Source organism: Myodes glareolus, chromosome 8 (genome assembly GCF_982192425.1).
Source record: "Myodes glareolus chromosome 8, mMyoGla1.1, whole genome shotgun sequence".
Classification (NCBI taxonomy): Eukaryota; Metazoa; Chordata; class Mammalia; order Rodentia; family Cricetidae; genus Myodes; species Myodes glareolus.
Window position 1 is genome coordinate 42,175,518 of NC_142033.1, and position 143,628 is coordinate 42,319,145.

General features: G+C 43.2%; 2 protein-coding genes and 2 long non-coding RNA genes across 10 annotated transcripts; 3 read left to right on the plus strand and 1 right to left on the minus strand.

Moving 5' to 3' along the window:
* Positions 1 to 651: 651 nt before the first annotated feature.
* Positions 652 to 69,657, minus strand: Klhl5 (kelch like family member 5). 2 transcript variants are annotated; one of them, XM_087909001.1, is made up of 11 exons: positions 69,377 to 69,657; positions 32,930 to 33,112; positions 31,099 to 31,235; positions 29,613 to 29,809; positions 25,116 to 25,328; positions 17,460 to 17,646; positions 12,108 to 12,332; positions 7,821 to 7,983; positions 6,150 to 6,362; positions 4,002 to 4,173; positions 652 to 1,737 (listed from the first exon to the last, which is right to left on the minus strand). In XM_087909001.1, the coding sequence occupies exons 2-11, from the start codon at positions 33,070 to 33,072 to the stop codon at positions 1,681 to 1,683; spliced, it is 1,707 nt and encodes a 568-aa protein (XP_087765127.1). In that variant the 5' UTR covers positions 33,073 to 33,112; positions 69,377 to 69,657; the 3' UTR covers positions 652 to 1,680. The 2 variants fall into 2 exon arrangements, with proteins under 2 accessions (XP_087765127.1, XP_048270793.3); XM_048414836.3 differs by lacking the exon at positions 69,377 to 69,657 and adding an exon at positions 41,675 to 42,304.
* LOC125387347 (uncharacterized) lies at positions 13,030 to 40,927 on the plus strand. The gene is made up of 3 exons (XR_007227833.3): positions 13,030 to 13,191; positions 35,801 to 36,057; positions 40,563 to 40,927. It is a non-coding gene; the product is annotated as an uncharacterized LOC125387347 (long non-coding RNA).
* LOC125387348 (uncharacterized) lies at positions 68,748 to 81,289 on the plus strand. The gene is made up of 3 exons (XR_015738568.1): positions 68,748 to 69,035; positions 77,393 to 77,561; positions 79,134 to 81,289. It is a non-coding gene; the product is annotated as an uncharacterized LOC125387348 (long non-coding RNA).
* A 7,330-nt stretch (positions 81,290 to 88,619) lies between these two features.
* Positions 88,620 to 124,590, plus strand: Tmem156 (transmembrane protein 156). Of its 6 annotated transcripts, XM_087909002.1 has the most exons (9): positions 88,623 to 88,829; positions 90,278 to 90,406; positions 103,447 to 103,710; positions 108,594 to 108,851; positions 110,444 to 110,563; positions 113,614 to 113,697; positions 122,070 to 122,172; positions 123,879 to 123,946; positions 124,079 to 124,590. In XM_087909002.1, the coding sequence occupies exons 1-8, from the start codon at positions 88,742 to 88,744 to the stop codon at positions 123,934 to 123,936; spliced, it is 1,104 nt and encodes a 367-aa protein (XP_087765128.1). In that variant the 5' UTR covers positions 88,623 to 88,741; the 3' UTR covers positions 123,937 to 123,946; positions 124,079 to 124,590. The 6 variants fall into 6 exon arrangements, with proteins under 6 accessions (XP_087765132.1, XP_087765133.1, XP_087765128.1 ...); XM_087909006.1 differs by lacking the exon at positions 113,614 to 113,697 and having other exon boundaries at positions 88,620 to 88,829; XM_087909005.1 differs by lacking the exon at positions 123,879 to 123,946 and having other exon boundaries at positions 88,625 to 88,829.
* The last annotated feature ends 19,038 nt before the right edge of the window (positions 124,591 to 143,628 follow it).

Genomic DNA, 143,628 nt, shown 5'->3' on the forward strand with positions numbered 1-143,628 from the left:
CTAGGAATTTATCCATCTTGTCTAGATTATATATTTTTTGGAATTAATGTTTATTTTTAATCTATTTGTTATTTTAATATATATTTAATATATGTAACATATATGTTCACTCAAGGTATGATGCAATTCAGTATTAAAACATCTGAAGTGTTAGGCTTTAAGCATTTACTTTCCTAAAGCAATATGTATATACAATTCTAAGAGTGACTTAAACAAACTTCTCCTTAAATATTAAGGAACCAGCTGGACATGGAGGTACACAGCTTTAATCCCAGCACTCAGGAGGCAGAAACAGGGGATCTCTATGAGTTCAAGGCCAACCTAGTTCATATAGTAAGTTCTAGGCTAGCCAGTGCTACACAGTGAGAACCTGTCTCAAAGAACAAAAACAAAAACAAAAAACCAAAACCAAAAACAAAGTCAGCTCAATAAAAAGGGACTGTGTTTCACTTTTTAAAGAAAGTAACTAAAATAAAGGCTATCCTAATATGAAATAAGAATATATTAACCATAATAACATTGTACTTTAAAAGACTGGACCTCCGTTTACATCCATTTTATATTAATGAAAGGACTTCTACCCTAAAGAACATTTCATACAGTGTTACTGCCCGGGGCATTTTACAAACAATAAACAATTCACCGAGACGATTAACATTCACGTATGTAATTAGAGCTTACAAATGTACAAAATTTTGAGTAACAAACACTTTAAACTTATTTTTCAAATATTCAGTTAGCACCCCTTCCCAATTTTTGATTACAAAGAAGCACAATGGGTTCTTAACACAATTGGTCAATTTGTGAGAAACCAGGCGGCAGCAGACAATATAAGACGGGCCAACAAACTGCATCAGTATCAAAGGGACAAACCCAAATCCTCTTCTATAGTATAAAATAAACCCACATAGTTAAATACTAGTTAGGGAGAAGAACATCATAGAGTAGATAGCATTTATTTTCTCTACATAGACTTGCATATCTTAGTGTAAAGCATCCGCTTTAATGTCAGTAGCAGCCTACCACACACGGTCCTTGCTGGATCTAGAGGGAATGGAATGGCTATTTAAGTAGGACCTAGAGATCCTATCAAGTGTTTGTTTGGTCAGTCTTATTTTTAATGTTGTAAGTGTTTTTCTTTATTATTGGGTTAAACCAACTTTAGTAATAAAATTCACAACTAGAGCAGATTTAATATTATTGTACCTGAAAAAAACTAGACAGCATAGTCTTTAGTATGTCATTAAAATAGTGGTTTGATTAAACAATAAAAAGTATGGAAGCGCGTGTATGACAAACTTATAAAGTAATATTTTAGAAGTTCATATGTCTGTACTATCATAACTCTGGACAGCGTGAGTAAAATGTGCCCGACTAAAGAGAGATGAAATTCCCAGCTAGTGCTGGATTGTTCTGGGGCAGCGCACTTGTCTTCATATTGTTTATCCCGAAGGTGGGACTCCAGTCCGCCAGCAGTAGCTTTAGTTTATTAAGCGATGAAGCATCTCCTCCGGGTCCATCCATTCCTTCCTCCATTGTTTCAGCATTTCCATTTTGAAGAGAGGCACTTCGTGCCTAGGAATGTGGCATTGCACGGTCACTGAAAATGAGTCCACTGGTAGGACCGTCCTTATGTTAATGAAGGAGAGGGCATCATCATTTAGAGGACAAAGCATGAAGTCATATCTTGACAGTCACAACGCATGCTCCAGCTCTTCCTAGGCACAGCGGGGCAACCTGGAAAAGAAACGAGAGACACGGGTGTCGGGAGTGGAGGAAGATGGACCATCTGCGTGTCCAGTGTGGAAGGTGAGCGGCCGGACAACCGGACAGACAGTCCAGCTTAGACAACTTGTTAAAGATAACACAATTACTTCCTGCTTCGGGACAAGGCTGGCAGTGGGGTGAACAGGGGCTGTGGGCTTTGTGATCTCATTTCAGCTCCTCTTTAAATGTCTTTTTACCCATTTGTTACTGTACTTAAATGAAAGCAGTTACTTTTCAGGTACTACAAGTCTAAGCTCACATGTTTAAGTGCTTAAAACAGCAGCAGAAGTAGTAGTATCTAAACAAGACAGCTAGGTGGCTACAGATTACTGACTTATAATAAAGACCAACTAGGTTCATTCCTGCTTATGACTAAATCTCTGTTTCTCAAGGACTAGACTATGCCCTACCTGTAACAGTAACTATAAATGGCTCTGGGAAATGGTGACCGTGACTTTGTTTCAGGAGGCTGTTAGGATCACCTTGTTATGACCCCTTTCAGGAGGCTGTTGTGACTAACTTGTCATGCTTTTGTTCTGGGTCTGCAGCTCTGTCTAGTTGCCGGTCAAAGCTCCACTTGAAAACCCCCTACTCTTGAAGTATAAAAACCCTTATCTTACCTATGTCCAAAGCTGATCTCTTGAATCTGCCTTAGGGAGAGACCACCCATGTACACAAACAAAAAAGCTTGCTTTAATTAATCTGGCCATGATTTGGGTCACTGATCTTTCTCCTGGATTCTGTGAGATTAACACCTTTTACACCTTCCACTGAGTCATTTCATTTTCTGAAGTTCATATCACAGAAGTCCTTTTATTCTGTTATCTTTGTTAAACTTGAGCTCCCTTTCCCTTTACCCTTTCCCCAAGCTGCTTTGTGGTTAACCTTCATCATTAATTTTACTGTATTTTAGAATTATATAGGAAACACCTCTGTATGTATCTGTGAGGGCATTTCCAGAGACTTAATTAGAAGTGGGTGGGTTCATTCCATAGGTTTGGGTCCTGGACTGAATTACAAGGGAGAAAGGGTGGAGCACTGTGGCACTCTGAATAAGAACGGCCCCTCATGTATTTGCATGCATGATTCCCAGTAGAGAAACTGTTCTCTAGGGAAGGATCAGGAGGTGTGGCTTTATTGAAATAGCTGTCCTCTTGGAGGAAGTGTGTCACGGGGACTGGGCTTTGAGGTTCCAAAAGCCCACACCAGGTCCAGTCTCTGTCTTTTGTTTGCTGCCTATGGGTCAGGATGTAAAGTGCTTGGTTCTGAGGCCACGTCTGCCTGCTTGCTGCCATGCTCCCCACCATGGTGATAATGGAATAGCCCTCTGAAACTGGAAATGATTCCCCCAATTAAATGCTTTATTTTCTAAGTACTGCCTTGGACACGGTGTCTTTTTCACAGCAATAGAAGACTGACTAAACAGGCACTGATATTTACTGTGCCATTCTTCCCGAGTGCAGACACAATGTGACCAGCTGCTTAATGCCGGACACCATGCATTTCCCAAAGGATAGGGCTTTTCCCCAATGAAACGTGGGTAGCTATAAGCCTTTTGTTAATAAGCTCAGCACATTGAGTTTTTAACTTGTTAACATAATTTAGGTTTGCCATTTATTAGATTATAACTGGAAATTCAATATGCTCCAAGATATTGAGTATTTAACACTTATTACTCACGTATGGGTAAACTGATACTTCTGATCCCAATCCTCACCTATTTTCTGCAGCACCCTTGTCCCTTTGGTGCAGGCCCCCCCCCCCCCCAGTCCTGTCAGCACTGCTACTGCTAGAACATTTCTTCAAACGAGTGCTGGTTAATAACTTATCTGAATATTCATTTCTACTTCAAAGGAATTGGCATTTTGTTATAAAATCAGACACTGTCTATTGTTTTTTATATTTAGTCAAGAGGCAACTTTATTTCATTAAAAAAGATTGCTTTATTTTTGTTTTATGTGTATGAGTGTTTGCCTGCATGTATGTATATGTACCATGTGTGTGGTTCCCATAGAAACCAGAAGATGACATCAGGTCCCCTGGACCTATAGTTAAAGGATGTTGTGAACCTCCAGGGCTGGGAACCAAACTTGGGTCCTCTGCAATAGCAGCAAATGCTCTCCTCTCTCCAAGCCCACACACGTGTGAGACTGTCAATGTTGGACAAAGTCGGGAGGGTCTTATCGCAAGAGTTGTTTTCACAGTACGAGATAATGGAAAGGGAAGCGGCATACCTGGGTCCATTCGTTTGTCTGGGGATCGTAAGCCTCCACTATGTTCAGGTAGGTCTGCCCATCATAACCCCCAACAGCATACAGCTTGTCACCAAGTAAACAGACCCCCACCGCATCTCTGCTGATGCTCATGGATGCCACTGCAGTCCACATGTCTGTTTTGGGATCATATCTGAAAGAAAATTTTACAATGGGAGCTGATACTGCTCTTGAAATATTTCGTGTAAAAACGTCTGTCCATCAAGCCTACCTTCCGCCTTATCTGTGATATAAATATGCTGAACACATTTTGGAGGAAAAGATCAGTGTTTTCCTAAAACCTTCAAACTTATGGTGCTATAGATTCATTTAGTAGATAGCACCCTTAAGAACCCAACATGAATATAAGAGTAAAACTGCTTCAAGGCTTCAGAGTCCCTGTGGAAAATGTGGGCAAGGCAATTATCTTAGCCTTTTCGTTCTTTTTAAACTAGAACTGCTCAACGACGTCATTTAAAGGGTTGACACTTCATGTTAACAGCCATGTTGCTTCTGATGTTTCTGGCATCAATACCCACCTTTTCATCGGTGGGACAAATCACATAAAAGACTCCTATATCTCCTTCCTGGATCATTGTATGTAACGAGCAGAGTTGGAATTACCTTCTCTCCACTACAGATGAGATGCGGTCGTAAATTAACCGCCTTCCACAAACACCAGTTCTGGTTGTTATCTGAGACTCTTTGCTATCACCAGCAAGCCTGGACTTTATCTGACCAGTCCTCTTGTCATTTACAGCTTACTAAGTAAGTAACTCCAACCTCAAAAAAAGAGGATCTGTTCACCTTTTCTGGTACTCACTGATTTCACATTCTCCTTTAAAGATTTATTTACATATTTATGTACATGGTGTTTGTCTGCATGTACAGCTACACACCAGAAGGGGACATTGGATTGCAAGGGATCACAGTTATAGATAGTTATGAGCTGCCATATGGGTGCTGGGAATTGAACTCAGGACCTCTGGAAGAGAGGCCAGTGCTCTTAACCACTGAGCCACCTCTCCAGCCCTCATATGCCTGTTTAAAATCTAAAGTTGGTACTAATGCTCCAGCACTCTGTGTGACCCCCACAGTCTGTCCTCTCCCCGGCATTCTCCCACTACTCTGCTCTCTGGCCACACAGTAGCCCTTCATTTCCCATGTGAACCACATTCTTTTCTGTTCTGGAGTGTTCACACATGATTCTTCCTATAAAATGTATCCAAATCTCTCTTGTCATTAAACTAAATAAAAAATATTATATGTGTAGTAGGGAGTGCGGGCCCCTTGTTCTGGCCGCCTGCTAACTTAACCCCCGAAATAACCACAAAGAAATTGTATTAATTTAATTACTGCCTGGTCCATTATATCTAGCCTCTTTTTGGCCAACTCTCACATCCTGATCTAACCCATTTTTCTTAATCTGTGTATCACCACGAGGTTGTGGCTTACCGGGAAAGATTTAGTGTCTCTGACCTGGCGACTTTATGGCGGCTCTCCCTGTCTGCCTTCCTCCTCCCAGAATCCAGTTCTGTCTTCCCGCCTATCTAAGTATGACCCTATCAAAAGCCCACGGAAGTTTCTTTATTTAACTAACGAAAGCAACACAAATACAGAAGGACCTCCTACACCAATATGAAGACGCAGCCTGCCACCCAAATCTTCACTGCTAATAGGCCTCTACTTGACCTAAAAGCTGAGTTTCTTACAACTACTATGGATGACTTGGTGAAGCCTTAAAGACTTACAAGAACTTTTCATATTATTTTATTGTTTTCTATTATTTCACTGTACATCAAAATGGGTCAGCTATGTCCTTTTCCTTTCCACTTCTAATGTGGCTTCCAGCCCCAATTCATCCTTTCGGAGAGTTCATCAAACTCCTTTACTTTAATGGTAAGGTTCAGAGTCCAGTACAAAATGGCTACACGATAGACAATTGTCTCAGTGTGTCATTATGTGCGCAATCCCAATCCAAGTAGGCGGCGGGAAGGCAGGTGGAGAGACAGCCAGAGCAGAGAGTCCACTGTTCACACTGGATGCTCAGAACAGACTTATTACTTTGTCTAGAAGTGTGAGAAACTTAATTTCTTTTGTTAGTTCTTAGTTTTCCTTCACAGGGATTACCTCTCCACACAGTCGGAAAGTCTGGAAGTCAAGTTGGATGTGGGAGCATCGTGTCCTCCAATCGCATACAGCAGTCCATTCCAGGTTGTCACGCCTACGCCGCCTCTCCTTTTCGACATCTGGGCACACGGTGTCCACTTATTGGTGTGAGGATCAAAGCACTCTACGGACTTGAGACAAGAGCTCCCATCGCGGCCACCAACTGCATAAAGTCTGTAAAGAAGAGCAAACGGGATGACAGATGGGAAACAGAGCTGTGGTTAGGCTGACCGCAAAAAGGTGTCTCCTAAGACAGCTCACTGAATTTAAGGTGCCATGGATGACGCAGCAGGCTGAAGTTAGCTGACATTAAGGAAGAAGATATGACACCATTAGATGGTTCCATCTGGAAAGACGATTTCCATTTCCCTGCCCATGAGGCACTTACAACAACACCACAAAGGACTTAACAATGGGTCCTGAGGAAATGAGCTTAGGCATAAATAGGACAATATTTATTAATATTTTAAAATTTCTTTTGCTGTGGTCTTTTGAGCCAGGGTCTCACTTTGTAGTCTTGGCTGTCCTAGAACCCATTATGTAGGGCAAGCTTGCTTCAGTAACTCAAGAGTTCTGTGCCTGCCTCCTGCATGCTGGAGCTAAGGAGGTGTGCCTCCCGACTCATCTTACTTTCCTTATACCACAGCTCTACAAGGACCTTCACAGTCTGCTTTAACTTCCTTCCTCCCCCTTTCCGTGAGTGATAGTGCAAAAGCAATGAAACAAAGGAATTAATTAGAAACCACCAAGGGATTTATTTTATGGTAGAAGAAAGGACTGAAAAGGTTTGTATTTGGTCCTTATATAACCGAGAGCCATGAGACCTCTATAAATCTGTTTATTTACAGTAGACAAAGGGGAGGCAAACACCTTTTCCTAAATCCATCCCGAGGTCACTAGTCTACCATGATAGGAAAGACGGGGCACAAAAGTGTAGAAAAGTCTTTAGGGAAACACCAAGAGATCACAGTATTTTAATTTTTAACTGTATGTATCAATTTTTCCATTTTTATCCATGTGGGTATGCATATTCTTGTATGTGTGTATGTGGGCACACAGGTTTGTGGGTGCACATATAGGTGCATGTGTGTGCACGTGGAGCCTGAAGCTGATGTCAGGTATCCTCCTCCTCCACTGCTCTTTAATCATATACACCGAGGCAGGCCTCTCAATCAAACCCAGAGCTCCTGGATATGGCCAGCCTTGCTAGGCAGCTTGTCTGGTGATGCTGTCTCTGCTTTTCCAGGCTGGAGCGACAGGTGGGCTGCAATGCCCAGCGGGTACTTGTATGCCTTTCAGCTCTGGTCCTCATGCTAATTCCACAAGCACTTTAACTGTAAACACCTCCCCAACCCACCGTGTTACTTTAAAAAGAGCAAATCATTTTAAGGGACTTTAAACCACCAGATTATTACTGTACAATTTAATATTGGATATTTTTATAAAACTTACTCATTCCAAATTAGAAATGTGTGGTCCCTGAATGTTAGAAAGAAAGCTCATCAATGAGCAATTAGGGCTCTTATGGACAGAAGTTATTGGAAAGGCTTCGTTAGCTTGCTCGAAGTAGTCCTCTATGCAATAATAAATGTATTTATTGTGACCAAAATAGAACTTCAAATATCTCCTTACTTTCCACTTAGTACAGCCACACCTACTGTGCTCCTGGGGGTGGACATAGTGGCAACAAAATTCCACTGGCGAGCCTGAGGGTCCCATCGCTCCACGGTGTTCAGATAGCTCCAGCCGTCATGCCCTCCTACCGCGTACATGGGGCCTTCCAACACAGCAACACCTACAAGCGAACAGCAAAGAGGGAAGGACTTGAGATGTTTTCAAACTCATATTTTAATTAAAATGTAAGTACAATGAATCTGAAACATGCAAACGTAACCAATCACAAACTTAGGCTATAGCTACTGGTCTTCCTCAGGGCTCTTCTGAGGCAGATGGGGCTGAAACAGCACTCTAATTCGCTTCCTGACATTTAGAGACAGTATTTTGGGGTACAAGAGTGGAAAGTTATTTAAAACCCTGCCAGTCTGGCACACACTGCCATTACTAAAACATCCTTTAATACGCAGTGCTTCATTCTTTCTCCTCTAGTACTTCAGATTCGTAAGTTTGACTGGAGCGGTTTTATACCATAGCCTATTGGTGTCACTATCAGGGAACAGGGTCGGAAGAGCCATTTGTTAATTTGGCCAGCAAATACCTCTTCAGTTTCTACTAAGTTATAGGCACAGAGAACATAGAGGTAAAAGCTGTGTCCTTGTGATCAGTACTGTGTCTTAATCAGGAGACAGACAAGAAATACACATTGGCTATGTGCCGATTTAAACAATGGAGCAATGAAAGCAAGGGTAGAGAGAGCCAAGGAAGACCTGCACGATGAGATGACACATGAACAAAAGCATGGATGTAATCAGAAGACCGTGTACAGGGGAGGAGGTGAGGCACGCAAGAGCATGTAGAAGGTCTGAGGGTGCTTAATGTGGCTGGGGTATTGGCTGAGCAGGTAACTGAAGGGGAGAGGACAGAAGATGAGGAAGTCAGAAAAAAAATGCTTCTGGCCTTATCCCTTATCAGGCTTTTAGATTTTATTTTGAATGTGTGGAGAGTCAGTCAAGGATTTCTCCTTTGTCCTTGTTTTAGAGATAGGATGCCATTATGTAAACGAGCTGCTCTTGAGCTGATGCTCCTCCTTCCTCTGCCTCCCAAGTGTTGGAATTACCGCTGTGCACCACCAATCTGGTAAAGTAGATCTTGAGAAGAGTTCTGACATGATCATGGCCAAAACACCTCTGTAATTCAACCCAGCACCCATGGCCAAGTCAGGTAAAATAGCCGTCGTGCACGTGTGACCCAAAACAACTATGATTTCTCTTGTTACATATTGTGTTATATATACTTGTTAATATAGTACTGGCTATTGAAGACTTACCCAGACACACGTATGCAAAATATATATTCATATACACACATTTCAGCTTGTACATATTACTAATTTTACAGAATATATCCAGTTTTACATATACAAAATGTCATCCATCAAAGGCCTAGACGGGCTTGTTTTGTCTAACCTCTTGAATGTTGGCTCTGAAAAATCATAGCAGTGAAAGCCCTTTTCCAAATTAAATCTTCATATATGAAGAGATTTAAAATTTTCCTAATTAGGTTTATCTTGTAAATTCAGATAAGATAAAATTTATCTATTAAGCAAATGCATTTTGAGGAAATCATTGGTGGAACAATTAACTTCTATGTGCCATAAGGATTTACCCTAAATTAGAATTGTTTCTTTCCCCATGGTGGTAGTGGGATATACGAATGAATTACAATGACCCTGGATTTTACGGTAAACCTAATTTTTACAGGTTTTGTTCATTATTAAAATATATTTTCCAGGATGGAGGTATACCCCAGTTTCAGGATGCTTGCCCTAGCATACACACATCTCTGTGTTTGATCCCCAGAATGGTAGTTTGTTTATTTTTTGAAACAGGATGTCTCTGTGTAGTCTTGACTATCCTGGAACTTGCTCTGTAGACCAGGCTGCCCTCATAGAGATCTGCCTGCCATTGTCTCCCAAGTGCTAGTATTAAATGTGAGCACCACCACCTGTAAATGGAAGTTTCTCTGTCCAGCCCCATCCCGTAGCCGCTTCTAAATAATCACTCAGGGGTTTAATATTAATTACAAACTGTTTGGTTGAATAGCTTAGGCTTATTACTAACTAGCTCTTACCTTTGCATTCACCCATTTCTATTAACCTATGTTTTGTCACTTGTCTTGTGGCTTTACCTGTGCTTGAATACATCTTGCTCCTCTGGTGGCTGGCTGGCATCTCCCCTGACTCTGCCCTCTTTTCTTTCTGTATTCAGTTTAGTTTTGCTGCCTAGCCCTATTCTGCCTCGCTATGGGCCAAAGCAGCTTTTGTCATCAACCAATGAGAGTAACACATATTCACAGCATACAGAAGGGTTATCCCATAGCAACCACTGACAGGTTGAAATATTGGTTTAATAAAAAGGCCTTGGGGCGGAGTAAGAGCTCATCTTGCACAAGCCTTGGCCCTCTGGTAGTTTCCTGAACCTCCCAGCATGCCAATCTCTATTCCCAGACAGTTTTCACTCCTGGGTGTTAGCTTTGGGGGTGGCCTTTACATCTGTCTTTTATTACGACCTATCAGATTCTTTATGGAAGCCATTTCAAACCTTTTCCAAGCTGTGATAAGGTGAAAATATGGCCACAGACTCTTTGACTTTATGCATGTTGCAGCATTGCCCTGCAGCTCCACTGAGAGAGTGGGGATGCATTGCTTCACTGGGGAGTCTGGGCTTGGCCGTGGCTTCTTTGGACTGGCGAGGTGTTAGGAAACATGATGAATGCACAGGCATGAGAATCTGCACTGGGGCTCTCCTTCCCGCTCTGTTTTTGATACCTTGTGATGCTGCCATGCTAGACAGGGAGATGAGACCGTCCTACAACATCCAGCCCGCACAGACTGATGAACACCAGCAGTGCCAGGCTCATCCACAGCAGCCAAAGCCAAACTGACCAACCACAAACCCACGAGCTCTATTAGGAAGTCTCTGCATTGTGCTTCTGTGTTTTAGACAAGTGACAGCACAGGCCCGCAGACTCAGCACCGGGGAGGTGGAGACACAAGGATTAGTAATGCAAGGCTAGCCTCAGCTACATAGTGACTCTGAGGTCAGCCTGGACTCTAAGAGACCCTATTTCAAAACAAAACAAAACTGCAACAAAAAGCATCTGAGTTTTGGAGTGGTTTGCTATGCAGCAGAAGCTGGTGATACATATGCACTTCAAACCGCAATTTTATTTCCACAGTCCTCCACTCTTCTCTAACAATTCCTTCTCTTGTTTCACCTGAGGAAACAGAGTTGCCTAAATTCACTTGTCCCTGCTCATGCACCATCAATTCCTTCAGGATGAAGAAAGTGCCTTTCTTTCTTTTTATTTCTGGGTGCTGGTTTGGTGGCAGCCTCTACGCTGGTGCTCAGTATTCTACACTGAGTACAATATAACCTCCATGAGCTAAAGTCAACTTGCCTTCACTGCCCTTCTCCTGTCTTCTGTAATGGCCTATCCAATTCCTTACTGCAGCTGTTCCAAACCTTTTCCAGACTGTGATGGCGTGACAACATGGCCAGAGCCCCCTCCTTTTTTTTCACAGTGTGGCCCTGCAGACCCTGGGCATCTATAGAACAACGGATACACACTACAGGCAACATCGTCTGCTCAGTGAGTTATCTGACAGGAGAGAAAGAGGGGCTGGAGAGATGGGTCAGCAGTTAGGAGCACTGACTGCTCTCTGAGGGACTGGGGTTTAATTTCCAGGACCCATATGGCAGCTCACAACCATTTGTAACTTTGGGTCCTGGGGATCTGCACCTTGCTCTGCATACAAGTGGTGTACAAATATATATATATATTCCCTGGGTGCAGGGAAACACCCAGTCAAAAAAGACAGAATGAAAAGAAATCTCTGTACTATGTTCAATTTTGGTGTGTGTGTGTATGCGAATCCACTCACTTCTGCTTAAAAACCACAATACATAAACACCTGTCATTATTGTTTTCCATATACATATGGAAATAAAAATGCTAGTTTTGATGAGTATTTTAGCTAGGCCACACAACATCCTCCTAACACAAAGCACGAATGTGAGAGCATGGCTGTCAGCCCGTCATGCTTCCTCAACCCCTTGGGCCCCGTGCTTACTACTGTACCACATTTATCTAAGTGCTCGTGTTGAGGCTTCTGCCTCACAGGTATGAGGGAAGCCTGGCAACAGATGCTGACTGAGCCCACACACTGGTCTTCTGCCTGGTACAGATGGGAAAAATGCAGCGGCAACCTGGCTTTCTAAGTGGGTCTGCAGATGTACTTACCAAGCCCATGCCGATGTGTGGACATAGGCGGCATCACACTCCAGGACTTTGTTTTGGGGTTGTAGCACTCTACAGTGTTCAAAGTCTTCAGTCCGTCGCGCCCTCCAACCACGTACAGTTTGTCATCTAACACCGCGACTCCGAACTGCAGTCTCCTCCCGTTCATGTTTGCTACGGGCGTCCACATATTTGTACGGAGGTCATACTTCTCAATGCTTGTTGCTCCTTAACAGTAACAAAGAGAGTTATGGGACTATGAGCTTCATTGTGACTATGCTACATACAGAGAAGCAGAATTTTGTTGTGTGGTATCAATGTGTATTCCTGTGTGTGCACACACATGCTTGTGCACATGTGTGAGTGTGCATATGGAGTCAGAGGGTGATGTGTGGTGTCTTCCTCTATCACTCTCTACCTTGTATCTCCAGAGGTGTCTCACTGAACCTGGAGCTCACTGTTTTGGTGAGGTTGGTTGCCTGAACATGGAACTCAACTGTTTTAGTGAGGTTGGCTGGCTGAATCTGGAGCTCACTGTTTTGGTGAGGTTGACTGGCTGAACCTGGAACTTATTATTTTGGTTAGGCTGGCTGGCTGAACCTGGAGCTCACTGTTTTGGTTAGGTTGGCTGGCTGACGTGGAGCTCACTGTTTTGGTTAGATTAGGTTGACCTACCCGTCTTTGTCTCTCCAGCACTGGGGTTACACATGTGTGCCAGCTATGTATGTGGTTTCTGGGGATCTACACTCATGTCCTCATGCTTGTAAGGAGAATCACTACCAACAGAGCCATCTTCCGAGCCCCCAAGCATATAGGTTTTTATTAGCATCGACAGCAATACTTTTATTCTGTCCTAGGAAGCCCCAGCAGTATGGCCGCTGCCTACCCCCCATGACCTTCTCTCCTGTTGTTCTCCTCCAGTAGTAAAAGGTCCGACACGAGGTTCGCTGTTCACAGAGGCTGAGAAGACACACAGAAGTGGGAGGACATGCAGGGGAGTTTAGCACCAGGGAAGCCAGAGAAACAAGAGTTTACTGCAGCCAGTTCCGCTGACAACGTCAAACGCACCGAGAGGAACAAATAAAAAGTAAGCACAGGGTTGAGCTGCATGGAGGTCACCAAGGAGTTAGAGAGAGTTCCTTATTTGGGTGGCTGATGTGGTGAGGAAAAGCAGGCAGCGAGCCCACAGAGGATGACTCTGAGAAGCCTGGCCATGTGCACACAGGGATTCCTAGGTAGAGGGAAGGAGGCTTTGTCTCCTGTTAACCGAGACTGTGGAGTTGGTTTACTGATGTAAAATGGAAAGGGTCTAGTTGAGAGGAAGGAAGCTGATGGCACAAGAGATTAAGGAGACATTTATTACGTGACATTCCGGAGGAAGGGGAAAGAGCGTAACAACAAAACACAGTGCATGGGGCTGGCTCCCATAGGCGGGAGGGGCACCCAGAGAGGAGAAAGGACAAAGGTCATTCGGGAACTGGACTGTCATTCGGGTAGTGATGGGGGTTACTGCCCAAAGGGTTTACTTCTGGAAAATTCTAGAACTCTTTGTTCTCTTCAGATGTGGGACCAGTGGTGATTTAGGAAAACAAATGAAAGAAAGTGGAACAAACAAACAAGGAAAAAAAAAACCCACCAAAAATTAATTTCCAATTACGTAGAGTTTGAGTCCCTTTCTCTCTTTAAATTGCTAATTGACAGCCAGCTGTAGCCTTTTAGAGGAGGCCAGCGCAGGGAACACTTACTCCGCAGGCTGTAAGTGACCATCAGAGCCACTGTTACTGTTACAGTTTTGTTCTACACATGGACACGATATGTTCTTAGAGTTACTGCTTATCCTCTACAATTCTGAGTTATTTGAGATTAATACCAAATCTCTTTCCATCTTTATATTCTTCTTTTTCTTCTTCTGTTTTTTTTTTGTTTGTTTGTTTGTTTTTTATGACAGGGTTTCTTTGTGTAGCCCTGCCTGTCTTGGAACTTGCTCTGTAGATCAGGATGACCTCAAACTCATAGATATTCACCTGCCTCTGCCTCCCAACTGCTGGAATTACAGGCGTGCGCCACCACTGCCCAGACCACCCTTGTATTCTATTTTTAAAATTAATTTATTTTTATTTTATACACATTGGTATTTTGTCATGAGTGTTAGATCCCCTGGAATTGGAATTAAAGACAGCTGTGAGCAGCCATGTGGGTGCTGGGAATTGAACTCAGGTCCTCTAGAAGAACAACCAGTGCTCTTAACCACCGAGCCATCTCTCCAGGCCCCCTGCTTTGTATTCTTATACCACCAAACAGAATTGTTTCTAAATACCAATTGGTTTAAAAAAAATTTATTTGCATAATCTTTCTTTGTAACTGTTGGCAATAATGATATTTTATTCATATACTTAGATTATGCATATATGTAAATTATATTATAGCACTTGATTCTTTACTCCAGCCATGACCTTAAAATCTTCTATCAGGTAAATCAAAATAAAATAAAAATTGCCTTCCATCAAATAAAACTCTTCATTGATAAATTTTCAAACTATTTTTTCCTCTTAAATCTTATATTTTTGGTTGTGAGCCCAGCCTTTAACAGCTGAGCCATTTCTTCAGCCCTCCTCTTAAATCTTATGTCCTCTTTTAGACCTAGTTTATGAAGTAGTAAGATTTTATTATAAACTGGAAACTCAAATTTTAAACATCTAGAATAATAAAACATATGTATATCTTTAAGCTTGGATGCGTGTTGGGGTGGCTGTAGAGATTTTGCAGTGGTTATGAACACTGACTGATCTTCCAGAGGACCTGGGTTTAATTCCCAGCATCCTCATGGTAGCTCACAGCTGTCAATAACTTTAGTTCAGGGTGGCTGGGGTTGGGGATGGGGGAGGATCTACTGCCCTCTTCTGGCTTCCACAGGTACTGCATGCACATGGTGCACAGCCAGACATGCAGGCAAAACACCCATACACAGAAAATACATTTTTTAAAAAACTCTATATGTGTGTGTGTGTGTGTGTGTGTGTTTCTGTGTACTGAACCCAGGACCTTGCATTTTTTGATCAAACACTCTACCACTGACCTACCCTCTGGCTCAGTATAGACTTACAGTCTCCATCCATGAGCCTTTAGTTAAGAAACAATCGGGCATATAGCGCATGATTTCATATTCCCTAAAGTTACCACACAAAGGAGAAATACTAAAATGTGACAAATGCACCGAGAGCTTTAGTCATATAAGTAATTCAAGAGACAACAAAGGCATTAGACAAATACTTAGGGGGTACCATCTACCTGCAAATTATTACTCCAAGTCCTATGTATTATTAACAATATTAATATGAATGCTTCAATGAGCAAAATCCCTGTGCTTTTTTACTTACTAGGGGTAGGAAGAGATAAAGAGACCATAAATAAATGTATCAGATACTGTGAAGAAATGTAACTCAGAGAAATGAGATTTTAAAAAAAGGTGGGGAAGGGTTTGAAAGTGGTAGACAAGAAAGAGGCTGCTACCCAAAAGCCATGGAAGCCTCTGTGGCAAGTTGACATTTGAGAGGAAGTCTGAGTGAGGGGTAACGTCACTGTCAGAGGGAAGTGATGGGAACACCTAACATGGCATCCTTGGTATGTAGAAATATGTTTTGGCATGTTAGATGAGCAAGTTGGCCAATGGGGTTGGAACAGGGGCGAGAGAAGGACCAGAGGAGTCTATGGAAGTCAGAGGGCTTTTTACCTGGGCCTGCAGACACTAGCTAGCTCTAGGAACATGGGCAGATATGTATGAGCTTTCAAATATACAGTAAGCTCCCATAACAACTGACAGCCAATGGCTCTATGTGTGGTCTTCAATCACTAGTGACAACTGTTGACAGAATGGTCCAATGAATTGCCAGTCACCTTAACCAAGGTTTCCAAACATTCATGTTTAGCTTTCTTTTCTATGCATGTATGTATGCATGCATGCATTTTTCTCAATTGTTTAAGAGTAAATCACAGAAACGATGACCCTGTAGTCCTAAATATTTTAACATATCTTTTTTGGAACAAGAAATTCTCTTTAAAATCTATAATACAACCATCAACATCTGAAAATTAACATTTACAGAGTTACTATTTAACATCTTGTCATCACTCTTGATCATGACTTCTGTGGCAAAACAAAACAACCACAAAAAAACCAAGACAAATATATTAGAGTAGTGATATTTTTCCTTTATGCTCACATAATATGCAATCAAGTCAGATCTTTCCTCAGATTTCTTAAAAATTATGTGTATGTGTGCATGTGCCTCTCTCTATGTATGCACATGCACACTTGTGTGGGTGTCTTCTGAGGCTGGACGGTGTCAGATGCCCTGAAACTGAGTCACAGGTTGTTGTGAGCCATCTGATGTGGGTGCTGGGGACAAACTAGGATCCTCTGCAGTGGCCCCAAGGGCTGCTTCTTAACTGCTGAGTCGTCTCTCCAGCCCCTAAAGTCTGAATTTTGAGGTATATTTAAGGCATCAGCATATTTTTTAATTCTACAGACAGACAAGTTATTCTGTGGGTCCCAGTCTGAACCTGTGTTTTCCCCATGATTTAGGTGATGCTTTGGGCTGCTGACTTCTGAAGAGAGGGTCCTATCGGGGCATTCGCTGCTTAGATTCATCACTGGCATCATTAGTTTCGGTCACTTGGTTAAGTGTTGTGTGCCAGTTCTCAGTACTTGGAAAGACACCATTTTATCTTTTATAACAACCAGGCCAGGAGATAAATGCTCCAAAATCTGAAGCTTTTTGAGTATCATGTCTTCTTCAAGAATTTCTGAATTTCAGATTAGAGATGTCTTATTTTGGTGGCTGCCAAATGGATAACCTTTCTTTCCTTCTCTGCTTACTTGTGCGTGTGTGCAAGCATGCATGCGCGTGTGCGTGAGTACTGGGGACTGAACCCAATGCATCACGCATGTGAAGTGAGTGTTCTCACTGAGCTAGATTTCTAGCCCAAACTAACTACTTTTTCCTAATCTCATTTTCCTTTCTCTATCAGTTGGCACTATGCTGAGAAAACAGGTTTCCTTTCTTTCTGTGTGGCTCTATGAACTTGTGGAGTATTGGAGTTTATGTTATCTTTGTTTATTATAATTGCTGACGTAGATGCTCAAATGACTTTAAACTCAATGAACTCTCCCAACAAGATGGCTTCTCTGTCTTTTGACTTGCCCCCTACCATTCCTTGAACACCTTCTGGCACTAGAATTGTCTTCCAGGCTCATTTTTCCCCGTCCTTGTCCCTGAACCAGCCATTTCTCCGCAGGACCTCTTGGTAGCAGGATGTATCACCCTCTGTTCCTCTAGATCAAAGATTATCCAATACCTTTTGTTGAATCCATCCCGCCAACTGCAAACAGTGTTCCAACAGTTGACTTGCGAGGTTTCGTCCGAGGACTCTGCAACATGGGTCGTCTCTCAGGTAATAAGTGGTACTTCATTGCTTCCATAATGAGCTTCTGACATTCTATGTCATCCCGAAAAAGTGCATTGTTCTCCATGTCTGCCAGGAACTAGGAAAGAACAGGATATCTGTACAATAAAGGCGTAAGATATGCTTCTTAATCCACTGTTTTGTTCTACTGATTGGCTTATTTCAGGGATTTTATTTTAGTTTTGTGACAGGGTCTTACTATGTGGCCCTGGGTGGTCTGGGATTCATGATACAGACCAGGCTAGTAATGAACTCCAGATTCTCCTGTCTCAGCCTCTCAGCATTGAAATTATAGGGGCACCAGCTTATCCCTGCCTCTGCCTCCTGAGGGCAGGGACTAAAGGTGTACATCACGCTCCCCTGCCCTGTGTGTGTTGTTTCTGGGGCAGAAACTCACATAGACTGGCCTTGAACTCAATCTATGGCCCAGGCTGACCCTGAACTTCTGGTCCTCCTGCTTCAGCTTTCTAGGTCCTGAGACTATAGGCAGGAGCTGCCACAACTAGATCATTAATGCCTTCTTAGCATGTTCTGAAATCTGGTATGTTTAGTCTCCCCTCATCAAGTTTCATGGCTTTCTTGGATATCTCAGGTTTAGTTTTCCATGTCAATTTAAGAATCATCTAGCTATCTTTTATTATCTTGGCTTTTTGGTGTGAACTGTACTGTACTGTATTAGTTAGAGCGAACATACACTTTATGATATTAGGTCTTTCTATTTAAGGGGCCTTTTCACTTGTATGATTTTTCTTTACTGTCTTTGCCTTCGTGTTATTAACTTTATTCTTACACATGTAATTATTTTTATTGCCCATTTCGACTGATTATTGTGACTTGTACTTCAGCCTGGCACTTTACCAGACTCACTGTGCTCCAGCTGTGTCCCCTCACTCTTCTCCGACTAGGAATAGTCCGGCATCTTTTTCTGGGTGGACGCCAGTTAGTTCAGCTAATGGGTTTATCATACTGCCCGAACTTTCAATGTAGCAGTGAATCACTGGGTAAAATGGAACCTCTCTGCTTCTGGCGGGCGTTCAGCAGGTATTAGTGTTTTCCTGTTTCAGACTGTAGCCGCTGCAGCCTTGTGTGGTCTGGTTTGATTTAGGCTGCCTCCATTTCCCCTGCTTTAGTGTTCCAATTAAGAATCGGCACCGATTTTTCCTCAAACGTCTTTCACAGATCTATTTATAAGATCATATTATTTTTTCTTTTAAGCTAGTGATGTAATGATTTCCTGATAGATTCCTTGTTAATTGTTCTTTTGTTGTTGTTCTTGGAAAAGTTTCCCTGGCCAGAGTATATTACCCTTTAAAACAGTGTAACCATAGCCTATTAATTAGCCTGTTGGGCAGAGGGTACATATCATATGTAATCCAATGAGTTGACGTTCAGTAAATGTACCAAGTGGACAGGGTTGATGCATTTCTTTCACTCAGGTAGATCCCAGAGTTTCTCTTAATTGTCATATCCATCTGCCACCTCCTGCCCCAAACATTAATCTATCCATACAGATTGCCTTGTCTGCGTATTTCATACAAACAAAATCATACATGCCCTCTATGTCTTGCTTATATTATTCAGCATATTCTTTCGGCTTGTCCGTGGTGTAGCATGTATCAGTTTTGCTGCTTTGCTGTTGAATACTATTCTACTGGCTCTGTTCCACTCCATCCATTCAGCAACTAATGGACACTCAGGTTGCTTCCTGTGTGGAAATACTATAAACAGTGCTCATCGTTGTGTGGGGATATGCTGATTTCTCGTGGGTGGATAACTAGCTAAAATCATCCTTCACTTTAAAGGAACCTCAAAACTGCTTTTCAAAGTGTCTGCACTACACTCCCGTCCCCACTAGCACCTTGCGAGGCTTCCTTTTCCACACACCCTCCCCACCGTGCCCAGGTCAGCCAGCTGGAGAAGCAGAAAAGTGGGTTTTCCTTTGCATTTCCTTAATGGCTAACAATGCTGAGAATATGTGTAGGCTTTGATAACTGAAGAGAGATCTGGTGGATCTCTATGGGTTTGAGGCCAGGCTGGTCTATGGAGTGAGTTCCAAGACAGCCAAGGCTACGCAGAGAAATGCTGTCTCAAAAAACAAAACAAATAAACAACAACAAAAAGCCTGTGGCATTTGGTAAGCATGTGTTGTAAGCCAAAAGAAAAATAATCTCAGCAAGACACAAGTCTCATGACCTGGACCAGCTTTTCCCATGAACACAAAACATAAACTTAGCACAGAAGCCATTAGTGGATATGCATGGAGTTGGCTCATTTAGATTACTGTTAGTGCTAGTATTAATTCTGATATAATGACCTTAGTGCTTTCTAAATAAAAATAAATGTGAAATAAAACACAGGCAGGCAGTAAAGTCTCAGGAGATTTTATAGGAACTGCAATTTGAAGTAAAACATATTTTTTAACATGCTTATAAGTTCTGTAGTTTATTAAAACTAGATTAGTGAATTTAAGTAAAGAAATGGATAATATAAAAATTATAAAGCAATTAATTCATGAACAACAATAATCAAGTATAGTGCAGCAGGTAATCTATTGTTTGGGAGAGTACTATGATTGGCTAAACTATAAAATATGATTCTAATACACTTTTGCTTTTTTTATGAATTCCAAATGCCTGTTTGCCATAATCAGTGGCGAATCATTAAAATAAAAGTCTCTGGAAAATGAGACATTTTGATTGTGTAGATTCTTCACTCTTGTGTCCTTTGTTTTGTTTCGGAGACAGGATTTCTCTGTAGCCAGGCAGCCAGGCTGGCCTCGAATGCAGATTCACCTGCCCCTGCCTTCCACATGCTGGGACTGAAGATGTGCACCACCACCACTCAGCTTATCTGCACCCTTGTAGTTGTTTCTCAAGACTATTTTTAGAAATCTGTCCCCTCAAAACACATATAGAAAGAGAACGACTTATCCATATTGCATAAAACTTGATCAACTCTAAAGTTTGTCTTGTCATAGCACCAATAATTGTAGTCCTTTTTCCTTCTTGAATTGAGTTCATTTTTAGAAGAATTCCAGGCAAGGGTAAAACATAATGACTGCGAACACTTTCTTGTTTTGATTATTCAGTGTCTTCCGAAACGGTCACTTGGGAGACTGGGAGACAGCTCAGTTGGTAAAATGTCAGCCACACAACCATGCTCTTGAATTCAGATCTCCAGTTCCCACACAAAAGCTGGGTACCAGGTCATGGATCTATAAGTTCAGCACTGGGTGGGCTGGAGACAGGTGGATCCCTCGAGCTCACTGGTCAATCAGTCTGGCCACAGGGATGAGCTCCGGATTCAGTGAGAGATCCTGTCTTAAAAAATATGGTGAGGAGTGACCAAGAAGACATGTGCTGTTGGCTCCTGGCCTCTACAAGCGCTCACATTCATGCGTGTGCATCTACAGAGATGTGTGGATACATACAAGCAAGTATACACAGCACTTAAGTGTGTGCACACACATATAAGCAGAATTTATTTTCAAAAGATCACTTGGGGATCTTATGAGATGGCTCAGTGAGTAAAACCCTTGCTATGCAAGTCTGATGAGCTGAGTTTCAACCATGGAATCTACCTAAGGCAGGTGAGAACACGCCCCGTGAAGTTTTCCTCTGACCTCCACATGCACACTATGGAATGTGTGCCCCTCCCTCATCACACATGCATGTACATACACACAAGTCCATATACAAAAAAAAAGGATCACTTGGGTAGCATACCATAATTATATATATCATTTCTCCCGTCATTTACAATATCTAGTTGATAACACTACAATAAAATTAATATTTGGAAACTGATGACAAAATCTCATTTACTTGATATTGAGAAAATACCACTTCACAAATGTAAATTCTTTAGGTTACTATACCTAATTACAGTTTTAAAAATAGTCATTAATTACTCAGTAGTACTTGGCAATTTTAACAATTGTTATATTTCCCTACCTTTTAAAGTAAAACATACGAATCTAACTTCAGAATTCTACTTGCTAACTAATTCTATAATTTTGTTTTTCACTTTCATCACTGAAACTCAAATCCAAACCTAAAAACCTCACAAGTACTCATCCCTAATTGGGACCTGTATAACACACACACACACAGACACACAGACACAGACACACACACAGAGACACACACAGACCACACACACACACACACACAGACACACACTGGGAAATTTATTACTTCTCCTCCCCCCCACAACTCAAGGAACACTGTGGAAGGGGGCCAGAAAGACTATAAAAGCTAGAGGACAGGGAAGACTGCCACAAAATAGTTCTGGACATGGCAGTGCTAACGTGTCTATGCTTGCCTGCATAAGATCTCTGCAAGAATAAGCCCATCAAGGTTCCAGTGAGGATGGAGGAGGGGCTCACAAGGATCTTACTTTAGCTGAGGGGCTTTTGGCAAATGACAGTCACTGAGGAAGGCACTGTCAGTTCCCTATAGCCATGTAGTGCCTAGTAGATTGCCTATGGGCCAGTGGATGGTCCTATATCCGTGCACAGATGGCAGCATCAACTGTCCTCAGTGGTTATAGTCTGTGTGTGTGGTCCTTGAGGAGTTGGAGGAGGCTAATAGTGGATATAATCTAATTACAATGTATTCTACTTATACAGGAAGCTACCAATGGTGTGTGTGTTTGGGGTGTGTGTGTTTGTGTTAGTTACTCTGTCAACAGAGTAACTAAGTGTTGCAATACAGTATTCTCCTTGTAGGAAAGAAAACCATAGCTCAGAGAGGTGAAATGACTGTTGACACTGTGCAGCGCACTGCGGCCAACTCAATCATATGTGCTCTTCCATTACTACCACCCACCATGGACAGGGGTTCTCAAACCTGAGGGTGCACCCGAATCAGTGCAGGGCTTATCAAATCACCTTTCTAGGGTCCATCTCAAAAGTTCACAGGCACTATGGGTCCTATACTTCAAGAACCAACTGGCTAATCCACTGAGTCCCCCCTCCTTACTTGTCTTCTCTGTAGCATCAGATGACATAGTACTTCTTCCTCCTCAGTCATGGAATCAAGTTCTAGTAACTCCAGTCACTTGGTTAGGTTGGTGATGGCCACTAAACCTTAGTGTTTCCTAGGGTCCAGTCCTAGCACCTTTGCATTCTCCCTGGCCAGTATCATTCTTTTGCTTTGGGCTAAAACATGCTGGTAAATCTTCCCATTTTTTTTTTTCTCTTAAAATTCTGAGGATTCAAGATGTAAGGTGCCAAGCAATTTTGGGAAAATGGTTCTCCCATTCCCTCCCCCACGCTACATGACACCGCTCACTCTATCCCTTGTCTCGATGACATCACCTTCACTAACCTCATTCTACAAATAGGATCACATTGGGCCCTTCTTCTTACCCAGTCATTAAGTTTTGTCAGTTTCTGGTAATTTCTCTCTGGCACTGCCTGAGTGTCTTCTTTGCCTGGCTGAACTCCGACTGCCTTTCTCATAGGTCTCTAGTGTAGACCTGATTCATTCTCTAGTGCCTTTACAGTTGTTGCCCCCAAACAGAATTACGCAATGCCATTTCTATTATAAAAACCTTCCATCATTCCTCATTGCTTTTAAGATAAAGCCCAACTCCTTGGCATGACTAGAGGTTCTTCATAATCTGGTTTAAGTCCCTCTCTAATTTCACCTTTTGATATCACCCCTCTTTATTTTAGGGCTCCAGTCAAGTAAGCATTCTTCAAATCCCATAATGTATGCTTCACACCAGTGCACAATCTGGTCTCTTTCCTGAACATGTCCCCCCAGCCCCCGCCGCCATGCTTTTGGTGGCTAACACAAGATGCAGATCACATGACATTTAAGGAAGTTCACTCTGGTTCTCTGCCATCTTTTTGGGGGGGAGGGGTACTCATTTTTTCCATGTTGCGTTTATTCACCTATCTCTTCAGAGACTCTTCTTACTACTTTATAACCATACCTAGCTTGCATTCTGTTTCCTTCTTTGTTTTTATTTTTGTTTTTTTCAAGACAGGGTTTCTCTGTAACTTTGGAGCCTTCCTGGAACTAGCTCTTGTAGACCAGGTTGGCCTTGAAATCACAGAGATCCGCCTGCTCCCGAGTGCTAGAATTAAAGGTGTGCACCACCACTGTCCGGCTCTGGTTTCCTTCTTAACCCAAACCCTGCAATTTTATACACAGCGTGTTTAACACAGAGAATGGGCACAGAGCAATACGTGGGTTCAAATCCTAGCTCTGACTCTCAGGAACTCCACGTTAATCGAGTAGTAAGGGCGAGCAGAGTCACAGTCGAGAAGACAACGCACAGTTACTCTGTTGTAGTATGGAGCTGTGGTTCTGAAATCTGGTTTTACTTGCTTAATGCTTTGCCTGTGTCCCAGGTGTTGGACTTAATGATCTCCCATCTTTCTAAGGACTCAGGGAAATGTTCTGTCCCTAAGTTCCTGGGAACAGGAGTTTTAAAGGTTGGTGAGAGGCCTGCCATGTTGGAAGTACCCTTTAAATTGCAGAACTGAACTACATTTCCAGGATATGATTATACAGGATCTTCCTACTAAGATCTTCCATATTTTACTTTCTTTCATTCAGAAAAGAATAAGAAAGAATATCTGCCAGGAAAAAAGAAAACTTTAAGAACCCTCTTTAAACCTGATTTCAAGAGAAATCCTTTACTACGCTGCTTTTCCTGAATTGCCATCCACTTAGGCAGTTCCGCTTGTGAACAGGGAGGGCTGAGCACGAGGCCTTGGCAGTGACTTTTGGTTTTGCTAGGTAGAGTGCAAACTTCCACTCACAGTAGCCAGAAATGATGCATTAGCTGCAAAATTAATACAAAGAAGGCAGTATCTGTGGCAGTTTAAATAATAAGAAAAAGAAAAGAAGGCCAAGCCTGAATCAGTGAGAACTCTCACCTCCTCTGCGCTCAAGGCCTCTTTCTCTATTCAATGCCCGAGACAGGAAGGAGAAAATGCTGGGGAAATTCCTACATATTCCAGTGAAAACTGCACAGAGGGGAAATCGTGCAAGTCTGTAATGACTGACGACTCTGAACACACTGGCGAGAGGCCTCAGTTTGAAGCTATGGCATTATTTATAGCACATTATGTTTCACAGATTGCATTTCTCTTATATAATCCCGAGACAGCCAGATAAGAGGAACCTCTGCTTGATAAGAATCCCTGCCATCCCTGCTTCCCAGATGGGAGGCCGTGGTAGAGAATACGCCAAGTCAAGCCAAAGCTTCCGGTGTCAGAGCCCAGCGGCCTGTCGGTACCTAACCAGCATGCGGCAATGGGCTGATCTAGAACTTCTGGCTCTTATTACTAAGTTACCTCCGGTTATCAGGACAGGTTGATAGTATAGTCCAATAAAATTGCTAACTCGAAATCAACAGTGCTCCTCAATCAATGTAAGTTAGATAACTTGACCCTCTGAACTGCAAACAGAAGCAGCATTTTGTTGGTTTAATGTCTTTTAACTGATACATTCCGCAGGAATACGTGTATAAATTACTTTGACAGACTAGCCAAAGAAAAACACCTGTAGACGAGTGCCAATTAATTACCTGTGGTGCAAGGAGAGGTAGCCTAATATAAGCCAAAAGTTTACTGAGATCTTTCCGCCTCTGCTCCAAATCGTGCCGGACCCAAGTAAGAAGTGCGTTCAGTATTGTCTCCTCATTAGGGATGTTCATGTCGTCGCTGGCCAAGAGCTTTGCGATTTCATTGGCTGGGAGTAAGACAAACTCCTGGTTCCTGATTACTTCCATGAAATGTTCCTAGCGGGGGAAAAAGGCAAATAAATGAGATTATTCCATTTAGCCTTCACTATTTACGTGAAAGAAGCTAAATTTTTTATATTAGGTGTCCAGAATACTTTGTGCTTTAGACACAATTTTATAGCCACCCGTTAGGAAAGAAAGCCGGGAGAAACACTAACCTGTACCTCTCGTTAAATGTGTGAGTAGAAACATTGTCGGCTCGCTACACTATGAAGTGGACCTATGACATTTATTTACTGCATTGCTCAAGTTAGGGAATAGTTTGGATGAAGTTTCTGAAGGGAGATTGAAAAATGAAGTAAACACCAAGGAGAAGGAGCAATATCAGGTTTGTAAGGAATTTAGGCAGCAGCGAAGGTGCTTCTGACCCAGGAATTGGCTCTAAGCTGACCAGGCTTCCTAAGAGTCTAGATCAAAGGCCTATATCCTGTCATGGCAGAAGACTTTAAGCTTATTCTACAACCAAAGCAGACATTAATGTGTTGTTCTGAGCTGTTTTGTTTTAAAGACAGGGTCTGCCTACACAGCCCAGGCTGGCCTTGAACTTGAGGTTCTTCTGGGATCATGGAGATGTGCGACCACACAGAGCTCAAAAACATTCCTATGATTTTTAGAAGACCACCCAGGATTTCAGGTCTACTTAGAAAACTCAAATCTCTTCTAATCTGATTTATGCAGAGTTAGTTTGCTATTAGCAAAAAGAACCAAAGCAAACTGTTAAGCTAGCATGTCCTAGGAGCAGGACCTGGGACTGCGCATGACTGAGTCCTGATTGCATGGTAGAATCAAAACCTCTGCGACTGGAAATGGGACACTAGACATGCCCAAGGAGTGAAACAACTTGTTTATCATTATCATGTTAATTGATCTGGAGAGAAAGAAATCTTCTCTAAAAATCTCTTCCTTTAAGCATATGCACGCGTTTGTGTCTGTGTGTGGGTGCAGCATCTGCGGAGGCCAGAAGCTAGTGTCATGGTAGTTGTGAGCCATCTTGTACACAGCCGCAGCTCCATCTCTCCAGCCTGAAGGAAAGAAATCTCACCCTCTCTGCTTTGAAGTCTCTAAGTCTTAACGAATAACGGATATAAATACAAACTCCAGACGTGATCTTGTAATGTTTCTCTTACACTTCCTAATGCACTGTCTGCCTCGGCACGCAGGGTTTTAGTGAAATAGCTAACACTGCTTAAATGAGAGCCAGAGATAAGGCCTATCAATAACTATCTTCCAGATTAAAATGAGAATCATATTTTCCATTTAGCCTGTGGTAACCCAAGCGAGATACTGATCTGAAATCTATCTTGGGCTGACGTTCCTTTCAGCAGAGTCTTAGGAGGAAAACCATTCATGAATAATTAACTAAATTCAATTGCTCCAATTCATCATGATTTGTTAAAAGATACCAAAGTGAATCTACTTTATATGATTGATTATCATTTTCAGGAACATATTTTAATAAAATCTCAGTGCTGGAATGGCTTCAAGCAAACTGTTCTACTCAATTGCTGACTGACATTTTAAGATGATTTGGGAACACACAGCAAGAGCCAAAAATGATCAAAACTAGGCTGGGGCTGTAGCTCGGTAGAGAAGGGTTTGCCTGGCATGGGTGAGACCTGGGGTTCAACCCCCAGCGCTGTAAAACCCCCCAGCCTGGTCATCCCACCTGACATGTGAATACTTAAGAAATACTTTGCACAATGGGAAACAAAGCCAAATCTTTACAATACAAATGCTTCTCTTAGTATCAGTTTATAGTATAATAGACCAAATGTCCAGCTCTAGAAAGTCATAGCTCAATGATTATTAAGCAGGCAATAAGAATTTGGAAGAAGATCACATAGTTGTATGTAAAGATATTTAATATATAATGTTGGGTGAAAGTCTTGAGATGTAAATAGTATTTCTGGTCATTTAACGATATGGTGTGGCTAGGCATGGTGGCACAAACCTGCGATTCCAGCTTTGAGGAGCAGGAGGCAGGAGGACTGTGGATTTGAGGCCAGCCTGGGTCCAAGTATGGCTAGGCAACACCTTTGCACAACACTAATGTGATTGCTGCTCTACTTCCCTATGGTATTAGCTGCATTTCATCAGGATGAGGAGGCTGCATGACAAACTGTTCCTGTGTCTGTTTCGGAGGGATGCCCTTTTCACCCCAGCCTAATTTATACTGCATGGGAGCTGAGCTTTTCAACGGTTACACAATACTACTGGGGCAAGCTTAAACACAAAATTCCTTTCAAAAGCATGGCTTTGCTTTAAAGTAGCTATTTTAGAAGAATTCAATGATTTTTTTTTTAAAAAAAAACATTTTCTAGACTGAAAAATCACATTTAGAATTGTAAAAGTCAAGGCTGCTTGCTTCATAAGAAACTCTAGTGATATGAAGTAGTTGTAATGATAAGCTAATCTAGAGGGTTCTAAATGAAATGCTCCAGGTCATGTTCAGAGGCAATGGAGTAGTGGAACAGAAGTTTCCAGACTCTGGCCTCCCCAGGAGCTCACACCCGTTCCTGCCCGTGCTATGCAGGATGTATGCGTGTGCCCTGTGTGCCGACCTGCACTGACTGAACCCACTGCCCAGCAGCGTGCTTGTCCTCCTACTTCCAACCTGTTTTACGGAAGAAGCAGCCACCAACCTACCAGGCGCTTGCCAGAGGCGCCCTTTCCCCCTTCAGAATCGTTTCTTAAGCAAATGAAATTACTGAGGGATTTATTTAAACTGGAGATTGAATTTTGCTTTACATTCTTATTCGGTTCCCATAGCAACATTCAAATCAGACAATCTGCCTCTAAATTACTTATTGTTATTAGAGTTCCATCGAGTTTCTCTATTGAAACTAAGTAATGTCAAGTAATGACCTTGACATAAAAAAATCTACTGCGACTAATTGGCTATGAAAATAGCTCTAAAAACATCCAGCTAATTCCAATTGAATTTGCATCTAAACCTTGGAGCAGCAATCATGCCTGTACTGTAAACAACAGGAGTGACCTAAATGCATACAAATGTTTTCACATGTGTACAAAGTCCTTCCTAGGAAAGAGAGCTTGGCCGGGGTGTGTGTGTGTGTGTGTGTGTGTGTGTGTGTGTGTGTGAGATGTGGCTCAGGGAAGAGAGAACTGACTTTGTTTGTTTTGTTCTTTTTGTTTGTTTTTTTTGAGACAGGGTTTCTCTGTAGCCTTTGGGGTCTGTCCTGGAACTAGCGCTTGTAGACCAGGCTGGCCATGACGTCATAGAGACCCACCTGCCTCTGCCTTCTGAGTGCTGGGATTAAAGGCGTGTGCCAGCACTGCCCGGCAAGAACTGACTCTTGCAAGTTGTCCTCTGACCTCCATGTGTGCACTTGCTCACACTTAAATATATGTAATAAAAATATAATATTAACAAAAAGGAAGATATTAAGTTATAAACTTAGTAGGAAGAAAACAAACCAAGAGGTGTTTTATTTACTTACATTTATCTTATTCCAGAAGGTGTTTAAAACTGCAGATATGAAGTCAAAAAATGAGGGGCTGGAGAGGTGGCTCAGCAGTTAAGACCACTGGCTACTCTTCTAGAGGAACCAGGTTCGATTCCCAGCACCCATAGAGCAGCTAACTCCAGTTCCAGGGAATCCAACACCCACTTCTGACCTTCACAGGCACCAGGCATGCAAGTGGTGCACTAACGTCCATAGGCAATACACTCATACACATTAGAGAAAGAAATGGGAATCTACAAAGAAGTAAGGTGAAGTGGGTAGATTCAAAGGACTTAATTTAAAAATACTGAGCTCGCACTGCATAGTGCCGTGCTGCTGTGCAGAGTTTTCACCAGATCATCCATGTTCCATGATCTCTCAGGCTGCTGAATCAGAACCTCCTCTGATTTCTTTTGAACACACAATTCTCGCACTTAATAAGGGTATTGTTCTACGTGGTGGCAAGCCCTGCGTGTAATCAGAGGCCTCTGAAGTAGGAGGCCTCCCATTCATCCTTTCTTCTTACACTGTATCACAATACTACAACCACCGTGAGCAGTTTCCACCAGTGACTCCGTGACGGGTCTGAAGTCTACCCACGGCTGCAGTGGAATGTTGAGGAAACCCCACTTCTACAGCGGCACACCTGCCATGAGATTCTCCATCAGGAGACATTCCGCTAGTTTCCTTTCCCCAGCTCAGGGCCGCATCACGAACTTGAACCTCAAAACCACATGAAGCCAGTAACAGGGAGATAAGCTTTTGAAGGTAAGAAATGGGGTGACGAAGATTCTGATTTTCAGAAAATACATACCATAGTGTAGTTGTGGGCCACTTTATGCAAATCTGTGCAGCCTTGGGCATCGGCAAAAGAACGGATTCCAAGGCAATTGGACGGGTGCAGCTGCTTCATTAGAAATTTACAGCACGCTTCCACAACCTGGGAGAGCTGGAGAAGGCACGCGGTAGACAGTAGACTCTCGATGTTATCCTCTTTTAGTTCAAGGCGACCTAACAGGAGGAAATTCCATCAATGAGGGAGAGGGAGCTTTGTGAGTCTTGTTTTCATACAATGACTGTTGTTAACAACGGATTTCTAAATAAAAGCTCATTCACACATTACAGACCCTAAAGGTTTAATATTAAATGTGAATAATTTATCCCTTTGTGACCTCTACTTAAAAAAAAATGGCAGCTGGGATGGTGGCGCACACCTTTAATCCTAGCACGCCGGAGGCAGAGGCAGGTGGATCTCTGTGAGTCTGAGAACAGCCTGGTCTACAAAGAGAGTTCCAGGACAGCCTGGGCTGTTACACAGAGAAACCCTTAAAAAACAAAACAAAACAAAACAAAATCAACCAACTAACCAAACAAACAAAAAACTCAAAGCAGGAAAAAAAAGAAGAATGCTTATTTTCAGAATTTTTAAATGTTATATTAACTAGTAACTAATATCTAGGATTATATAACTCTTAAATTTTAAATGTAAAATTTTGTCTATATTACATAGCTCACAGAGAGAGGGGGAGAGAGACTGTATGTAATTGTGTGTGTGTGTGTGTGTGCATGTGGAGTGCAGAGAGGGCATCAAGCACCTTGTTTTATCTTCCTTTGCTTGATTTCCAAGACAGGGTCTCCCACGGAACATGGCGCTCATAGTTTTTTTACTTTGGCAGGCCAGCCAGCAAAATCCTGCCTCTACCCTCCAGTACTGGGGTTACAGATACATACATCCACATCCAAATTTTATGTGGGTGCTGGTGATTTTGAACTTAGGTCCTCATTTTGCAAAACAACTGCTCTTATTTACTGAGTAATTTTCCCAAACCCAACTCAATGTGATTACTTGTGGTATTTTTATGCCTCTGGTCTCCATAGTCATCTGCTACACTCACAAGTACAGGTACACACACACACACACACACACACACACACACACAAATTAAAAAAATCTTCAAAAACATTCACAAGCTTCATCCTGATAATCATTTAAAAGGTTTTAACATAGAGATTTTTAACCAATACAGAACAGCATCCGAGACAGTGATGCCCATAACAGAACTAAACTGAACTACAGATTGCTTTATTCAGAGAGAGAAATTTGAACTCTCGGAGAAGTAAGAAGGCTTTTTTTGAGGAACTATTTGAGGCCAGCCTTGGCTACACATTGAGTTCAATGTCAGCTTGAATATATGACACCTTGTTCGAGAAACACAAACAGAAGAGAAAGGCAAACAAATCAAAGCTAAAATCAAAATACATAAGTCTAAAGGGTTTTCGTTTATTTTCTGACTTGTTACCTGTGTATGCGTACTGAATTAAGGACCACAAGGAGTTCGGTTCCACGCCTTCCATCTTTATTTCTTCTTGCCTTGCCTCCCTGACATCATTAGTAAACATAGCAGCGAAATAATCTGAGACGGAGGAGAGCACCAGTCTGAGGATACATCAGAAAAGCAATCAATGAGTACATTAAAGCTGAGTGTTCATTAATAAATGCATCCTCTTCCTGGTTCCTCTGGCACTCACAGCAGTGCACAGTACCAGCAAATGTACCGCACCTTTGACAAAGCCCTTTGTGCTCAACTTCCTGCTTTTGAATAATAAATTACTATTGCCGAAAATTTCCTGCTGAGATAAATGGTTTTCCTATGCAAACACCACTTTATGACATCTTTTAAAAAAAGTTATAAGTACTTGGTATTAAGTTGACTGTATATATGGAAAGAAAAATATAAAGGTTATTTTTCTGTTTGTCAGTTTTGAAAGTAACCGAAACCATTTGGGGCAGAAGTGAACATGTAGAACATACTTGAAAATGGTGTTAGCAAATATTATAATATTTCAAGCTTTTAATACTTTTGTTGTTGTTGTTGTTACAGTCTGGTATAGTTAATAAAAAAAGGTGGTAAATACTATAGAACAAAAAAAATAGGCCAAAGATAGATGGTGTCACTCGGGCAGAGACTGGTTGCTTAAAATTATTATTATTGAGGGAGGTGAAGACTTTAGTTCTGGAGGTGCCGGGATAGCACTGGGGAGAAGGAGCCCACGGTAGTGTCCAGGCAGCCCGAGGGCTCTGTGAGGCTACTGCCAGTGAGCAGGGAGAGCAGAGGACAGAGCACCAGAGGGGCAACGGTAAGCTGGGTTGCGCAGGTCGCCAAATGTACTTTGGTTTTCAACTCAGTGACCTGGGAGTCGCTGAAAGCTGTTCAGTGCAGGGGAGGAGGGGGCAGAGAGCCCGTGGGGTCATCTGAGTGAGTGGTGGGGTCAGCAGACGCCTGGCTGAGATGATGAGCTCAGCTCAGAGCCTCTGGGAATTCCATGCTGAAATCTCTTCTCTAAGAGACCATGTTCATAACCCAGGCTTTTTATCACACGAATTTGTCAATAAATGCATGCTAACTGACAGCTATAAACTCAAGGGTTTTACAAAAACTTTTGGACAATGCTAATTGCTATTGAAAAACATAAAATAATCTTTGTGATCGTAGTGGTAATTAACAATGAATAACTTAGCGAATATAAAATTATCAGAAGAAAATGAATCTTTCTTTCCTAAACATTTTTCTTTCTTTTTACCTTAAGAAATATGCCATTTGTGTTAAAGGATCCCCACCTCCACTCTTATTTTTCATACTTCATAGAGATCAGCAAAAACAAAATTAGGGAATACACAGGGATTTTAAAACCTGCTAATGGGCAGGAGTGTGCCTAAGTGGTCAGGGTACACGTTCAGCATGCAGGCCTGGGTTCATTGCACAGCGTTAAAAAAGGAAAAGAAAAACTGTTACGATTCCATGAATTCTATTCTGTGAGATGTTTTGCTTCTGGCTATACAAACTCTAATTTCCATAAAGCTTATTTAAAGTATTTAACAAGTATTTAATATGCAGGAAAACTGTTTATTATAGCCGATATCTACAACAAACAATCTTGACTGATGTGAGGCTAATGCCTGTGTTTTCGCAAAAGACGACAGGGATATTTATGTTGAGTAATTTCATGTGTGGTGTTCTTTCAGACACTCTGAGTTGGATCCCTCCCTGAAGTCTAAGGGGTGCGTCATCTCACCACATATAAGTTATCTAGGGAATATTTCACATGGACAGAAGTTCTCAAAGTCATTACCTGTGAGCTGGAATCCTGCGATCGCCAGCGACTAAAATGACATCGCACAATTGCTTATGTCTCAAGTAGTTCTCCATTTTTTTAAATGTTTGCTCTGCATGGTTAAGGGCTTGGAAGAATTCATCTGATGAGCATGGCTCCATAGTATGGCAGGATGACAGTGTCTGACTGCTGTTGGAAGTCCTGAAACAAGAAAACACACATTGTACACAATCACCATGTCATGAAAGTTTCCCCCACTGTCCCTTTAAAGTCTTCACATGCAATATAAGAAACAATGTCACCAGTCAGTATCAGAGGATAACTGCTCATTGTCTTAAAGGTGTTTTTCTGTACAGGGCCTCACAGCATAACCCAGGCTCACCTCAAATTCTAGCCATCTTTGCCTCAGTGTATCACATCTGGGACTACAAGCATGTATGACTTACTACTTTGTGTTTTTAAATCAACGATGCTTGGGTATGTGTATCTTGTTAACACATGAACGAGGGTGCCACCTGCAGCTAGAGCTACACGTATTCTTTGTGTTGCCAGTTTTGAGTTCTCTCTGGTGAACTCTGGGACTATGCTGAAAAATAGCCGAGCTACAGTCATGCTGATGGATGCTATCTCTTAATATATTTAATGGTGTCATTATTATTTTATTTGAGATGCAAATTATCCTTTACTTAAAAATGGGTTATTTTCAGCTGGGCAGTGGTGGTTCACGCCTTTAATCCCAGCACTTGGGAGGCAGAGACAGACAGATCTCTATGAGTTCGAGGCCAGCCTGGTCTACAAGAGCTAGTTCCAGAACAGGCTCCAAAAACTACAGAGAAACCCTGTCTTGAAAAACAAAACACAAACCAACAAAAAGGGTTATTTTCATAGGTTATCAATAAAATACACTACCTTATAGTTGTGTGGCTGAGGCAGTCTGTGGGGCCACTGGCAGTGGGACCAGGATTTATCCCTAGTGTTTGAACTGGCTTTTTGGAGTTCATTCTTTTTGGAGGGATACCTTGCTCAGTCTAGATATAGAGGGGAGGCTTTGCTCCTAGATGCACTAGACTAGGTTGACTCCCATGGGAAGCCTTATCCTCTCTGAGGAGTGGATGGGGGGTGAGGTGGAGGAAAGGCTGGGGGAGTGGGAGGAGGAGAGGAACTGGGAGCTGGGATTGGTATGTAAAATGAGAAAAGATTGGTTTTTAAAAAATTACTAATTAATTAAAACAGCACGGTAAATAATTCTCTCAAAAACTCAGATAACCAGTAATATATATTTAAAAGGCTAAATTAGTTTAAAGTAACTCGAAGGGCTGGAATCCAGAGCATGTGTGCCAGAAAGGACCACTGTATCTAATGGCCTAGGACCATTGGAGTCAGTCAATACCCAGGCAGCATTCAGCTTAGCTCTTATTCCTCAGCGGCTCTGTGGAATGCTTTATTGAATTAAGCTTCAGCATATTGGAAGGTAATTTTCTTAATATAACTAATAGCCCTATCAAAAAAGAAAAAAAATCAGATTCTTACTTCTTAAAGTAAGAGCATTTGAAACAGACAAAATTAGTAAGTTCCTTGCCAAGAGTTTGTTCATGCTTGTAGAGACTGCTGTTTGGCAAATGCCTTTTCCTCCTGGCAGGCAGCTAGACTGTATTCCCAGCCTGTCCTACGCAGGTGTGTTCTGAGGGAGGGGGCAATGCATGTATTAGGATCTTAAGGGTGGGAGAAAAAGCACAGTATCTAATATTTATAAACCACAAATTCTTCCAAAATTGAAGTAAAGGAAGTATTCCTTTCCTAGGGCTCTGATCTTTGTGCCCATTTCTTATGCTTCATCCTAAATTAACAGTAATGACTAACCAATGAGTTGGCTGAAAGATCTGAGTCATAATCCAATCATAAACACCACGCAATGTTCACCTTTAAAAGCTCAGTCACTGTTAATACTATCATCATAAGTGATTGTCGTCTAACTGATATTGAGAGACTCACGGAGAGAGCACCCTGTCCACGGCTTTTACAGAACTGACAATGTGAACATTTCTCCACTCCGTCTTTTCCTCGTGCTCTAGTTTTGAGAGTTGATTCGGAGAGGACTGGAGAACAATTTAGGAAGGTTCTAGAGTTGTTACCCAATACAATAGCAACTGGCTGTTGTGAATCCATTTCAATTAAGAAAAACAAACACAAAGTTTTAATTTAATAAAATAAAAAATTCCTTTTTTCTGTAGTTGGAGTAGTCATACTTCAACTAAACATCCAATGTATAATCCCATGGGACTGGTGGCTATCATTACTTTATTTCTCTAAGTCTTATCTTCTTCACCATCAAAATAGGAGTAACACACAGTATTTTATTTTAGAGGATTACTTGTAGAGGATTGTTAGCTGAAACAATGCATGCATAGTCCACTTGGTAAATTCACAATCAAGGTACGTCACTGGCAGGAGAGGCCTGCTGTCTCAACCTTTTCCTGACATAATGCTGTCTCTTCGGTTGTCTTTTAAAAGATGATCCCCACTATTACTGATTTTTATAACTTAGTTTCATACTTCCTCTTTAAAACGGCCTTTAGTAAACCAAGCAGGCATCCTAACTGCCAACAGAAACATCTGGGGATAGGTCATTGTGGAGCACATCTGGGGATAGGTCATTGTGGAGCACATCTGGGGATAGGTCATTGTGGAGCACATAAAACACATTTCTCTCATTCTGCTTGATCGCGACAACAGAGGAACTTCGCCTAGCACCTCTGCCTAGTTTTGCTTACAGGATATTACTAAGATGGCAAATCATATTTCAAAGAACGGGACCAATCGAATCATTTGTGGGAGACCTTCACTGTAACGAATTACATATTGATGAATATTTCTTGGCTTCATTTTTAGGCTATGTCACTGAACTAGAAAATGGCTTTAAGTCAGGAAATGGCTGAACACAAAAGAAGGGGAAGGAACCAAAAGACTCGGATCACCAACTGTTCACCTCTTAACTCTCAAGGTGTGCGCTGTGACATCAAGACACTGCAGGGAACTTAGAAAGGACCCTTGGGGAAAGGGTCTGGAATTCGAACTCAAGCATTATAAGGCGGGAAATTCCTAACTGGCAACATGGCCCTGCACCTGTAATTCTCCAGATGTCAGAGGTACCTGCATGTGTATATACATACAATATGCGCATTACACCCCTCTCCACGCCCCTCTCTCTCTGGATAGGAGCTCACTATGTAGCCATGGCTGGCCTGGAACTCACTATAGACACCAGGCTGGCCTCAAACACGGAGACGGTCGACCTCTGCACCCCTAGTAACAGGAAGAAAGGCATGTGCCACCATGTCTAGTACAGTAGAATTTCTAAATAAAGTAATAGTTTTATTGAAGTTTTAAGAATTAACTTACAAGAATTACACTTGACTTTGAGTAGGTAAAAAGCTGCTTTGAAACTGTGGTTAGTCTGCCTGGCTCGCTCTCTGCATAAGTGGCTGATGCCTGGCACCTGCATTATAGCATGCGACACCTAGAGTCTGTCCCTCTGTAAAGGTGCAATTAATGAGCAGCGAATCTGTCAGCATCTCCCACAAATACTCACAATCACAAGCATAAAATAAAATGCAAATTTACTAATGTCAGCTATCAGTCTTTATTTTTTATGCACACTGCTCAGCATACTTAATGAATGCCCTAAATCTATTTAATAATTCATGAGGAATGTACAGACAGATCATACAATTTTTATTTATAAACTACAGACAAAAGCGGGAGTGGTGGCGCAGGCTTATAATCTCATCATTTAATAAGTAGAGGTAGGAGGACTGGAAGGTCAGTGCCAGCCTGAGCTACACGAAACCCTACCTCAAAAATCTTTTTTTTTTAAAGTGAAATGGACAAAAAATAGAGGTATAAAATAGAAATAGAAATTTAGATAGAGAATTGTGATTCCAGATGAGCATCATACGCTTCCCCAGGCAGAACACGACCAATGCTGGAACACAGAGGTGAAAGGATCCACTGGGTGCTCGTGAAGGCAACAAATGGGAAGTTTGCAAGGAAATGAGGAAGAAGGAGGCAGCTCTGTCCACTTCAGAGAGTGCTCCCTTCTCCCATCCAACTACTGACCAGCCCTGACCCTGTTTAGCTTCTGAGATAGGAGCATTCAGGGTAGCACGGCCATCAACAGGAGCTCTCCCTCCTAAGGACAAGACAGTTGTATGAAGAGTTCTATCGAGAGTTTCAGAATTATCTTTAAGTCAGGAATTGCAGCTCACTGGTAAAGCCCATGCTTAGCAAGGGTGAGACTCGTGGTTCACTACCCAAGACCCCTCAAAACAGAAAACACCTTGTCCCTTACCTTCTCAAGAAAAACACATTTTTATTTGGGGACTTTTTCCCACCTTCTATGGACACTAAGGCAAGTATATCTGTGGCAAAAGGTTAAAATGATTCTAAGAGTCGTAAGGAGCCAGTACGAAGGGGAAGGCTCAACAGGCACAACAACACTAGAGATGGCAATAGTCTTTGTGAAATGACTTTGACAATACAAATCAAGAACCTTAAAAACGCAAGGCAGCCCCAAGTCTCTGTCCTGAAGAAATAATGATCTGTGTATATAGATATTGATCTGCAGGGAAGATTTATTAAAGATTATTTAGGGGAAAATACTGCAAATAATCTAAATATTTGCTAAACAAAAGATGTACCTATACACAGAAACATGTTAAGCCTCCCATTTCTTTGAGACAGGGTTTCTCTGTGTAACAGCTCTGGTTGTCCTGAAACTCCCTCTGTAGACCAGGCTGGCCTCAAGCTCACAGAGATCTGCCTGCTGGGTGCTGGGATTAAAGGCGTGCGCTACCACTGCCTGGCATGTTAACCCACTTTTAAAAGGCTGAAGATGGGGTTAAGTAGAGGGCTGAGGTCAGGGAAGGGCTGCCCACTCAAGCACGAGACCTGAGTGTGGATCTCTAGCACTAGCACCCCACTAAAGATGCCTCTGTAACTGTGATCTTTACTTACTGCCCCAGCACCCCAGCACTCAACTCTGTGTTGCAACTCCTGCCTCCCCAGCCCTTTGTAAATATATCTTTTAAAAAATATATTTATTTATTTACTCCTTTTTCGAGTTTATAATATAATTGTAACATTTCTCCTTTTCTTTTCCTCCCTCCAAACCCTCCCACATACCTCTCCTAGCTCTCCCTCAATTTCATGGCCTCCTTTTTATTAACTGTTATTGCATGCATATATATATATGTATATATATATTCTTAAATATAACCTGCTCATTATTTTATGTGTGTGTATGTCTGAGTGTGCATATGTGCACCACATGTCTACAAGAGCCTGCAGAAGTCAGAAGAGGGCATTGGATCACCTGGAACTGGCTGGCGTTGCAGACAGTTGTGAGCTAGCATGGGTTTTGGAAATGAACCTGGCTGCTGAGCTATTTCTCCAGCCCCACGTTAAGATGGCATCTTAATATATAGTTCAGAGAGGCCCTCCTGCCTTTGCTTTCCAAGTGTGGCGATCACAGGCATATGCCACTATTCCCAACTACAACAGGCCTTTCGGCTCCAGGCTTTTAAAGGAAAAGAACCAGTGTGTGATACTTACTGATCACATTTTATTTTACTTGTATTTAATTTGAATCTGGGCAGGGAGGTTTTAAGGTTTTAGAACCATCCATGAAAACGATGATACACATGTGCCTGTACACACACAACACACATTGACCCATAACCGTGGAACTTTAGGAATGAGTATACTAATAGAACATAGACTAAAATGATTTGTCAAAGAATATCAGACGCACAGGTGACAGTGGACCAGTGGCCAAGGGCAGATAAACCTGTGCCTCGTAGGTTCATTCAGAGGCCCACACTCCTTTGCCTATCTTTTTCCACAGTGTAAGGATATCCTTTCTGTGTGCTCAGAGCTTACTCAGCTTCGAGTAAAGAAAAGCCTGGATGTGAGGCAAATGGGACAATTTGTGTATCTCTTATTCTGTCAGTGAAGACTCGGTCACGTGGCCACAACTACTTAGAAGAGACTCTAAATGGAGTCTCTACTTGAGTGTAGCCATGTGTCCAGCTGAAAGTCATTATTGTAGAACTAGAGAATAGACTTGAAGTTATAACAAAAAGTACAATAGGTTGATGGTGGGGCACACCTTTAATCCCAGCACACAGGAGGCAGAGGCAGGTGGATCTCGGAGTTTGAGGCCAACCTGGTCTACAGTGTGTTCCAGGACAACCATAGCCACACAGGGAAACCCTCTTTAAATGGTTTAGAGCAATGGCAGAGAGAGTGGTCAGAGGCCCAAACTCGGGCAGACCTTTCAGCCAGAATACAACTAACAGAACGTACTCCTTGCATGGGAGACTTGCAGCTGCTGCCTTCAGCTTCCACATCCATGATGGACGCTGGGATTCAAATTATGCAAAGCCACTCAGATGTTCTTCCCTATCCTAAAAATCCAAAAGTTCTGTTTAAGTTCTGATCTCTCTATTGATGACTGTTCAAAGAAGAAATTGTGTATCCTCACTGCATCTTTAATATTTTCAGATATCAACTTATTATGTTCAGAAGGTTATGTATAAGAGTCTGAAGACCGTCACTGCAACTTCTTTGACAACAGCAGCAATGGGCTTTGATTTGCTTATAGTAGAAGGACAACCACTTAGAGAACTTTGGCCATTTAAAAAGCTGAGGGTAACAAATGTATCCCCGTGACAAAGTTAAAAACTCCACCAGAAGACTGACAAGCATACAAATTGGATACATTTAATCTAGAAGAAAGTGGAGTCATAAAAGACAAAGCACATTCTAAACGCTTACATGTCCCCTCAGATCTAAAAACCAGACGTTTCCTTTTATTTTATACATTTTACTGAATAAATAGTACTTGTTTTTAAAGTTAAGTCTCTGAAGATGTGAGTTTTCCATCTTTCACCATGGTCTTGATCAACATGTTAGTTTTATATTCCTATAAATAGAAATATCAGTTCAAGATTCTTGAAGAATATACAATGGCTGCCTATTGTATATTGAATGTACAATATATTCTTTTATAAAAGAATATAAAAATCGTTTATCTCATAATTAACATTTTACCAATATAATTCAATGTGCACATAAAAAAGGGGATTCAATTTTAGTATTCATTGGTTACATAAACCACCTGTGATGTAAGGAAGTGTGTGTAAATTTTCCCAATATTACACATGTGCATAAATTTGATGCTAACATAATTTCCCTGGGTAGTAGATAGATGGCAATAGTTTCATAACCTAAGGTGGCAAAGAAATAAATGTTTTGTGTTTAAAAATTGTTTAAATATTCTTAACATATTGATTTTTTTTCAAAGGAAATAGTTATTTACTTTCACAGAAGAATTAGTAAAAATCATAAAATTAAAAATTCGGTATTTTATTTGTGGCAACAAGTACCCCCCCCAATATAACAGAATCATGTTTGTTCAGTTAATGTCAATATTAAAATTATTGATGGCTACTCTCCCCTTAGGATAAAGCCAAGTCATAAAGTAATCAAAAAAATTTAATTAAGTACACTATTTATTTAAGTAAAGAGACTGTCTTCTCTCCATTCTGCAGATGGTTACAGATGACTGACCTATGGTTTTACCCTCTCACAGATCAGAATTCCACGTCTGAGGGTGAGAGAAGAGGAGAAGGTGGTGACTATTCCCAAGCATGAGATGCTAGAATACATGAGTGCATGTGATCTCAATTCTTCAGAATGCCTACGCTGACAATAACCAACTTAGAGATTATAATAATCAAAGCCTGCAGAAACTTTAAAGGGGAAAAAGTAACCAAATGCCACGTGAGAAGTCATCTGTGCCTTTACTATCTAGAAACGCTTTAGAGTGAGGATGAGTCAGACGCTTTAACTTGTTACCTGGCATGCCAGACTGACCGAGAAAAATCCATCTTAAAGATAAGAACGATTCCAGGAGAGGAGGAATAAAATCATGAATTTATCAATGCTTTTCCTTTATTACAGTTCTTCTAACGCGTTTTCCTTATCTCCTTTTTTGCCAGTTGACCACATCCAGCTCCCACCCCCTACATTCCCTTAAACTTTCCTAAAGGATTGTCTTTCCTTTCCTTAAGCAGCACGGATTTCAGTGAAAAATGAGGGTAACGGGAATTAGTAGGTGTTAGCCTTGAAAGAGACATGTTACTTAGTATTCTCTGCCTTAGTCTCGGAGCCGCAACACAGACAGGACAAAGAGAAATAACCACAGAAAAACAGTATTGACAGCTAAAATGGTGTCAAAAACTGGGAACTACAATGTGTGTCTCATTGAAAACCTTTCATGTTCATCCAATTTAAAAATGACTCCATAACCTATTTCAACCCCAAAATACCACAAAGATCTCTACCGTAGGAATGTCATGTAGTTTTACTGTAATATAGGAGGCAGACGAATAAAGCCAGGCAACGATGTCTAAAACTGTGGCTATATATTATTTTCAAGGCAGAGCCAGACCGCTACATGGAATGCAAGGTGTTTCAAAATGAAAGCTATGTGTTGCCTTTAAATTCCACAAAATTAATGTTGAGACATTTTCTGAATCCTAGCAAACGTACATGCCCATACCAGGCTGCTATTCACGTAGACAGAACACAGGAAGCAGGTGCATGTACGATCACAGAGCTTAACCGGTAAATATTCAATTATCCTCAAAGAACAGAGACTACACCCCACACCCCACCTCTGACGGGAAGAAAATAATCAACCTGCTCGAGCTGGAATCGGATTCATTTTCCTCTTCGCTAGCGCCGTCGTCCACTTCTGGTCTATCCAGCCAGTGTGCACCAGCACAGTCTTCTGCGGTAAACTCAAACGCAGGGACTTCTGAGGTCGATGCCATTGGCCAAGAAGGTGAATTCTGGAAATCCAGTTGGCTGGACCTTCGGTAACCAATTGAAGCCAAAGGCAATTGTAGGTTACATGGATCTAAAAACTTTCTCCCACCGTTTGCTCCAGTCTGTCCTCGGTTCCAAAATTCTCCCTGCTGGCTGTCAACTGAAGAATTAGATGATGCTTGATGGCCAAACCACCTCCATCTGATTTTCAAAATCTGCTTCACATCAAACTCTTTACGAGAACCAGACATCCTCAGAGAAACCAAGTGATCGTCTAGGCAACGGGCAAAAAGCACGGCACACAGATTTGTGCATCCAACCAAGACAAGAGAAGTATATTTCCTGCTGTATACAACAAGCAGCTCCAAAGGAAAAGAAATCGTTCATGTATATATCTACATTTACTTTCATCCCAATATATCAGACTATAAAGAACAAAGGATAATGAATAAAGCCAAGCCGCGGTGGAACATTCCGCTCAATCAGAGCAAACTCTGACCCACCTATCCTGAAGCAGCACTTTCCCAGCTCCCCTTTCCCGGACAGACCCTTTGCTCTCACAAACACTGACAGCATTCATTAAAGTCCTTTCAAATGCAGAACACCACCCCCTTTTCTAAACCACAAATGACAGAGACTGCGAGCACCATCCCGCTGCAGAATCGCAGCCTCTACGGCTCCCTGCATTAACTCTTTTATTGCTGAAACAATGTTTCCCTTTGTAATTAAAAACCACGTTGCCGCTAGTAGTTCCTCCTTTTAAACCATGTTCCTAGGTGAGCTATCACCAAATAAGTTCTTTAAAAAGCGTTTCCAGAGAGCTGAGTTTAAGGATTCTTGAGCTGGGTTGGGTGGGGAAAGAGTTCAAGGTGGGGCTCTGGACCGCCACTTTCCTCCTGTCTCTTCCCTTCACGACATCCTGGGTAGGAGTTCATCTGAACAGAGAATAGTGAGGAAAACTAGAGGGAAAAGTTTGAAAACTACAAAGGACCAAAATATGTCAGGCGTTACTCTTTTTAAAAGAAATACCCTGATACCAATCCCGCTCTCTAATTGAAACGAGGCTGTTCCCATTAACACTGGGTTTTCCTTCCTATTTAGAAAAGGCAAAGAGAGGCTCAAGAAGGCGACCAAGGAGAAGACGGACGTCCTTGGCTGTGGGAGTGCCCTGGACAGTGCTCTCTGTGGCTAGCAAGACAAAGCAGCCCTGTGGACACGAGCACCAGAAATTGATAAGAAAAAAAAAATTTAAAATACTAAATAGCTACTTTGAGTATTCTACTAGGCATGGTGATAGACAAAAATACGTACATACTGATATCTAACCTCCAAAATGAGTAAATATAGTTCCCAAAGCAAATAAAAATATTTTATCAGTTAAAATATAAAACTATTATAAAATATAATTATAAAATTATAACAATGCAATATTAAATTTTTGCAAGCCATAAATGCAGAAAGGGATTTAAGTTTTCAGGGGTCCAGTACTGACTCCATATCAAACAATTTAACACAAAGCTGTATTGACACTGGCTGACCAAAAGACAAAAGTCTGCTCTGGAGGGAAAAAATACTGTGAGGCCTGTACCTTAACCTCACATAGCCCCTCAGAATAAAGTGCTCAGAAAACCAGAATAAGAACCATGGAAAGCCGAGTACAGACTGCACTGGGCACTGTGGGGGAACCTCCAATTGAGCTCCATTAGCTTCTGAGCGGGAAGCTTAGGCTGACTGCCGCCGTGTTTACATAACCTGGGAGCCACACAAGCATGAGTGAGCACACTGACCCGGAAGGGCCCAGTCAGCCAGCCATACCCAGTTTATTCTAAGAACTGGAAAGAAAGATGAACCGGTGAGACCAAGTGCCCTGAGCACGAAGTCAAGACGACATGAAGTGGATTGCTGAGGGCAGTGCTTTCGAAGTCGTTTGGTGGCGGTAGGCAGCAGGAATCAGGCCCTCACCTATGTCAGACGACCTCCTGCCAGTGCTCCACTGACTCCACTCTACCTAATTCATTACTAGCACAGTGCTGGCACCCTGCTCCGTCAGCCAGTCTCTCTTGGATACCATTCCCTCCTGTACATTCCCTCCTGCTGCCTGGGTTCCTATTTCCCTGGCTTTAGAATCCTACTCCTCTCTCTCAAGGTTATACATCTTGGGCATTGCCGCCCCTTACAAACAATTCCTCCATCAGTCTGAGCTTGGGGCTCCTCATGGTGGTAGCAAGTCTCCTCCCCAACAGAAGTTCTGCACACTGAAGAGGTAGCTTTCAGTGACTGGGACCAGAGAGAGCTATCGCCTTGGGAGGGCAGGTGCCAAAGATGATAACATCTCACAAAGCACACCATTCACCAACGCAATGGAAAATAATGACGCAGTGGCACATATGACCTTACCATCACCCTCTTCATTCAAAAAGAACCTGCCAACCTTCTGGGTGCATGCCAAAAAAAAAAAAAAATCCATGATATGTTAGTGCTTTTAAAAATGTTTTTACACCTATATGCTGACAAAGGGGAGGATCATGAAATACCAGAAAAGAATAATTTACATGTGATGTATGATGTGTGTGCGTGCATGTGTGCAGGCCAGAGCTGGGCATCACGTGTCTACCTCTGTCATGTTCTGCATTATTGACTAGATATAGGGTCTCTCACTGACCCAGAAGCAGGCTGCTTTGGCTAGCTGGCTGGCAGTGAGCTCTCGGGATCTGTGCCCCTCCTCCTGCCCAGTGCCAAGGTTGCAGGTATGAACAGCCATGCTCAGTTTTCCCGTGGGTGCTGGGAGTCCAACTAAGTCCCCATGCTTACAGAGCAAGTGTTCTTATCACTGAGCCATCTCTCCAGTCGCACAAAACAAAACGTAATAGATATGATTTTATGTAAATGAAATTTTAAATTTTATTGAATCAAGGTGAGAACATTTGCCGGTACTCTGAGTTTCAGGAACTGCTATTCTAATAGTTAGAAGAGGTTCGATTGTTATCTTGTTTGGTGAGTCATTGAAACCTGAACCCAACAGTGCCTTTTATCAAGGACCACTGAGATGTGAGATATTTTTCAACAATTATTCTCCATCAGAAGAGACTCAGATGTAAGGAGTGGTGGATGCTAAATGGTGGGGCCACACTCCTACTACTAAAAGGATCCAATGGACCCTTTATCAAAAAATTGGACTATACATTGAATATATACCTACTTAAGCAGTAGCTGATCAGCCAGTGACAGGCTCCACAGTTCTATTATGTATACAATATTCTGTCTGTGTGTATGCCTGAAGGTCAGAAGAGGGCAGCAGACATCATTACAGATGGTTGTGAGCCACCATGTGGTTGTTAGACACCATGTGGTTGTTGGGAACTGAACTCAGGACCTTTGGAAGAGCAGCCAATTCTCTTAACCTCTGAGCCATCTCTCCAGCCCACTCCACAGTTCTAAAGGGACACCAGGACGTGGATTGCAGAAGGACAAACAGCATTTAACTGACTTAACTGCTGCCATCATGACCAGGAATTAATCCTCCCTTTGCTGTCTTACCCACAATAACACACACACACACACACACACACACACACACACACACACACAGTGTTTTGATTATTGCTAGAAGAGAGATCATATTGTTATATACACAGTGCTCTGCCTTCATGCCAGAAGAGGGCACAAGATCTCATGATAGATGGCTGTGAGCCACCACATGGTTGCTGGGAATTGAACTCAGGACCTCTGGAAGAGCAGTCAGTACACCTAACCTCTGAGCCGTCTTTCCAGGCTGAGAGATCATACTGAATGTACGAACATTTTTCTTTTATTTTTGAAAGTTTTTAGAATTACGTGTAGGTACACATGTTTGGATGTGGGCATGCACACGTTGAGCACAGATGCCCTCAAAGGCCAGAAATGTAGGATCCCCTGGAGCAGGAGCTACCACCGCACCTGGGTCTGGGAACTGAACTCCGTCCTCGGGAAGAGAGCAAGAGAGCAGCAAGGGCTCTTAATCATCTCTCCAGCCCTGCATGATGCTTTTCTTATATAATTTCAGAGCCATATGGGGATACTAACTAATAATCTTTTTAACAGTTTCACGACATTTCATACTTATAACACAGTTCATTACTATCTCTTTGAAGTAGGCATGGTGGCTCAGCCTGCAAATTTCAGAACTAAGGAGGCCGAAGCAGGAGCACTGCCATGAATTTGAGGCCAACTTGGGCTCCCTCTCAAGTTTCAAGCCAGCTTTCTCTATATCATCGGACCCCGTCTCAAATAAAACCAAAACAAACCAAAATAAAAAAAAAATCTTGAAAATAACAGGTCTTAAGTTGATTTCGAGTTTTTGTTTGCTGTTAAGGCAAACAAACTGACTAAATTCCTGTGAGGCTTTTATATCTACACAACCTATTCCCAGGAGAGCTGATGTATTAAAGGAATACTCATTTCAAATTTAAGTAGCTTACCTTCCCTCAGATTCACATCGGGTGGAAACAACTGCGCCCCTCTCACCTCTCCCAGGCCTGACACCTGCAGTGAGCGTGGCAATTCTTCTGACTCGAGATGACGCCTGGCCTTGAGAACATTTCTATAGGCCCACTGGACACTTCTGAACTAGCTAAATCTACTTTCCCCCAGGTTATTTATCTTTATTTTACCACCAAGTAGAGACTTGTCATATACATTTTCAGATGGTATTGCCCTTGTTTTAGAATTTTTCTAGTCTATTTTCAGGAGGACAGCAACTAGCTTTTGGACCTTCAAAAGCATGTCAGAACAACAATCACAAAGGGAAATAGTGTAAATCACAAGTGGATAGCACCATGTATTTTCATGATATGAACCAACCATGTGATTTTCACTAAGCTTCAGGGACAATGACCAACACTCAAGCCATCTTCACGCTCCTTCCCAAAGGTAACCCCAACCCTTAGTATAGACTCCTCTTCTCAAATGTAGTCTTCTATTCATTATTGTCCGAGAATTTAATTCATAGACTGGGACTAGAAGTATAGCACATATGAAGTTTAATTTTTTTCGCCACCACCAAAACCAATTTGTTGTTTGTACCACTTGCTAAATAGTTTTTATGACTATACAATATTATAAACACACACTATATATATATATATATATACATATATATATATATGACCACTAAAATCCCTTCTATTGCTGACAAGACTCTTGAGTTGTTTCTAGCTTTAAACTTTTGCCAATACTGCTGCTATGAATAGTCTTGTATATGTGGTCTGACACACACACACACACACACACACACACACACACACACACGACAATTATGTAGGTGTGCAGGGCAGGGCTACTACATTATGGGGTAAACATGCGTTCTACTGTGACTGTTGTCACCAATTTACATTCTTAAAAGCAGTGCATGAAAACTCCCACTACTCCATTGTCATAGTGAGGGTTTCTATGGCTGTGAAGAGACACTGTGACCATGGTAACTCTTATAAAGAAAACATTTAGCTGGGTGGTTGGCTTACAGTTTCAGAGGTTCAGTCCATTATCACTATGGCGGGGAGCATGGCAGCATGCAGGCAGATGTGGCGCTGGCTACATCTTGGCTTGCGGGCAACAGGAAGTTGACTAAGACACTGGATGGTATAGGAAACCTCAAAGCCCGCCCTCATAGTTGCCCACTTCCTCCAACAAGGTCATACACACTCCAACAAAGCCACACTTCCTAATAGTACCACTCCCTGTGAGATTATGGGGGCCAATTACATTAAAAAATGCCACATCTATCCAGCCAACATTGGAAATATCAGTCTTCTTTTAAAGATTATTTTATTTTTAATTATGTGAGTATGGATGTGTGTGCAGTGCCCACAAAGGCCAGAATAGGCTGTTGAAGCCCTGGAGTGGAGTTGGGTACTGGGAATTGAACTCACGTCCTCTGAAAGAGCAGTGTGCACACTTAACTTTTGAGCCACCCTCCAGCTCCCCGGTCTTTTAACTGTTGGTCAGCTTGTTGGGTATGTAGAGTTTGGATTTTATGACATTTGATTATGAGTGACAGTGAGTAGTTTTTCATTTTAATCCATTTTCCAGGTATCAAAATGGATGCTTCAGGTCTCTTGCAAGACCATCTTATATTTTAGCTCTTCTCTTTGTGGATTCCCAGATTCCCTTTGTGATAGGCTGGGCACTAATGTGGCTATGCTGTGGGAATTTATCACTTCATCAATCCCCTCTCTCTCTCTGAGGTGTGCTCTCACTACACAGCCCTCACTGGCCTGGAACTCAGTATGTAGACCAGGCTGGCTTCTAACTCACAGAGACCCACCTCCCTCTGAGTGCTGGGATGAAAGGTGTGTATGAGCACACCCCACTGGCTAGCATTTCTTTGAATAAACTTTTATTTCCTTCCCATCAGCCTCCACTCCACAACATAAATCTGTTCCAACCAAGCATCCAGCTCTGATGAGAAGTACTCACCAGGCTGGGGGAAGTGCTCAGCAGTAGTGCACTTGCTTTGCATGTGGAAGGCAATGGATTCAATAGAAAGCACTTCCCCAATACACCGTATTGTTAAGTGATCAGAATAGGCTTCACTAATTAACCTATGTATGTAATTTCTATCCCTTGTAATCCTCTATCCCTTGGCCTTCCTATTTTTTTTCTCACCACTAACTGGCACTGTATTTATTTCCCTATTCTCTATAGCCTTACTACAAGGCAACTCCTAGTAGAACTTTTTGTCTGGATTCATCACTGTGGCCCTAGCATGTGGCAGAGAGTCATGCCAATAAATAGATCTAGAGTGCATGAACTCAACAATCATAGCAACAACAAAGGCATGCGTGTTTCAACTATAAAATAAATTGAGAACCTACTATTTTAAAAATATGAACGAACCCTTTGCCCCTGGTGACAAGATCTTTTAAATACAGTTTCAACTTGAGAGGAAAATCACAGCAAGGCATCCTAAAGATGTCTTTTCCTATTGCATTCCTGAGGTATTACACTGTCATCAAACTGATTACACCTCACACCTCTTTACTTTTACCTCAATAGCTTTGCTTTAGTTCAAGTTAAACTTCAGATATAGACTTTGATGCACTGTTTAAAACAGATAACGTGTCTATTACAAATACATTTTTCAGGAAGTGATTAAGAACCTGCCTGAAACAGCTGCTCCGAAGTTGCTCAAATGCTGGACTGTGAATTTGCAAGACGCCACTGTTTGGTGTTACAACAAAAGCTACGTGTTACTGAGATAGAGTGCAGGGAACACACTTCCGAGGCATGGCTTTTAAAGTGCTGCCTTTGGAGTCCAACATGCCCAGGCCTCAGAGGCGTAATGCATTTTGTATGTTCTTCCCCATTCTTTGTTGTCTTGTTTTTAGCTCCGACTTCACCCAGCCATTTAAATCACTGATTCTTGATCGTCTGCTTACACAGTAAATCATTATTATAAAAATCTCACTTTGTTTAAGCGACTTTAATAGAATAGTATCTATGAACGATCAGTTTTAATGGGTCTATCTTAGCGATTTAAATGTGTAACACAAGATTAAAAACCTTTAGGAAATGGAGAGGTAGCTTAGTGGTTGAAAGTCTTTTTTGCTCTTTCAGAAAACCAAATTCCATCCTAGCACCCATGTCAGGCAGCTCACAACCACCTGCAACTCCAACTCCAGGGGCTCCAATGCCCTTTTCTGACCACCATAGGTACCTGCACACATGCCATTCACGTAGCACAGACACACACGTATATACATAGTAAAAAACAAATCTTTGAAAACTAGAAACTAGCTTTGTGTATGCATTTTGTTTTGTTCTGTTTGACACAAGGTTTCTCTATGTAGAATTCTTTCTGTAGGCCAGGCTGGCCTTGAACTCAGAGATTCACCTGCCTCTGTCTCCCGAGTGCTGGGATTAAAGATGTGCGCCACCATGCCTGGCTAAGGAGGAGGATCTCAAAACAATGATTTAGAGACAGACTTCAAGATGAATTAGAGATTGGTGGAAAATGGTCTCCTAAGGGAAGATGCAGTGAGCAGAGAAAACAGACAATGACAGGGCGAGATGCACAGTTTAAACTTGGTTGCAAGCAATAAGGTTTGAAAGGGATAAGCAGGTTAAAAAATGTAGTACTATAGAGTCTGACTTAGGATGCTTGAGGCTAAACAAGAGGGATTCAAAGGTCACAGTATGTTCAGGCCCGTGTGATTGGGAAAAAGGACGGCAAAGACAAGGAAATCGGAAGATAGGTTTGGAAGGATGCAGTGTCACTCCAAATGTGTTTAGTTCTAATAATAAATGTAGCAACTGCATTAGTCAGGCTTTTCTAAAGGCACAGAACTGATAGGATGACTATATATACATTAAAAGGGAATTTGTTGCAAATCAAAACAACTCTGAGATTTCATCTTACATCTGTAAGAATGGCCAAGATCAAAACACTGATGGCAACTTATGCTGGAGAGGTTGTGGGGTAAAGGGAACACTACTCCATTGCTGGTGGGGGTGCAGACTGGTACAGCCGCTTTGAATTTTAGCATGGCAATTTCTCAGAAAATTAGAAAACAACCTACCTCAAGATCCAGCAATACCACTTTTGGGTATATACTCAAAGGATTCTCAATTGTGCCACAAGGACATGTGCTCAACTACGTTCATAGCAGCATTGTTTGTCATAGCCAGAACCTGGAATGCCCCTCAACCAAAGAATAGATAAGGAAGATGTGGTACATTTATACAATGGAGTACTACACAGCAGTAGTAATGACATCTTGAAATTTGTGGGCAAATGGATGGATCCAGAAAATATCATATTGAGGTAACCCAGACCCAGAAAGACAAATATCATATGTACTTACTTATAAGTGGCTTTTAGACATAAAGCAAAAACAAAAAACCAAAACAAAACAAAAAACCCAGCCTACAATTCACAATCCCTGAGAACCTAAACAAAAAAAAAAAAGAGGACCCTAAGAGAGACATACATGGATCTAATGTAAATGAGAAGTAGAAAAAGACAAGATCTCCTGAGTAAATTGGGAGCATGGGGACCATGGGAGAGGATAGTGGAGGAGGGGAGCAGAGAAAAATATATAGCTCAATAAAAACAATAAAAAAGTAAGGAAATTGGGAGGATGGATTTTGGTACTAAATTATATTGTTATTAAATAAACATTTTAATATTTTAAAAAGAGGGAATTTATTAAAGCAGCTTGCAGGATGTGATCTGGAAGTTGTTCAGTACAAGGTTGGCTGCCACAGCAGTTTCAACCCAGCGATGAAGTCCTGGGGAATTGTTGGTCTTCAGTCTACGTTGGAATCCAGAAGTGGGTTCTAATACCAGTGAAGGAATGCCAGAGCAAAGGGAAAGTGAGGCGAGCGCTCGCAAAGCAAACTTCCTTTCTATGTCCTTTTAGCTAGGCTGCCTCCCGAAAGGTGCTGCCCAGATTTAAGACTGGTCTTCCTGCTTCAGATAATCTGATCAAGAAAATCCTTCACAGGTGTTGTTCAGCAGCCTGGGTTTTAGTTGATTCCAGATACAGGCAAGTAGACAACCAAGATTAGCCATCACAAGTCCACCATTTGCCAACCTGACACACAATTGTATCTTATGCCACGATTGATTTCCAGGTGGAAACAATAACCAGGTCATGATTCTGCTTACCATGAATGACTACTCCGTGTACTGCAGCAAGTACACTATGCACTTTAGAATAGGTAGCAAAGTCCCTGGGGAATGTTTAGTATTCCAGTGTCCCAGAACTTAAATATGGCAGCAAGGCATAGTGGTACACACCTGCACTCAGGAGGCAGAGACAGATGGCTCTCTGTGAGTTTGTGGCTAGCCTGGTCCAGGACAGCCAGGGCTAAACAGAAAGATCCCGTCTTGAACCAAACCAAACAAAACACCTCACTATTGACATCTAGATTGATGTTACACAATGTCATAAACAGAGAAAAGCAGACACAAATACTGGGTACTCACACACAACCCCATTTTTAACAAAAATAGGATATATATGCTCATGCCAATTACAGTCCTCATGTCTGCAACTGTTCACATGGCATTAGCTAGTATTTATAGCTACTTTCCTCTGTTGTAAGGAGAGAGAGCCTGCTTTTGGTCCTGGCCTCTGGCTAGTTTGTACCCAAAATAATCACACAGAAAGTGTATTAATTAAACACTGCCTGGCCCATTAGCTCTAGCCTCTTCTTGGATAACTCTCACATCTTGATCTAACCCATTTCTAATAATCTGTATAGCACCACGAGGTCATGGCTTACTGGGAAAGATTCTAACCAGTGTCAGTCTTGGGCAGGAGCTCCATGGTGTCTGCCACTCTGCCCTTCCTCCTAGCATTCAGTCCTGTCTACTCCACCTACCTAAGTGCTGCCCTATCAAAAGGCCAAGACAGTTTCTTTATTCAACCAGTGAAAGCAATACATAGACAGAGAAACCTCCAATACCATTCCTCTACTGTCCATTCTGTACCTTTACCCTCAGTAAGTACCTCAGCAGGTCTTGGCTCTTCCTCTGGAGGAATGACCCATACCTTCATCGTTGAAGGGTCTGACCCTTTGTTATCCTGCATGGATTAGGCTTTGTAGCTTCCCATTGGCTTTAATCACAGGACACGGTAGCACCAAAAGACACCCTGAAGAATCTCCTGCACTCCAGATATAATCTTCCTTACCTCCATTGTAGAGAAGCAACCCAATTTCACCCTGGTAATCTGGATCTAACAACCCTCCTAACACTGTTATTCCTTTCTTAGCCTCTAGGTTTAAGGCCATCAGAAGCCCAAAGTGACAAGTCTGAGCTTCCAGTTGAATGGGATATTTGTTTTACTCCCAGGCAGGAGTGCACCCCTGTCTGGAACCCAAAACAGCAGAACATAGGGTCACAGCATCAGGAAACAAAATTTCCCCAGTGGTCACTAGGAATGACAGTGAGTGGAACCATCCTCATTTGCACGCCTTGGTTCCCGGACCATGGGAGAAACTGTACCATATACTGGATACCAATTCCAAAACACACTACCTTCTGGAGAACCCTGCTCCAGCCTTCCAGGCTGCTGTCACCTAATTGCCCTTCTAAATGTGTCTTTAAAAAGCCATTCTATCAAGGCAGCTGTTTGACAGTGGTGGGGAACATGGCATGACCAGTGGATTCCATGAGGATGGAGCTACTGTCACACTTCCCTCCTGTGGGTTTCCTTGGTCAGAAGTGATACTACGTGGAGTACCACGACAGGGAATAAAGCATCCCCTAAGTCTACAGAAGGTAGCTTTGGCGGAAGCATTACATGCAGGGAAGGCAAATCCATAACCAGAATAAGTATCTACTCCAGTGAGGAATAAACAGAAGAAGTTGTTCAATGTAGTAACCTGCCACTAAGTTGCTGACTGGTCACCCTGGGGAATGGTGACATATTAGGGGCTCTGTGTTGGTCCTTGCTGCTGGCATATCTGGCATTCAACACAGTGACAGCCAAGTCAGCCTTGGTGAGCAGAAGTCCATTCTGTTGAGCCTGTGTATAAGCTCCGTTTCTGCAATCATAGCCACGTTGTTCATGGCACACCAGACAATGAGAGGGATGCAGGAGAAGGCTGACCATAGAATGGGTCATCCTTGCTGCTTCATTACTGAACTTCCCTCTGCTGAAGTCACTTTTTGATGAACATTTACAAGAGATACAAATATCTTCACATCATTTGAAAAGGACTATCTACATACTTATTCCTCCAAAAGTCTTTTTTACCAATCCGATGTCCCAATCATGCTCTTTCCAAGTCACTGACCACTCAACCAAACCATGGCTATAGCCCCACAAATCAGTAAACAATCACACATCTGCCTGCTTCTGCTTCTGCTTTCTGCCCAAGACATGGTTTTTCTGTGTAACAGCTCTGGTGATCATGGAACTCACTTTGTAGATCAAGCTGGCCTTAATCTCAGAGAGATCTGTTTGCTTCTGCCTCCGAAGTATTGAGATTAAAGGCACGTGCCACAACTGCTTGGCTCCATTTCTCCTTCTTAGCAAAATGTATGACCATGTACAGCTAGCTACCTGAAGTTTTGCCTGGTGTGGGACAATTCTGTATTCTGTCAATTATGTTTTAAATAAACACTGATTGGCCAGTAGCCAGGCAGGAAGTATAGGCGGGACAACCAGATAGGAAGTAGAGATGGGGCAATGAGAACAAGAGAATTCTGGGAAAGAGGAAGTCCATTCCTTGGCAATCCTGTCCAGACAACGAAGAAGCAGGATGTGACCTGCCCCACTGAAAAAGGTACTGAGCCATGTGGCTAACATAGATCAGAATAATGGGTTAATATAAGTTATAAGAGTTAATAAGAAGCCTGAGCTAATGGGCCAATCAGTTTATCATTAGTATAGAACTCTGTGTGATTTTCTTTGGAACTTGATTGCAGGAACCTGGTGGGACAGAAACCCCAACAAGCAGGCCCTCATGTTACATTTGCCCACCGAGAAGATTCCCTTCACAGTGTCTTTAAGGGTTGTTCCAGAAAGGGGTCATAATGCTGTAGCTGTCTCTTCTGTGTGGTGCCTGCGTATCATGCAGAACCATCCAGGTTCTAGTCTCCTCTTCCTCTGTTTTTTCTGTGTTCTTTTGTTGTTGTTGTTGTTTGAGACAGGGTTTCTCTGTGTAGCTTTGTAGCCTGTCCTGGAACTTGCTATGTAGACCAGACTGGCCTCAAACTCACAGAGATCCACCTGCCTCTGCCTCCTGAGTGCTGGCATTGAAGGTGTGTACCACCAACACCCGGCTCCTCTTTCTCAGTTAATCAGTCACAGGGCATACTTCATGAGGCCATAGGTACATGCTTGGGAGCAGAAGGCGCTGTAACAGGAGTATAACAGGCACTTGGGCAACTTCTTCACGTAGCTTGCTGGTGCCCCCAGGAGTTGCCTTGGTCCGATCACGTCTATCACTTCCGTTTGCTAACGGAGTGCTGCGGTGCACACCCGACTTTATGGCTTAGCATTCTTCTGCTCCAGCCCCCCCCCCCCACAGAAAAAGCTTTCCAAGTCACTTGGTTTGTGGGCGGAAGTAGCACAGCCAAGTGAGGGAAGTGCTGTCTCCAGAATCCAAAGAGGCCACTAAACGTTGTTCTTCTTTCTGGGAGGTGGGAGGGGCCAGGTGCAGTAACTTCTCCTTCACCTTAGAAGGAATGTCTCTGCAGGCCCCACACCACGGGACTTCTAGAAATTTGACCGAGGTAGAAGCCCCTTGAATTTGGCTGGATTTCTTTCCCATTCTCTAATGCATGCATGCTTTACTAACAAGTCAAAGTGGTTGCTACCTCCTGCTTATTTGAGTCAATCAGCATAATATCATCAATATAGTGGGCCAGTGTGAGATTTCTGCGGAAGAGACAGACAATCAAGATCTCTCTGAACTAAGTCAGGACATGGAGCTGGAGAGTTAACATACCCTTGAGGTACAATGGTAAAGGTGTACTACCGGCCTCGCCAGCTGAAAGCAAAATTGCTTCTGGTGGTCCTTACAGACAAGAACTGAGAGAAAAAAATCATTTGCTTGATCAATAATAGCTGCATAGCAGGGAGCGGGACGTGGTGGTTTGAATGAGAAATGTCCCCCACAATCTCGGGCCTTTGAACACTTGTTATGGGATAGCAGCACTGTGTGGGAATGCTTGTGGGGTGCAGTCCTGCTGGGGAAGCGCATCAGCAGACGGGCTCTTAGGTGGAAAAGCCTGCTTCTTGCCCTGTGGTCCAAGATGGGAGCTCTCAGCCTTTCGTTCCTGCTGCCATGCTGCGTTTGGCTCTATGCCTCCATGTGTGATGAATTTCTATCCCTCTGGAACCATAAGCCAAAACCTTTTTTTTAAAACGTAAATTGTTTGCGCCTTGGTACTCTATCGCAGCAAAGAGAAGAAACGAACGCGGACAGCATCCAAATGGTCAGGTAGCACAGGGATTTAGAGCAGACCCTAGCTTATCTTTAAACGATGGATTGATTTAAGGAATGAAAGTTACATATGCACTTTTTGTTTTGTTGCAGTATTGGGATTGAACCCTGGGAACATATTTGGTGAGTCTTCTGCTAATGGTCTGCCTCCCAATTTTTTGAGAAAAGGCCTCACGATGAACTTCAGACTGCCCTTCAACTTTCTGTGTAGCCCAAGGAGACCTTAAACTTATAACTGTCCTGCATCTTCTTCCCAGGTGCTGGGATTAGTCACATGTCCAGATACCTGGCTCAAAGATACACTTTAGTGAAATAAGGTTTAACCTTGAAACTAAATTATATACTCTTGCAATATGCTATCATATTCCATAGTAATTGCTTAATTATCAAAATGACTTATTTAATACTTTTTCTATGATGATGACAGAAAGGATGATAGCTTTCAAGTCATCTACAATTCAGGAACTGATATTAATTTAAAAGTTGCAATACAAGGGCTGGAGAAACGGCTCAGGGGTTCAGCTCGCTCAGTGTTCTTCTAGAGGATCTGGGTTTGATTCACAGTGGCTCCAACCCATCTGTCTGTAACTCCATTTCCAGGAATCCAATGCCCTTTTCTGGCCTCTGTGGGCAGCAGGCATGCACACAGTGCACAGACTACATGCAGACAAAATGTCCCTACCCATAAAAATAAAAATAAATACTTCTCAAAAAATTGCAACATAGTATGATAAAGATATACAAAGCACCCACAGGATAAGCTAAGACAGGCAAGCTAAGATAGCTGCAGAGGTCAATGGTGCACTTCTAGTCAACCTGGAGCTATTAGTAGAGTGCAAGCCCTCTTAGCAGATGAAGCTAATGCATAAGTGAAAAAGTAGTAATCCTAAGACTACACTTATGTGCCATTAATGACATCATTTTAATTTGAATATGTAAATGCTCTCATTTACCACTCTTTTGTATAGAGCTCTAATGCCCTGTATTCAATATTCATCTCCTACTGAGTGTGGGTCTTCTTATTGCATAAGCCATATACGATTCATTATGTATGATTTTTACTTATGGTTTCTATAATGGAGAGAGAACTCAAAAAGCATTTCTGAAAGAGTATGAATGCAGAATAACCTAATCACTATGAAAAAAAATCTCATGTTAGACTATAAAATTAAATTCATTGCTTCCTTAAAGGAGACAGTCTCAGGAAAAGCCAGCTGACCCAAAGCGTGCACTTAGTGACGTGGTTCATCTGCATTCTTCCTGAGATTCTTAATGGTCCACGGCCTTTGACAGGACAGCACAGGGCTTTGATGGCTTTTCCCGTCATCACTGATAATTATCCAGCCATCATTAAACTTGACAGCATATTTTAAATGACTCATTTATATTGAAACACCTCAAAACACTCAACTTAATTTTTATGGAATTCTCTTTCCAGTCATTAATTTAGATATTTACTGATTTTGCCATTACTCTAGCTTTTGTAGCTGCTAAAAAGCCGGCTTGTGAATGAGCACAATCAAGTTTCAGTACCCAAGTGAACAGTTAAGGAGAGAAATAGGTATGTACCAGCTAGGAAGTGACCACTGAGCCGTGGGTGATTCCTGGGGTCGATGTGTACACTTCCCAGGGGGCATTGGGCTGACGCGGAGAGTCAGTTCAGAAGGAGCTTGTCGAGAGTTCTGCCGTTATTGTCTGTTGTTATCACGTAGTGGTGGGTTAAGCTATACGGTAGACAGAGCCTGGGTCAATAGCTACACCATTCCATCTGGGCATCTTACCCCCTTGCTCCTTGGTGTTCTCTTTGACAAAACAGGACTCTGGATTTGGGACTGCAGCTCTTTCCGAAGTACCTCGATGTGTACAATATATGTGGAATACTTCAGAGTGAAGAGTGGATGTGTGTGGTGGGCAAGACCTTTGCTTGTCACAAACCTAGCAAACAGACCTTAGAACAGTCCCCACCTTTGAGATGAAGACACTGCATGGGGTCGACCGGGTGCTGTAATGAACATAGCTGCTGAGGACGGGGTTCCATAGAGTTTCAAGTGCACTATTCCGCCATATTTGCTTTCCAAATAATGTCATCTGCTGCTCATGACTACGTCATGAACCCTGCTATGCCCACGAGGAAGCAGATTCAGAGTATAGCTGATTGTACAAGCTTCGTGTGCAGCGGAGAACGGTAAACCGAAACCGTTTGCCAGTGTGATAAAACTACTGGCACACAGGGCACTAAATGCATGTTTAAGAATGTGAACACTTTTTAGACAAAAGCACCCTATGAGATTCATCACAGTTGCAATATAAACAAAAATGGCACCAATGGCCGAAAACAAGTGCCTCAGTTTCTGCCTACTGCCTTCCTCCTCATTTTTACCACTGGCCTATAAAACAAAGCATTGACCCATACACGAAACTAATTTCCGTTCCCCATCTCTACTGATGTCTAGTAAGAAAGCAAGGATCATTTTACAAAACTGGCTAATATTATGTACTGCCCCTTAAAGCACATCTAGAAAAGACCGCAGTTGGTATTATAATGACTAACAGTTGATTATAACAAAATGTTTGCTTTTGAAAATATTTCAAATCCATTTAAGCCTAGTGTGGTGACTCATGTCTGTAATCCTAGCAGTTGAGGGGCTGAGGCAGAAGGATTGAAATGAGTGCCAGGTCAGTCTGTGTTATGTCTCCTAGTGAATTTCAGGTCAGCCAGGCCTACAGACTGTGAGCCTATTTCAAAAACAAGCCTGTCAGCCATGTGTAGTGGCCCACATCCTTAATCCTGCACTCTGGAGGCAGAGGCATGCTGTGGGACAATGGTCTTTTGTCCTGCCACTTGCATTATTTTTAATAAAATGCTGATTGGCCAGTAGCCAGGCAGGAAGTATTGGCAGGGTGATGGTAACCAGGCAGCAAGTCAAGACGTGGAAACGAGAATTATAGGAAGAGGAAAGTTTCAGTCTACAGTTGTCACCCAGATACAGAAGAAGCAAGACATGACTGCCTTATCACAAAAGGTACCAAGTCATGTGGCTAACACAGACAAGAATTATGGGCTAATGTAAGTTACAAGAGTTAATAAGAAGCCTGAGCTAATAGGCCAATCTGTTTATGATTAATGTAGACCTCTGTGTATTTCTTTGGGACTGAAAGACTGTGGGACTGGGCGGGACAGAAACCTTGGTCAACAGAATGGTCTGAGATACTAGGCCAATAGATACTGACTGGCCTGAGATACCTGGCCAATCAGTTTATAATTAATGTAGACCTCTGTGTGATTTCTTTGGGACATAACAACTGTGGGAACCGGGCAGGATAGAAGCCTCAGTCAACAGAGGCAGGCAGATCTCTGTTGAGGCTGAGGTCAGACTGGTTGACATAGAGTTCCAGGTCTGCCACACAGTGAGTCTAATGATCAAACAAATAAAAAAATAGCTTTTTATGGCTGGAGGTATAGCTAAGAGTATATGCTTACCACATGTGAGGCCCTGGCTCCAACTTCAGCATTTAGAAAAGATGAGGAAACAGTTGTTTGTCTGGATGGCTGGTGAGAGAAGGGATTCCTGCGCACACCTTTGGTAGTGCGTGAGTATACGTATTTACTGGGCCCAAGGATGGAAACTGAGGGACCACACAGATAGAGAGACCATGGCTAACTTCTTGCCTGCTCCATGATTCAGAGAATGTGCTGAGGCACCCAAATGTCTTATGTGCCGTAAAAAGCAACAGTGTGAGTAACTGTGATTTTGATTTTACTGACCCGAACCAAATCTACAAGTGTTTCTGACAGTGCCCTGGTAGCTTTACAGTAATAGAGGAGAAAAAAAAAGGTAATCAATCAGTTCTCTTTAGGCACAGACACCACCAGCCAAAGCTGTCTGTAGTCTCTGAACACATAGTGGGGAAATCACGGACCAACTTGATTTACTGCAAGATCAATCAGATTTTCCAAGTAATTATGTTAGAACAATGTACAGTTGATACAGAAATGGTAATAGAGGACAATTTAAGCAACAGAGGGGAGAAAAATGTGATTATTGAAAGGAGAGAGACAGAGACAGGGAGAGACAGAGAGGATGTATATGAATTGGAGCCTAAATGTGAGAATGTAAATGAGTTGACAGAACCCTCACCTAGAAGGCAAGAAGCCCCGAGTTTGCGCCTCAGTCCAACTATTAACGAAGAGAGAGAATAGTTCTCAGTGGCTCATAATTAGAAATGGGTTCAGTACTACAAGTGTTAGTCAAGCCAGGGCCATTCAAAAACTCTCTGGCTTACCCTAAAATGAAACTTAAAAGAATAGTACTTTTTAAAAACCACCAAAAAGCTGTTTTATAGCTCCAACAAAAAGCAGAACGGGACAGCGCTGGGAGTGGAATGGCAGGTCAATGGACGTCAGCAGCGGCTAGAGAGTCTTAGTAGTAAATACATCTTAGGCTAGAACGGGACAGCGTTGGGAGTGGACTGGCAGATCAATGGACGTCAGCAGCGGCTAGAGAGTCTTAGTATTAAATACATCTTAGGCTACTTCCAGAGTTCTTAAGAGGTCTTTCAGGGTGGTCTACTCAACCTCCAATGGGGCCTGGCAGTGGCAACAGGTAACTTAGACAAGCTAATGAATGTAATCACAATACACCGTCTCCCATCCAAGTACTAACCAGGCCCGACCCTGATTAGCTTCCGAGATCAGATGAGATCGGGCATGTTCAGGGTGGTATGGCTGTAGACAATCAAAATACACTATATTTGTGCATGGAACTGTCAAAAAAAAGGGCCTAAAATTATCGAAAATAAAAACATTAGAAAAATAACTTAAAAAAGAAAGAAAGACAAGCTGGTTCTAGCCTCTCTGAAAGACTGCTTAGACTGGCCATCAATTTTAATGTCCTTGTAAGACATAGGATTGCTGGAGAGATGGCTCAGCAGTTAAGAATACTGTCTGCTCATCCAAAGGTCCTGAGTTCAATTCCCAGCAACCACAGTGACTCACAACCATCTGTAATGAGAGATATGGTGCCCTCTTGAGGAAGAGTCCTGGTCAGTCGTCCTCATCAACTTAGACCATGAAACCCATTATGGACAAGTCCAACAGAACCGCCATATACGGGTTGCCCATGCGTGCTTCAGCATTGCCAGGGCATAAATGTCATTTTTTTTTCATTCAAGACACAGAATTGATTAACCCTTTTTTCCCACAAATAACAGGTAGAAATGACGTAATCACATAGTTTCAATCTCCATCTCCTCCTATAGAGTCTTCACAGGACAGTCATGTAAACCTTCTAAAGGACAATTCTTGACTACAACATAATATCTAAAACAATTCTTCATATTCAATCTCCTACTAGGTCATAAAAGCCGAATCCTTTGATATGTAATTCAGAGTTTTCAATATTCTAAGTGGTTCCCACCCACCCTGCCAGCCTCATCTTTCTACCCATCTATTTCATACTTCATCCATGATTAAAAATAATTGGCACAATAGATCAAAATAAGGAAAATAAATACCACTGAATATTTTCAAACGAAAAAGCACTGTGGACGGATGAGTTATTGTGTTAGTTAGGTTTCTACTACTGTGATGAAATACCAGGACCAAAAAGCAAGTTGGGGAGGAAAGGGTTTGTCTTACATTTCCTCGTTGGTGTTCACCACTGAAGAAAGTCAGGACAGGAACTTTCAAACAGGGCAGGACCCTGGAGGCAGGAGCTGAAGCAGAAGCCATCTAGGGGTGCTGCTTACCAGTTTGCTTCCCCTGGCTTGCTTGGCCTGCATTTTTATAGAACCCAGAACCACTAACCCAGGGATGGCACCATCCATCATGAGCTGAGCCCGCCCCCAGTGATCACTAATTGAGAAAATGACTTCTAGCTGGATCTCGTGGAGGCGTCTTCCTCTCCGATGACTCTAGCTGGTGTCAGGTTGACACACAAAACCAGACAGTACAGCTAGCAAACCTTTCCCCTTCTTCGTTTAGCCTACAGTGAACTCTCTTAGCTCTTATCAATGGCTATCTGCAGAACTGGGTGAGTCCTCTCCATTGCTAGGCAACATTGCTCTGGTAAAAATGACTTCCTAGGCTACGCAGTTTGCATTAGGCCTCACATAAAGAAACCCTATCTCTGAGCTCCCTAAGAGGGCTCCTCCAATTCATATCCTTCCCAAGATCCTGGAAACCAAGTTTATGGGGCCGTACAAGGGACCTCAAGTGTGTAGGACATGGGTTTTTAAAGTTAGAGGCCTCTAACTTTAGTGTGAGCATCCACTTAGTGTGAGCATCTTTTGAGATGTTGCTCAGATGGTACAAGCTGCTTGTATGGATTTCTGGGAAGACCACTTCCATCAACTGGGAACACCGGCACAGCCCTGTTGCTAAGCTGTGGTCACTGGAAGGCCGTCTTCTGAACAAACAAGCCTCTGGTAGTTTCCTGAATCTCGCTGTTTAGATGAACCCATGCCCATTCTTCATTTACCCAGCAACAACAACCAGGGACTAGATTTTCTGAGATCTGAACCAAAACCCCACCCACCTTTAACCTTTATCCCTGATGAGTCTCACCTGTCATGCCCAGCTATCTATCTATTTATATAGATAAGGTCTCACTGTGATGCTCTGGCTGATCTGGAACTTGCTACTTAGCCCAGGCTGGCTCACTCTTGCTTTGAACCTCTCGTGCCTTCTAAATGCTAGGACTGCAAGTATACACTACCACTCTCAGTTCCCATAACACAGATTTTAGGCTCCTTCCTCTTGGTTTTTTCTGGGAATCCCTCTAGATATCATCTATGGGCACCCCTTAGCTACCTGCTGAGGTGAAGCTCTAGATATTTTTTCCTGGGAAGAGACGCTGCTAGAGAAGAGTGCACATAGCTACCAGGAAAAGAGTGTTTGCTTGCTGAGCACAAAAGTCAAGTTGGTGAGGAGATATGACAACAGGATGTTAAAAATATAAAATGGCCAGATTAAAGATGTCTTGGAGAATAATTTGCATGAGGAAACTGCTGAACCAGTTGCATGGGAAAGGCTTCTTTCTGCATTAATAGCTTTGAGGTGAAGCCAGGGAGCCTTGCACCAGGATTGAGCCACTTGACGGGTAAAAATTGGACAATTTAGACACTGTCTTAGTTTGGACATCTATTGCTGTGAAGAGACACCATGACCTTGACAACTCTTATAAAGGAAAGCATTTAGCTGAGGTGGTGGTGTACAGTTTCAGAGGTTCATTTCTGTTATCACCATGGTGCGGAGCATGGCGGTGCGCAAGCAGACATGGCGGTGGAGGAATAGCTGGGAGTCCTATATCTTGCAAGCAACAGGAAGTCAACTGAGACCTTGGGCAGTATCTTCAGCAAAATAACCTCAGTCTGCCCTACGAGGCCATATGTACTCCAGCAAAGCCACACCTCCTAATAGCGCCATTCCCTATGAGATTATGGGGGTCAGTTATGTCCACACTACCACATTTCACTTCCTGGCTCCCAGTAGCTTGTAACAAAATCATAATGCAAAATGCATTTATCCCAACTTCAAAAGTTTCCATAGTCTATCACGATCTCAACAAAGTTTAAAATTTCAAAGTTCAAAGTCTCTTCTAAGATTCATGCAATCTCTTAACTATAATCCCCTATAAAATCAAAAAACAGATCACACACTTTCGACATACAATGGCACAGGATGTACATTACCATTTCAAAACATAGGGAAGGGAGCATAGCGAGGAAATCCTGGACCAAAGCAAGACCAAAAACCATCTGGGCAAACTCCAAACTCTGCATCTCCATGTCTGATGTTGAAATGCTCTTCAGATCTCCAACTCCTTTCAGTTTTGTTGACTGCAACACACTTCTTTCTCTAGGCCTGGTTCCACTCCCTGTTAGCAGCTCTCCTTGGCAGGTATCCCATGGTCCTCGCATCTCGAACATTTTGGGTTCTCCAAGGCAGTCTAGGCTTTAACTTCACAGTTTCGCACAATGACCTCTCTACTAGGCCTCCATCCACTGAGGGACACCCCAACCCATGCTTGGCCTCAGTGACTTTATTCCATAAATCCTTTTTTTTTTAAAAAAAAAAAATCATTAACTTTAATATAGAACCATATGGCCAAAGCTGCCAAGTTTTGCTGCTTGTTGGGGCTGGAACATGGCCCCCTCATCATTCAATTACATCTATACCAGCTTTCTGTTTTCCACTGTCTAAGCTTGGCTGGGTCTCTAGACCAGGCTGGCCTCAAACTCAGAGATCTACCAGCCTCTGCATTTTCAGTGGTGAGCCCCACCACACCCGGCTTTAAGCTTTTCTTTCTTTCCACAAATTGGAAACTTAGCTGGGTGATATTTTACCCTGAGGTCACCACTCCCTTTATTTTTACTAGTAAATCTGTTTATCTCCTTGGACACAGGATTTAGCTCCATTCCTGTGCTCCTTTTTCTCCTCAAAATTTATATTTTGTAATTTACACTGCTCATCTTGCTCTTTTTCATTATAAATCTTCATTAGAATCACCACTAATATCCATACAACAGAGTCTATACTAGGCTGTTTTTAATTCTGCTCACAGAATTAATCTAAAATCCTTCACTTTAGCCTCAGGTAGACTCTTTGGATAAGAACAAAAGGCAGTCACTTTCTTCACCAAAATATCAAAAGACCAGACTCTAGGTTACATACTAACATTCTCCTCTGAAAGCTCCTGATCCCCACAGCTCATCAAAACACCACTCTCACTCAGCACCACTGTCTTCCAGGTTCCTACTAGGATGGCTTATTAAGTAGTGTTTAAAAGCATTTCACTGTTTCCTAACCCCAAAGTTCATACTACTCCAAACAAAAATATGGTCAGGCCTAGTACCAACTTGTGCCTTAGTTAGGGGATTTCTATTGCTGCGAAGAAAAGACACCATGATTTGAGTAACTCTTATAAAGGAAAATGTTTAATTGAGGTGGTGACTTCCAGTTTCAGAGGTTCAGACTATTATCATCATGAAGGGGAGCCTGGCGGATGCAGGAAGACATGGTGCTGGAAAAATAACTGAGAGTCCTATATCTTTCAGGCAGTAGGAAGTCAACTGAGACACCAGGAAGTATCCTCAGCATAGGAAACCTCAAAGTCTGCCCCCACAGTGACATACAGTGACATACTTCCTCCAACAAGGCCATACCCACTCCAACAAAGCCACATCTCCTAATAGTGCCACTCCCTATGAGCTTATGGGAGTCAGTTACATTCAAACTACCATAGTCACCTATACCTTGGAAGAGGAAGAAGAGATGAATGAAAGGGATAGAATAAAGATGGCTTGTGTGCATGTTTGAAGAGTAACACAAGTAGCTACAAGTTTCCCTCCTATCCTGCTGACTATGATAATGAATCTGTTTCAATAAAACTTGCAAGAAGATGCTAATTGTGCTTTTTTTAAAAAAATGGCCTGTCAGGTTTCTTTAACCTCGGGCTTCTTAACAAGCTGCTAGAACGGCTTCCTTTTCTACAAAGTTTCCAGTTACTTTGCTACATTTTTTTAGGGCCAACTCCTTTATTTCCAGACTGCCCATGGCACCACTTAAGCCTTAAGTGGATCTCAACCTTCCTACTGCTGCTTAATCTAATACTTCCTGACCCTTGAACACAGCTCCTCATGTTGGAGTGAACCCCTACTTTAAAGTCATTTTGTTGCTACTTCACAGTTGTAACTTTGCTACCGTTAGGAACTGGAAGGCAAATATCTATGTTCTCTGATGGCCGTAGGTGACTTCTCTGAAAAGGTTGTTCAACCCCCAAAGGGGTTGTGACCTACAGGTTGAGGGGCACTGATGGGGCTGCACCTCCATGCTGCCCTTAGAGAAGGCTGTGTTTGCAGAAACTGAAAACAGTATAGTTTCAAGCATGTGAACTCTTAGGTCAAAGTACCCTTCTAAGGCAGGTTCGTCAACAGAGACACAGGACAATGGAATATATGTGCAGAGAGACTGGCAAGAAATCACACACAGAGAAAAGAGCCTCGCTTCCTCATTTACTGTCAGCGATGCCAACTGCCTCAAGGCCCAACTGCATTCCTGGTCTCAGACTCTCACACAAAGCTACAGTATTGCTAACAAAACACTCTGGTTGCTTAAACTAGTTTAAGTAATTTTGTATAATTGTTAGGAAATAAACCCTAAGAGCAAAACAAATGAAGGGAGAGGAATACAAAGTATAGTGTATGTGTGTGTGTTGTGTTATACTGCAAAGTTTTGTTAATGTTGCCTTAAAAAGAAAGAGAGAACTCAAATTAGAGCTATTTTCTCTTGGCATTCTAAACTCCCGTTCACTGTTCTATTCTCAGACCTAACAGTGCCTTATACACATCTAACAAATGTTTATTGATGGACATACAATTCAAAATGGAACTCACTTGATCAAAATAGTACATCTAATTGTGAGGCTTTTCAATAGCGTTTCATTTCAAATTAAGATGTTCTTTATAATTCTCATTACCATAATTCTGTCTAAACACAAATACACAAAGAAATGCTGTTTGTTAAACAGGAGACTAGGAACCATAATGGTACGTTTTATTTCAGATCTTGTGTTCACTCTTAGAGCTATGAAGCCTGCTCAGTGTAGTGGTCATTAAGACGGTCCACAGACTGTGTCACAGCTCGTCCTTCTGACCACATGGTAAAGTTGTACTTCCCTACTCTTTGAAGTTAGGTATCACTATAGGAGTCATATGGCAGTTTTCAAGTGGAAGCCTTGAAGAGCCAATGTATTGCTATTATCCAGCACATTCTTTCCCCTCTCCTGCTAACAGCCTGGGGGTCCAAGTGACTATCGGAAATGGAGCTCCTGTGCTGACCCTCATCAGACATAGAGTATGACAGAAATAAACCTTTGCTGACTTAAGTCACGAGGAAGTGAAGAGAATAAATGGCATCGGCTCTCAATTTTTCAGGACGTTAACACCTTGTATATCTGTTCAAAAAATTCTTTTACTTTTGTATAGAAGTGTTACACTTCCATGCATGGGCTTCAGATACATTTTCAAATCAATTTCTCATCCTCCCAACTTGATTTCTGAAACCCAGGATCCAAATACATCTGGATAAGATGCTATTCTTGCACTCCAGACTCTTGCCACCTGTTCTCATTTGCATCCTTCAGCCGGTTCTACTACCAGTACCCAATAGGTTCTCAGCATTTATTCTATGAGCGAATAAATAGTGTGCTATAAACACACTAGTCTTATAAACAAGAATGCAGACACCAAGGGCTTATAAACTCGCTGGAAACAGTCCCACACATTAATAAGTGCAATCACAGGTTTTTGGTTCCAGATCTCTCCCCCTTTTGTTGTTGTTTTGAGACAGGGTCTCACTATGTAACCCTGGCTGACCTGGAACTTGCTATGTAGGCCAGGCTGGCCTCTAACCCATGGAGATCTCGATACTTCTGTTTCCAGAGCGCTGTGGCACCACAGCCAGCCTTTTTGCTCTTTCTACTTGAGGCAAGTTTTCCAAGATCTTTTATAGCTACAAAATGTAGGACTTCACAGTAAACTAATAATAATACAAATGATGTTTATGATACAATGGCATGCAAATCATTTATAGTCAATAATAATAATTGAAAGTAATCCCTCAAGGATACTTACTTGCCTAAACCTATTCTAATGCTCAAACAGTAAACATTCTGAAGCATAAAAGAGAAGCCCCACAGGGTAGCTGGTCTAACAGGCAACTTGCACAAGATGTCTGGAGTATGAGACTAGTGGCCTTTTCCTTTGATGTGTACTAGATTAAAACCCTGACTTCTGGATTAGCTTCATTTTGGTCCTCCCCAAATCCACTAACATCAAACATTTTGTTATCCCATGTCAAGCTGTAAGAAACATTCACGAAGGACTGCTTTACTAGATGTGAAATAGGTCACAGCACCCGTCCTTCCGTCAACTGATTCATAGCAGCATTGTAACGATGCTCAAGAGACTCTGGGTAAAAAACTTTGCAACTTGTCTAATCCAGATGCCTCAAGTTCATCTGAGCTCAGAATCTTCTTTTCCTCTTCCCTCGTTCTGGAGTTCGAACACAGGATCTTGCCCGGAGCATACAAGTCAAAGTCCCCTGCCACTGAATCACACACGGCCCGAGTGCCCCAGTTTAGTTAAAAAACCTAGATTACTAACATGCTATTCTTGAAAGCATGGCTTGGGAAATACTAGCCCAGATCATCACAACCAAGAATTCAGAGAACATAGCCTTCTAATTTATTATTGCCCTATATTGATATACTTTTTTTGATGCAGAATTTACAATTTTCTGCTGAGATATTTTAAAGATGTCAACTGCTACCATCCCCCCCTTCCTTTCTTAGGGCCCATAAGAAACTGTTTCTCTCAGGCCTCATTACTAGAAAAAGGCTTGCTTAGGCAGAAGAACTGGTTTTGTTTTTTTAAACCCTGGAATTTGAAACATGCTTACTTTGTTCCTTTCCGGGCTTCAAGGAAGTTCAAAACCCAAACTAAGACTCACGTGTTGTACAGGACCTGACAGCATGTACTTTCTTCCCCGCCCACTTCCTGCCCAACCTCAATATTCTCATTTAGTTTGTTTTACTATATTGTACACATAGACACAAAATTACTTCAGATATCTCGATACGCATGTTATGTGTGTATATCTAATGTTTTTCTTAAATTTTGTATCCATTTATCTCTTTTCGCAAAAATATTCGCCTTTATCTAAAGGTCTTTACATAAACCCCTGTACAGAACATAAACATTCACTACAGTAGTCAAACCTGTAAACGCTTAAAATAAGGAAAAAAGTTGGAGTGCCCCTAACAGCGATCTAATAATAAAAAGCCTTATTAAACTGTTTAACAGGAAGATTTATTAAACTCTTTCCTAACAGGAAGGAGAATTAACATTTATTGTGCATCAGTAAAACGGCTAGGCAATTACTAACAGCAGTTCCATTTTCAAAACAAAGTTGGAGGGCATCTGCCAGAGCATAATCCCTGAACCAAGCAAAAGAAATTGTCCTTTCACGGCGGTGGAAGTGGGGCTGGGACACACTCTGTATACCCGTTTTAGTAAAAGTCTCAAATCAGATGAGATAATCATAATGGCAACAATATACACTCGCTAACAACCAAGTTTTCCCAGCAGCTTCTGATTCCGGAACACGCTCTTGTGAAGCAGCTGTCTAAACGCCAACGTTGCGACCAGTCAACACCAAACACAGGAAACTACACTACAATCTTATTCTTCACCTTTGAGGATAAGGCCATTACGTGAAAACTTTAACAAGGTGTGTATGTTGTGGAGGAACAGAAATACTTTCCAGCTTGTTTTATTCTTGGGAACATTTCTGGAGAGCAGCACTCCCTCCTCACCCGCCCGGCTATCCGCGCCGCGTGCAGAACTTTGAGCAACTCCAGGGCGGCGGGACCGAGTTCCGGAGTTAGGGAGCTGAAGAGAGAACCAGGTTCGATTCCCGGTAGCAGCTCGAGAGTCCCTAGCCTGGGCTGGCTCATCTGGAGGGCAGGTCACCCTGGCGAGCAAGTCCTCGGCACGCGTAGACCCCGAGGACCAGGGAGGGTCGCATGTGTGCGGAGAACGGGCCTTCGCGGAGCAGGAAGTCTCACTTACCGAGCGGGGGCGGGAGGGAGGCCCGGGGTCACGGTGGCGCGGGGCGGCGGGCGGGGAGGCGGCGCGGGGCGCGGGCGGGCGAGCTCGGCAAAGCGATGCTCGGCCCGGCGCGCGCCCCCAGCCCCTTCCCCACAGCGGCACCCCGCGCAGCAGCCCTCCCGGGCCGAGCCACTCCTCTCCGTCAGGCGACGCCAGGCCAGGAGTCAAACTTGTCCCGCAGCCCCTCGAGGGGGCGGGCGGGCACGCGCGCGGCAGCGAGAGGGGGTCGAGCACCCGCTCGCCGGTCAGTCCCCGTGCGGCCGCCCCGCCCCGCGACAGCAGGCCCCGCCCACCACCGAGTCCCGCCCGCGCCGCTCAGTGTGCTAAGCCCCGCCCTCTCCCGCTGGGGCCCAAAGATTGGCAGTTTTTTTCTCCTCCGCGACCGCGGGAGCTAGTAGAGGCGCAGAGGGAGGACAAATTGGGGCACGAAGGATGCATGCAGGTCCGGGTACGGAGAACTGGGGCGCTGGGTACATCATAGTGGGGCGGGGCTCTGGCGAGGAGGGGGCGGGCAGAGCGTACTCTATGGAACTCAGATGCACCAGCCCCCAGAAACTGGGAGCAGGGGAATTCCTGGGAATGGAAATTGAGGGAGAGTTCCCTCTACAGGACCGGAAGGCGACCAGAGAGAGATGGCCTGAGTGCGTCTCAGCGAACGGGAAATCAGCAAAAGTCTGTCTTGGCCAGCGCCTGCAACCTTTCTTCTTGCAGGAGTCTGATTGATACGTGTGCTCTAAGTAGTGGGTTTGTGCTATCTCAGTTATGATGTGCAGTTCTTGACCGTGTCTTTTTCTGTGGGATACAATTTACTCCTGTATAGAACATGTAATTCTATAGTCGATGCTGAGAAAACACTGTAATCTATCCGACACCTATATGTCAATACTAATTTGAGACACTTAGTTACACTATCGAGAAATGTAAGAAGCAGTTATGATCCCTGGGTAGAAGAAAGGAAGAAGGGGGCTACAGTTCTTTCTTCTGTGAGTCAGTGGTATGTGGGAGAAGTGCCCAGTTGTACTTGGCTCTTAAAATAATTCATATTTCTCTCTGTGTCTCTCTGTCTCTCCTCTGTCTCTCTGTCTCTGTCTCTGTCTCTCTCTCTCTGTGTGTGTATGGACTTGGTACTTGCTATTCTGACCTGACTGTCCCTTTTCCATGGTGGTTAACTGTGGCTATTGGTCAAAAAACGATATTTACCCACGAGTCTTCAATATGTCTCCCTAACAGAAACTCACTGCAAAGCAGTGGTCCTGACGACTACTACTGGAATAACGGAACTTAATTGTGTAGGAGCTTGGGGTGGTTGGGAGATCTGTTGAAGGATGTTTCCTGAACTGGGAAAAAGGTTAGAAAAAGCAACAATGTAAAACAATTAAGCATTGACAAGGACTGCTAATTCAATGTGGAAAGGATAGAATCTTTTTAATGTGGTTACAATTAGAAAATGGATACACCAAGAAACCTGCGCTGCTAGCTCCAACCGCAAAGCACAAGATAGTTTTCCTCAGAGGCAGTGAAAAAGGCACTCCCTACGCAGTGACACCTACACACAACACTCCAGCAGCGTTGTCTTTAATTACAGAATGCAGTGTATAAACCCACAGTCTGCATTTGCGGAATCTGGAACTTTGAGGCTTAGTTTGCTTTTTCAGGGTCAACATTGATACACTTTCGCAGCAAGTGACATTCTGTTCGTTGCTCCTTCCTGCTCATAATGACTTTGCATTCAGTTTTGCAGTGTTAACTTCTTATTTTTTCCTTTGGAGTTATAGTGAGAAAAACTAGAAAAGCTTGACAACCAAATCAGATACAGTGACGATAAGTGGATACTAATCTAAAGTAGACAATCTCACATGCCATTTCTTCTCCCTTCTGCTAATACATTACTTGTTCTATGCCTGAGTCTTTTCTAATTAATTCTGATTTAAAATGATTTGTTCCATCACTTCAGCAGAAGCAGTCAAAATACCCTTTGCCACCTGGCCCACGAAGGCTACCCTGTATCACTTGCTCTCTTTCAGCTCTCCCCTACACTGGACTTCTCTCTCTGTGTCCACATACCAAGGGTCCTGTATGTGGCATGCAGCTAGCTTTTCACACAGCTGACTTCTTCATCACCTTCCCTAACTATCCTATGGAAACCTCCAGTCCTCTCCCAGTTCCTCACTTTCAGCACTAAGCAGCCATCTCCAGCGTCTCAGAGTCCCTACTGTCATTTAAATGTAAGCCCTGTGAGATAGAATGCTGCTTACTGAGATCACTGCTGAGTCTCAGTGTCTGATACTTACTGTATCCATCACAGAGTAGTGACTCCACGTAGGAGATAATTTATTTTTCCTTTTGTAACTGCCAAAGACTTTAATATATTTAACCTCTTTGAACTGTATGATTTAGACATATTAATAAAGTCTGAAACACAGCCCAATTTTATTCTGTTTAATTCTAGAATTGAAAAGCTGGTTTTGACCTACTGTAGCAATAGTAAGCAATTGTGTTTGAAGAAACAATTACAGTTAAGGTTCTATGTCTAGATCTTATAACCTGCCGAGCAAAGACATCCACAGAATCAAAAAGTAGTGACCAATAAAAGTCTCAATATTGCCGGGTGGTGGTGATGCATGCCTTTAATCCCAGCACTCGGGAGGCAAGGGCAGGTGGATCTCTGTGAGTTCGAGGCCAGCCTGGTCTACAAGAGCTAATTCCAGGACAGCCTCCAAAAGCTACAGAGAAACCCTGTCTCGAAAAACCACAAAAAAATCTCAATATTTGTCCATGAAATGAAACAATATAACAATGATTACAAGTGGAATAATTGAAATAGAATCTTATTGCTGATAACTGACAGATGGAGTTAATACAGTGTCCTTTGTGAGAGCTCAAATAATTTTAGTTAATAATAAAAAATTGAGATGAATTGTTAGTGTTCAAAATATACTCCAAAATGAGAGAACCCCAAAATTAATCTCAGCGACAAAGAGCTGTTTTCTAGCACTCTCTCTGCTATCTGTGCTTCAACATGGGCGGGTCTAGTCCAAACTGTCCCATGGAGACACAGAGATGTTAAGACCCACATTCTACTGATGTCCCAAACTGGGAGGAAGACATGTTTCAACTGGGCCAGCAAGATGGCTGAGGGGAAATGTGCTTTCCATGCAGGCCTTATAGCCTAAGTATCTCCGGAGCCCACGGTGAAGGGAGAGGCTTGCCTTCTTCAGACAGTGCACTGACTTCCACAGGTACACTTTGGCAGATAAATAAAAATATAAAAATCAATAATAGTAATAATGACGATGATGATAAAGCTGGGTATGATGGCACACACCTTTGATCCCGAAGCAGAGCTAAGAGGATCTCTGTGAGTTTGAGGCCAGCATGGTCTGCGTATGGAGTTCCAGGTCAGCCTTGCCGGCGGAAGTGTGTTCCTTGGGGCAGGCTTTGAGAGCTCACTCCCCTTCAACTTTGCTCTCTGCCAGCGGTTGATGGTGTTTCCTTAGATTCCTGTTCCAGTTGCTTCCCCGGCCATTATGGACTCCCCTCTGTCATGTAAGACAAAATAAACACTCTCTTCTATAACTTTCCTTGCTTATGGTAGTTACCATAGCAACAGAAAAGTGAGGCAACCTGGTAAGATCATTTTCCTGCCTTTCCTGTGAAAGCCATGGATCTTACCCCTGGCCTGGGAGAGGCTAAAGCCCCTTAGTTCTCTAGGTTAGACAGATAGGGTCTAGTCCCTGTCAAATCCCAGAGCATCAGCTCAGTTTCCTGGGAAGCCTCATTCTTTACATGTGGAAGAAGGGTAATTTTCTCTCCTTGTAGCCTGCAGAACATTTACCTCACAGCTTCTCCACACAGTGCTGAGGACATGGGGAGGAATATACATTCTCTTACAAGCCATGGTCCATTCACCCACCCATAAGTAGGTCTCTCTACAAGACCACACTTTGCGCCTTGGAGGTGGGGCTACAGGACCCTGGTTAACTTGCTTCTGTGACTATTTTCTGACAATATGGCCTTCATGCTGCTCACCATAGCCGGGCTTGAGGCTCCTCGTGGTCTAACTAAGCCCTGTTTGTCACTCCAGCCCTGCGCCCATCCTGAATGGTTTGCCTCGTCTATACCACATTCTTTCTCCCACACTAAGGCCTTTCAATCTGCTGTCTCCCTTCCCCTTTCCCCAATATCTGATGGCCCTAAAGATGGCTCCTGTCTCGGTGATCTTTATCTGAATCACTCCAAACTTGCTGTGTTCTTCCTATGTGCTCCAACAGTACCCAGGGTGCCTCTCTCTGTTGTGGCATTTATTGGCTGTGAATGTGGGTTTACTTGAGTAGTGAAGAATGTCTACTATAAGAACTCGTAAATATTTTATAAATTGATGAATGAGAAATACCCTTGGCCTATAAACCATTGAAAATCAGAAACTTGATAGAATAGGACCATTTTCCCCCTGAGCATTATAACACAGACAGACAGACTCTTTCTTCTAATTCATAGTAGTATACCACAAGGTCCATGAAATTTTAGGAGGTTTTAAATTTATTGTTCCATCATCTTACAAGGATGAGGGGATGAGCACGAAGTGCTTGTGTTTGTTTTCATGGATTAAAATAATCATCCTAACTTCTCAATGTGCTTGTTATACACTGTAAAAAAACAAAACAAAACAAAACAAAACAACAACAACAACAAAAAAAACGGTTGAAAGGCTACTGGTTAATGTTGCTGTCTCATGCGTTAAAGACTGTTCCAGAGTGTTGCTTTGTGTTTGGTATATCATTTCCTGATGATTATCTAACAGACGGGAACAAGCAGCTTTGGTTTCTGTTTTCATGTTCTCTGAGAGCAAATCCATAGCTACTATGTACACGTTTATAGATTTAGAGTTGTCGCTGTGTATGCCAGTGGTCTGCCTGCAATGTTCCCGTCAACCGACACCTCCCAAGCACATGAAGAGGTCCACGGCCCAAGAGACACAGTGCTGCTCATTCTGGAAAAGCGAATGAACAGCGATGACTCAGAACCACATAAACCAAGAACTGCTCGTTGGTCTTCACGCTTCCTCTTTCACCTCCATCTTGCTCATCCCTTCAGCACGCACACCCTCTGCCTTCACACTTACGCCCTGTAGCCAGTGTCTATACTTAGCACAGAGCTCTTGGAGAAAGATTCTGGCTGTGTAATAAGCAGCTGACCTGAGATACAAAAACATTGGGTGCCTGGAAGGTGGCACACTGCACACATCTGAAGGTAATCAGGCAAAAGTCTACGCGATACCAAGGAGAGGCAAAACAATGCCTTTCAGACTCTGGCCCAACCCCAAGAAAGTCAAGAAACGCTGTCATTAAGATTCGGAAAGCCTCTCTTGTTGCAGCCAAGTTTTTGTTTCTGTTGCTTTTAAATCTGAGCCTGCAACTATTGAACCTGATATTTTCAGACTGAGCCATTGTTTTTTTTTTTTTTTTTTACTTTATCAAACAATTGACGGTGGTTACATTGTTCTAGCATTGTGAAGGATGTTTTGATTATGTATTTCCACTCCTGTTATGCACACACCTAAGATAAGGCACTTCGGTATCAAAGGAGTTAGTTATTCAAAGCTTTGTGGCCAGAGGCTGGAATACCTCAGGGACACGGAACTCATTACAGACAGACAGTCCCTTCAGACAGTCCCTTCGCAGGGTGCTAGCTGAGCAGGCAAGAAGGCGGCTCCAACAGGTTCTTTGGAACCTGCAGAGGCTGTTAGGACAGCAGGGTTTGTTAATAAAAACAAGCCTGTCTTTCCAGTCACAGGTGACTTGTGTGGGGATGGTGTCCACACAGCTGCCGGTGTGTGTGGTCTGGATATAAATAAGTCTATCCCCGAAGAAGCTTAAATGAGAGAGCCTGGGGTAGCTGCCTAGTTCTGAGCATTATTGGCACAGTGATGGTGGGTCAAGCCAGATTTCCCCCTCTGAGGAAGAAACAATGATTCCCAGCCTGAGGTCTGTGCCCAGCACCTCAGGGCACCTGGGAGACAGGCCCAGCACCTTTCCTGGTTCTCTGAGGAGCTGGCTGTGCTTCCAAGGCTGGTCTGCTGACTCTCTCCGCCACTGAAGGGTGAGATCCCTTGTGCTCTGGTGTGCTTTACCATGACCTCACTGCAGTCACGGGAGATGATGCAGGAGGAAGTTTTCTGTCATCTCTTGTTCACCTGTTTGGAGGCTCTGAATTTCTAGTCAGTGCTGTTTAAACTCCTGCCCAGCGAATATGTGCCAGCCTTGGGAGCAACATTTTAAGTCCTTTCTCAATAATCTCCATTTCTAAAACAGCAAAAAGGATAGTAGGGAAGAGAAAGAAGGAATGGGGAGAATGTTGTTACAGGTTTCATATAGTAAAATCTACTCTTTCTAGAGCACGGTTCCAGAATTTTAACTAATATACAGTTGCCACAAACACCAACATAGTCATGGAACATTTTTATGATACAACAAGTCCCTTGTGTCTCTCTGTTGCCTATCTCCTATGGCAACCACTGATCTGTTTTCTGTCCCTGTGGTTTAAATCTTGTCCCAAGTGGCACGTGAATGGAATCATATAAGGCCCGTAAGCATTGCAGCTCGTTTGGAAAGGTATTCTGGCAGTCGGGAGCCAAGGGATGCCACAAAGTCATTGTAAGCTAGGAGCTAAGGGCTGTGCTCCAGGGAAGGATTTCCCCAGTGCAAGTGTACCAACTCTGCTCAGGCAGGGGAGGGTTTCCCCAGCGAAGTTGTTACAGCTCTGTTCTGCTAGGAGAATGTTTCCCCAGCCAAACTGCTCCACTATAGCTCCAGAAACAGTTGTTACAGCTGGGCGCCCCTCTGCCCTGCCGAAGGTGTCACACAGCACAAGAAACCTCACTCAAGGGCTTTATTGGGAAGGAAGCACCTAGGAGGGTGGCTGGCTCTAGGGTGAGAACGGAGTACAGAGCTTATACAGGGTTTCTTGGAGGGGGCAGAACTTTTCAGGGTGGCTAGGGATTGGTGAAATTTTGTGGGCTGATTCTGGGAAAAGCTCAGGGATTGGTGCAATTTCAAGACCTGATCCTGGGTCAGGGTCAGGGTGACTTTTTTCCTTGGCCCCTTTCTTTCCTTTTTTTAAAAAAAATATTTATTTATTTATTTATTTATTTATTTATTTATTTATTTATTTATTATGTATACAATAGTCTGTCTGTGTATATGTCTGCAGGCCTGAAGAGGGCATCAGACCTCATTACAGATGGTTGTGAGCCACCATGTGGTTGCTGGGAATTGAACTCAGGACCTTTGGAAGAACAGGCAATGCTCTTAACCACTGAGCCATCTCTCCAGCCCCCTCCTTGGCCCTTTTCATCCTACAGGGTGTCCTAAGCATCTTCATATGGCCTACCTGTGCCTACTCCATCCTCTACTAGTCCATTTTCCCTCATATTTTGCCTGTTTCTTTTTTTTTTTTTTAAATTTTCAGAGCATGGAGCATTGCCTGAAAATCATTTATTTTCATTATCTACTCGATGTCTGTCTTTCTTTTGGGTATTCATTGGCACTAGGAAGTGAAACAAGGATTTCGCCTGTCTACCACTGAGTCTCCAAGTGAAGCAAACGAAGTGTGGAGTAAATATTTGTTGAATGAAGCACAGTGTGAGTGAAGCAAATGGAGATTCCTGGGACCCTCTCCGTATTCAGACAGGCCTCGTTAGGAAGAGATTATTTTTCCTTACAAAACGTGTTAATTGAAGCATTTGTCTGTTGCCAAAGTAGTTTGGTTATCTGAGAATAATACAATTAGAAGACATAAGGATGATGAATTGTGTCTTCAAATTCACCTGGATGGTGAGATTAGCCAGGACTGAACCGGCCTGAAGTGAGGACAACGGCAATAACTCTTCCCTGGGGTTGTTATGGGCATTAGATGACTGAATGGACATGAAGTGTTTACTGCAGCGGTTTTCAACCAGGAACTGTTTTGTTCCCCCAGGGGCGACGGCACTGTCTGGAGAGAATCTTATTGTCAAAACTGGGAAAGAGAGGACAGTTCCTGGAATCTGCTGAAGATCACAGAACGTGCAGCGTGGTGATCCACAGCAGAGAACTATCATTGGGGCCAGTGACCAGAAAACCTTGGTGAATGTGCGGTCAGGCTTGACGTAAGGGCTGCATTTGTGTGTGTGTGTGTGCGCGCGCGCGTGCGCGTGTACAATTGCTGACGTTACAACAGAGGTGTTGGATTGCCCCCAAAGCTGGGGTTACAGGTGTTCTATTGGCATCTCTGTGATGGTTTAGATAAAACACTGCAGTTCCCCGAGGGGCGGCAGTTGGCAGCAGGCCACGAGGGGTGGCCGGTCCCATCACCCAAGGCCTTTGTGGGTCCCAGGAGGTTGGGAGGTGGTGGGTGAGACCTTGCGGGTTGACTGGGCAGCCAATCCCACAAGGAGTCACAGAGGGTGAGAGACAGAGATGGATAGGTATGCCATGCAGAGTGAGTTTGGATATAGTTTATTCAGTGAAAAGAAAGGGGGGAGGGGGAGAGGGAAAGAGGAGGCAGGAGCCACAGTAGCAGCCACATCTTCCAGAGAGCAGGCTGGAAGTGGAAGGAAGATCTGCTTGCCTCAGCGGAAGGGGAGAGTGGGTGGGGCTTGTTTCTTAAAGGGACAGGGCAGACTATTACAATCTCCAATTCATTCCTGCTTGACCTGGAAAACCCCATTCCTGTCTCTCTCTTCAAACCCCACTTACTCAGAGAGTTTCTGAACAAAGGGAAGGCGCCAAAAAGTCCAGTTCCGCATTATTGGTGGCTTCAGCAGCTTCCTCCCTTGAAGTCACTAACAGCCCAAGTCCCTGCCTAAAATGTTCAGCTTTTGACCATATTCGGACATAAACCTAGCTTGTGGTGAACATGTCATCACCCCTTACCTACAAGCTATAAATCTCCCTTCTTTAGTTCCAGTGGTGGCTTCTCTGGCCTTAATATCTGGGACTGGAGAACCCACTCGGGAGTTGCTTTGCTCCAATAAGCCTGCTGTTATATTTTTCAGTTTGACTTGATCTCAGTTTATTGCATTGGCAGAGAAACCTATGATGGGGGCGGGGGACAGAAAACCTATTAACAGACAGTCGTGAGCTAGGTGGTGGGAACTGAACTCTCATCCTCTGGAGGAGGGGTGCAGGCTCTCAAGGCTGAGTCATCTTTTCAGCTCTGAGCTATTGAGCTATTATTTTAGATGTGATCCTTCCTGGCAAAAGCTCTCTCCCCAGGCTGAGAGTGCACTGTGCATTGAGTCTGAATTCAGATTCTCTGTGTCTGAAGCTCAGCACAACCCTTAGCAGGATGTCCTTGAGTGTGCAATTTGACTTCTTTACACCCCTCTATCAGAGTAGATTAATTACAATAACTGCTTCAGGGGGTCGGATGCAATCGTCTGTACAAAGCACACAACACTGCGACAGTCCATAGGGAATGTTCAACAAATGTCATTTGCTATTGTTTCTGATGCTAAAAAGATCTTCCCACAGAATGTAATGAAGAAATTGGGAATAGTTTCCACTAGGGGAGACAAATGGGAAATGTTGCTCACATAAAGTATATACTGGCATTAATTTCACATAATCATAGATAACTACATAGAATTCAAATTCAAATAAAGCACCATAAGACTGTTCGGTCTTTGGATGTGTAGAAAAATCAAAACCAGAATATTCAACTATCTCTTCCCACCCAGCCTTAGGATGAACACTCCTGTGTCACTGCCTCCGGAAAGGGAACCTCCCTCCTTCCAGCGGCTTCCTCCACAAAGTACCTGCTGCTGAGCAGAGTCACGGGAGAAGACCAGAGTGGCCCTTCAAGTCTGGCCAATGAAGGAAAAACATTAATTTGAGGATGACAGAATGAGCGTTTCAGGATCAGTCTGAATCCACATCCTGAAGTTACTGTGAGGAAAGAACAAAGTGTCTCTTTTGGGGCTAAAGGCACCACACCCAAGTGCCATTGTTCCCCAGTACGACGGCCACCCATTGTGCTCCTGGACTCCTGGGCTCGGCACAGTGATGCCAGACTTCTTTCACAATATTTAGCACACCTGTCCGTTAAGAATCCCACGATGGCTCTGGTCTGGGGTTCCTTCTTCCTTTTGTATCTGGGTTAGAATGCTCTTTCTCTATTTAAATTTTCTGAGTTCTAGTTTTGAAAACCCACAAATATTATAAAATATGAAATGGTAGGAATGAAAAATAGCATGGGCTCCAAGAACCGGAGTATGAGCTCGTCAGCGGGATGGCTTACACATCACTTTACCCTCAGCCACAAGCAACCACTGCAAGGCCCACCGCAAGGTTACCCAGTCATTACAGCTAACTGTCAGGTTTGAAACAGCAGCCCACACCAACACCAAGCTTGGCTTTCTCCCTGAAAGAAGTCCAACTATTTCAACAGTAGAACTGCATGCAAAGCAGATTCGGAAGGATCATAATTTCTCTAGACAGCGGAGTGATGTCTGCCAAGTAACACTGAAAGATGAACTACACCTGGATACCTCCAAGAATCCACAGAAGCACTTTCTTTTCAAACTTGCCCAGAATCAGAACCCTAAGATCCTTTGTAGTCCCTGGTCACAGGCTGGCAACACAGGACAACTTGAACTTAAGTAGCTTTTACTACTGAAGCCAGCCATGGAGACTTCTCATGACTCTTAGTTTTAGAAATGACTAAAGAAGCTGTGGCAGTTTGGATGTAATTGGCCCCCACAATCTCACAGGGAGTGGCACTATTAGGAGGTGTGACTTTGTTGGAGTGGGTGTGGTCTTGTTGGACGAAGTGTGTCACTGGGGAGGCAGGCTTTGAGGTTTCCTATGCTCAGGATCCTGCTCCGTGTCTCAGTCGACTTCCTGTAAGATGGAGACTCTCAGCTCCTTCAGCATCATGTCTGCCTGCACTGCACTGTGCCATGCTCCGACCATGATAATGGACTGAACTTCTGAACTGTAAGCAAGCTACCCCAATTAAATGTTTAGTTAAAGGTTTACAAGCATTTCCATGGTCACGGTAAACCTTACCTAAGACACAAGCTGTGTTTTCACAAGAACCTTCCCGAGTTCTGGTTCATCCCCTGCACTCACCCTTGTAAGCAAGGCGCAGGGAAACCACTGAAATTGACCACTCTTAGGTGGGGGGAGAAAATTTATTGGAGAACAAATTGCTGAGTTGCCTCAGAGAGTAGAGACAGCACCCAATGGGGAAAGCTTTGCCAGTTTTCATTGAGAAAGCAGCAAGCAGGAGGCAGCATGCTGGCCATTACAGCCTGGAAGTTAGCATAGGGATTCCAGGCTTTTCTGGCTAATCAGGAACTAGATACCCTTTGCCCAAGGTACTTGGCCATTGAGTAGATTAAGGGAAGTCATAGTTTTCCTGAAAAATAGAAGCCCGCCTGGAGTGCTGAGTTTAGGCTTTTGTTTACCCAACAACAACCCTTCTGTTTACTCAGTAAGAATCCTGCCTGGTTTGTGCCCAGGCTGAACTCTCAGGGCAATGTCAGCAGCTCTGCCATTTTGGAGGCCTGCTCTGGACCCAACAGTTCTGTTGCTCTGACTGCTTCGGCTGCACATGAGCTGCTGAATTTAGAAATGCCTGAGTTGTTTGCAAACTCTCTAGGAGAGATGAGCCATGAAGCAAGTCCTTCTAAATTGCTTCTCAGTGGATCCCTGCTACTAACGTGCTGGCTAGCTTTATGTAAACTTGACACAAGTTAGAGTCATCTGCAAAGAGGAAACCTCAGTTGAGAAAATGCCTCCACAAGATTTGGGTGTAGAGCATTTTCTTAATTAGTGATTGATGGGGGAGGGCCCAAACCACTGTGAGTTGGTGCCATCCCTGGATTGCTAGTCCTCGATTATATATATATATATATATATATATATATATATATATATATATATAATATATAAAAGCAGGTCACCAAGCCGTGATGAGCAGGCCAGTAAGCACCCCTCCATGGCCTGGGCATCAGACCCAATCTCCAGGTTCCGGCCCTGTTTGAGTTTCAGCCCTGACTTTCTTCAACGATGGACTAGAATGTGGAAGAGTACGCCAAATAAACCATTTCCTCCCAAACTTGCTTTTGCTCATGGTGTTTTCATCACAGCCATCGTAACCTTAACTAAGACAAAAATTGGTCCGAGGATAATGGGGTGTTGCTGTGACAGACATGTCTATATTGTCTTGGGGAGGATTGTGGAAGGACTTTGTGTCTTTGGGCTGGAAACGCCATGGAGTCTTTAAAGCTTGGTGAGCTGTTCTGCAGGAATGCGGAAGCTATGGGTTTTAAGAGAAAAACAGAAGATGGAGGGCTGGCTTATGAAGTTCCAGAGAGTCACTCAAAGACTTTAAGGGAACCAACATATATTTTGAGGTGAGAATCTGTGGTTCTGGTTAGCTAGGGCTGAATAGTTGGCTGTGATTAAGAAGACGCCAGAACAACTGATGTGAAACCTTAGCTTTGCTGGGATAATTGATGCTGGTCAACTGGAGCCGAGAAACTGCGGTGATTAAGAAGAGACCAGCATCACTGAGGTGAAATCTTCTGGGAAGTGTTTCCTGAGAGTCAGCACACAGAAGTTGTGTTCCAGAGGTGGTCATGATTGTCCCTTGTGCTGACAGCCAAACTTGGTAGTGTCAGAATCACCCGGGAGGTGTGGAAGGCATGAAGGGATGGTGGAGAGCAGCTGATGCTTGGGCCCTGTGAGAGTCCAGGAGAGGCCACTGACCACGGTGCAGGCAGTGTGGCGATTGAAAGCCCAGGACTGAAGGGGTCATGCCGAGAATTTGAAGCTCGGCACCATGATGAGAGCCCAGGAGAGGCTACTGATGAAAGTGCAGCGGGAGATTCCAGAATTTTGGAGATGCCAGAACAAAGGGATGACCGCCAAGGCCAGCAGCAGGGTTGGGATGGAGCAGTCAGCTTAGACACAGCCCTTTGGAGGACTGTGCCCTGGTTCTTCCCTCTCCAGCAGAGAAAGAGGCCTTTAAGTCAACAAAGATACAAATGCTTAAACAGGCAAATCAAAAGAAATTAAAATTGCTAGCAAGTGTAAGAAATATTCAGGTTGTGAATATGCCAGGTTGTGCTGGCACACATCTTTAATCTCAGTGCTCAGGAAGCAGAGACTGGTGGGTTTCTGTGAGTTCCCAGAACAGCCAAGGCTATACAGAGAAACCCTGTCTCAAAAAAAAAGTAAAAGAGAAAAAAAGAAATATTCAAAATTATTAGCAAATAGATGCAAATTAAAATATTTCTTTTTCAAATAGGCAAAACTAGAAGAATAAATTGGCCATTGTTGCAGCTTGGTGCTGTGTAACACTTTCATACACAGTTAGTAGAGTATATGTTACTGAAAATTCTGGACAATCATTGGCTGTGTGAATTAAGAACTTCAAAAATCTTTATTTTTTTTGTCTTAGATATTCTACTCTATAATTAGAATTCTAAGATTTATATTTGTGAATTTTTACATTATGGTGCTATTTATAAAAATTGTAATAATATAATTAGACGACAGTGAAATGAATTATGACCCATCAATGGGCCATTATAAATGAATGCCGGCTTTAAAAATAACTTCTGAATAAGGGCTAGAAATAGAGAGACACACCTTTAATTTCAGCAGTCAGGAGGTGGGGGTGGGTGGATCTCTGTAAATTCAAGGCCAGCCTGGTCTACATACTGAGTTCTAGGACAGCCAGGGATCTAGAAATGGACACTATCTCATAAAAACAAGAGCAACAAAATTCGCTTCTGTGGTGTTTTCACTTTTAGGCGCCTAAGAAGAAAGCACAGACAAGAGTGTGTTTCACACAGGTGTATCCCTAGGGAGAACCAGGCAGAACCTCACGGTTCCAGGAGCCAAAGCCACTGAGTTAGAATAATGATGCACAGTCAAACATTTGAAGTTTAAATGCTTGTTGCAACTCGAAGTTTTCTCCAACAAGTCACCAGCCAGCATAAGTACACGAGATTCTTCTTCAACACCTTTATTATTATTGTATGGATGAAGGTGTGTGTGTGCTGTAAGGAATGTGTGGAGGCTGGAAGACAATTCTGTGCGGTTGACTCCCTCTTTTCACCCATACGTGAGGTCCAGGGGTGAAACTCAGGTGACCTTGGACTATTGCCTCCACCCCCCAACTGTTTCGATTGCAAGCGTGCAACCAACACCCTTGGCTTATTGCTTCAGTTTTTGTTTTGTTTTGTTTTTTTGTTTTTTTGGGGAGGGTTGTTTATTTGTTTGTTTTTTCCAAGACAGGGTTTCTCTGTAGCTTTGAAGCCTGTCCTGGAACTGGCTCTTGCAGACCAGGCTGGTCTCAAATTCACAGAGTGAGTTCTCTGCCTAAAGGTGTGTGCCACCACCACCCGGCCTGTTGCTTCAGCTTTATCTTCAAAAGATAAAATGTCAAATAGATTTAAAGTTCAGTACGCCTGCTTGCTTCTGAGGCACTCTCACTTAAAACTGGATTTATTATAAGAAATTATAGCTTAATTCTTAAGTGTTAGGGATTTCTGGTATTTAAAATGCAAATGGATAATGATGCACTTTATGTATTTAGGAATTTCAGCTGTGAAAAATTTTAATGGATGAATTATGGCAGTCAGAAGAAGCAAGACATTTGGCCCATTTTTTTTAACCTTTGTCATTGAACCTCTGAAAGATAATTGTGAGGGAAAATTTTTTTTTTCTGTTAAAAGTAGTTGGTCTGCCAAGGGCCAATATTCCATAAATTTCTCCAACCTTGTAAAATGTTTATGCAGATCTTTGCTCTCCGCCACCTGGTAAAACATCATTTACACAAAGACTGGATGAACCACATTCCCAGGACTTGATGGACTGAAGTGGGCAGCTTCTTCCCCTTTCTCCTTTATTCCATTGTGCCATTTTTTCTTATTTTTTTAAAAACTATTCTTTTATTATTTTATGCGTGGGGGTGTTTTGCTTGCGTGTGTGTCTGCATGCCATATGTGTGCCTGGTGCCTGAGGAGGCCAGGAGAGGGCATTGTATCACCTGGAACTTAAGTTACAGATGCTTGCGGGTCGCCATGTGGATGCTGGGATCTGAACCCAGGTCCTCTACAAGAGTCAGCCGTCTTAACTGCTGAGCCATCTCTCCAGCTCCCTGCACTGATTCTTTTAAAGTCAGCCAATTGTGAAAGATTGACAGGTTGGACCTCAGCCAGTTCCGGGGTAGGACAGCTGCATTAGAATAAAAACCAAGTGAACTTGTTCTGGTGTGATAGCGAGTTCTAGCTATGTCTTACAGAAAGAAATTGCCTTGATGTGGTGTTTTCAGTGAGGATGGTCCCCAGAGGCTCATATACTTGATGTTTGACCATCAGGGAGTGGAGCTGTTTGAAAGGATTAGGGGGTGTGGCCTTGTTGAAGTAGGCATGGCCTTACTGGAGGAAGTGAAGTGTGTCACTGGGGGTGGATAAGGACATAGCTCTCGTCTATGACTCTAGCACCATATATACCTGCCACCATGTTCCCCACCATGATGGTAATAGACTAAGCCTCTGAAACTGTAAGCAAGCCCCCAGTTAAATGCTTTGTTTTATAAGAATTGCCGTGGTCATGGTGTCTCTTCACAGCAGTAGAACAGTGACCCAGGCAGCTCCTTTTGCTTTGCTGTGCGTTCTTTGTGTCACACTGAGATTTTCTTTGTGTCTAACATACCAAACACCCACTGGACGTGTGGAATTTGCTTTTGACTATTGTTCTGCAAACACTTCAAGCGGTTAGCAACTATAGACGGAATGATTTAAAACTTAACAATTGAGTATGGTGAGACAGCTCAGTGGGTAAAGGCGCTGCCTTTGCTTGCCGAGAAGAGACCACCACTCCAGCTGAAGCGTCTGCACAGGGCAAACCTGACTGTTGGTCAACGGGGTGTATTCAGAAGGGAAGATTAGTCACGCACTGACAGAAAGTACCCTGGGTTTGTAGTCTAACTCAGGTGGCGACTCTGCCTTTTGCCATTGGCAGGGGTCTGACCTTGCAATCCTACGGGACCGGCTGGTCTAAAAAGTTGGTTCACAGGAAATGGAAGAGGAAGGGGAAAGGGGGCCATTGCTACAAGGAGAAAAGGGTCAGTGTTCCAGGCCATCAAATTCCTGGAATGCAGCAGAGGCCTTTGTGCAAACAAAGGTTTTACTGCTGGAGCAGATGAAAACATTGGCCTAGAAGCTTTACAATGTGGGAGAGACAAGAAAATTTGAGTTTCTTGTCCTAAACACAGGTTTTACAGTACTTGTTAGGGAAGACTCATATTTAATATTTCTCACACCACCAAACATGATGACCTAAGTTTGACCCACAATCTGTAAGGAGAGAACGGACTCCCCAAAGTTGTCCTGTCTATCTCCATAGGCATGCCAAGGCAACAGCATACATGCTCATTCTCTCTTACACACACACACACACACACACACACACACACACACACACACACAATCAGTAAGTGTAAAAAAAGTTACAATTGGATTAGCAATCTAAGAGAATGATCATAGACAATAGCATTATGTTTTCTTAAGATTTGCTAAGTCAGAGATAGCACAACTGTCTTAGAGTCTGGCTGAAAGATTCTGATCCTCTGATCCCCTGAGCAGCCAGCCTGTAATCTGGGTTTTATGGTCCTTCTGTTGCTCTTCTGATATCCACCATCTGGACACCACCAGAGAAGCCAGGTGCAGAGCACATGATCGCAACCAGGACAAAGGGCCTTTCAAGAAAATTGACTTTAAAGTGTCTAAAAGTATGATGACCAGATTGAGTGGTAGGGAACAGGGTGGTAGTGGTGGTGGTGACAGCAGCGGTAGTGGTGTTCTGTCTCTCCCGCTCTGTGTGTGTGTGTGTGTGTGTGTGTGTGTGTGTGTGTGTGTATGTGTGTCTACTCCCATGCATGGGAATGTCATTATGCATTGTGTCAGAATGGTTTGATTCTGACTCTAAAAATGCTTCATATGTTAAAGGCTTGGCTGCCAGCTGAAAGTTTTTTATGATAAATCAATGAACCTTACAAGCTCTGATTTAATCAATAGATTAATCCTTGGAATTCTTACTGAATGAGTTATTAAATGAGCTCTAGTAGGAAATAGATTGCCAGGGGAATGCTCTTAATAGACGTATTTTTGTCCTGTCCCTTGTTCCTGTGCATCCTGTCTGCCATGAGGGGAGACACTCTGTTCTTCCATGTTTCCCACCACATTTTGCCTCACCATGCATAGGCCCAACAGCAGAGAGTCACATGACCACTCACCGAAGCATCTCAATACACAAGCCCAAATAAGCTTCCTTCCCTTAAGACATTTTACTCAGATATTTTGACATAGTGACAGAAAGTGACTAATACAGACCCGGCAGAAATATTACAACAAAGAAAATCATTAAATCAATAATTTTGTATGGATATAACAATTACTGAGTGAACCAAGGTATTACTACAAAATTTATAAGGGGAAGGATAGACATTAAGACATTCAAGGAAGGGGAAATACAGTACAGTGCTCTAAGGGATGAAGGGGACGCTAGAATAGGAGGGATAAAGGGGCAGGGCTAGGAGGACAGGGGAGGAAGGGATGTAGCAAGGACAGCTAACTGTAAAGACCTTTGAAAAAGTCACTTGTAGCAGCTTGAGCGGTGGCTCAGCTACTAAGAGTGCCTAACGCTCTGGCGGAGGACCCTGGCACTAATAGCGATCGATACTAGATCGCTATCAATAATTGGGGAAAAAAAAGGGGCTGGAGAGATGGCTCAGTGGTTAAGAGCATTGCCTGCTCTTCCAAAGGTCCTGAGTTCAGTTCCCAGCAACCACATGGTAGCTCACAACCATCTGTAATGAGGTCTGGTGCCCTCTTCTGGCCTGCAGACATACACACAGACAGAATATTGTATACACAATAAATAAATAGATTTTTAAAAGAAAAAGAAAAAAATGAAAAAGTCACTTGTAAACCTAGTGCTGTAGAAACGTCCTAAAATATATATGCATATACAAGGAGTTTAAGTGGAGCTAGCATATCACGGCAGGGGGACCAATACCTCACCTGGGCGTCATTTGCTACCACATAAAATCCCCAGCACTAGGAATGAGTTACATCTTTTCAAATTAGTGGCCAAAGAGGTCCCATAGACCCCACAAACATTGCAAGCTATTGTTAACGCTATTGGTTATCCTCCACAACTTGACAGTAAGACCCTATTGCTGAAGATGACACATGCTTACAGGGTACTGAGGAACTGAGCTGGTATTTAACTGGAAACCTCAGTCCTACCAGCTAGAGCTCGTGTATCAGCCCTTGGTGCTGTTCTTAAAGTTTGCGCTTGAGAAGTCCGCTCCTATTTCTACTGCTTAGGTCTTAAAATCCCCTAAGCAAGGATTCCCATGCGTGCGCCAATCATGGTTATGGGTCTATAGGAACGAAGCAGGGAGAAAATGATTGGAAATATTTGATACATTTTTATTTTAATGAGCCAGACGGATAACAATGGAAATGCTAGCTATATGCATTGTCTAAGCAAAATCATTCACTTGCACGTATGCTTTATTCAACACGATTTTCCCTATCCTGCATTTACATGCTAAAACAAACTATTTTCTTTCTCCGGGATTATCCTAATGAAAGAGTTTATTCAGCAGAGAGAATAGAAACGTGGACTGTGTGGTAGTAAACACAGTGTTTATAGACATAACAAGTTACATTCTAACCCCTTGCAGAGACGACAGTAAAGCAGAGCCCCACATTTTCATAAGCCTTTAGTTTATGCTCGCATCTTGAGCTGTTTACTGTCTTCCAAACACCAGCCTCGAGAACGGCACCCCCAGAATTTCCGCGAGATCAGCTCTCATTGACTAAGTCAGCCAGTGAATGGGGTTCAGAAACCTGGACGCCGCTGACCTTCGTCCTTTTATTTTTGGTTATTATGTTGCAGGCTTCCGTTTATTCTTACTCACTGGTAAACATGGAAACCAGCTTCAAATTTGGATGAGCCAGACCCCCTTTGCTTCTTAAGATCGTTTGCTTGTTTTCCTTGTTCAGCAGATAGTTCAAAAGTGCTTGTTAGAGGGCGGCTTTATTAGGCAAAGTGGCTCAAAATGAAGAAGTCTCTCACTCAGTTCCGGGTACTTTTTTTTTTTTTCTTTTTTTTTAAAGTCTGACCCAAACGGAAGTGAGTGTGAGGTGAATCTCAATCTCAGGAACTTGAAGTAGAACAGAGATGAAACTCGAAGCAGGAAGCAAAATAGTATCAAGCTATTGGATGGAGACACGTTTGTGTCATGTGAGTAGACATGACAGAAACAGCTTTTCTTAAATTATTTGTGGCAATCGTGGTCACATTCATTTTAGTCTTGCCAGAATTTTTCAAGACACCCAAAGGTAAGTAAATTGTCTACACTTGAGCTCTCCTTTCTTACTTTAGAGCAATGGTGGCAGACAAGATCTTGAGCTGTTTTTTTGGGTGTACGCTGCGTGAGCTGAAGTTCAATGTCTGAAATACCTTTAAGTAAAGTTAGACCCTAATTTTAGTTGCCTGTTGTCTAGCACAGTGACCTTAGCACTTAGTTATGGTTGCAATAGAAAATGAAAAGAGAAATTTAAAATCTGCATTTAGATTCCAGCTACAGGATTTCAGATAATACCGTTACATGAGTTTATTCTTTGAATCTGTTTCCTTCTTTGAAATAGTCGTGTGTCTGTTTTTACATTCTGGAACTATTTACTAAGGAAAATGACACTCATTTTAAAATGATCAAATTCATTTGCTCACAAGTTGATGCAATTAATTTACTGGTAATTTTTTAAAAAATAGTAGTAATTTTAGTATTTTTAATATACAATAAAAAGCAGATAGGTCCAAATACAAGCAGTTCGGTGTGGGTTTGTGAGCAGTGGGAACGGGGCGATTCTGAGAGCCCTTTAAAGAACTCTTGCATGACTACTGAAACTTCAGGATACAGAAGCAAAGACAAGGGGATTAAAACTATTTATGTGCCATTAAAAGATTTTAAAGCACGCTATTGTGGATGCTTAAGTGATAATTGTGCTCGTTAGCGCTTAATAAGAAGAAAAAGAAAAAAGAAAACGTTCTATGACTAAATAAAAATCTATAACTTTATTAAAACTAGAGAAAAACTTATATTTGATAGCTTGCTGCAATGAATATTTATTATTGCATATATGCGAAGCTAAGTATTCAGATAAAAATACTTTTGCTAATTATATTTGATGACATACTGCAATGATTATTTAATGTTGCATATTAAATGATGCTAAGTAGCCAGATAAAAATATTTTTGCTAAATAAACACTGCAACTACAATTTTAAGAAGGATTGAATTTAGAATTTTTTCTTTTGGTTTGACTTTTTTATATTGCCTAGATTAAGCAAGCATAGTGTATATTTTTGATGCTTATTTTCATTGGCTGAAAATGTATCCTAAAGAAAACACAATAAAGAAAACCTGTTTTTAAGATATTTTGGGCAGAGAGTAAAATCACGTTTAGTAGTTATCTAAGCCAGGCCTTCTCTGTGTTTATATACCTATTGCTTTGAAAAATGAGTTTGCATCTAGTGAAAATCAGGAAATTGGCATACACTGTCTGCTCGGTTGGAGTGTTCTGTGAGAGGCGGTAACTCTAGGAGTTTACCACCGACTGTGTGAAGGACAGAGGAGGTGTGCTTTTGACTTCCCATTTGTGTTAGAGTGTGACAGCAAAATCCAGCACAGAGCAAAGGAAGTCAGAGAGCAACATGTGTGGGGTGGAGGAGGGGCAGTGGGGTGGCGCGGAGTGGAGCACTAGCGTGTCTTTGAATTTGTAAACAGAAGGAAGAGTTTTTGCAGAATCCACGTCAGCTGAACTTCCTGGGCCTGACAGTGCTGTGTTTGTTCTCCATGTTGACGTGTGCCATTTAGATGTCTGTTGCTTTTGCTGCCTTCCCAAACTGGAAAGAGGTACTTCTGTTTCCTGACTTTAGGATGGTGAAATTGTTTAGATATTTTGTTTCCTTATTGTGGAACAGCAAACAAAAATGCTTGCAAACCATTGTCTTCTGATGTCCTTCAGTGCTGGAAGGAATCTTGCTTAAACCCACCACAAACGAAATGCTGGTTATTAGGGAAACTGTTTCACAAGTGCGAAAGTGGTGCGGGAGAATTGTCTGTATTCTGTCAATCATGTTTTAAATAAACGCTGATTGGCCAGGCAGGAGGTGTAGGTGAGAAAACCAGACAGGAAGTGGAAATGATGCAAGGAGAGCAGGAGAATTCTGGGGAGGAGGAAGCTGATTCCTCCCACTCCTGCCCACATCACCAAAGCAGCAGGATGTGAGCTGCCCCACTGAAAAAGGTACTGAGCCACATGGCTAAAATAGATCAGAAAAATGGGTTAATCAAGATGAGAGGGTTCGCTAATAAGTAGCCTGACCTAATGGGCCAACCAGCTTTATAACTTATAGAGATTTCTGTGTGGTTTTTCTCTGGGACTAAACAGCTGGGGGGCAGGGCAGGACAAGCAGGCCCTTTATGTTACAGATAACTGTGCTTTATACTGGTCTATGGGTCATCAGGATTATTGCTATAACCGCAACAGATGTATCCTTATATTGAGGAGATATGAATGCAATTATTTTGTTCCTTAATTTTGTTTTGTCTTGTTTTGTTTGGGACAGGGTCTTTCAATGTAGTCTTGGCTGTCCTGGAACTTGCTATGTAGACGAGACTGGCCTCAAATTCACAGAGATCTGGTTGTGTCCGACTCCCAAGTGCTGGGATTAAAGGTGTACACCACTACTCCTGACCATTGATATTAGGTTTTAATACCAATATGAGTTATCTTATGAAATGAATTGAATGGTCAATCAGTGCATATCATAAAGAATTTGGTACAATTATTTAGATGATGAAGTAAGATTATTCTTAAAGAAGAAAAATGAATTTTGGGATTCTCAAGGCTAATCTTAGCCTGTTAGGTACTTGTGTACTTTCTTCATATTGTATTACTCTATTCACTTTAACTTCTAGAATAAATATAACAAAAGGATCTAACTTATGAATTGCTCACTGGTACCCTGTCTTTACCATGAGCTCAGAAGGAATCTCAATGTGGAACAGTACATATGAGGTTTAATATATTTGATTTCAAAACAATAACTGTCTAATGCTCCAAGTTGGAAATTCAGCATCATATCTGATCATATGTTGTCAAAATGCATCCAAGTATTGGAATAATTGTTAGTAGAAATCTTCAGTTATTACAATTACATAGCATTGGTTATTTGGTTTAATTTTAAAAATGAGAGCTTCTTAAATATTGCTTGCCACTTAATAGGTTGCCTTGGCAGGATAACCTATTCTCCAGCAATGTTCTGAAAGCCCCAGTTAGTTTAAAAGGCAGCCAGCACACAGCAGTTGATGACCAGTTTGACCCTCTTAAACCGTGTGTACAGAATGGAAATGCAGTTAGGGAAGAGAATATTTTGATTCCGTTTCTTACAACTGAAGACACAAGTTTGTTCCCAACTACATCATCACCGATCTGCTTTGGTTGGATGTAACATTTAAGAGAGGGCTTGGGGGAGAGAACTGGAGAGCTGGCTCAATACTTAAAAGCTTAAGTCCTTCATAGGACCTGGATTCGATTCTCAGCACCCACAGAGCAGCTCCCAAACGTCTGTAGTCCCAATGAATCCAACACCATCTTCTTCTGGATTCCATAGCCACCAGGCATACACATGGTACACAAACATTATACATATAACATTTGAAAGGGACACTTGATTAAACCTTAAGTTGACCCCAACGGTCTTTGATTGATTCTTGCACTTAGCCACAGTGTGTCCTATGCTGGGAAGGTGGGGCTACCTACAGGAAAGGCAGACTCCTAAGGGGTCTTCATTCATGAAGAAGACTAGTTGTCAGGTAATTAAGAACAACCCCGCAGAGAGTAAGACGGGTTGTAAAAGGGTGTTGTGGGAACTTTCACGTGGCTTCCGGGCCTGCGCTGAGAAGAGGTTTCTCCTGTTCCCAGTTGCCAAGAAAAAGAATAACTTGGCAGAGTTCAGATAATCCCCCACTATTCTTCGTGCCTGCAGAAGCGCTTTCAAAGAGAAGTCATGATGCCTATTGATTTTCAAATAAAATGCTCTCATATCAGTATCTCAAAGCTTTATAAGAGCGGATGCAGCGGGGCCCAGCAGAGATCTGCAGAAAACGGGACAAGAGCAGTGCAGATGAAGACTCTGCCAGCCTGACGCCTCCAGCTGCTTGATGTCGCTCACTTTGACGAGTCAAACCTGCAGAAAGAGTTCACCCGCTTTCATTTTCTCTCCCGTGGTACACTTTCTGGTGGGAATGGGAATATAACGAGCAGTAAAACTGAGTGAAACTGAGGATAAAGAACCTTGACTTGTGAATTATAGGACAAATCTCAAGTCCATAGCAAGTCTTCACTATATTTATGTCTCTATTATTAGAGGCAGTGTGTGGAGGGGGCTGCAATGGATGAAATGTCACTCTTGCTCTCAAACTGGGAACTTCATTTTCTTCTTATTGACTTCTTCATAAAAATTGAATCAGTTATCCCCAGTAAGGCTTAGGATCTATGCCTATTTAAATTTTGAGCTGGCAGAGGTCTCATTGGGTTGCCCAGGATATTCTCAAATTCTTAGGCGCAATTAATGCTCCCACGTAAGCCTCCCAAGTGTTGAGATGACAGGTGTTTACTATTGCATCTGGCTCACAATTTAATGTGTGTGTGTGTGTGTGTGTGTGTGTGTGTGTGTGGTGTCTGTGGAGGCAAGAGGTCAATGCCAGACATCTCCTCTACTGCTCTCTACCGTAACTATTTCAGACAGGGCCTGTCACTGAACCTGAGCTTGTGAATTGACTTGGCTGATTTTCTAGTAACCTCTCGGGATTCTGCTTCCAACCTCCAACCCTAGGGTTACAGATGGGTACCACCATGCCTGGTCTTTATGAGTGTGCTGGGTACCCAAAGTCAGGTCCTCATGCTTATGTGGAAAGCACTTTAATGACCAAGTCATCTCCCTAGACCTTTGGCTCAGATTTGTAAACATTTTAACAGATGTGTGCATCTACATACATCAAGTACTGGGCTAAATATTTTTACATGTAATTCATTTCTAACTGATTCAATATTTCAGCTCAATGACTGGGAATGTAGGTCAGTGGTAGAACATGTGTTTGGCATGTATGAGGCTCTAGGTTTGATCTTCATTGTGCATGAATGCACACCCACCTACACAGACACACACACACATACACACACACATACCACAGTCATTGTGAAGCATTACTCTCAAGATACACTAGTCTGAGACTCTCCATAAAGAAGGACAAAGACCAGATGGAGAAGTTGGTTTTGTCCTGGCATTGCTGGGCTTTCTGCATCCCTCTGGTTTAAGGTGCTACAAGATGGCTTGCTACCGTTCTACATTTTCGGCAACATGTGCTAACAAACGTGCCAAAGTCAAATGTGTGCATTTCTGAAAACTTGGCTTTACTGGCTGAGCCGTGAAGTTATGACACCAGCAGCCTTTGTCTGGGATGCTTCTAGCTGTCTGTCTCCTTGGGTGTTGGGGTCTGAGTGTCAAATGCCTGTTTCTGTTGTTTTTGTAGAAAATATGACATTTCCTTTAAAAATTATTTTTATTTATACATATAACCACTGTACTGTGCTTATATCTCTTTTCACTCTCCTGCCCACTGTTCTTGTCCTTCCCTCTTCATGTCACCTGTTCCTCCCATTCACCCTTTAGGCTTCTGTGTGCCGCATCACGCAGTCTCCTTGTAGCCTCATGTCCCATACATATACGTATTAGAATCTGGAGTCTCTATGTCAGAGAGAAATGTGGTATTCTGAGCATCTGTTATTTTGCTGAGCATGATTTCTTTTTTAATTAATAAAATGTTTTTATTCTGTGTTTTTCACATCATGTATCTTGATCCCATTCATTCCTTGACTCTTCCACATCTGCCCTCCACCCCTGTACCGCCTCCCTCGAATAAAAAAAAAAAATCAAGAGAAAAAAAATGAAGAAAATAAAGGAGAAAAATTTTTAAAAGGTTGGGGGAACGAATTAAACATATCATAATGGAAGCTGTAGGGAGACTCAAGAAATCATGCCGTATACTCCTTGGTACATACAACTGTCCTTACAAGTGTTCATTGCAAAGATCCATTGGTCTGGTTTGAGGCTCCGGAATTCCACTACATGTTCAATGCTGGCCACCCCCAGGACTCTTCGTGGACATTCTGTTGGTGCCCTGTGTTGTGGACATCCAGCAGCTTTGGGTCTGTGGGTCAGGTTCCTTCACATGGTCCAGCAGATCGTAGATGGGATGGATGTTGGGTTAGGCCAAGTCCTAACTCTGGGTCTGGGTTTGGGCCTGGGTTTGGGCCTGGGTTTGGGCCTGGGCAGCTGTAGAGCTGGCCCACTAGACGGAAAATGGGACCTGTCCCACGCTCACTGTTTCTGGAGGGGCTCACCCACACCTCCACTAACAGGACCGGATCTGTTGTATTGCCCTGGTGGGATGCAGGGTCTGCTCTTCCGAGTATTCCAAGTGGCGATCAGGGCTAGCTCTCACACTCTTATCACCACAGGGCCAGCTCTCCCACCCATCCTAGGCATTGGTGGGCAGGCAGCGAGGGCTTCTTCCCCCCAACCCAGGCCACCACAAGACAGATAAGAAATGGGGGCAGCTCTCCCATGCTCACAACTTGGGGGCTGTCTCAACCACACCTGCTCTAACAAGGTTGACTCTGCTGTGCCTCTCTGTTGAGGTGCAGAGTCTTATCTCCTGAGTATTGCAGCTCGTGGGGGGTCAGGCACAATTCTTCTGTTCTAATGACCCCAAGGCCAGCTCTCTCACCTTCCCTAGGCATTGACTTGGGGGGGAGGGTAACATAATTTCTAATTCCATCCATTTCAAGGATTTCCAGGGAATGATATGATTTTGTTATTCTTTACAGCTGAAGAGACTAGTGTTGTATGTACAAATCACATATTCTTTACTCAGTTTTTTTTGGTGAGGGGTATCTTGACTAGATGTTATGATTACTACATCAATAAATAGATGCACAAATATCTTCATGGTATGCTGGGTGGGTGGGTGAGTAACATGATTTCTAATTCCATCCGTTTCAAAGATTTCAAGGGAATGATATGATTTCATTATTCTTTACATCTGAAGAGACTTCTGTTGTGTGTACAGATCACACATTCTTTGCTCATTTTTTCTGGTGAGGGGTATCTTGATTGGATATTATGATTAATGCATCAATAAATAGCTGCACAAATATCTTCATGGTATGCTGATCCATTCACTCAGGTCTATCTCCAGATCTGGTATAAATGGGTCGATGGGTCATATGGTAGCTCTATTTTTAATGAGTCTTTCTTTCTTTCTTTCTTTCTTTCTTTCTTTCTTTCTTTCTTTCTTTCTTTCTTTTTCCTTCCTTCCTTCCTTCCTTCCTTCTTTCCTTCCTTCCTTTCTTCCTTCCCTCCTTCCTTCCTTTCCTCCTCCTCCTCCTTCTTCTTCTTCTCCCCCCCTTTCCTTTTTTTTCTTTTCCGTGTGTGTGTGTGTGTGTGTGTGTGTGTGTGTGTGTGTGTGTGTGTGTGTGTTGATGGTAGCGGGACAGATGCCCATGCAGAGGTCAGAGGACAGCTTTGAGAGTTAGTCCTCACCTTCTACCTTGTGTGAGGTTGTTTTGTTTTGTTGATACACTGCTTCCTCCAGAGTAGCTGGCCCATGAGCAGAAGGAGAATTCTGGCTTGATCTCCTATCTTTTCAGGAATGCTGGGATCACACATAAGTGCTAGTAATGCTGGCTTTTATGGGTTCTGGGAGTCTGGATTGAGGTCATCAGTCTTGTTTGGTAAACACTTTCGCCTACTGAGTTGTCTCCCTAGCTCCATTTTTAGTTTCTTGAGAAACTGCCGTACAAATTTCCAAAGTGGCCGCACCAGTTTACACTCCTACGAGCTGTGCCTAAGATGCCTCTGATTACATCCTCTCTAGTGTTTGTTACCTTTGTTTTCTTGATGGTGGGCAAGTCATTGCGGCTGTGCTGAGGTAGAATCTCTACATGGCTTCATCTGTATTTCCTGATGACTGAGGATGCTGAACACAAGCTCTCTGTCCAGTATGTTTCCCTGTTGATTGATTGGATTTGTGTGTGTGTGTTTAGAATTCTTTATAGATTCTATATGTTTATTCTCATGTCAAATGTATAGTTGACAATGATTTTCTTCTATATTGTAGATTGTGTTCATTCTTCTGTACAGAAGCTTTTTAGCTTCATGAAATCAGGATGCCAGTGTGTCTGGGTTCAAGTAAGCACCCTCTTTTGAGTTTCAGCTTGTCTACTTCTCCCACATTTTCATGGGAGAAAAAGGGAGCAAGTTTTCTCTCTGACCTGTTTTTGTAGGGTGCAAATCCTACTCCAGAATTCTACCTTCATGATTTAATTACCCCCACAGACCCCACCTCTAAATATCATCATATTGGGACCAGAGTTCAGCATATGAGTTTTAAGGGGATACAAATAGCACATTGTACTGGGTTTATTTAATTTTATAAGATGGTGCTAAATATTTTTCCGAAGTGATTATATCAGCAGTCTCTCCAGTAGCAAGCATGCTGTTTACTGGGCTTTCACTGTGCTGAAGCTACATGTAGAACGCATATACTGTGGTGCAATCCATATGCTTCTTAAAAAGTTTACTGACAATTTGCTAACTGAACAATAACTAAAGCATTAGGGAAATAAGACTCAGTCTAGAGTAGTTCTCTGGCAAGCAATGGAGAAAATGTCTGGCTGTGGGGAAATTTTTTTGTCTCCACTTTGGATGAAGTAAGAAGAGACAACCTTATTGAGAGTTTATACACAGGCTGGCCATACTAAGGAAATTGAGGTTCATTATGTGTGAGGCTTACATCCAATGCAAGGAGTAAACTGAAAGTCTTTTGGATCAATGGCGCTATTAGACACCCAGAAGAGGCAAAGACCAGTGTTCTGTGGAGGAAAAAGAAGTCTTCAAACCCGTCTTCATATAACTCTCGAATAAAATACCAAAGAAAATGAGCTATTCACCAAAAAAATCATAGAACACATGAATACTCAACAAATGAGAATCAACAGAAACAACAGAAAACAGAATCAGATCTTCAGCAGAAACAACAGACAACAGAATCAGATCTTCAAAGAAAAGGAATATTAGAATTAAAAGATATAGTGTCAAATAAGTACTTAGTTGTTTCAGTAGATAAGAGAAGCCATCAAAATATGAATAATAAAGAATACATTTGGACCTTTATCCCACATTGTAAAAGCAACAACAAGAACAACAAAAAAAAACATTGTAAGACCCAAGACTGTCAAACTGTTAGAAGAGACGATTCTTAATTTGTTCCATCCTTGTTGTGACTTTTAGAATGTCCTCAAAAGCACAGAGAACAAAGATTTTAAGATAGGCAAGTTGCATCAAACTAAAAAAAAAAAATCTAACCAGTTAATCAACACAGCTAGGGACAAGCGAACAAATTTGTTAGATACAGTGACAGCTGTATTCACCAACATAACTATCACATTGTAACCACAATTAAGACATAACTTCCCATCTCTCCAAAGAGTCCTGTGTAGCTCCATCCCATAAGAGCCCCTCCACCAACAACCATTATTGTGTATCTTTCTAAATCTCATAGGAACGAAATCATGTGGTGCACAGGCACTTGTGTGGCTCATTCAATTTGGCGAGACACCATTGTGATTCACCCATGTCGTTACTTATGGTTTCTTCTCTTTGCCACTGAGTGACATTCCATCATATGTCAGGAGTTGTTTTTAGATTCACCATTGGCTGGATTGTTTTCAGTTCTTGGCTCTTAGAACATTCAAAAGCTACCATAAAACTCACATGCAGGTGAAATAGAGGCATCCAACCGTGTGGATATGTTTTTATTTGTGTGTGTAGCTTCCTAGGAGTGAAATTGGGGTCCATATGGTAAGTATATATTTAACTTAGGAGAAAATGAAAGTCAGTTCCCCAGTGGAGTTGTGATGTTTAGCATTCCTATCGTTGACATGTGAAAGTCATACTTCACGGCAGCATTATTTTGAACAGCCGAAAATGGAAACAACCCAAATGCTCACTGTCAAAAAGATGGATGAATTATGTAATATATTCATTCATAAGACCAACAAATTAGCTACAGTTGTGTAAAACTAACATGGCTGAAGCATATTAAGGAAAGAATCAAATCACAGAAGAGTACATTGTGTAATGCTATACATTTGTATACCCCAAAATAAGCTACGGTGCAGGGGTAGTGAGAATGCTCTGGAGGCGTTGGCAATAGCCTGCTTCTTAATTTGGGAATAGTGATACTAATATTTACTTATTTTCTTTCATTTTTTGAACAGGTTTTTTCTCTGTAGCTCTGACTGTCCTGGAACTCTCTCAGGCTGGCCTTGAACTCAGAGAGCTCCGCCTGCCTCTGCCTCCTGAGTGCTGGGATTTAAGGAATGTGTCATTACTGATTGCACCACCACCCGCTTGGTGTTATTTTCTCTCTTTAATGAGAGCATCTTTCACGAAGGATCTTGTACAAATATGTGTGATTTGTTCTTACAGTAAAAGTCAAGGGAGGAAAATACAATCCTTTAGTGTTCTGGTGCGCTTGTCTTTGAAAAGGAGAAAATAATTGGCGTGGATTTACCCTCTTACGTCATGTGTTTTCCTAACTCAGTTTAGTGTCCTGCATACTTCCTCAGAGAAGGTGCCGACTTGGTGCTGAAGTAATTCTGGGATGCACTGGCATCTCTCAGAGTGGGCAAGCAGACATCTGACTCCAGGAATATTAATGGAATATTAATATTATAGTTAAGTTCACAAACCCTTGTTTATGGAGATGAGGATATAGCCCGCAAGATGGCAAAGTGGTTAGGGGGAACCATTTAGTTCTTAAAATTATACCCAGAAAGGCTGTGTCCTCTATTCCTTTTCCAGTAGAAGTACTTAAAGTTGAAGTTTAAAAACCTCATAAAAAAAAGAAAACCCTGCTATCCAAATCTTCGATTCTAGAAAGCTTGGCTGGTTGCTCATTGAATAAGAAGACTGCAATATTGACAGCAACAGACCTCTCACTCTCCTTTCCAGGTCGGGTCACAGCAGTATAAATTCAAGACGCTGAAAACTTCGCAAGATCAAAGTGCCAGGGGGCACGAAGGAAAGGTGGCAGGAAATATGTTTTTCATGTGTTTTAGTGACATTGAGAAAACTGTAAATGAGAGCGCTCCATCAGTGGGTGCGCTTCCGTCTTCCTCTGCTGACACTGCTGTTGAAGGAAATGTTATACTATAGTTACAAACTCGTTACAATGTTTGTTATAAGTGTATTACACACGATAAAATTTATTCAAATACAATTTGGTTCCTCCAAGTAAAAGGTTATTAACAACTCTGTTTCGAAATTTCTTCCCAGTTGGACATAAAATGTAAATTTTTAGGAAAAGAGTTTCAACTGTAGAAGGGTAGGATGTGAGCATTTAATTCATTAAATCATGTTACAAATCACTAGCAATCAAATGCTTATGGGATCACTATTAAAATATAAGCTTCATTAATTAAAAATGTCTTTAATATCAGTCACTAGTTTGGCTTCCTTGTAAGTCTGGCTGAGGTGCTGAACTGAAAGCAATCACTTTAAAAAGTGCAGCAGTTGTTTCCTGGTGCTCTGTGACACCTAGAAATCCTAAACTACATTTTAGAGAGAAGGTGAAGCCGCCACAGGAAGGTGGGATTGGCTGTGTCAGTTACTTCACGGCTAAAATAAGCTGATGGTGTGTGGACCACTGGAAGACAGGCTGCCTGTTCCTTAACTGACCATCACTGTCAAATGATAATTCTCAGTTACACCATGAACTAGAATTTGCTTATATTGATTAAATCGCAGATAAGCCCAACCCTAGGCAAAGGGTGCATTTAAGCTTATTTATTTATTTACCTTTATTTTGTGTACATTGATGCTTCGCCTGCACGTGTGTCCGTGTCAGGATGTTGGATCCCCTGGAACTGGAACTACAGACAGCTGGGAGCTTCCATGTGGGTGCTGATTAGCTGGGCCCCTCCACATTTCAAAATTTTTAATCTGGAACACAGGATTACATTCAAAATTTTGAAATTTTTAGTTTATCTTATGTATATGGATGCTTTGCCTTCATGTATGTATGTGTACCATGTGCTTGCCTGGTACCCAGCAAGGCCAGAAGAGGTGTCCGGTCCCCTGGAGTTCCAGATGGTTGCGAGTCACCACGTGGATGCCGGGAATTGAATCCAGGTCCTCTGGAAGAGCAGCCAGTTAGCTCTTTCATTGAGCTCTTAACCGCTGAGCCACTCCTCAAGCCCCAAAGACCTGCGTTGAAACAATTCACTGTGGTGAGAAACTGTGTCCTGACAGAAGTACGTGACAGAGACGAACTGCTCACCCATGGCTGGGCACAAAACTGTCTAAACAACAGTTCTCAATCTGTGGGTCTCGACCCTTTCACAAGGGTCACCTAAGACCATCAGAAAACACAGATGTTTGCATTATGATTCACTTACAGTAGCAAAAGTACTGTTATGAAGTAGCAATGAAAACAATTTTATGGCTGGGGTCACTACAACATGAGGAACTCTATAAAAGGGTCCCAGCACTAGGAAGGGTGAAAATCGGCTGTTCTGAAGACTTTCCGGTAGGACACATAATAAACAACAAGTACTAATCGTTAGATCCTGCAAATGCTACCTTATATGGATACAGCGTGCTTACAAATGTGATTAGCAACTTTGATATGAGATATCTTGAATCACGCATGTGGCATGATATTTAATCCCAAATGTCCTAAGAAGACATTTATAGGCTGTGGTGGCTATTCTTAGTTGTCAAGTTGACTATAACCCAAGTGAACCAAAAACCTAAGCCACTGAGTATACCTACGAGGGATTTTTCTTGATTGAAAAAAAATTAAGGGAAAAAACATCCTAAATCTGAACCTTCTGGGGTGGGAAGATCCATCTTAAATCTGGATATACCCTTTGGTGGCAGCCAATATAAAGGACACGAAAGAAGGAAGCTTGCTGTCTTTGCCTGTTGCTTCTACTCTTACTGACAAATATATTCCTTCATGGGCACTAGAGCCTACTTTTTTTGGGGATTCTGACATATACTGAAGAGCATCTGAGACATTCAGCTTGTGGACTGAACAACTGCTGGATTTTTGGACCCAATAGTAAACATTGTTGGACTAGCTGGACCACAGCTTGTGAGCCCCTTTAATAAATCCTATATGTATATGTGTGTGCTATACATACATACATATAGCCATTCTGTCAGTTCTGTCTATATGTATATATATATATATATTATATCAGTTTATATGTATGTGTGTATGTATGTATCAGTGACACTCTATCAGTTCTGTTTTTTCTAGAAAATCCTGTCTGACACAAAGCATCAAAGGGAACTTTGACAGAGCTAAGAGAGAAGAAGGCAGGGATACAGAGGAGAAAGCACTGTGACTACAGAGACAGTGATGGGCCATAAGCCAAGGCATTCAGGCAACTACCGGAAGTTAGGAGAGAATCAAGAAGAAAACTAGATTCTTCAAAGCCGGTAGACTTCAGGATTTCTGACTATTGACTTTAACACTGAACTTCTGGCCTCCCAATCCAGGAGAGAGTTTTTCTTGTTTTTCATTGGGGACCAGCCTCAACAAAAATACCACTTGCCAGGGTAGGGGCATGGGGATTAGGAATATAAGTAAAAAGTATGAAGATGCAAAACTGATAAAACAGGAAAACATAGAATAGTACCAGGAGGGAGTTCTAATGAATACTGAAATCGCCCACGTTTTCTTTTCAATTGCTTAAAATACCCTGACTCTAAGAGGTAGGAATAAGATTAAAAAAAAAAAAAGAACTGCAATAACATGATACAAGGAAATGAACTGACCAGTTGAAGGTTGTAGCGCGTCTACAGTTGCGCTAGGAAAAAACAAGTCACACTCACAATCTAGACCAAAGCATTCTGTAGGCAAACCACTCACTGGACGGAATCCAGTGTTATCTCCTTAAGGGAACTGGAACCTTAGTAGAATTCTTAGACTTTTGTTTGAGGTAGAAACTTCTTCTCTATTCTTGAAATTCAAGGTCTGGATATTAGCCACACCTGTTGACAATAACCTTGAGAGCAGAACTCTCTGCTCTAAATCTAGGTGGGACCTTTGTTTGAGGTAGAAACACAATGACCTTGAAGGACTAGAGGTAAGTTCCAATTCTCTGACCTTTGGTCAAGGTGGAAATAGGCTCACAGTTTTAGGCCTCCACAATTTTCAATGGCCAAGATTGTGGTACTCTGCTCTCTAGCAGACTTCAGAAACCCAGAACCACTGTCCAGATTTTGCTATCTTTCAGATAAAAAAAGATATCTAAAAAAGATAGATTCAGAAAGACTTAAGATTTATCTGTTAAGTTTTTTTTTCCCCCAGTGGCTGTAGTGATTGGTTGTCGTCTAAAAGTGCTTACTGCTCTTGAAGTGGACCCAAGTTCAGGTCCTAGTGCCCATGCCAGGGTTCTCTAACTGTTTCAGGGGTTCCTATGTGTTCTTCTGGCCTCCATGGGCATACCACACACACACACACACACACACACAAACACACATACACATCCTTAAAAATTTTCCAGAACAGAGGATGTCTAAAATGCTTGTGTTTCTAGTCACTTCTGCACATGAATGTTTGCTCTCTGAAAATTAACAAGTTTAAAAACAAAATGCTTCAACGGAGTAGATATTAATTCATGTGAGACTAAAACATTGTCAGAGACAGGCCAACATCTACCTGAACAACGACGAGCTTACTTTGTGTTTATTTAAATGCCAAAACCTTGAAATCCACAGCTAATGAGAGCTTTTTTTCTTTCTTTGTAGAAAGAACACTCGCCTGCCGGGAAGTGTGTTCATTACCCAATCTCACCTATCTGCTTCCCTCCTTCAATTTTTCTTCGGCGACTTTTCTGCACCCGGCAGAGGAAACACAGACTGTTATAGGACTCTTCCCAAACCACTCCAGTGTCCAAAGCTTCACTGAGAGTTGCCAAGGCATCACGAATGGATTTCCGATGTGCTCCTTGTGTTTGGTCTGCGAATCCAAAGGAGACGTGGATTTCATTTCTCAGGAACAAATATCAAAAGGTAAACACAAAGGAATTGAGTAACATTTGCCAAGTCTAAATTAAGTCATTCTGGAAAGAAAAAAAAAGCACCCTAGGGTTGAAGAGCTAACTCAGTAGCTAAAGCACTTCTTGCCCTACAATGTAAAGAATTGAGTTGGAACACCAGAACCCCCGCCCCCCCTCCCAAAGTGGGCACGAGGCTAGGTGATGGTGCATTCCAGCACTCTAGAGACCGAGGCAGACACAAGTGGATCCCCATGAGTTCGAGGTCCCCCTGGTCTACCAAGTGAGTTCCAGGACAGAGAAACCCTGTCAAACAAAACAAACAAGCAAACAAACCAAAAAGTAGACGCAGAGTCTGGAGAGATGGCTTCGCAGTTGAGGCCTTTCAGAGGACCAGCATCCACGCTGACCATCTCACAACTACCTGGAACTCTAGCTCAGGGGATCTGATCCACTCTTCTAGCCTCTGCAGGCACTGCACTTATGTCTATATATGCACACAGAGATGCACAGTAAATATTAAAGAAAACGCTGGTGAGCCTGCTTGTCTCCCCAGAGACACTGCAAAGTGAGGCAGAGACAAGCAGATGTCTGGAAGCTCACTGGCCAGACAGCCAAGGCTACTTGGTGAAGGTCTAGATCAATAAAAGACCCTGCCTCAGACAGAAGGCAAAAGGCCCTCGAGGAATGACACCCAAGCTTGTCTTCCGACCTTCATCTGCCTGTGCATGTCCAAATATACTGTGCACATCCATCCCCTCCCCTCACGCACACACACAAGCATTCCGTTTTAACCTCTAATAGCATTGAAGCTCTCAGTGGTGTGGCTTTTGATGAAAGATTTCACAGGACTTTGTAATGTTGATCAATTTGAGTTTAGTTTATTGAAGACAAAGTACTCATTCGTGAAATCCATCAGAATGCCAGTGTAATTCACATGTGCTTGTTAGCTAGAAGGTTAGCCGGATGTTCTTTTCAAAGATAATGATTGTTTAAAAAGCAGTTCTAAGTAAATACCTAAGCGTTCACCCACTGAATATGAGTTGGCATTTTATCTGGCTCATCAGTGGGTCTCTGGAGGGCAATGTCTTTGTCTTTGCTTATTACCATATCCCTTCCTTCAACATCATGTCTGATATAAATCATAACAGATACTTAATAAATATTTGTTGATTGAAGGAAGGAACATACAAAAGATTATATATATGTGTGTGTGTGTGTGTGTGTGTGTGTGTGTGTGTGTGTGTATTCTCTGCAGTGCCTCATGGGGCCCTGCATGTCATCATAGCTTCAGCTATCAACTTGATATAAACCTAGTCACACGGGAGAGGGAACCTCAACTGAATAATTGCCCAGATCGGGTTGACCTGCGGCCACGTCAGTGAGACATTTTCTTAGTTACTAATTCATGTTGCAAGCCCAGGCCACAGTGGGTGGTATAGTCACTCTGTCTGCATAACAAATCACCCCGCGGACAGTGGCTTGAAATGCAGCAACCTCCTCTTCCTTTCTCTTCTCTTTTTCCTCCCCCTTCTCTGCTCTTCTTCATTGTTGTTCTGCCCCCACCCCTACCTACTGCTTCCACTCGCCCTCCTTTCCTCAACCTCCTCTGGATGGAATGGGTGCAGGTGAACTGTTCTGGCTTGGGGTGTTTCATATTATTGCAGTTAGTGAGTGGGTGCAGCAACCAGAGGAACCAGGGTAGCTGGAGGCAGCTGAGGTCCTCTCTCTTCACATAAACACCTAGGAAGAGTGAAGATCTTTTGCTTAAAAAGAAGAAGAAGAAGAAGAAGAAGAAGAAGAAGAAGAAGAAGAAGAAGAAGAAGAAGAAGAAAAGAAAAAAAGATTTATTTATTTATTTATTTATTTATTTATTTTGTGTGTAATTATTTTGCTTTTATCTGTGCATCCCAGGCATGCAGTACTTACAGAAGCTGGAAGAGGGCACTGGATCCCCTGGAACTGGAGTTACAGACAGTTGTGAACTGCCATGTGGGTGCTAGGAACTGAACCTGGGTCCTCTGGAAAAGCAGTCAGTGCTCTTGACTGCTGAGCCGTCTCTCCAGCCCCATCTTTTTCTTTATGCATTTGTCTCAGTAGGCATTCAGGTGACCTCCCTTTCAGTCATTGTGACTGAGGGAATACAAATATGTCTTTGAGGTCCCTTTTTTGGATACGTGTCAGAAAGTGTGCCTGTTAGAGTCAATGGTGTTTAGATTGTTCATTTTTGGAGGAACTTATTATTATTTCCTAAACTGAATGGGTCGTTTTACCCACTATCAGTACAAGGATTCCAAATTCCCCACACTTTTCAACAGTACTGCTCATTGTTTGTACAGAAGTCACTTACAGGGGTCAGATCGTCTCTGACTGTGGTGCTGTCTTGCATTTCTATGGTGATGGGTGAGGTCGAGTGTGTTACCATATGACCATTGATCCTCTGTAGTTCTTTTATGGATGTAGATCTTTTAACAGATGTAAATATCTGTTCCAGTTCTTAGCGCAGGTTTGTTTTGAGACACGGTTTTCTTGTGCTACTCAAGATGGACTTGAACTCCAGAAGTCCTCCTGCCTCAGCCTCCCGCATAGCTGAGACAGCAGGCGCTACCCTTAACCTGACATCTGCCCATTTTAAAACCGGTTGTCTGTTCTCTTTGTTTCTCCTTCCTTGACAGGAATTCCTTACATATCCTAGATATTAACTTTTCTCAGTTATAGTCTGAGAATATTTTCTCCCATTCTGGGGGCTGCTTCTCATTCTGCTGATGGTTTCTCTTATATTGTTTTTCCATTCCATATTCATGGAGGACTTCCTTGGAGCAAACCATACATTAGGTTTTTTCTTGGCGACTCCAGACTCTGATCTTAGTGTCCCAAAGGACAAAGTGGAATTGCACCACCTTTTCCTGTCTGATCATGTAATGTCATTTTTCCACATTTGACTATGTTAGGATTGGGTCTGGGGTCTTGAGAAAATGAGCGCACAATCCAGAGTATTGCAGAAAGAGAAAGGCTTGCTTTAGCAGAAGAGGGCATACCAGCCTTAACCAAGCAAGCAAGCCCTGCAGGGGTCCCACTGGATTCTTATTTCTAGCTCCAAGGGATCCTGCACCTCACTCTGAGTGGCCAGAGCTCAGCCTCATATTCTTATACTTCTGGCTAATGTAAGCAATACATCTGATAAACTGAGAACAGGAGGAACTCTGAGTACTTACTTTGATCTTAGAATACTACTGGCTAGGGAGGGATTTCTGCCGGGTGGTGTCTTTGCAAAGTTCTTTAAAGACAGGGCTCTGTTAAACCTTTGATGTAGAAGACAATGTGTTTCATTTATGGCTTAGCTGCCTATCTAACTCTCCAAGACTATGGGGAGGGTGTTCTCTCCTCCTATTTCTGGGAGGTTGGTAAAGTTTTGGGGTAACTGAATTGTGTCCTCTCAAATTTTAATGCGGTGAAGTCTTAATCATCAACACATAAGACTGTGATGTTATGTGAAATAAGATCATCCTAGGTCTGCTTTTAAGATGAGATCATCAGCCTGGGACCTAGTCCAGGATGACTGACATCCTTATACAAAGGAGAAGTGTGATTCTTTAAGTACTCACCAGGCAAGTGTGAAGACCCGAGTTGGATACTCAGAACCAGAGAGAAAAGTTATCTGTGTGACATACCCCTACAATCCCTGCCATGGGGAGGTGGAGACAGAAGGATCCCTGGGGTTTAATGACCATCCGGTGTAGCCAATCAGCAAGCCCCAGGTTCCAATGAGAGACCACATCTCAACAGCACACAGTTTCTGCAGAATAACATGGTTCGCTTCTCCCTCCACATGGGCATGCACACATGCACTCATGGACACACACACACCAGTTTACTTGTGCACACACCATGCAGATATGTGGACAAAGAGAAACAGACTCATCGGGAAAAATGCCACGTGTGGATGAAGAAAGAGACCAAGGTTGTGCTTCCATGAATCAATGAAAGCCAGCGATTGCTGCTAACCTCCAGGAGAGAGGAACAAGTGCAGTCTTCTCCACAGTCCTGAAGGAGCCCAAGACTCCTCACACTTTAATCTTTCACTTCCAGCCTAAGGTCTATGAGCTAGAGACTGGCTGGAAAGCTGGCTCAGCAGTTAAGAGCACCGACTGCTCTTCCAGAAAACCTGGGTTCAATTCCCAGCACCCACATGGCTGCTCACAACCCATTGTAACTTCAGGCTCAATGCCTTCTTCTGGCTCCCATGGGTACTGGCTGTGCACATGCCACACACACACATGCACACACAAAGGTAAAAACGTCCATGCACACAAAATTTTTTTTTAAAAAAAGGAGTATGAGAAAAAATTCTGTTTTTTAGGCCACCCAGTTTATAGTACTTTGTTACATCTCTAGAAAGCATGGGCAATGTGGAGTGGAAAACACAGTGAAGCTTTTGAAAAATTTGATCTGTCCCAGATCAGGAACGGATATTCATGGAAATATCTGTGTGTTCTCTGAGAGGTTCTCATCCTATTTTAATCTTACTCCTATCATTTTCATGATATTTTTAAAAAAATCACCTTGATAATTAATTGTAGGGTTCATAACTTTGTTTTCTATTTTGTTTTAAAGAAAAGAGATATAAGACTTTGTTTGGTTATATATATATATACATATATATATATATATATATGTATATATATATATATATATATATTGAGACAGGGTCTTGCTGTGTTACTCTGTGAGTCTTGGTACTGACTACATGACATTCATGTTCCTCCAACCTGTAAGTCTTGCCTCAGCATCCTGCGGGTTACAGGTGTGCACCGTTACACCCAGTGAGACTCAGCTCTGAATTGCGTCTTCTTATTAAATACTACCACTCTGAAAACATCCTTCATAATCTCTTTCTAGGTCTCATCACGACAGGATCCATGGAAGTGAAGGCAAATGACTTTTACTCACCCTGCCAGCACTATAATGTCACCGTTGCTCTCCTGGTTGACCCTATGAAGGAATACAACACTACCTGTACCCCTGAAGCCCACCCTGGGAAACCCACAGGTGTAGAAGATCCACCCCAGGGAGATTCTCTAAACCACACTTGTGGAATTATGGAGAACACGAGCAATTGTATTCATGTTTCCTTGCGCCTGGCAATAGATGTGAGATGTAAGTTTGAAAGGAAAGGCGAGAGAAATAGAGAAGCTGGGTATCCATACATAAAATTAAGAAGGGGCTATGAAATTCACCAGAAGTCAAATAGCTGAAAATTTCATTATGGAAATAATACTGCCCCCAAATATTAATCCTTTTATCTGCTTACTTGTCTTTTAAGATGTGTTCTTATGGGACTCAGCCATAACCTGAGACAGGGGTGGTATGTCTGGATTTGTGATTTGAGGGTTACCTAAGGTCCTCTGCCCTAGGGTAACTGCAGCCTGTCTGGTATCTGTGCTTAATGGAAAGTCACCTCTCCTCAGTACTCAGAGGGGGGCGTTCTCTTAAAGATTAGGCTCTGGTGTGTGTGTGTGTGTGTGTGTGTGTGTGTGTGTGCGCGCGCGCATGCAGATGACTGGCTGATTCTGAGGGGGAAAGAGGCTCAGACATTTAAATTCTCTTCAAGGCTGATTAAGTTCCTTGCACCCTGTCCTGAATCCCATAGTTAATATTTTCTGCCAAGCAGTGTGCCCCCACCTCACCCATAAAATGTATTATTAGAAAGCATTTTATAATATATTCATTTAGTGAGTACCTTCTGTGTGTCAAGCACCATGCCCGGCACCATGCCCCAATGGGGGCCAGGAGTCAGACGAACATAAAACCAGAGAAAAGAATCACACAGAAACAAATGCTCCCCTACCCCCGGAGCTGCAGACGCGATGACAGAACTGTTTGCTAGGCATTTTGGTACTCTAGAAAGATAGACACTTTCTCCATCACTTCAGAATGCATTTACTAACACTTAATCATTTTAAAGGTAATTAATAGTTTTAAATTATACCTGTCATACACGGAGTCGCCTCCTCAAATGATATAGTCAACTGTTCACCAAGTGTTCAGTTGCAGGAGTCTCCGGGGACATTTTCCATCCAAGCTGTAACACTGGCAGAAACGGGGTCTAATCACTCATCCCCGGCTGCTCATCAGCTCAGCCCAGTCCTCTGCCTCTGCCTTCCGTTACTGTCCCATGCCCTTTGTTCTTACTGCGCCTTTGTTAATTTGAGGGCATATTTGGGGCTGCGTGGCCCATGACCAAGATGATTTATTGCACACAACCCCGATATAAGACTGCTTTGTGGCACTCTTGACGAACAATGAGGAAATTGATATTGGCATCACCTGGAAGTGAAATTAGATGCCAGGATTTTGAATTAAATGGATCCCTGGGAGCCACTTGGCCAATTTCCTCATTTAGTAGCTTCATTTAATATATTGGAAAAGTGTTCAGGAGAGCAAGGGTCCCTGCTAAGTGAAGGCAGCAAATAGCTTTTCTGCTAAAGGCATATGCCTCCACTTTGCCTCTTATCTCACGCTCTGTCTCATTGTGTTGAATCTTTTTTATTTTATGTATATTTATTTGTGTGTGCACGTCTGCCATGACACATGAGCACAGGCCAAAGGACAACTCGCAGGAGTTGGTTCTGTCTTCCTCTGTGTGAGTTTTCTGGGCAGACCTCAGAGGGTTGGCGAGTACCTATGCCGGCCACCTTTACTGGTTTTTTTTTTAGAGTGTCTAAATTTTTTTTTTTAAATTTTTACAGCTGTCACTTGTTCCGTGAAGATCACTTGGTACATTTTAGTGCTATTAGTTTTTATGGTCGGCATCATCCTCATCATCTACAAAATCCTTGAGGGTCACAGGAGAGTGCAGAGGTGGCAGAGTAAGTACTGGGAAGTAACCCCTGGCCATATGGCTTTCCCCAGGGAAACATGTGCAAACACCTGTTCGCCCCAGATTTTCTTTTTAGTTCGGTTGGCCGCTTACTGTGTTCCTCCTGTGTGTAAATGCTGGTTCTAGAGACTCTAAATGGAAAGACAGCAGTACCATTCATGGGCCATTCTCCTCCACGGACCGGCAAACGTTCAGGAAGAAAGGCAGGGTGAAAAGGAGGAGTTGTCCCGATGGCGGCTGGGAGGGCTTAGTGGAAGTGAGGGCAGAAGGTGTGGTGACACTTGCGGAGCTAGAGACCCAGAGCAGAGCGGTCTCTAGGCGACAATATGAGAGTAAAAAATCTTTAGTAAGCGTAGGGGGTGTCGACGGAGTTTGGGTGGGGCAGACGTAGAAGGGCTTCTTAAGTCAGAACAGTAGGAGCAGTGTCTAACAGCTTTGGTAATTAGCATGACCTGGGCACTCACCTAGCAGGATGGATTGTAAGACTGCACGTGCATATACTGGCTACATATCAGACTCGACTGACAGTTCTTCGGTAATTAGGTGATCTCTTAAAGACCGTATAAAAAGCATCGCCCATGATAACATGCTCCGAAGACATCAGATCCTTGTGTTACCTCCTATAGCTTTGAGTGAGTTACCATTGCTAAACATGGTTTTCCTCAGCTGTCCTGCAGGGTACTTGCCTCTGCACATGGAGCTGGGGTAGAGGCTGAAATAAAGAGATCACCCAATGAATTGAACACTATCAGGATATAGCTGGTTCTTTCTCTCTCTCTCTGGTTTCTGTTTTTGTTTGTTTGTTTGTTTTGCAATGGATTTACCTGTGCAATAGCCTTAACTGTCTTGGAACTCGCTGTGTAGACCAGGCTGTTGTCAAACTCACAGAGATCCACCTGTCTCTGCCTCCCAAGTGCTGGGATTAAAGGTGTGCATGACCACCCAGTTCCCAATGAAGGCCTGTTGTATGGCTGAGTGAGTTCACTTCTTAGGCTCTTATGGTCTTTGACAGACAAGGTTGTTTAATAAATAATGTTCACCTGCAGCAAGGGTGCCGTTGATTCTTTGAATTAATTCTTTGTTGCAGGGATTTTTTTTTGAGAGTTGTTGCAGAACAAGTCTCATCTCTGATCCCTTAGTAATAAAGGTCTGCCGTGTCATGGTTAATGACATGACCGTGTTGTGTCTTTGTAGAACGACAGTTTCCACTGGGTGATCAAAGCATGTGTCCTGAATGGCCTTAACTGTCAACTTGACACAGCCTAGAATAACCTCAGCAGGGAGTCTCAGGGGATGCACTGCCCAGATCAGATTGACCTTTGGTCATGTCTGTGTGGTGGTGGGGTTGTCATGTGATGGAGGAGGGTTATCTGTCTATGTGTTACTTTCATTGGTTAATAAAGAAACTGCCTCGGCCCTTTGATAGGACAGAAAATTAGGTAGGCGGAGTAAACAAAGCAAAATGCTGAAAGAAAGAAGGCAGTGAGGCAGTCACCATGACTCTCCTCTCCAAGACAGACGCAGGTTAGGATCTTTCCCGGTAAGCCACCACCTTGTGATGCTACACAGATTACTAAATATGGGTTAAAGCAAGATGTGAGAATTAGCCAATAAGAGGCTAAAACTAATGGGCCAAGCAGTGTTTAAAAGAATACAGTTTCCGTGTAATTATTTCGGGGGTAAACTAGCCAGGATCTGGGCGGAATGTAGCCCGTCACTCCTAATCGATTCCTAAGCGATGCAGACACCATCCCTAAGCAGGTGGTCCTGAACTGGACAAGAAAGTTAGCTGAGTACAAGCCAGACTGCACACCAGCTAACAAGCAGCAGCCTCCCTGGTTGCTGCCCTACTTTCTGGCTGTGAGCTGAGGTCCCTGGTGGGAGGTAGTACCATGCAGAACAGTTGGCGGGACTGCCTTGACTCCCATCAGTGCTTGACTGTGACCCAGAAGTAGAAGACAAATAAGACCTTTCCTCTTTTTGTCTTGGTATTTGTCACGGCCACTGGATGAAACCAGAGCAGTGTGGAAACAGTATTATTATTTTTTGCTTTTTGCAGAAAAAAAGGGGAAAACTCCCAAACTCAGGTAAGTTAGCAGTTTTGTACAAATCTACACAATTAATAAGATGTCAGAGTAAAACTTGGTATCTTCTAGGCAATGTGTGGTAGTTGAAAATAATTCAGAGTTCTACATTTCTTGAACCATTTCTCATGTATGAATGCAGACTAGGAAAGAAAGATACGAGGTAGGAAAATGCCTAGAAAGACACGGGCCACAGTGGGAAGTACGTTAAATTCTTTCAAACGTCTATCCAGGATACAAATTCAATGGCTCTCAAAGTGTTTTCCTCGCAAGTCTAACTATATAAAGCAATGAAAAATATCACAATACTCATGCTACTTACTAGGTATAATTAACCTGCAATTCTTCTTAAATAGTCTGCACATCATATCCATATAGATAAAAATAGTATTTTGTAAATACTGGCTGGTGCCTTTTCAAGACTAGATAGACCTAACAGTTTCTATGGTGAGAAACCACTACTTTTAGAAAGAGATTGATTTTGTTGTTGTTATTAGTGTGTGTTTTTTTTTTTGTTTGTTTGTTTGTTTGGAGACAGGGATTGACTGTGTGACTCTGGTTGGCCTAGAACTCACTGTATAGACAAGGCTGGCCTTGAACTCACGTAGTTATATCTGCTTCTGCCTTCAGAGTGCCGGGGTTAAAGACTTGTGCCCACACGCCCCTGTGTTGGTTAGTGAAAGAAGACTTAAGGATAAAATCTCCTGCTGCCTTGTTGCTCCAGATCCCCTGTGGACGATCCTGTCTCCTTGACAATCTAAGCTATCACAGGGAGCACAGTGAAAATGTGATTTTTGAAGGGCACAAGGGCCACTGTGTAGTCCAGGCTACCTTCAAACTCAGGATCCTTCTGCCTCATTCGCCAGGCGTTGCCATTAGAGGTCCAAACCACCACTACGTGTGGTAGAATGTGCTCGTTTGGTATCGAACTCTTTAATTTCTTTTCTTGGAATAGGTCATAAACCCAAATCTGCATCCGTTCTCTTAAGAGGAAGTGGCTCTGTGAAGCTGAGTGTCTTGAATGTGACGGCTATTTCAGGTGAGTTCTGCAGTATCAAACAGCGCAGGATGGGAAATGCCAAAGCGGCGCCCTCTCCGTACACCGCAAACTCCAGACCCGAGTTCTTTTTAAGTAGCCTTGGGTTTAGAATAAAAGAACTGTGGGCGACTGTAATCCAGCTCAGTACATCTGATTATCAGGGGACAGTTATGATCAAAGCCACCTCCTTAAATAACGGAAAGTTTACCTAATTGGCAAGAAGAAGCTCGCGTGTGTAGGCAAGGAAGAGAACGCCGTGGGGAACGAGCCGGGGATTTATTTTTAAACGAGACAAGATACCATTATTTCTCAGAGTTGCAAGAGGTAATTGTAGAGTGGGCAGAGCTTCTGCTGGAGCCTTCACTTCACGGGGTGTCGTTGTGTAAAGAGAACTTCTAATAGCCTCAATTAAAAAGGGCCCTGTCCTCGCTCGCCTGAGAAGCAGAGAGGGAGGAAGGGGATCCTAATTAGAGCAGCTAAGAGGGCTGTGAACACAGATGCCGGTTCCAACTTCATCTTTCTAATTGCGAGGCCTCCTTTAGAATTCCTGCTGTCAAACCACATTAAAAAGAAAGCCGATGACGTGGACGGGTAAAGGTCCCCCTTTTCCTTCACCAAAGAGAAAAGATTTTTAAAAAAACTGGAAATTCCACCTAGGAAGGGCCTCAGGCATGCTAGGCAAACACTCTACACCACTGAGCTATGCTCTGCCAGCCCCCCACCCCCACCCCGCCTTTAATTTTGAGGTAGGAGCCCACTAAATTGCCCAGGCTGGCCTTGAATTGGCTCAGATTTGTGACCCTCCCTCCCACTTCTGTATTATAGGCCTGTATCACAAGGCCTGGCTTGTGTTTAGATTTCATTTTAATCTTTTCCGGTCTGTGTGACAGTTCCTGGCTATTCTCTCTCTTTCTCTGTCAGACAAGGGCTTACTATGTAGCCCAGGCTGGCCTCAAGTTTATAGTTCTGTCTCAGTCTCCCACCCCGCCCAGTAGGATTACGCTCATTTGTCAGGCGACAGAGGATGTTTTTGACGTCTTTTTGATATTGTTTATATCCTTTGTCTCCAGTGGGTGAGCAGCGCCTCACACTACTTGAGAAGCTTGCAGGAAAGGAAGCTTCAGATCTGGTGTGTAAACTCTTTTCAAACACGAGAGGAAGCTAGATAATTTCCTGTCTTCCACTGCAGGACAATGGCAGTCACCTAGAGACCCGCTCAGCATTTCACCGGGGACCCTGTGCCCATGGCTTTTGTTAACTACTGAAACAGGTAGTCAGATAGACTCTTAGCCTGGGAACAGATTAGCCTGGATGCATCTCAAGATCTCAATCAACATAATCTGGCAACGGAAAATTATTAAGCCAGGGTTCGTAGTAAGCATCAGCTAGACAATTCTTAATATCAGCTGTCTAGGAGTCAAGATAATGGGAATTTTGTGTGGTTCACAAAAATTTTGGTTAATTAATGATATAAAAGTCCCTAGAGTTGTTTTAGGGTGAGAAATCATTTTTTAAAGGAAGAAGATGGCGATTCTTCTGTTCGTCTCTCTTGTCTAGTGTACCTGCAGGAACGGTTCAGCCCACCTCTGCTGAGTTTTGTGATCGCCGGAGGAAGCCTGGCCATTTCTGTTTCCTAGCCATAATTCTGAGCACAGCAGTCTTGTCTGAGAACAAGTCAATTGTTCCCCTGTCACCTCAGATAATTACGAGAGTCACAAATTTTAAGGCCTGGCTAGCCACGAGATGAACCTCACAAGTTATATTTATGAGTCTGAGGTTTTCCTGGCCCCGAAGAAGCTGTCTTGGGGCTGCCCTCTCTGTAACGGTTCTCACTAAAAATCCTCTGGTTTTAGTACCAGGCATATTGTAGGAATGTTCAGGGCAGACACGGGGGGGGGGTGACTTTTTTTTTTTTAAGGCCAAATATCTTTTTGAGGCTTAGCATCTTCGAAAGGAAAAGGGGGAGGTCCTTCTCAATTATCATCCTTTACCCTGAAAGCACCCCCTTCTCCATTCTAAGTCACTATTTCCAAGTGAGAAGTGGAAAGGAAATCATGTCTCCCCTGAGCTGTCTTTAAGGCTGCTCTTTGTCATGATGGATTACAGGCAGCAGCGAGCGTTAAGGGAAAATGTGCTCGTGTGAGTCTCCAGAAACGCGGTACCATGAAGAAAAGAAGCGGAATTCAAAAAAGCGACGCCTGTGTGTGGCATTCAGCTGAGCCTGGTGTCAGTGCTAGGCACTCGCTCCAGAATGGCCCTGTGGTTCATGATCTACAAATGTAGTGTTGCCACACAGGTACACCAGGTACACACACTGGGATGTAGAGAGGCTCGTCCATCCCCAAATCATCATCCTCTAAAAAAACAAGCCAGGAGGACTCAGCAGGACCCTTCCTGCTCAGAGCCTGCCACTGCCACTATTAGAGCCCCATGGAGCAAGTGGGCCTCTGATGCTCTCCTCCTTCCCCGAGAAATGTGGTGGTCCATGCTGTCTGTCTTGGTATTAATTTCCTTAACATTTTATTCATTCGTCACATGGGTGATGACTTCACTTTACCTGTCCTGTATCCTTCATGGTAGCATAGCCTTTGAGATCCTATTCATTCATGATAAGAGTTTATGAAACAGCACAACCCTAGGGAGAAATGGGTATAGAAAAGGGGAGGTGATGTCCTGGCACACACCTTTGATCTCAGCACACGGGAGGGAGGCAGAGATTGGCTGGTGTCTGTGAGTTCAAGGCCAGCCTGGTCTGCATAATGAGTTCCAGGACAGTCAGAGCTACACACTAAGACCCTGTCTCAAAAAATATCAGAAATAAATTTAAAAATTAGAAAAAAATGAGTCTTAAGGATGGGAAAGGTGAACACGAACATGGACACACAGAGCAGGAATAATCAGAAAGAACGTCATTCTCCTTCATAGGAACCTTGGGCAGTGAATTTTGTAGAATTGCTAAGGATATCAAAGAGCAATGGGAAACAATGACCATTTTAAGAAAGGCATTTTAAAAGGGATTTTATTTTTTATGTGTGGGTGTGTACGCACACACACATGAATGCATGTTTGCCTACAGAGTCCAGACAAGGGTATTGGATCACCAAGAGCTAGAATTACAGGTGGTTGGAAACTGCCTGGTATGGATTCTGGGCCCCAAACCCAGGACCTTTGGAAGAGCAGTGAGCACTGTTAACTTGCAGGCTACCCCTCCAACACTTGAGGAAGGCAGCTTGAGAAATACCGGTAACGTTTTGTTGGTGTGGTAAGCAGGACCAGAAACAACTTAACCAAAGGCAGAACTGATTTCTGCTTATGGTGTCAGAGGGATGAGAGTCCATCCTGTCAGGGAGGCACAGCAGGCACGGAAGCAGAAGCAGGAAGTTGAGAGCTCACGTCTTCAAACCCAAAGTGTGAATCAGAAAGAACACACTGGGAATGGAGCAAGATTTTAGATTCTCAAAGCCGGTCTCTGAGAATACACTTCCTCCAACAAGGCCATACTGCCTAAATATCCCTCAGAGAGCACTATCAGCTAGGGACCAAACATTGAAATATGTTCTATGGGAGATATTTTCATTTAAACCACCATGTTAGCTAATATACCTTAAAATATATCCCTAAGGGCTACAGTTTTTGCCTAGCGTGAGAAAGATCCTAGATTCAATATCTGGCAATACGAAAAAAATAACAACATCATTAAAAACAAAGTCCTCTAAAAGCAATTGTTGTTGGATTGGCTCTTTAGAGAAAACAAGAACAAGGCCGTAGGAAGTGGTCTAGGACGTAAAGAATGGGATGCAAACGCTGTGAGTTGCCCGTAGAAGCCTTAGGAACATTAAGAAACCTGATATGAGAAGACAAACAAGTGTTTAGGAGGCTAAGAAGGCAAACAATACAGCCCGAGTCACGGTCAGGCGGGAAACCTAGAGGACAAGAAAGTACTTCCAGATAGCATAACTGTTGGGCGTGCCAATTGACCAGATGGTGTCTCTCCCTGGATCACACACCCAAGGAGGAGCATCTGGGGAGTTCTTTGGATTTCTGAATTCTTTTTAAAGAGATTTTTTAGCCAGGGAGTGGTGGTACACACCTTTAATCCCAGCACTCAGAAGGCAGAGGCAGAGTACATTTGTTCAAGGCCGGTCTGGTTTACAGAGCGAGTTCCAGGACTGACTCCTTAGCTACTGAGAAACTATGTCTCAAAAAAACCAAAAGAAAAAAATGTTTTTAAAATTTATTTTTATTTATGTGTGTGTGCCTACTTTTCTGTGTGCAGTAAGTTCATGCAATACCGTGGAGGCAGGGAGGGGGCATCAGATCCCCCTGAAACTGGAGTTAAAGGTGGTCATGAGTTATCTAATGTAAGAGCTGGGATTCGAACCCAGGTCATCTGCAAAAACCGCAAGGACCTTAATTACGGAGTCATCTCTCTCTCCAGCCGTTGCCTTCTGTGCTCTTGAGATGACCGTGAGATGGCCACCTATTTTCCAGGCAGCCATTATGAAATATCTACATCAGGTTTCTGGAATCATTGCTTCCGCTCACTCTGGCTGCCTGATGGGGAGACAGGGTCATTCCATATCTTGCCTCAAATGATGAAATTGTCAAAACTCAAAGCGCGGCTCCTTTAATTCTCTAACGAAGTTTTGTTGAACACTGACCGCCTGCCAACCATCATAGCACAGGCTGGCTCTCTAGACACAGTTCTTCCTCCACGGGGCTCCCAACACAGTTAGCGTCCACTCCAGGCTGCCATTGGACAAGAGAGACCCTTGTCATGTCCAGTCCCGTATCTGTGCTGTAATGTCATACAAATCAGTTTACTTAATTTCATAAGCGTTTCACCCTTCTAATGGGAAAATGGAATCCCAGAGAGTTTAACTTGCTGGTTTATTGGCTAAAGCAGCTAAATGTGCAAGGAGCAAAGGTGACAGAATTTTAGGACAGGCAATTGATTGAAGTCACTGGTTTGTAGGTAGTGCCTAGCAGAGCCAGGATTTAATCGGTTCTTTCCACACAAGGCATTCTGTAGCACAATATTCAACGGGAGCAGAGACCTGGGGATCAGGCTGGTTCACACCAAAGCTCTTCTTGCTTTATACATTTAACCCTGGAAATGGAGAGGAAACACGTTCCCTCTAGAAAGCTGTAGCGGTTTACGTGACAAGGCGAGTCCTCACGAGAGACGTTTCTGCCTTGCTTAAGAGCGGTTCCTTTACTCGAAGGTAACCCAGAGAAGAGAGAATGGACTTTGATGGTGAAAGAAGTTATAAGGGGATAACCCGATTCATAGCACCCCCGAATAAAACGAATGGCAATGGAGAGTTATAATTCCCAGCCTGTTTATGGCCAGGGTAATAAAGACTGTGCAGGTTTCAATTTCCTGCAGAAGAGAAGATGAATGGCTGGTGCCAGATGTTTTGCAACTAAGCAAGATAACATGAAAGTTTAATTTTTACTTGCTTTACCCATAATATTGATGACTCTTAAAATGCCAGTTGGGTTCATAACGCAGAGAGGGTATAGCCATCTGCTTGGTTACAGACTAGATCAAAATGCAAAGGATTGGCTTTCTTTGCCAGAAGAGTCCACAGCTGGAATAGAATGATTTATTATAGGCGTTCACTGGATGCCTTTATGTGACAGTCATTTATACCAGCTCTGGAAGAACAGATTGCAGAACATATGATTTGAACAAGTCCTCCATCTTTGCCCAGATGGTCCTTGCCTGGATCCTCTGTCCTCCCTTGATACCCACCACATACATCCCCATTCCAAACCTGACTTTGCCTTATGATCTGGGCTTAACCGACACGTTCCAAGACAAATAAATAATCACAAAAAATAAGTAAGCCAGTTATCAAAACATTTGCAAGAAGGAGGGACCTGAATTCAAGAACAGCCAGGACCTATAGAAAAAGTTGGCTGTGGGGACAGAGACAGGCAGATCCCTCGGGCTCACTGGTCAGGCTACTTGGGTGAGGCTCATGCCAGTGAGAGACCCCGTTTCAAAATAAAACATCAACATGAGATGCACAGGACCTGAGGAGGAAGGATGTGTCGGACCTCAAAATGCACACACACGTTTACTTGTGCACACACATCAGCACCTGCCCCCACACTCCTTTCACATACATAAAAAGTAAAATGTAACTGAACAAGTAGTTTGAAGACAAGCACATGAAAAATTTTATGGGAAAAACAGGCTTCCCAACCAAGAGAAGAAGGCTGAGATATGTTCTCCACTGGGAGACAGACCGGAAACCCACCCGGAACAAAGCATTGTGAGAACACCCTGCAGGTTACACAGAGGGAATACAGTATTACATGGGGAGGATGAAATGAGGCTAGATCCCACATGTCCCAGATGTAAAAGGCCTCTGAGTAGTGGTAGAAACCTTTTGTGTGTGTGTGTGTGGGGGGGGTTAAGCATTGCATTGCAGGGCAACCTGGACATCGTCACAGGAAGTGTGATAAGGCCTTTCCTCTACTGTGGAAATGCATTGTTTCTGAGACTCAGTCAGGCTGAAAACCACACTGGGGTTCTTTGAAAAACGTTAAAGATCTTTGGAGGTTTCTGAAAAGCATCAAGTATTTGAAAGAGAGAACTGACAAATTCTTGAAAAGACATTTATGACATTTAAAAATAGTTCTGACAGCTTGTGTTGCCTTAACTAGAGTTGGTGAATTAATAGGGTTTGAAGGAAACTATTTTCCAGGGCAATGTGAGAGGAAAAGTTTCACCTGTCTTAGCTACTCTGAAGAAGGAATTAAAATGACACACATCTATCTGATTTTGGATGTTTTTTAAAATCAGTTTTTAGAAGTTTTGCTATTAGCATATGAGTTGTATGATTTTGGATGCTAGGAGACGCCGAAGATAACAGACCACTAGAGGGAGGATATTCCCGACTAGCCATCATTTTGACAGGTAATAGCTTTCCTTATGACATGATGGTCATATCGTGCTATAAAACATCCACACACTGAATCCACAAGCAGACAATGAGCAGCTGGCTCTCCAGCCAGAAGAACCTTATTAATTCTGCACGATAATTATTTCATCTTATGAATAGACTCCTTTGATATGACCTTTAAGAAGAGCAGTCTCCAAATCTCAAATTACAGAAGGCCCAAGACATCTTGTCGAGGCACATCTAAGCAATTATTTGAGCAGAAAATTTATTCCCAAAGCTTTCATGGGGACCCAAATCACTTTGGAAGTCTAGAGCATTCAGACTCCCAGGCTTCTAGGAAGGGGCATTCAAATCCAATAGATCTGGGGACAGAGCCCAGGAACCTGCATTTTTAATCATCGCCTCTGGTGACGCTTAGGCCGAGACTTTGTGGGTCATTATATTCGTTTCCACTGCGTAATCAGTTACCACAAACTTAGTTCCTTAATGCGACAAATGCATCGTGTTATTTCTGCTTCTGCGGGTTGGGAGTTGGTCACTCCTTATCTGAGCATGCTCAGCTCAGAGACTTCCAAAACTGCAATCAAGAGACCAGTCATGCTGCAGCCTCACCCAGAGGCTCTGCTTCAGGTTCAAGTCCGGCAGAAGGCACTTCCTTGTGGTAGGGTTCTGAGGACTTTGTCTTCTTACTGGCTGTGTACCACAGTCCCTTCACGTCACCTACAGTTCTCTACGACTGTTTGCTTCTCTAATCCATCTAGAATCTTCCTGACCTTGGGGTCTTGATCAGAGAAGACCTGGTCTCTCTTTGGAGAGCTTTATTACGAATCATGTTCAGACTCAGTCAAGATAATCTCCCTTTCTGTCAGCTCAAAACCAAGCAGTTTGGGATGCTGATTACATCTGTAAAACAGCGTCCTCTTCACCCAGTACGAGATGCTAATCACGGCTTCTAGGAACTTTGAGGCGAGGCTGGGCTAATAGGAGTGGTACCCTGGAAGTAGTTAGTATTTACTGTCTGTGAAATAAAATCGAAGGATGCTCAGGCCTCAGATGCGAGGGTTCAGCAAGGAGACAACAGGGAGTGGGGAGCTCTGGGCCCAGGTGGAGACTGTTTCAGATCTCATCTGACTCTCTTGGTTGGGGATGTTTGGTCTTTTTACCCTTTAGAAGATTCAATGTGGAATAAATGGTAATTTTAATCGTGATTTTAGCCTGCCTCAGATTGCATTCTCAGGAAATGGGGTGGGGAGCTGAAGAAGGAAATGAGGGCACATACCTGAACCTGAGTGATGTGAGTTTAAAGTATTAGAACCATCTGAAAGGAACTGAGTGAGCGACAGAAACTGCCCAAATCCTTTTTAAAAGGAGAGCAGGGTTCTCTTCCAAAACATCCATATTACAAGTTCCTTTTGGCTTGCTATTGACTGACACCACTCTTTGTCTTGAACTTAGAGTCCACGGGAGGGCTGCCCTCAGTGCGGATCATGGAGGTGCTACCCCCAATACCAGAACTCGAAGTCACTTCTGCAGTGTACCAGCAAGATCAATATACAGGGTGAGTGATGCTTAACCTTATTGATGCTTTGACCTGGGCATTATAAACATGAATGGCTTCAGGGAACTCTGCTTGCCCCTCATCAGCATTTCTGTCTGGGCGGAGGATAGAAGTAATAAACTTGTGAAGCCAGCCCACTGGAATTCGGTGACGTGAGCTAAAGTGCCCATTTTCTCCAAGATTTAGGAAGGATCAGCAAACTAATCTCTCGGTCTATTAGACTAATCTCTCGGTCTGTGCAACTGTCCCTGAAATGTCAGCGTGTCCCTTGGCATCGCTTGTCCTGGAGTCGAGCGGTAAATCAGCCAGAGCATGAGAAAAGGGGTCATGAGATTTGCTCAGTCCAACCCATCTATCCAGTCACTGAAACAAAACTTTACCTTTGGCATCTGATACCCTAGAGGAATGTGCCTTGATTTAATATATTCTAATCTAAAACTGTGCTCAGAAGTGGCTTTGAGATGCTTTCATTCATTCAGCAAATGTGTATTAAGTGACTGCAATGACATAAGGTCACGTACGATGGTAACTGAAAGTGGGGGGGGGGGAGCGGCATCTCTGGGTACCCTCCCATTGTGCTTCATCGTGGCCCGTCTTGTCCCTAAGACTTCATAGTACTTGAGAGGCTATTGGTTCAGGCTCTAGCAGAAAACTAGTGTTTCATTCAGATTGAATAAGTCAAAATTTAATAGTCTATTAAGACAAGATGTGAAAACTCTGTGGGGGGGGGGGAGAGAGAGAGAAAGAGAGAGAGAGAGAGAGAAAGAGAGAGAGGCTTTCTGTTTGTTTAAGAAGAGTTGTCTGATAAGGGGCTTGACCTCAAACAAAGGATATCATAGCTTTGGTTGCCCTGAAGAGAGAGAGGAAAAACCAAGCCAAACAAAATAACAACAACCAACCAACCAACCAAACAAACAAACCCTGCCCTTCCTTTGCTCAGCTGTGCTGGTGTTCTCCACTGGCCAAGGCTAGCAAGGATAGACAGACTAAGCCAAGCTGAGGTGGCTTGTGCAGCCTTTTGGCGGGGCACCAAGTGGGTAGAAGGAAGGGGAGAGCTGATCTGGAGAGGTAATTAAAGATCCAGCCCAAACGGCCAATATGCAAAGTGGAAACCTAGTGGTGTGGGTATGTTTGTGTTCAAGAAGGAAGTCTGGCAGGACTTCGTGTGGTCAGGGTCTGCCGTTGGCTAGAAATTCCTAGGTTTGATTAATGAGAGTGCCAAGAAAGTCTTCCTGAGCCCTATGTCTGTTTCCTCCCACGCCGGTCCGCATGCGGGGACTGTTCAAGCTCACAGATAAAAATTCTGCCCTTTGGTTATTTGCCTCAAATAGGAACTTTGTGTCAAGAACTCTACTCCTTGGCCAAAGTAATGTGGCAGTTAGCGGGGAAATCAGGGTAGTGAAACTGCAGTCCCAGTGACGAACGTAAGGTAAGACAGGGCCTAGAAGAGCTGACGATAGAGCCGCCAGTCAGGGCAGGATGCCTAGCTTTTCTAGACCCTAAATGAACATATGGAGTAGAAAAATCATTCCAATGCGGTCCTACCATTACCGTGGGCTGTTTTAACAGAGAGAGACCTGCACCAACTCCCGTGTTTCCATTGAGAGGATGGTAAAACTCCTGTGGTCGCAGAGGCAAGAGGCATCTCTAGGCTTCCTCTGTCCTATGCTTGCAAGGTTCTCATCACTCCAATGCTGTCCTTTTAGGGATACAGTAGGAGTGTCATTGTATAACACAGTCGTGGATGGAGCCCCTAGCCAGTGACGGAAAGAAGGTATTTCATAGTATAGGATACGATGTTTGAAGTGAATGATTTAAAATTGCTCTCTACCAATTCTAGTTTTAGACAGTACTTAAGAAACTCTTGCGGTGAATAATATTTGTTTGCATTTGTAAAAACTTTCAGGCTATCCTTGGACAATCTGGACCAAAGACTTTGAAGAGTTTGGGTCCAGCTGAGAAAGTACTGATAGGTGAATGGCAGCGAAGAGACCCTGGCTGCTGAGAACTGGAGAGCGTCTATCTGACCCAGGAGACCAAGGAGACGGGAGTGCATAAGAGCTGCCGTGAGCCAAAGAAACAAGCTGGTGGAGCTCATGGGAGAGCAAGCGGGTGCTGACCGCTTCCAGCCATCACTACCTGCTCCGTGTGGGGCTGAGGGCTCAGTGTGGGCCTGGGGACTTTATCTTGAGGAACCAAGAATGACCAAGCATGAAAGTCCTCTCACTGGGTCATGTTTCAGGCGCAGGATGGTTTTCTCCTACACAGATGGACAGTTTCTATTGGGTAAACCACCTAAGAGCACCTGTGTATTTGTTCATACATTTGCATTTATAAATGTTGCCTCCTTTTGGCATAAGACCATTTTTTTTTCAAAAAAAGTTCAAGGATACTGAAATAAAAAGTACTTACATGAAATGCCTTGAGTATTTAAATTTGATAGGAAATGCTTCCTTGGATTCTTTTGGCTCTCATATCTGCTGCAGTCACCATGGTTATCATGAAGAAGTGTAGGTATCAGTTTCGATAAGAAGCATGCATAGGCAAGAGGTCAGATCTTCATAGTGAAAAGTAAGCCAGCATTTCCCAGAGTTGGATGGATTGCAGTCTTCCAATATGATTAAATGGCTAAAGTTGTGTTTCTGAACAGAGGAAGTGAGGAGGCCACCCTGAGACCCCTGACCTATCTTCTGAGAGGCAGGTCAAATGAATCCTTTTCTGACCTACCTCAGAAACAGCATCTAAGACTCAATGGGAGAAGTGGTCTCTCATTCCCAAGCATAACCGGGCAGCATCCTCATCTCCAGAGACTTAGGACAGTTGTAGAACTGGAGCAAACAGGCCTTGTTAAGTCCCATCTCTATTAATTGTCATTATAGCTCAGAACTTTCACACTGCCACGTTCTCTGTCACTCTCTGCTGTCCACAAAACACACTCCAAAACACACCCATGTCTTGAGTGGGGGAGATGGCTCAGTGGGTAAAGCGCTGTATACACGTGAGGACCCAAGTTCTGATCCTCACAAAAAAGTGCTCACAAAAAAGCTGGTTACAGATCTGTAACCCCAGGACTGGGCAGTGGAGACGAATGGATCCTGGGGAGGTTGTTGTCTAACCAAAACGACCAGCTCCAGACTCGGTGAGAGACGCTGTCTCCAAAAACGTGGTGGAGGGCTGGTGAGGTGGCTCAGCAGGCAGGTTGCTCTCTGTCGAGTCTGAAGACCTGAGTTTGATCCCTGGAACTCACATGATGGGAGGAGGAAACTGATTCCCTCACGTTGTCCTCTGACTTCCACATGTGCAAAGGGGCATGCATGTATACAGGTGCATACACAAACTAAATATTGTTAATAATGATGATAGGGTGGATATAATAGAGGACAATACCTACCGTCGACCTCTGGTATCTGTGTGCATATGCACGAGCTTGTGTTACTACACACATGAGTACATGCATGCATTCTCTCTCTCTCTCTCTCTCTCTCACACACACACACACACACACACACACACACGTTCTTTGGGTTGTTATTTTCCTATAAAGACTGTTGGGCCAGATAAGATTTATTTAAAATAATTAGTATATTTTCTTCTATTAATTTTTGTTAGATGGATCTCAGACATGGACTTAGAATGGTAGGTGTGTATGTGTGTGTGTGAGAGAGAGAGAGGGGAGGGGAACAACTCTGGTCATCAGGCTTGGGAGCAGGCGCCCTTACCCACTGAGCCGTCTCATGGGCACCATACCCTCCCTCCTGCCACAAGCAATTGAGAGAACAGTTTGTATAAGAACTTGTTATTCTTCCTTTCTAGGTCGCAAACTAAAATTGTAATTTTAAAATTTAGGGACTGGAGATTTGACAAGTGGAATTCAGCCTGTCTTACCCTGTCTGGCTATCCCTAATTAGCAGACGAGTCAGCTCGGGTCTCAGATTTTTTTCTGCAGGGGTTTAGGCTTCCCACATGATGAAGTATGGATATTCTACAGTTTCCGAAGAGCCAAATTACTGTTTCTCTTCACATTCCCTATTATGCTCTGACAGATGACTTGGGAATCAATGGGAGCTTGGCTTGCATCAGGCATACATTAAGCTTCTGGTTCTATTGGATGTGGTAGCTTTCAGAAAGCTATTTCGCTGACTTACACTCGGTATTACTTTACTAAACAGTGAAAACCGTGCAAAGGTATATGGAGCCGGTCTGCCTGTGGGCCACACTTCTGGGCATGAACGAGCAGGTGGTTGTACAAGGATCTGAGCTGACAGAATTGCTTCCAGTTGCGGGGAATTGCTTCTCAGGAAGGTGGCTTCCTCTGGTATCTCAGAATCATGAACCCTACTATCTATCTATCTATCTATCTATCTATCTATCTATCTATCTATCTATCTATCTATCTATCTTCCTCCACATTAAATCATCCATTTCGTGACTATTATTTACAATTATTTTTGCAGTTACTCGTATCTGGCTTTCTCTTTAGACTAGATGCTGCATGAGGGAAGGGAACATATTTGATTCTGCACACTGGAGCATCTGGGCCAGTTGGTACAGTATTTAGTTGCCAGTAGGGTCTTTGTTTTGTCTGAACGAAGAGCCATTTATGGACTCTCAGCAAATAATGACATGAGCCATGTGTCATCAGTTTCATGTCTTTTTCACAAGGACATATGGAGACAGGTGTTATTTTTCCCAGGAAGCTCGGACAGAAGAAGCTCACTAACTTGCCCTCCTTCTCAGGTAGGCCTGCTGGTGTTTCTCCTCCATGCGCTTCAGGCAGAGGTAGCCAAAGCGAGCAAGGCAGATGAAGGACTGCTTCAGAGAAGAAGCTATAGAAAACCAAGACCACAGTGGAGCTCCTCTTCTTGGAGAGCAAGGGACCGGGGATAATACAGGACACTTCAGACTGTGACTGCTGTCTGCTCACTGGCCCTGGACATCTCCTAGAACCTGCTGCTTCCATCTCCACTCAACTAATGCTGGCTGAAATAACCTCGTGATCCTTAATGCCTTTCCTGTGTCATGACTTCCTGTAGCTAACACTGACCCTGGCCTTTAGTGTGTTTTGAGTTTTAACTGGACTCACTTATAGCTTAGACTCCGTCATTGAACCATAGTTATCTATGACTGAGACCTCTTCGCTAAACTGTGAGAGGGGGAACCATGCCCCAGTGACAGGGACTCACTTCTTCCTGCTCTGTTCCTCTCTTGCAGTCGTTGTTCTGGCTGATGATAAATGAGTTGCAAGTTCATTGAATGGCTACTTATAAGGGACAGGACTGCAGGCCTACATACATAACACGATGATGATGTCCTTTCACAGACATGCTGGTGGGTACATAAGAATTCATCATATGGAATTATACCGAGTCATAATGAAAAATGAAAATATTAGGAAAATGGATAGATCTGGAAAATATTAACGGAGGTAACCCAGGTCCAGAATGACAAATACATGTTTTTTTTTCTCATATGCATCCTAGCTGTTAATGATTGTCTGTATGTGGAGGGGGGCATGGTATGAGACTGGAAAGGTATTGAGTACGGGGGTAGGGTAGTAGAGTAAATGTGACATGAAAAATTAAAAATAAAAATGCTCCTGAGGGAGAGGAATGCATACAAAGGAGAGGATCAACAGAAACAAACTATGCTTGAAAATGCTGTCATGAAACCAGCCAGCTCAGCCTACAGTTGCTGTCCATTATGAAGGGATGTCAGGGCAGGAACTCACAGCAGGAACTGAAGGAGAGGCCGCGGAGGAGTGGTGCCTTCTGGCTAGTTTACCCTGTTTTTTTATCTAATGCAGGATCATCTGTCCTGTGGTGGCACTGCCCTCAGTGAGCTGGGCCCTCCCACATCAATCACTAACCAAGACAACACTCCGCAGACTTGCCTACCGGCCAATCAGGTGGGAGGATTTTCTCGATTGAGCTCCCTCTTCTCCGATAACTCTGGCTCACGTCAAGCTGACAGAAAACTACCGGGACAGGTGGTAAGCTTAGGATAAGTGATGTGAAAGGCACACTCGCATTTTAAAAATCTGGCTATGATCTGGGGAAAGGGGCTAAGCACTTCCCGATTCTGGCTCTAGTTTGTCTGCCAAGACTGTGGTTTTACTTATTTATTTTAAATTAATAACCATCTAATAAACTCATACATGACAGACAAAAACATTGAAATATGACATGTTATGAGATAAACTTGGAGGTCTAAATGATGTAAAAGTATCTAAATGATGCTTTGAAAATTCCTCTGTGAATTAGATACTTCAGCACTGAGGTTTACATGCACTAGTGAAGGTAGAATGGTTGGTCTGGAGGGTCCTGTGAAGTGAAAGAAGAGATGTAGTATGCACGACCAGGCAGGCTAGAAAATAATACTTCAAAAATCAGGCCTGGAGAGATAGTTCAGTGGGTAAAGAGCTTGCCACGCAACCGGGGGGGCCTGGAGTTTGGATCGCTGGTACTCACGTACATATCTGGGCAGATATGGCAGCCTGCCTATAACCTTTGCACTCCCAAGACAGAGACAGGAGCCCTAGCGCAAGCTGGGTAGCAATACTCGCCAAATCAGTATGCTCTGGGTTCAACTGAAACCGTGCTTCAGTATGTAAGGGATAGACGAGTTGATGACGAAGATATCAACATCATCTCTTGGCTTCTGTCCTCCCACATGCACGTGCACACACGTGTGTGCTCACAAGCATGTGAACACACAAACATATAACACACCATCATCATCCACGTGATTTTGTCCTCCTGAGATTTATGACTGTTCACTGGAGAGGGCTGTGGAGATGACATTGCTTACTAGAGGAGTGTAGCTTTGTGGGTTATCACTTAAGGCATTTCAAGTCATGGAAGGCACAACCAAAATGACTTCAATGATGAGATGATTGTTTTATTTAACATGGAATTCTGGATGCTGCACTTCCAGGGTTGGTTAATCCAAGACTCATGCCACTGAACACTCAGATGTTTCCTCTTTGTTTGTCTCTGCCACCTCCAACTGGCTGGCTTTGGCTTTCAGGCTTGCCCTTATGAGGTTTCTGGAAGAGATTCATTACACAGTGGTTCTATGGCACCATTGGTCATTACAGACACAATATCTTTCAAGAGCAAAGAAACTTGACACGGAAACAGAAGGGAACCCGGGGAATGAAAGAAACTAGCTGGAAGGAAATGAGGGGGCAGGAAAAAGGGAGACTTTGGGCAGATATGGTCGGCATACTTGACTTACTTTCTAGAAATTCTTTATGAAACTCGTCACTATACACGATGACTCTATCACTATGTACAATGACTATACACTAATAAAAAAGGGGGGGTTGGAAGATGTCTCTGTGGGTAAGAGTACTTGATATGCAAACATCAAGACTGGAGTTCAAATCCCCGGCCCCTGTATGAAAAGTTGGGAATAGGTGAGCATGCTTGTCACCCAGAATTGGGAGGGAGAGACAAGAAGATCCCAGGAGTTCACTGCCCTCCCCTGCCTTGCTAAAATGGTAAGCTTCTGGCTCAATGTGAGACCTTGTCTCAAGGCAGTAAGTTGGAGAGGAACAGAAGAAGACCCTAACATCCTCCTCTGTCTTTGCATGTATGTGGAGGTGCATTCACTCCCTCATAATCATGGACACACATGTATGCATACACCACATACGCCACATACACCACACTCCCCTACATGCACATACAGAAAAGAAAAAAATGTTTAAAAAAGCAGAAGGAAGAACAAAGAAGCCTTTACCAGTCCCTCCTCCTATCAGAGTATCTGGAACTGGACCACAGATTCACCCTTAGCTACTAAAGGCAGAGCGCTGAAGGCCCACATGACTAGTATAGGCCAATCAGGAGTAGCCTGATTCTCAGCTAAAGGAGGGGAGTTGGCAGGAAGTTAAAGACAGGGCTCTGTAGATGTAGAAAAGGAAACAATTGTTAGGCACCTCCGGGAATGTTCCTCCTCTGTTCTTTTGATTTCAAGGAACAGTGTGGGGAGAGAAGCTGACTTAAAACCATATATTGGGGATTGAATCCAGATCTTCAGGTGAGCTTGTCAAGTGTTATTCTATTGAGCTGCACTCCTGACTCCAGAATAATCTCTGGAGGAATGCCAAGACTGTTTCTCAGGCACATGTCATTGCCCAGTATCGTGTATGGCTGTCCATGTCCAAGCTTGAGGACAGTGCTGTTTGGGGTCATTATCTCTACCCCAAATCACATGTAATTTCAAGTGATAGTCTGTGTGTTTTCACATAGGAAAGGTGTTGTGTTACAAAGGCATGTTGCAGTGAATGTTGTACAATAGGTGGTCTCTCTTGTGGCTGTGGCCCTACTCCAGGCTCATCCTCACTTGCTGAACATCTTGGGGAGACTGAGAATTGATGTTGCTTGTACAGCAGCAGGGGTGGGGTGTACCTGGAGGTAGATCAATGCGGTTGTCTGCCCCAGGACTTCAAATTACAGGGGCACCACAAAAAGGTGGGGAAAGAGAGCCCACTCGTTCACCTCAGGAGCCGAATTGCCCACTGGTCCCTACCCACCGTTCACCTCCCACCTACCGAGAGGCCTGTTCCCCTCTGCCGTTCTCTTGCCTCTCTGTCTCTGGGAACTCCTAGATGACAGGTCCAAAGGAAACTCCAATTCCCCAAACTCCAAAAGACAGTCCAAATATTCAGAACTGGGCTCGACCTGAACCCCAGGAGGTTCTCTGTAGTTAGATAAAAGCCGGTGTTCCTCAGGAACTGGTGGAGCCAGTTCTGTGTGCCAAAAGGAGTCATTTCCTTCGTCTCCGGCAAAAAGGACACAATTCACATACACCTGTCGCACGTTTCAACTCATCAAGGTCCATACTAGCCTCCAGACTCCCTCATTTCCTACTCACAAGTACTGGTTATACATCTCAGGGCCCCCTCACCAGTGTCCTGGCCCTCCCTCCCCCCAGCTATGCCTCTTCTTATAACCCAGCTGTTCTCACTTTGCTTTCTCTCTCCTCTATCCCTAGCTATTCTCCTCTCTCTCACAGATTGCCCTGGCCATTTCCAATTTACTGGCTGTGTTCAGTCTGCTGGCCATGTTCAGCCTATTTCTTTCTCTCTCTGCTCTGGACTCCTCCGGATGCCTCTGGCTGTTCTCTCTCTCTCTCTCTCTCTCTCTCTCTCTCTCTCTCTCTCTCTCTCATATCTACAATAATAATAATAATAATAACAAAAAAAACCACCTTCCCATACCGTGGAGAGGTCATGTTGTCAGTTTATATGTAGGTCATGGCCTTACTTTGAGGTCGTTTCCTGTTTCTGTTTTTAGAATTGCTTTCTCTTACCTGTCATCTACATCCACGATGTATATTGCCTTACAGAAGCCACAGCCTGGTGGAGTTGTGAGACTCCAGTAACCCAATTTAACACCCTTTTTTTCCAGGACAAGAAGTTCAAGTCTCCGTGCAGGAACAGGACCAAAGGAAAAGACATGATCTCCTTCCCTCAGGCCTGTTGTAGGACTGGTTTTATTTTTAAGCCCTTAAAATATAAAGCATGACCTCTTTCTTTGTCCCGTTGTCTTTGAAACTGTAATATTTAATAGAGGAGAATAACTTCAAAGTTCTGATGTCCCCCACAATTGACAGTTTGCTTTGAGTAGTGTAAGACTGATTTCTAGGTAGGACTAGATTTGGCACCTCACCAAGCCAGACGTCCTGGCCTGTCCTTATATGGAGCTGCACTCTGGCTCCTGGCAAATGCTCCTTCTTGAGTTTGGAAAGGAAGTGGATGGCTCTGGGGAAGTTTCTGGGCTGGGCTTCCCAAAGGGCCTGTTTACAGCTTCCGGTCGGGATTCTTCCAGCTGTGAGCCTGGGGAGGGACTTCACTCCAACAACGCAAAGTCCATTACTGCTCAGTGTTTTCAGGGGTGCTAGGCCAGTCTTAGCTCAGGTGAGCACTGGTCCTGGCTGCCCCGAGCTGGAGTGAGATTTAAGAAGGGAGTCGTAACTACAGACTTGCCAGAAATAATGTGAAACACTATATGCGTTTGAATTCATTCATTTCTCCCTACGTGGCTATGAGAGGAGTCTCTCTGTCATTCTTTCCTGTGGTGGTGTGAATAAAAATGCTCCCCTCCCCGCAGTGGTTCATATATGCGAGTGCTCGGTCATTAGGGAGCGGCACTACTTGACAGGGATTAGTGGGTGTGGCCTTGTTGGATCAAGTGTGCAATGGGTGGGGTTTGGAGGTTCAAGTGCTCTGCCCAGGCCCAGATTCTTCCTCCCTTCCTGCTTCCTGTGGATCCAGATGTAGAACTCTTAACTTCCCCAACACCATGTTTGCCTATTGCCACCGTGCTCCCTGCCGTGTTGATAATGGACTAAACCTCTGCAACTGTAAGCCAGTCCCAATAATATCCTTTCCCTTCTAAGAGTTGCTGTGGTCCTGGTGTCTCCTCACAGCAATAGGAGCCTGACTAAGGCACCCCCCCCCCTCTATGAGGAAAGAACGGGCAGAGAAGCAGGTCCCTTGCTCAGCTCAAGTTCACAGCAAACCGAAGGGTTGTGATTTGAATACAACCAGGTGTGTTTTCTTCTCCTGTGCTGGAGTCCAAACCAGGGCCTCACTCATGCTAGGCAAATGCCCTACCCACCAAGCTACACTCTCAGCTCTTCTGGTCCGTCCTTTCAGCCACAGACACTCTCCCTAGGGAGCTAAGTTGGTCTTTTTTCTTAGGAACGAAACCCTCAGTATGGATAAATGCCTTTCCTGAAGCCTTTCTAGTTGTCTCCGTTTGAAGGTTGTTCGGAAGGACTACCCCGCAACAGTTCTCTACCGTAGCCTTCTCTTCTGCCCACCTGCGTAACCAGACTTCAAAGACCTCACTTAGGTGGTAGTTATGAAGAATCATAACAACTACAGGGGGATTTTCTTGGGGGGGGGAATTAGATGGTCATAAAATAAGATCAATAAGTAATGTGTTAATTGACTTTTTCAAAGAAATTCTTTAAGCTCCTCTCAGGGTTCTCTGAGATGAAAAGGATTAACTACAATGCAAAATCCCTGAGTAAGGTCAAAAAGAGAAAGGAACATGAGTCTTTGAAAAGGCCCCTTTTTCTTTAAGAGTTTAAAACGCAATTTCCGACTTGAAATTTGTTAGAGAGAGACAGGAAATATCTCTACTCCATTTAGGCCAACAGACAGTGTTGGCTCCTTTCTCTCCTTTGGTGTGGGTGGTCTGGGGTGGGGTTGGGCCAACCAGGGCCTTGCCTGCTATTCCAGGCTCTGTGCCGCGCTCCGCCCCCATCTTTAGACTTCCTCCCTAAGCAGTTTATTAGTACAGAGTCCCAGCACGTCAAAACAAAACCACAACGGCCGTGCTGAGTGACAGAGAGTGTGACTTTTCTTTTCCTCTGTTACTTTTTATTCAGAGTGAAAATTTCAGTAGGAATAAAGCGTTGTTTACTTCAGCTCCAAGAGACTAAGATTAGAAGGAAGGCTTTCTGGGCTTCGGTAATTGGTGCCTTTTAACACAATAATTAAACCAGAGAAAGGCAGAGACAACCTTTTTCAAAGCTGAGTGTTTGTGCTAGAAGTTTATGTGTGTCCATGTGGGTGCACATATGTTTTAGTGCAGGTGTGAGTGCGCGCGCACGCATGTGTGTGTGTGTGTGTGTGTGTGTGAGAGAGAGAGAGAGAGAGAGAGAGAGAGAGAGAGGCCCATGGAAGCCGGAAGAGGTCGTTGGATCCCCAGGAACTGGAGTCCCAGGTGACTGTGGGCCACTCCTTCCCTGTGGATGCTGGCCCCTGAAGTCCACCTCCTCAGCACTGGTCTTACAAGCACCCCCCCCCCCCTACACACACACAGCACACACACACCATGAGCACATATGTGACCTTCTAACATTCAAAAGACAGAAGTGTGTTCTCTTTGTAAATGATTCCCTATTCCAAGAACACCGCAGTAATTAATGTATGGGGGAGATGTGACCTTTTGTTATGCTTGAGAATGTCAGAGTTCTTCAGGGGAGAACTGACAATATTGTGATCTATTGCAATATTTTTCACGTGGTATAATTTGAGCTTGTAACTGCTTAACCAATTAAAGATTAAGCAGGCAGGCTTGAAATGCTACCGCACAGCTGAAAGAATGATTTATTACCCCAAAGGTTACTGGACTACGGGGAAGCCAGAGCACACTGAGAGAAAACCCACAGTCTGCTGCTGTTAGTTGGTGTTCCTGAGCAAGGTTTCCCCATTAACCCAGAGAAAAGATGTTCCTTAGCCCTAACCCTCAGAGAGTTCTGGTACATGATAACAGCCCGAAGGGCGTGGGAAGCTCTGTGAGTTATGGGCAGATAGAGAAATTATAGTTGCTTTCTTCCTAGTTGTATCTAAATACCAATTTTTAAATCAATGACGTAAGAGTATTGAGACACGGGAAGGCTTGGGGAATTCCATATATCCTACTGGGGTCATAATAAAGGCACATTTAGAAAAACACAGCCATAGAAACACAATTCCTTTTGTGCTGAAGACACTATCCTGATTTGGGGAGCACACTGGTTGGTGACATCAACATCGTGGCTCTTTCAATTCAAATGTGTTTCTTGCAGGGCTCAGGCATGGCATGGCAGCATGTAACATAGGTTACATATGTTACATATGTAACATAGGTTACAACATACCGCAGGGAAGGTAGAGGCCGCACAGTGCGATGGGTAGCTGGTGAGAATTTCTGCAGGTTTTCTCTCATTTGAGTCTCGTGGGGAGAACTGATGTAAGTGCTTCTTAGATGGGCAGGGTCCTGGCTGCCAATATCAGGGTGTACAGGAATGCTCCTGAATCTTGGTGCAAGCCCATAAAGACTTTAATTGAAGGAAATCAGATTTATGCACTTATTCTGTGCTGATACCGCTGTTGTGGGTGGATTAGAAGGGGTTTGAACCCTGTGCTGAGACCAGCGGGTGTCTATTACCTTGGGGCTGAAGAAAACGCGAAGCAAGCTTGAAGCAATAGGGTGGAAGGTAATGCAAAAAAGAAGCAAGTGCCAGCCCTTGGAACTCGGCAGGAAATGCATCAAGAAGCAAGGGTTCGGGGAAACGGAACACTGTGCGTCCAGCTAAGACAGAACATGAGACAGAACAGATGATGAATTCGACTTGGCCATCTTTAGATTAAGCCCAGCGGGACACACAAATACTGCTGCCTGGTAGGAAGTTGACAGAAAGGCTGGAAGCCAAGAGTGATGTCCGAGCTTCAGGTAGGAAGCTGGGAGCATCAGCATATTGGTGGTGGCGGCTGTGGAGGCCATTCATTGTCCAGCAGATTTCTTTACTCAAACCAATAGCTTAATTTTGGATAAGAGAAACATAAAAGATATTTCAAATGAAACCCCACTTTACTTGGGGAAATGTACACACTTGCATATAGACTCAAGACCCGCACAAGACTGAGCCGGTAACACTCCATTAGTGGTTGGGGTCAGAGACTTATGCGCTCAACCCCAACCTGATGAACCACTAACAGCTAATGGCTGCTAGAGGAGGGAGAACTTTTCCTCAATGGTGTAGTCACTAGTACATTGCCTGTGGTCCAATAAATAACCCCATGTCTATGCTAACAGCCTTAACGAAACACAATTTGTTATAAAACTTCAATGAAAAGACATGAAAGTAGTATAGGAACTTGTTAGTAAAAGGAAGAAATTCAGAAGGGGATAATAGGATGAGAACAATGGGGACGGATATGATTAAAATTGTTACACACATATTTGAAATTATCAAAGAATAAATCAAAATATTTTTAATTACGTGTATTTGTGTCTGTATGTGCAGATGACTGCAGGTGCCTACAGAGGGTGTTGCCTCGCTGGGACCTGGCTCTGCAGGTGGTTGTGAGCTGCCCAGCGTGGGAGCTGGGAACTGAACTTTGCTCCTCTGTAAGAGCAGTTATTATGAGCTCTCACCCGCTGAGCCATCTCTCCAGCCCCATAAAAATATTTTCAAACTGCATCTGTGGACTGACTGGATAGATCTATAATTAAATAAATGACAAGCAGAGGTTCATAAAAATCAAGAAATATTCTCCCAAACTTTATCCTGCAATTTGTTTTTGGTTTCAGCTTTAAAACTTGCCTGCTTCGAAGAAGTAAAAAAGGCAACGTTTGGATGCGGTACTGGAGGGCTTTATCCCTGCTCTTAAAAATCAATGAGCCTTTCATTCTTTAAGTTTGCCAATTTCAGACCACTTGGTGCGTATTCCCACTTGGTACTGACGCTGGCAGTGAGTGGACCAGCTGCTGCCTCTGCAGTGGACTCAGGCAGAAACGCCCAGGCGGAGTGACAGCCTGGGTGCTCTTCAGCGAGCGAATGCGTTATTTAGTGCATGACTTCTCATGGGGAACTCCTCTAGAGTCTTTGCCAGAGACCGTGTGGTTTTAAAAGAGATGTGTAGGATGCCCGCTGTGATGGTTAAACTGTCCACTTGACGAGGGTTTAAAATCGGTTTAACACCGGTGAGGCACGCCTTTGGGTATGTCTGCTGGTGTTTCTGGGGAGCTAACTGAAGGCAAAAAACTCACCAGAATGTGTGCAGCACAATGCGGTGGAGTAGCGGAACAAAAGGCAGAGAAGGCCCGCCGAGTATGGCTTTCTCCCTTCCTCAGCTTCCTGGTAGCCACAAAGTGAACAGTTCCATTCTGTCACATTTTCCTGCAGCCATGATGTTCGGCCCCAGTGTGCAGGACCCTCTGAAACAGCGAGCCCAAATCAGTCCTTCCTTCTTTAAGTTGTTTCTGTCAGGAAGTCCAAGCCTTCAATGGCTACTTACGTACTTTAAAAGGTCCAGAATGGCCAAAGCGATTCCACACCTCCCTATATGCACCAAATGCACCCTGCCAAGGAACTTACGAGCCCATGTACCGGTTCTGGGAAGTCATTAGGACTCTGGTCCATTGTGTGCTTTCTATTTATTACTCTCCTTTGAGTGAACTGAGCCGTGGAGCAGAGCGGAGATTCAGATTCATTCAACCCCAACACATTGTGTCTGCAGCTTTCCCATCAATTTGGAGCGGGGTAGACAGAAGTTGCAGACGCGGGCATTTAAAAGCCCTCGTGCTACATTTGTGGAGAGGAGCAGATTGTAAACTGTCTCCTGCAAATATGATCTGCATCTGGGCAGCAAGCTCGTAACTCCAAACCGCAGACTCAATTCGTTTGCCTGGCGTTTCTCTCCAGAAGTTTCTATAGCCATTATGGGTCCCAGAACCATTCAGGTTGATCAGGATGATTGGGGAGAGTATCTGGCTAACACAGCTGGACTCTTTTTCCAGTGAGACGGAAACGTGATGATTTTCTGCTTAGATTATCACTGTCTTTAGAAGTTAGGCATTGAGAACGCTGGGTTTGCGTTATCCTGAGAAATCAAGGGGAGACGCGCATAGTCATCAACACGGGCCCTGAAAATGTCTAAGAAACTCAAGTCATAGACACCCCCAAGGGCTTTTGTCTTTTCTTATAAAATTAACCTGTGTATTTCTTGCTTTTCATCTCTGGCAAGAGTCTATAATTTCATCTCCCCACGAGAAACAATTTATTTAGACTCATGATTTTTTAAATGTACTTATATAATTCACTTATTAATACATTTTATTCAAAAGTTTTACTTACTTGGGTCTGGAGAGATGGCTCAGTGGTTAACAGAATTGTCTGCCCTTCCGAAGGACCCAGGTTCAATCCCAGCACCCACATGGCAGCTCACAGCTGTCTGTTACTCCACTCCCAGGGACTTTGATGCCTCTGCTGACTTCCTCCGTCCGTCACCAGGCATACATGTGATGCATAGACAGACATCAAGTAAAACACTCAGACACAGTAAAGAATTTAAATTTCAGAACTCTTGATTTAATTTACAAACAGGGCTGGAATCCTTCTGGATGGCTGTCAAATTCTGGCATTCTTGCCCACGTGTCCCCTTGTACCTGTGGCTCTAGCACGGTCCCTGGCTTTTTGTCTATAGTTTTGTGTGCTTGTTGTGGGACCTGTTTTGAACACACAGACATGTTGTTTTACACAAATAACCTAGAGCTTCTTGTCCACCCAGCAACTCAACAGAGCAGAAAGCTATTCCATTCTTTTGTCAAAATAGTTTCACAGCATTCCACAGCTGACCTCATTTTCACTACAGTTAATCTTACTTTGAAGGTGACTTCTTCACTTACTTTTGACAGGTGACTTCTTCAAAGCAAAAATGACAGCGGGCCAATTAAGTGCTAAGTAGGGTGCTGGGAATATGACAGAGGGCAAAGCAATGAGAAATCCTCCCTTGTGGAAATCACTTCCCAGTGGAAGAAAGAGAGTAGAAACACACATGACTTCGGGGGTTTTACATAAATATGCCTTAAAGGGAAAAAGAGCAAGCAGGGAAGGTGCTTCGTTCAACAGACATCATTGTTATTGTTTTGAAACAGGGACTCCTGTAGCCCAAGCTGGCCTTGAACCCTCTCTGTAGTCAAGGATGATTTTAACCCCTGATCCTCTGGCCTACACCTCCTGATTGCTGGGATTACAGGCATGCCCCACAGGAGGCGTTTAAATGGAGATCTCAAAAAATGATAGTGGAAGCATGACACCATGCAGTAGAAGAACGTCCCTAAGATGTTCGATCGTATCAAACCCCTTTTTATGGACAGACATGGTCAGAGTCTGTCCTGCAGCTCATCATTTGCTTTCCTGTCCTGTGTCAGTTCCCAGCAGGGAGCTGCTTCCCCCCACCCCCACCCCATCTTCACTTTGTTCAAAGATGGCTGGCAGACTTTCATGTAGCTGCTTCCCTGTCAACAAAAGACAATCTGAGTTTTCAGGGAGCAAGGGGTCACTCAGCACAGGAGGCTCACAACATGAGGACAATGAAGAGAATGGGACATGCAGGCGACTGGCCCTCTCCTGGGCTCGAAGGCACTGGCAGGGACAATGTGGAGCAATTGCTCTGCTTGAGGCTGTGGGATCTAGAGAGGGGCATTCAGGGGTTAATAGAAGCAAAGAGCTCAGCCAGTGGGGAAACCAAAAACCAAATATTCTGTTCTAGTGTCAAGTAGGCATCGGCTTGTCCTTGGACTCTGTCTAGCCTTTCGTACACAGCTGGGGTAGAAATCCCTGCTCTTGCAGTTATTAGGTAGCTAATCGTAGGCAGCTTTTTTTTTTATCTCTGTGACTCAGGCGTTTCATCTGTAAATGGGTATGCTAGTAATAGTAGCTGCCTTATGAGATGGGTGGGGGGATTAGATGAGACGGGAGGCAGAGTGTTTGAATCAGGTGTCTGAAATACCAGAAGTATTTAAGTTTGCTTCTGTCATCTCCGCAATCATTACCATCACCACCCCTATTACCAGCACTACCACTGTGTCTTGGTAGCAGTGCCAAGATCAGGGGGCAGCAGGCATCTGCCAACATTTTTTTTTGAATGTTTCCAGAATCTCATGGAGCTCAGTATTGAAGATGAAACTTAAAACTTATTTAGACAAGGGAGAGTATTAAAAACAGCCATGGTCTAGGAAGCCAGTAGATGTTCAATGCCCAGAAATGGTGTTGATTACAGACTGGCTTTCCTGGCACCAGAGAAGAGGATGGGAAGGGAAGAGAAAATGGAGAGGTTTTCACGTTGTCAAAGGCACCTGGGAGACAGGACAGTTAAGCTGCTTGGTTTAAATGTCTGTGAAAGGATTCAAAAAAAAACACCCTGTGGTGAAAGTCACCCAGGGACCAAATAACTGTACCTGCTCCAATCAGGTCTCTGGTCTCTCTAGGCCCTGTTTGTTCTCAGCTGCTTGAAAAGAAGCAAAGCCCACAGCTAAAGCTTTTGGTTGTATACCTACCTCAGGGCTTTAGAGAATTAAGCCTGTAGTCAGAGGCTGCTCATTTGTTTCCCAGCCTCCCAGACCCAAAATAATCACACAGAAACTGTATTAATTACAATATTGTTTGGTCTATTATCTTATGCATATTTCTATCTAGCTCTTATATCTTAAATTAACCCATCTCTGTTAATCTGTGCATCACCATGAGGTCATGGCCTACCGGTAAAGTTCTGGAACACTCCAGCGGGCATCTTTCTCCTTCGGCAGCTACATGGCTTCTCCTCGACTTTGCCTACTCTCTCTCTATATCTTTTCTAGCTTGGCTATATTCTGTTAAGCCATTGGCTGAAAGCAGCTTCTTTACTAACCGATGGCCATAAAACATACTCATAGCATACAGAGGGGACTCCTACATCATAAGCCTGTAAACCTGAACATTCAGATCTCCCTAAGACTTTCCTCTTTTGTTGGGTGGCTCCATACAGTAGTTCAAAATGCTAGCTAGTGAGGTCAGACTGACTGGGTTCAAATACTGGCTCTGTTGCTACTCATGCAACTCTGGGCCCGTTACTTAACTTGTCTGGGTCTCGGTGTTTTTGTTCTTGTGGTGGAGAGTATAGTCTGTATCTTCTCAGTTGGGTGACTGTGAATATTTAATGAGGCCATGCACTGAGCGCTCAGCCCACAGCCCGGCATACAGTATGATGCACTAATGATCATGGTTGAAGTTCTGAGTGGATGGTTTTCTGATAAATGGGGAGAGAGAAGTGCCGAGAGAAGGAAAAGATGGGCAGATGGTTAAAAAACAAAAAAACGAAGAAACAAAAAAGCAACTGGTCTTGGAAGCTGTGTATTTTAATGACTTAAAAAAAAACCCTGCTAGAGAAACAGAATCGAGATGGCAAGGACTCAAAGGCAGAGCTTGGCTTTGCTTTGTGCCAAGGTTTCACCCATCTGGCCTTGGCGTCTACACTGGCTTTTTCTTCCAAATAGCATCTGAGAAGCCTGCCTGTGGAACATGAAGGGCAGGAAGACAGAGCAGCTCAGAATCGCTCCAAATGCCTGCACTCAGTGAAGGCACTGAAGACATCCACGTGTTATTCTTTTCAGGTTAAACTTCTTTTGAGACTAACGCGAGGGGCGGGCCAGTCAGGTGAGCTGCAGTCGCTACAGGCTGACATAATCCTATTGCTTTTTGGCAAACAGCTCATGCAGAGAAAAATCCTCTGTGATCCAGACAAGGGTAAATTTAGTTCAGCTCTCAACACAAAATCTAACCCTCTGCAGTCAGTCTCTATTCCAGACCTATGATGGCCTCAGACACTGGCAGTAGTAGACATAACATCAACAATTCTCACGATTTGGGTTGTCATAATTTGATCCTAAAGGCTGTACACTCAAAGTGTGCAATAACTCCTTGTTTTTAGGATGGAAGATGAAAGAATGAAGAAAATGATGTTTTTCTTCAGACCTTTTCAGTGGCAGATATTCTGGAAGATCATTTAGTATGGGCGAACACACAGAAAATAAATACAAACCTGCCTACGGGATGCGATAGCTCAGAAAATAAAACACACAGTTAAACACCTCATTTGTCTTCTTTCGTGTGAAGAATGGCTGCTTCTCCTGCACCATTATGAATTCCAATCAACTACAGAACCAGAACCCAATCGCCGTTCTCACATGGATTTTCAGTATGGTCTTTTCTGAAGTGTCTTTACAAGCATGGCAATTTAAGGAGCCAAGGTGAAGCCCAGATCTGAACATGAGAATGCAAGGCATGCTTAAGAGCAGGACCAAAGGGCAAATTCTTACATTATCAAAAAGCAAAACAAACAGACAAAAACCCAAGTTTGGCGCTGTAGAGTAATTACTTTTATGAAATGAAACACCATTTGAAGTACTGTAGCCTGGCCAACCTCATCTGCTCAGCACATGCATGCATGTGAGCGTGTGTGAGCACACACACAGCACTTTTCATTGTAGGACAAAGAGAAATGCAGCGATAACTTCAAACTTTTGTAGACTTGAGTGGACTCGTCTGCTTTTGTACCTCAAACTGGCACAGCGTGGCCAGCCTGCGCTGGTGCCTCTCATACAGCGTGGCCAGCCTGCGCTGGTGCCTCTCATACAGCGTGGCCAGCCTGCGCTGGTGCATCTCAGACAGCGTGGCCAGCCTGCGCTGGTGCCTCTCAGACAGCGTGGCCAGCCTGCACTGGTGCATCTCAGACAGCGTGGCCAGCCTGCGCTGGTGCCTCTCAGACAGCGTGGCCAGCCTGCACTGGTGTCTCTCAGACAGTGTGGCCAGCCTGCACTGGTGCCTCTCAGACAGCGTGGCCAGCCTGTGCTGGTGACTCTCTGGAATTATAAGCACCTTGGGGCATGTGATTTCCACCCAGCACAGGAACACGTTTGCTTCCTGCATTGGGTTCTAGCTGCTAATTTGTGCGTTCCTTTAGCCAATGCTTTGTCAATGCTTTCTTCTTATGGGATGAACCTGAAATGTGCTCGTCCCCCACCCAGGCTCTTGTTTTGAATGCTTGTTCCCCAGTTGGTGTCATGTTTGTTGTTGTTGTTTTGCTTTGTTTTGTGAGAGAGGACCTGGAAACTTCAGGTGTGGTGTGTGGAGGGAGAGAGTTAGCTGGTGACAGTGTGCCCTCAGGGGCCTTTGAAGGTTTCGGCTAGTTCCTGTTGGACTCTCGGCTCCCTTGATCCGCAGTGATGTAAAGAGCCTCCACCACACGCTCCCACAACCACACACCGCCCCGTTTCACTGTACCTTCTCCATCAGGATGGACGGAAATCTTTAGAACTGCACCCAAAGAAGACTGTCCTTCCCTTAAGTAGTTTCTGCCAGGTATCATGGGCACAGGCACACGGAAGTGTGAACACACTCCTGGTCCTGCATCCACGCTGTGCCATTCCTTTGCAGAGATGAAAAGTGTGAACACGTTCCTGGTCCCTCTGTGTCTGAGGTAGGCCATTTCTTTGCTGGTGTGTAGGGCTTTCTTCTGTCTCAGCTTCAGCGCTGAGCTCATGCGAGACCGGAAAGAGCACATACTCCTGTTCTTGCTGGGAGAGAATGCTAACTTAGACCTGTCCTTTAAGACTTGGGACTCTGTCCTTTAGATCTGTATGTATCAATACCCCAAAGCAATTTTTCTTGAATGTTCTTTGCTTTGAGACATGCTTTGGATGCTTTTTATTTAATAAGGCACAGACGTAGGGCTATGTTCAATATTTTGATCAGAATTTATCTTGTACTTGATGCAAAATCTGGCATTGCTTGTTCAGGGTAATTGTGTGCAGTGCAACGAAGCTAATTTATGTAAAGTATTGTCGAAAGAATACTGAACTTCCATATTAAGCCTACTGAATCATTCATTCAGTAATAGACTCACATTTTCCCAGGTCTCCATCATGGGTTTTGACAGCTTTTAAAGCAAAACAAAGCAAAGCAGCAATTATTTCAAAGTGGCGGTGGAAACCGGTAATGAGAGAGAGAAATCTTAGGCAGTGGGTCAGCGATTATCTCTCTTAAATAATTTAATTTACAGACCATGGATCAGGGAACACTTTCAGTTCATGTCTCTACTTGGTAACTTGGATAATTTTTTTAATTAAAAGA

Excerpts from the sequence above, each read along its gene's own strand:
- Klhl5 (XM_048414836.3), bottom strand. The coding sequence starts at position 42,054 with ATGTCTGGTTCTCGTAAAGAGTTTGATGTGAAGCAGATTTTGAAAATC. Across the intron at positions 29,810-31,098 it reads AATTCAGTACGCATACACAG|GTCGCCTTGAACTAAAAGAG; the intron begins GTAACAAGTCAG and ends TCCTCCTGTTAG. Across the intron at positions 17,647-25,115 it reads TACCTCTCCTTGCACCACAG|TTCCTGGCAGACATGGAGAA; the intron begins GTAATTAATTGG and ends GTTCTTTCCTAG.
- Tmem156 (XM_087909002.1), top strand. The coding sequence starts at position 88,742 with ATGACAGAAACAGCTTTTCTTAAATTATTTGTGGCAATCGTGGTCACA. Across the intron at positions 103,711-108,593 it reads TCAGGAACAAATATCAAAAG|GTCTCATCACGACAGGATCC; the intron begins GTAAACACAAAG and ends ATCTCTTTCTAG. Across the intron at positions 108,852-110,443 it reads CCTGGCAATAGATGTGAGAT|CTGTCACTTGTTCCGTGAAG; the intron begins GTAAGTTTGAAA and ends AAATTTTTACAG.